Source organism: Mobula hypostoma, unplaced genomic scaffold (genome assembly GCF_963921235.1).
Source record: "Mobula hypostoma unplaced genomic scaffold, sMobHyp1.1 scaffold_36, whole genome shotgun sequence".
Lineage (NCBI taxonomy): Eukaryota > Metazoa > Chordata > Chondrichthyes > Myliobatiformes > Myliobatidae > Mobula > Mobula hypostoma.
In genome coordinates, this window is record NW_026948187.1 from 3,427,297 (window position 1) to 3,571,475 (window position 144,179).

A 144,179-nucleotide genomic window follows, 5' to 3' on the forward strand; every position below is an offset into this window, starting at 1 on the left:
TGGAGAAGTTCTGTTAAACAGGTCATTCAGCCCATCGAGACAATGCCTAAAATATTTAAACTCTCTGATGCAACGTCCCACACTGGGACCACAGCCCTCCATACCCCCACCATCCAGGTACCCATCCAAATTCAGCTGGCATGAGCCACTTGTGCTGGCATCTCATTCCACACTCTCACAACCATTTCAGTGAAGAGTTTTTCCACATGTTCCTCTTAAATTTTCACCTTCCCCATTTACCCATGACCTCTGGTTGTCATCGCACCCAACCTCAGTGGAAAAAGCTGTTACGAGAATACACATAAAATTAAGATGTTTGCTGGCCTGGGCTAGCATCAGTGGCATCAGCAGTTGGTCTGCCACCTGCCCTCAGGGGAAGGAGAGATAAGGAACAATGGAGCAGCGTCTGGAGATGTGTAATGAAGGGACGTGGGAGAGAGAGCTGTCTGGAGCGGCTCCCCCCTTTGAACCCTGAACTGTTTGAAGTGATGGACAGGCGATACCCCAGCAGGGGGATAAAAAGGGACAGGTTCGCTAAGACGGACACACACGCCACCCGAGGTAACGAGACCCTGGAAGCGGTGCGCCTCTCACGAGTGGGTGAGAAGCATCAGACAACAACAAGGGTGGAAAGGTACGATCAGCGGGAACCCGGTGTGTGTCCGCCCTTGCCTGGGTGCCGGGTTCACTGCAGAGGATCGACCGCATCTGGAGGAGGGGTCACAGTCGGTGACCTCAGGTGACATCACCAAGGACCCGCCCAAAAGTTGCTTGTGAGCCATTCCGCTGGTCTGTGAGTGAAGCCGTGTCTGAATGATCAGCTGTTCCCGTTCTCTCTCTCTCTCCCCCCACGTTGTCCATCGCCATGGCAACGATTACTGCGAACTGAACTACTAACTGGACTGAACTTTGAGTCATTTTGAAATTGGTCATTTACCCCGAGACAACGATAGAGCTTGATTGATGCTGTTATCTTAATTCTGTGCACATGTGCGTTTATCATCGCTGAACTGTTGCATTTATTATCCTTTCGATTAATGTGTTGCTTGTTTCTTTAATAAAACTTTCTTAGTTCTAGTACTCCAGACTCCAACTGAGTGATCCATTTCTGCTGGTTTGGCAACCCAGTTACGGGGTACGTAACATAAGTGGGGTTCTCGTCCGCGATTTTGAACGCTAAATTTGGGACGGAGTAAATTGATTGGGTTAAAATTCCCGAAAGAAAGAAAAGACAGACAGCAGAAATGGAGGTTGAGGAATTTATAAAGGCGCCGACCTTGGAGGCATTAGAGGATGCCAGGAAATCGGAATTGATAGCTGTGGCCAAACGGGTGAATCTTGCCAAGGTGAAGTCGACAATGAGGAGAGAGGAGATACACAGAGCTATTGTAGAGCACTATGTATCTAAAGGTGTGTTTCCCAAGGTGAGCTGGGGGAGGTGTCTATTGAAAAACCTGCTGGAGACGCGGTACAGGTACAGCTTGAAAAACTGAGACTCGAGCACGAGTTCCGGGTACGGCAGTTAGAACACGAAGAGAAAGAGAGAGAGTTAGAACGGCAAGAGAGAGAGAGGGACAGACAGTTGGAGAGAGAGGAGAAACAGAGGGAAAGGGAATTTGAGCTGGAGAAGTTAAAGATAAGGGCCGAGCAGGGGCTCGTGCCGAACCAAGGTGGAGGGTTCCGGGCGACCCAGGAGGTTAGGCTGGTTCCCCCATTTGACGATACCGATGTGGATCGGTACTTTCTCCATTTCGAAAAAGTGGCTATAAGTCAGGACTGGCCGAGGGATAAGTGGGTTGTTTTACTTCAGAGTGTACTGAAAGGGAAAGCCCAACAAGCTTACTCCGCTTTATCCGCGGAAGATGCCCAGAAGTATGAGGTGGTGAAGGAGGCCATCCTCAGGATTTATGAGTTGGTCCCGGAGGCATACCGGCAGAGGTTCCGGAATGCGAGGAAGCGGTGGGACCGCACGTATTTGGAGTTTGCTCGTGAGATGCAAACATATTGTGAGCGTTGGTGCGCCTCGAAAGGGGTAGAGGGGGATTATGACAGACTGCTGCAGCTGATTCTGATTGAGCAGTTTAAAGGTTGTGTCCCTGAGGGTATGAGACCCTACCTCGATGAGAAAGAGGCAGCCACGTTAGCCGCAACTGCTAAGTTAGCGGATGAGTATGCGTTGACGCATAAAATGAAAGTTGCCCCGAGTAAAGGCTACCAGAAGGGTAGTCAGGACGGCGGGGAGAGTCCGCCGGAAAAGTCAGAAAGTAAGCCGGGGACTAGTGAAAAGGATAAGGTAGACCGGGAGCAGTCTGGTAGGAAGTCTCCTGGGGTCGTCTGTTATAATTGTGGGAAAGTCGGACACTTTGCGTCCAGGTGCTTTGCCCCAAGAAAGGAGACGGGGAAAGGAAAAGCGGAAATTTTGAATGGCTGTATCGAGCTGTTAAGCGAACCGCTAGGGAAGGACAGGTCTGAAAAAGTCCAGGAAGGGCGCGAGAGGTTTATCTCGGCCGGACTGGTGTCAGTGAAAAAGAGGTTAAAACCAGTTCCAGTGCGGATCTGGAGAGACACGGGAGCGTGTCAGTCACTAATACTGAAGAGTGTATTAGAGTTTAGCTCAGAGACCCAGACTGGGGAGGTAGAGGTCAAAGGTGTTGGGGAAGGGACAGAGTCAGTCCCTTTGCACCAGATACATTTACAGAGCAACCTGGTCTCTGGACTAGTCACGATCGGGGTGAGGTCCGAATTACTGATGAAAGACGTGGAAGTCTTGCTCGGTAATGACATCGCCGGAGGAATCGTGTTCCCAGTCGTGAGATTGACGGGTCAGCCTGCCAGCATGGAGGCCCCGCCCGCGATGGTGAATTTGGCTGAAACATTTCTGCCAACCTTGTATGAGACAGGGTGTAGTGAGATAAGAGGTAGTGAGGGAGCTGGGACGGACGTAGCAGTAGCCAGGAAAGAAGTTGTGCAGACGCAGGAGCGAGACGAGGGGCTGATGGTTTTTGCCGAGACCGCTCTCTCTGACACAGCCTTGACAAGCTATTGTGCGGATGAGGAAGTGCTAAGGAAGAAAGGGAAATCAAGTACAGCATCCGCAGATGAGGAGTGGGGGGTGGTGCAAAAGAGTTATGGGGATGAGGTTTTTAACATGGCCCACGAGGTACCCCCCGGTGGACATTTTGCGGTGCTGGAGGAAACAGTTGGTGGAATCATGAAAGAGAGTTACCGGCTGCCCAGGGGGAAAAATGTTATTGATCATGACCGACGCGAACTGAGACGGTCACCGGCTTTTGATATGCTAACAAACCTAGTCGGTGTTAGCGTGGAAATCAATGAAGCTAGGGGCCCCTTGATAAGAGGAAAAAACCATTTTGAAAAGATTGGGATGGGATCGGTCAGATGGGAGAAGGCTATTGTTTTGGCCAGGTCTACTGATAAGGTCTCTACTTAATCCCCGAAGGAGTAATTAAACGACTCGCACCCATGTGTTTGATTGTCCCGAGGAAATGCAAAGAACTGGGACGTTGGGTGATTGTGGTTACAATAGGGCGGCCAAGTAAACAACACCCATATTTTTTGAGTAATTCAGTGACTAAAGGGCTGATGAACACAGAGGTGTGTATTGGCAATTTAATATGGCTGTCTGAAGCCAGTTTGATAGTGAACCTTGGAAAAAATGAATTCGGCCACACGAGGGTCACTTACCTGGGAATTGTGGTGACACAGGGGCAGGTGGCAGTGATGCAAGCTACAGTGCAGGCTATCGCTGACCTCCCAACCCCGACAGACAAGAGGGCCCTCAGAAGGCTCTTGGAGATGGTGGGGTACTGCAGGAAGTTTTGCAATAACTCTGCGGTCAATACCCGTCCCCCTCCTACTGAGCCCTTGCGAGAGAAAATTGAGTCGGAATGGGACGACCCTTGTTGTTGTGGTCCGGGACAAAACCAAATGAGAGGTTACATTGGTCGCAATTCATCAGTGTTTTTGGCCACTATGAAGTTTGCTGAGTTGGAGCCTGGTCTAAGGGATTATTAATAACACGTTTAAAAGGAACAGAAAATGTGATGACTGTCTGTCAAGGTGTTGACAGCTTCAAATTCTCTGTATTAGCTAAATAACTGTTAAAGATGTATATTGTGTATGTATCAGATAATGTAGTCATGTTTGTAATTTTTACCTCCCGGTAAAAATCCTTAAAGGGGGGAAGTGTTACGAGAATACACATAAAATTAAGATGTTTGCTGGCCTGGGCTAGCATCAGTGGCATCAGCAGTTGGTCTGCCACCTGTCCTCAGGGGAAGGAGAGATAAGGAACAATGGAGCAGCGTCTGGAGATGTGTAATGAAGGGATGTGGGAGGGAGAGCTGTCTGGAGCGGCTCCCCCCTTTGAACTCTGAACTGTTTGAAGTGATGGACAGGCGATACCCCAGCAGGGGGATAAAAAGGGACAGGTTCGCTAAGACGGACACACACGCCACCCGAGGTAACGAGACCCTGGAAGCGGTGCGCCTCTCACGAGTGGGTGAGAAGCATCAGACAACGACAAGGGTGGAAAGGTACGATCAGCGGGAACCCGGTGTGTGTCCGCCCTTGCCTGGGTGCCGGGTTCACTGCAGAGGATCGACCGCATCTGGAGGAGGGGTCACAGTCGGTGACCTCAGGTGACATCACCAAGGACCCGCCCAAAAGTTGCTTGTGAGCCATCCCGCTGGTCTGTGAGTGAAGCCGTTCTGAATGATCAGTTGTTCCTGTTCTCTCTGTCTCTCTTCCCCCACCTTGTCCATCGCCATGGCAACGATTACTGCGAACTGAACTACTAACTGGACTAAACTTTGAGTCATTTTGAAATTGGTCATTTACCCCTAGACAACGATAGAGCTTGATTGATGCTGTTATCTTAATTCTGTGCACATGTGCGTTTATCATCGCTGAACTGTTGCATTTATTATCCTTTCGATTAATGTGTTGCTTGTTTCTTTAATAAAACTTTCTTAGTTCTAGTAATCCAGACTCCAACTGAGTGATCCATTTCTGCTGGTTTGGCAACCCAGTTACGGGGTACGTAACAAAGCCTGCTTGCATTTACCCTATCTAAACCCTCATAATTGTGTATACTTGCTGCAGTTTCTATCTTTAACTTTTATTCTGACAAGCACATATCCAAAATTTTTCAAAATTTTGCTTTGAAGGCCTCCCATTTACCATAAAGCAGTCTGTCCCAGTCCACAGTTGCCAGATCCGAGTGTCATATTTCCAAGTGTTGATCCATGCCCTGAACAGATCCGCCTTTCCTACGATGCTCCTGGTATTGAAATATACAGGGTTCAGCATATTCACTGCACCATGCTCAACTTTTTCATTCCTGACTTTGTCTGAGGACTGAACAACATCTGTCTCCACAACCCCTCCACTATCTGTTCTGTTATTCAGGCTCCCATTCCACCTTCAAATTTAATTTAACACCCCCGCCACATCCCACCTCCCACCACTATCACTCCTTTGGCTTTCATCTCCCAGATCAATGAAAAGCAGGTGCATACCAAGTACAGACAGATAGGAACAAATGAGGTTCTTATGAAGTACAAGAAATTCAAGTGAACACTTATGAAAGAAATAAAAGAAGGCATGAGGTTGCCCCAGCAGACAAGGTGAAGGAGAATCTTCATGGATTCTGCAGATATGCTAAAGCAAAAAGATTGCAAGGGAAATAATTAATCTTCAGCAAGATCAAAATGATAATCCATATGAGGAGACAAAATAGATGTGGGAGATATTTTTTGCATCCGTATTTACTCAGGAGATGGACACAGAGTCTATGGAAGTGAGGCAAAGCAGCATCAACTTCATGGACCCTGTACAGATTACAGAGGTGGAGGTGTTTGCTGTCTTATGGCAAATTAGCGTCGATAAATCCCCAGAGCTTGACAAGTTGTTCCCTGGGAACCTGCAGAAGACAGGTGCAGAAATTGTCGAGGCCCAAGCACGGATATATAATTCACTCTTCGTGACAGGTGACGGACTGGAGGATTGGAGGACAGCCAATGTTGTTCTGCTGTTCAAGAAAATTTCTAAAAATATATGAGGAAATCTTATGTTGGTGAGCTTGACATCAGTAGGGGGAAAGTTATTGCAACACATGTGCAGGAACCAGATGTATAAGTATTTGGATAGATGTGGACTGATTAAGTATAGGCAGCATGGCTTTGTGCATGGCAGGTCATGTCTAGCCAATCTTACAGATTTTCTCGAGGAAGTTATAAGGAAAGTGGATTAAGGCAAAGCAGTGGATGTAGTCTACATGGACTTTTGCAAAGCACTTGACAAGGTCTCATATGGGTGGTTGGTCAAGAAGGTTCAGTCACTCAGCACTTAAGATTAGACATTAAATTGGATGACGCACTGAAGCCAGAGTGTGGTAGCAGATGTTTGTCCCTCTGACTGCAACCTGTGACTGGTGGTGTGCCATAGAGATCAGTGCTGGGTCTGTTATTGTTTGTCATCTATATCAGTAATCTGCAGTGAGGAAGGTTTTCAAAGCTTGCAGAGGGATTTGGACCAGCTGGAAAAATGGGCTGAAAAATGGCAGATGGAGTTTAATACAGACAAGTGTGAGGTATTGCATTTTGGAAGGACAAACGAAGGTAGAACATACAAGGTAAATGATAAGGCACTGAGGAGTGCAGTGGAACAGAGTGATCTGTGAATACAGATACAAAATTCCCTAAAAGTGTCATCACAGGTAGATAGGGTCATAAAGAGAGCTTTTGGTACATCGGCCTTTATTAATCAAAGTATTGAGTATAAGAGTTGGAATGTTATGATGAGGTTGTATAAGGCATTGACGAGGCTGAATTTGGAGTATTGTGTACAGTTTTGGTCACCAAATTACAGAAAGAAAATTAATAAGGTTCAAAGAGTGCAGAGTAGGTTTACAAGGATTTTGCCGGGACTTGAGAAACTGAGTTACATGGAAAGGTTGAATAGGTTAGGACTTTATTCCCTGAAGCGTAGAAGGATGAGGGGAGATATGATAGAGGTATGTACAATTATAGAAACATAGAAACATAGAAAATAGGTGCAGGAGTAGGCCATTCGGCCCTTCGAGCCTGCACCGCCATTTATTATGATCATGGCTGATCATCCAACTCAGAACCCTGCCCCAGCCTTCCCTCCATACCCCCTGACCCCCGTAGCCACAAGGGCCATATCTAACTCCCTCTTAAATATAGCCAATGAACTGGCCTCAATTGTTTCCTGTGGCAGAGAATTCCACAGATTCACCACTCTCTGTGTGAAGAAGTTTTTCCTAATCTCGGTCCTAAAAGGCTTCCCCTCTATCCTCAAACTGTGGCCCCTCGTTCTGGACTTCCCCAACACCGGGAACAATCTTCCTGCATCTAGCCTGTCCAATCCCTTTAGGATCTTATACGTTTCAATCAGATCCCCCCTCAATCTTCTAAATTCCAACGAGTACAAGCCCAGTTCATCCAGTCTTTCTTCATATGAAAGTCCTGCCATCCCAGGAATCAATCTGGTGAACCTTCTTTGTACTCTCTTTGTACTTTCTTTGTTTATGATGGATATAGATAGAGTGAATGCGATCAGGCATTTTCCACTGAGGCTAGGGGAGAAAAAAAAAACATGGGTTATAGATGATGGGGGGAAGTTTAAAGGGAACATTTGGGGGGCTTCTTCACACAGAGAGTGGTGGGAGTATGGAATGAGCTGCCAGATGAGGTGGTAAATGCGGGTTCTTTTTTAACATTTAAGAATAAATTGGACAGATACATGGATGAGAGGTGTATGGAGGGATATGGTCCAGGTGCAGGGCAGTGGGACTAGGCAGAAAATGGTTTGGCACAGCCAAGAAGGGTCAAAAGGCCTGTTTCTGTGCTCTAATGTTCTATGATAACATGGTTAGCTGGAGCAGCAAATTTGTGGATGAAACCGAGACTCGGGGTTTAAGAGACTGTGCGAGGACTATCATGGCTTGCAGTGCAAACTGGAGCAGCTGGAAAAGTGGCCTGAGAATTGGAAAATAGAATTTAATGCAGACAAATCTGATGTGTTGAACTTTGGTAGGACCTACAAATGTAGATCTTTCTCAGTGGCTGGTAGGGCATAGAGGAGTGTTGTTGAAGAAAGGGATCTGGGAATACAGGTGTATATTTTAGTGGAAGTGGTGTCACAGTTAGATAGGGACAGAAGGAAAGATTTTGGCACATCGGCCTTCATTAATTGAAGTACTGAGTACAGGAGATGGATGTTATGTTGACTTTGTACAAGACATTGGTGAGGCCTAATTTGGAGTATTGTGTGCAGTTTTGGTGACCTACTTACAGGAAAGATGTTAAAGAGGTTGAAAGAGTTCAGAGAAAATTTGCAAGGACTTTGCCAGGTCTGGTGGACTTAGGTTATGAGGAGAGATTGAACAGGCCAGGGCTTTATTCCTTGGAATGTAGAAGATTAAGGGGAGGTTTGATGGAGGTGTACCAAAATTATGAGGGTTATAGATAGGGTAAATGTAAGCTGGGATTGGGTGGGACTACAACCAGAGGCCATGGGTTAAGGGTGAAAGGTGAAATGTTAAGGGGAACATGAGGGGAAACTTCCTCACACAGAGGGTCATCCAGGTGTGGAATGAGCATCCAGCACAACTGGTGTATGTGAGCTCAATTTCAACATTTATGAAGTTTGTATAGGTACCGGGATTGTAGGGGTATGGGAGTGGAAAGTTTAAATAGTTCAACTCCAACTATATGGGCCAAAGGGCCTGTTTCTGTGTTGTACTTTTCTATGACTGTGACAAGAACCTTCAGTAATACTAATATTCACTCAAATTCCTTTTAACAGCTGTGCAGACCAACCATACATCTGAGTAGGAGATATTTACATGGCATTAAAACTGGCACTTTCAGTTAACAGTACATAAAGAAAATCCGAGCTGCACATTAGCAAAGGCTATTTGTGTGAGAGTGCTTCAGTTACTGTGAGGCCAGGCAATGCCGCTCAGGCAGAACGGGGAATAACACCAGTGGAGAGAGTCAAACCGAACCAGGTCACAGATTGGAGTTGGCAGAAATGCCCCATTCTTATAGAGACAGGAAGAGCATCAGAGAATTTGATGGTCATTCCAGTCACCAGCACTGTGACCAGCGAGAAGATGATTTCTCTCTCCAACTTGGGTTGAACCTCACTGTAACAGTGCGATGTCGGATCACACCTTGGCAACTAAAGTGATCTTATCTGAACTGTTATCCTTCACCCATTGATGGATTTTGTAAATCTTTTTTCAGGTTTAAAAAGGACAGGGAATTTGTCTTTGGGAATCTCGAACACGGCACGCCAATTTTGCTGTCTCTGTCTCGATATTTAAGAAGTGGAGCAAGGGATTCACTCGATCATCCTTCCTGCTCAGACTGTGGGGAGGGATTCACTCGATCATCTGAACGACTGACATGCCCGTCATTTTACACAGGGGGGAACCCATTCATCTGCTCAGACAGTGGGAATGGATTCACTCGGTCATCTCAACTGAAGGTACATCAGCAAGTTCACACCGGGACAAGGCCATTCACCTCTTCTGTGTGTGGGAAGGGATTCAGTCGGTCTTCCCACCTGTGGACACACTGGTCAGTTCACACTGGGCAGAGGCTGGTCATCTGCTGAATTTGTGGGGAAGGATTCACTCGGTCATCTGACCTAATGGCTCACCAGTCAGTTCACACCGGGGAGTGGCCGTTCTCTTGCTCGGACTGTGGGAAGAGATTCACTTGCTCATCTAAACTGAAGGTACATCAGAGAGTTCACACTGGAGAGAGGCCGTTCACCTGCTCAGTCTGTGGGAAGAGATTCACTCAGTCATCCAACCTACAGAGTCACCAACGAGTTCACACTGGGGAGAAGTCATTCACCTGCAAAGACTGTGGAAAGGGATTCACTAAGTCATCCACCCTATTGGCACACCAGTATGTTCATACTGGGGAGAGGCCATTCACCTGCTCAGAATGTGGGAAAGGATGCACTCAGTCATCTGATCTGCTGGTACACCAGCGAGTTCATACTGGGGAGAGGCCATTCACCTGCTCAGACTGTGGGAAGGGATTCAATCAGTCATCTCACCTACTGACACACCAGTCAGTTCACACTGGGGAGAGGCCATTCACCTGCTCAGAATGTGGGAAAGGATGCACTCAGTCATCTGATCTGCTTGTACACCAGCGAGTTCATACTGGGGAGAGGCCATTCACCTGCTCAGACTGTGGGAAAAGATTCAGTCATTCATCCAACCTAATGGCGCACCAGCGAGTTCACACTGGGGAGAGGCTGTTTACCTGCTCATTCTGTGGGAAGAGATTCACTCGGTCATCTAACCTAATGGTGCACCAGCGAGTTCACACTGGAGACAGGCCGTTCACCTGCTCAGACTGTGGAAAGGGATTCACTCGGGCATCTCACCTACTGACACACCAGTCAGTTCACACTGGGGAGAGGCCGTTCACCTGCTCGGTCTGTGGAAAGGGATTCACTCGGGCATCTCACCTACTGACACATCAGCGAGTTCACACTGGGGAGAGGCCGATCACCTGCTCAGACTGTGGGCAGGGATTCACTCGGGCATCTCACCTACTGAGACACCAGTCAGTTCACACTGGGGAGAGGCCATTCACCTGCTCAGAATGTGGCAAGGGATTCACTCGGTCATCTAATCTGCTGGCACACCAGCGAGTTCACACTGGGGAGAGGCTGTTTACCTGCTCAGTCTGTGGGAAGAGATTCACTCGGTCATCCAACCTAATGGTGCACCAGCGAGTTCATACTGGAGACAGGCCATTCACCTGCTCAGACTGTGGGAAGGCATTCACACATTCATCCAACCTACAGAGACACCAGCATGTTCACAGTGGGGAGAGGCCATTCACCTGCTCAGACTGTGGGAAGGGATTCACTCGGGCATCTCACCTACTGAGACACCAGTCAGTTCACACTGGGTAGAGGCCAGTCACCTGCTCAGACTTTGGGAAGAGATTCTCTCAGTCACCTCAACTGTATGTGCATCATTCAGTTCATACTGGGGAGAGGCCGGTCAAGTGCTGTGAATGTGGGAAGAGATTCACTTAGTAATCTAACCTTGTGACATATTACCGGGTTCACACTTGGGAGAAAGTTTCAATAAGCTGTATGCTGGACATTTGTCTATCACTGTTGCTGATGCAATTTCGAGAGTGACTGTCGGTGCTGAACTCTGCAATTATTGCTGCTGCTCACCACACCCAGTTCTGCACACTGGTCACTGGGCATGGGAGGAGTTTATTCTGCTGCATATTCACCTTTAATGGGACTGGAGTTTAATATTCTGTGTAGTGTTCTCAGTAATATTAGTTGGACTGTTAACTGTTAATTGCTAATTACAAAATGGCTTCTCTGAAGTGTTATACTAAAAGGGCTTCCCGTACTGTTTACTGCTGAGTAAGGGGTTCTCTGTAACAGCATGTTTGGGTTATAATTAGTGATAATGGGAATTGTATTCATTTGCCAGCCAATGGAAGTCATGCTGTGCTATCTTGCATGTGTGTGCTGAGCTGAGGATCGGGGGCTTTTTCAGGTGGCAAGTGGAGAGGACGGATGTGTGGGGAGCGGACAGCGGTTCCAGGGCAGCAGATACCAGACCCTGGGGGTTTGGATTGTGGCTGGAGTCTTGGAAGGACATTGTGAATGGAATTGGAGGCGTGAGCTCCAACGTATTAAAATATTAGGTGCACAAGACTGATAAGTTACTTATGTGGCACCTTTTCTTTTAGTTGTTTCTACTAACCCATCATTACGAATTGCTATAAAGTATGTTCTGGTGGGATGAAAGACGTTACATTCTGGGGGCTTGTCCAGGATTTGAATTCTGTCAGATACAGAGTAAGTTACCGGGTTTAAATTAGGGGAGATGGACTCGGATAAGATTGAACTTTGGTGTGAGATCGATGATGTCCCAGTTAATCATGCCTGCTTACTAAGGGGGTGGACATACGTACTCCGGACGATGTGCTAATACGATGTTTGACTATGGTCAGAGCTATCGGTAAGGTTGAGATTGTAAGCAGAAATATTGGTAAAATGTGGGACTCAGCCTTTCTGCTGGTACAGACGGGTGCTGACGTCAAGGAATTGGGACTGCAGCCGTGTATCAGTGACATAGGTGAGGCGGGTCTATGGGGCGTGCACACTGTCATGGAGGAAGTGTTTGAAGGGACACCAATAGCGTTGCCCGCGGCTTGGGGTGCAGATTTTAGAGAGCGGGTCAGTCGTTTTTGAAGGATGAAAGAAGGGAGTGGTCAAATTTTGAGAATGTAATTGATTCTCATTCCCCACGGAAGGGGGAAGGCTCTGAGTTGGCTTCAGCCATTATCTCCCTGGTGAACAGGGCGGTGGGTCCGCGTCAGAAGTTAAGAATTTTCTCAGGGATGACTCCCATTCCCGAAGGGAAAGATGATGATGAAACCTGGGCAGAACATACCTCTCAGCTGCTGGGTGAGTGGCAGTGTTCTGAGGAGGAGAAGCAGCAAAGAGTGGGAGAAAGTTTGAGAAGGGTGGCAGCTGAGGTGGTAAAAGGCGTGGAAGTTAACCAGCCCTTGGCTTCCTGGAAGGAGTATCTGGAAGCATTCGTCGTCTGAACCCTCAGTGCCTAGGTGGCACATGGGGCCTCCACAAGGGTCTAGAAGCATTAGAGGAGGCTTTTGGGCTAACTGGGGGCAGGGTTGAGCTTTCAGGGGGAATTCAGAATTTGTGTCAGGAGAAAGGGGAAAAGCTTTCTGAGTATCTTTTCCGGCTGGAGCGAAGGCTAAATTGCTTGAGACGCCGGGGATCATTTCAGGGAATGAGGTGGATCGGATAAGGATCGACCAGGTAGCCAGAGGCACGCAGAGACATGATGCGGTCGCTACGAGCTTCCGGCAGCCCCGTAGAACGCGTCCGTCACCCCTGTCTTTTGTTCGGTTGCTCAGAGAGGTAAGGGAGGAGGAGGACACATTGGAAGTGGAAGAGGGCCTCGTTAGGACGGTGCCGTCCTTGGTAGCAGCTCCTTGTGGTGAAATGACCGGGGCCAGATCCACGCGGGATATAGCAAAAGAGGTCGCGGCAGGCGGAGTCTCTCCGCGTGGGGGGACTAGTGGAAACGGCCCCTCCCTGAAGGGACGGACAGCACTGAGGCCAGGCAGAGGCTGGGGTCTCGCCAGACGAGGCGTGTGCCATAACTGTGGGGAAGAGGGGAACTTCAGGTGGGAATGTGAACGGCAGGGAGCCCCTTGGAGGGAGAGCCCCCGGGTGTCCCAGCCGGAGAGGAGGGGGGTGTTGGGAAACTTAGAAGAGACTCAGAGAGAGTACGGACTGGAGTTTTCAGGAAAAATATGTTCCCAACAATGTGCCACGGGGCCCTCGAGAGGAAAAGACCCTATCCCAGAAGTATTGGTGGGACCCCGAGAGAGGGGACAGATGCAAAAGCCATACTGGACACGGGGTCGCAGGTCACATTACTGTACCAGTCATTGTACGTTCAGTATCTGGCGCATTTACCCCTGACACCTTTCAGTGCACTGGAAATTTGGGGTATCAGTAATGGTGATTACCCATACAATAGCTATTTGTCCGTGAAACTGGAGTTCCTGGAAGCTGAGGTGGGGGTGTCTGAAGCACATGAGGCCCTGGTACTGGTTTACCCTGACACTGGTGAGACTGGGAGTGTGTCCATTCTGGTGGGGATCAACACCCCTATTGTGCAGAGACTCTTCGGAGCCTGTAAGGAAAAGCCGAGAAAGACATTGGAGGCCCTGTCAGTGCACCCAGTGTTCTGAGCTGCTTTTGAGGAAGCGTGGGGTCGCCCGGGGCTGGACGCGGCGTGTGAACGAGTCACTGTGTGGTGTGCCCAGTCGAAGCCCAGGGTGGTACGGCCCGGTGAAGTAGCAAGGTGATGGGGATCCCTAGATTCCCGGGAGTGCCTGAGGGTGAAGCACTTTTAGTGCACACCTCGGAAGACCTTGAGGGGGCGTCGAGATTCCCTGCTGGGGTGCCGGTGAGACCCGAGTTGCAGAAGACCTCGGTGGTACAGGCACGCAGGCCGGTGGTGATCGCCAGGAACACTACGAAACCGGGAGTCACCTTTAAGCAAGGAATGCCTCTGGCACATTTGTTCCTGGAGACGGTTATGCATAGCGCCACCGTGAGGCCAGTTGGGAAGAGCTGTCGGGAAAACGGCCTAAGGTGACAGCTGAAGCTTTTAACTTTGAGGCATCCCCTGTGCCGGAGGGTTGGAAGCGGAGGCTGGTGGAGAAGATGTTGACGATGACAGATATTTTTTCCATTAACGAATTTAATGTGGGTTGTTCCAGGAGCACTCGCCACACCATATGGGTGACTGAGGATACTCTGTTTAGTGAAAGATCACAGAGACTGGCCCCTGCAGATGTGGAAGACGTGCGGCAGCATTTGTGTAAATTGAAGGAGGCTGGGATCATCACAGAGTCCCGAAGCCCTTATGCGTCTCCTATCGTAGTGGCCTGGAAGAAGAATGGGAAGGTTCGTATGTGTGTGGACTATAGAACACTGAAGAGGTGCACGGACCCTGATCAGAACACAGTTCCCCGGGTCGAAGACGTGCTGGCCTGTCTGAGTGGGGCGAAGTGGTTTGGCGTGTTGGATTTGAGGAGTGGATATTACCAGATCCTGATGAGTAAGACCGATAAGGAGAAGACGGCCTTCATTTGCCCTCTGGGATTTTACCAGTTCGGAAGGATGCCCCATGGCATATCGGTGGCCCTTGCCACTTTCCATAGGGTCATGGAGAAGACAGTGGGGGATATGAGCCTGCTCGAAGTGCTCGTTTATTTGGATGACCTCATAGTATTTGGATCCACCTTGGAAGAACACGAAGTGAGACTAATGAAGGTGCTCAGCCGTCTGAAACAGGAAGGGTTAAAACTTTCCCTGGACAAGTGTCAGTTCTGCCAGACGTCGGTTGGTTATGTTGGGCACATAGTCTAGCGAATGGAGTAGTTACAGACCCGGCTAAGATAGAAGCCGTGACCATGTGGCCGAGGTCCCAGACCGTGAGGGCTCTGCGCTCGTTCCTGGGGTTCTGTGGGTGCTATTGGAGATTCGTGAAAGGTTACGCCGGGGTGAGTCATCCCTTGAACCAGTTTCTGCGTGGCTACCCTCCCCTGGGACAGAGGGGGGAGGGGAGGAAAGGACAGGAGGATGGAGAATATTTGAACCCATCAGAGCCCTCCGGACAGAGATGGGATGACAAATGTGAAACGGCTTTCCAGTCACTGAAGGAGATGCTGACTCAAGCGCCGGTATTGGCTTTTGCGGACCCCCGATTGCCCGACGTGCTACACACCGATGCCTGCCGTGAGGGCTTGGAGGCCGTTTTGTATCAGGATCAGGGCGCTGGCCTGAGGCCTGTGGCGATTGTCAGCCGGAGTTTGTCGCCATCGGAGAGAAACTATCCCCCTCCCACAAGTTGGAGTTTCTGGCGTTGAAATGGGCGGTGGTGGATAAGCTGAGTGACTATCTCTACGGGGCCAAGTTTGAGGTGCGGACAGACAACAGCCCACTCACCTACATCCTGACGTCGGCGAAACTGGATGCCACAGGGCCATCGGTGGTTGGCAGCCTTGTCTGTAAATGATTTCAACCTGAAGTACCGCCCCGGGAGCCGGAATATCGATACAGATGCTCTGTCCCGACGGGGGCATGAGGAACTGAGTAGGACGAGGAGAGGGAGAGTCTTCCTGCATCCGGGGTGAAGGCGATGTGCCAGTCTGCTGTCACCGTGCAGGTTGAGGAGAAGGAGAGGCCAGAACGAGAAGTGGATTCATTCGGGGCATCCGATGCTGCCTTGCCCCTAGTTTACTGTGATCTGACTGTTCTGAAGACACGCAGCTGCCGGAGTTAAGCCCTGGGGAAGTGGCTGCCGCTCAGGGAGATCACACAGGCATTTGCCATGTCTGGCACGTCGTGAAAGAGGGGGATGTGACAGGCGGAGAAGGCTAAATACGTTTCAGTGTGTCTGCTACTGAGAGAATGGCGTCGGTTGAGGTTGAAGAACCAGATGTTATACCGGGTAACGTCACCCCGGGACCGACCGCGGTGTTGGCAGCTGGGCCTGCCTGAGAAGTATCGGAAGGTTGTGTTGAAGTCTCTCCATGATGACTCCCGACATTTGGGTGTGGAAAAGACCTATGGATTGCTCAAGGATCGGTTTTATTGGCCCCGAATGAGGTCGGAGGTTGAAGAGTACTGCAAGTCCTTCATTCGTTGCATAAGACGGAAGACGCTGCCCGGGCAGACTGCCCCTTTGTCCCACTAGCAGAGTGTGGGGCCTTTGGACCTGGTGTGTATGGATTTCCTGTCCATAGAACCCGATGCCAACAACACGGCAAATGTCTTGGTCATCACGGACCCCTACACCAGGTATGCTCAAGCTTTCCCTACCAAGGATCAGAGGGCGACTACCATGGCGAAAGTGCTATGGGAGAAGTATTTTTTGCATTCTGGTCTTCCTCGGTGGATCCATAGTGACCAGGGACGGGACTTTGGGAGCAAACTCATCTATGAGTTGCTGGGCATGTTGGGGGTTGAGAAATCGAGGACCACACCCTATCATCCGCAGGGCGATCCCCAGCCGGGAAGGTTCAATCGGACGCTACTAGACATGCTCGGGACTCTGGAGATCAGCAAAAAGAATTGTTGGAATCGACATATTAGGCATCTTGTTCACTGTTACAACTGCACACGCAATGAAGCTACTGGTTACCCGCCCTATAATGTCGTGTTTGGGCGCGAGGCGAGGTTGCCCATTGACCTCTGTTTCAGGACTGATGCGGGTGAGGTGTCGCCGAACCCTTACTTGAAGTATGTGTCTGATATGAGGCAAGAACCGAAAACAGCTGGCCGGGGAGGCAGCCGCCCGACAGAATCAGGGAAATAAGAGGAGGTACGACCAGAAAGTAAAGTTCTTTCAATTCCTGCCGGGAGACCGAGTTCTCATCAGGAATCTGGGATTACCGGGAAAACACATACTGGCTGATCGCTGGGCAGCCACGCCCTATGTGGTGGAGAGTTAAATGCCAAACCTGCCGGTTTTCCGGGTGCGGCCCGAGGATGGAAAGGGGCCTGTCTCCATCGGAATCACCTGTTGCCGCTGGGGCAAGATGTGCAGGTAGAGCGGGAGCCTGAAGAGGTGGTTGCACCCCATGCCAGGACTCTGCGTCCCCGCAGGGTGGAGGACGTGCCCACCCCTGGAGAGACGGGCCCAGGCCCAGCCCCTGTGAGGGATACTGATTCGGAAGATGATGACTGGGATGGTTGGTCCATTCTGACGTTCGCTGATGCTCCCGGCACTGAGGAAGAGACTCCCAGCCTTTCCCCCACTGGGTTAGCAGGGGCTAGTGAGGGACAGTCCGTGGTGCCGCAGGGCGCTGAAGGAGTGGATGTAGGGCCTGACACAGAGATAGAGGGTTCCGAGGTGCAGAAGGGCTTGGGGCACCGCTCGGGGGAGGATTTGCCTCGTAGTTTCAAAGGGTCCCCTGTAGTGTCCGAGGCAGAAAGGGTAGGTGAGGGGATGCGTAGGCCTCAGAGGAGTCGGAAACCCCCAGAGAGATTGGCCTACATGATACCCGGGGAACAAGGTCTGATCTCCACTGTGTTGGGGAGTCAGATCACTGCTTTCTGCACGTGGATTGGGCTGTGCGTTCTGCAGGAAGGGATGGCGAATTATCTGAATGTCATGAGGGCATGACTTATTTCTGTGGGGGGAGAATATATGGCTCTCAGTAATACTAGATGGACTGTTAACTGTTAATGGCTTATTACCAAAATGGCTTCTCTGAGGTGTTATATTAAAATGACTTCTCGTACTGTTAACTGCTGAGCAAGGGGATCACCGTAACAGCAATGTTTGGGCTATACAATGTGATAATGGAAACTATATTCATTTGTTAGCCAATGGAAGTCCTGTTCTGTTATCTTGTATATGTGTGCTGAGTTCAGGAGCGCAGGCATTTTCGCGAGGCGAGCGGAGAGGACGGACGTGCGGGGAACGGACAGCGGTTCCAGGGCGGCAGATACTGGACCTCGGGGGTTCGGATGGTGGCTGGAGTCTTGGAAGGACGTTGTGGATGGAATCAGAGGCGTGAGCTCCAACGTATTAATATATTATGTGCACAAGACTGATAAGTTACTTATGTGGCGCCTTTTCTTTTAGTTGTTGCTACACCAAAATTTACTATAAAGTATAATTCTTTACCCGCACTTTGTATATTGTTTCATATTTGTGTCACGGCTGATATTTGCGTGCCTCACACCTTATGCGCGCCAAAGCATTTGGACTGTTTGGCGGGGTTGACGGCTATTCACCCTAGGCAACGGGGGTCAGTTGGAGTAAAAGCCGTTACAATTAAATAGTAAATATAGCCCTGGAAACAGAGTATAGAGATTTTTCTTTTTTTTGATTCACAAATATTGACCGATTGCAAGATGTTTGTGACATTCTAAAAAGATTTGTATAAATACAATCCCAACATTTATTAGTCATCTCTCCATTCCAGCACAGACATCATATATTCCATACAGTAAATGTTCAAAACATCCTCGAATCTACACTGGATCCTGAGGCCACTGCCTCTCTGCTAAGGGGTTATGACTACAGAGTGATACAAATCTTCAAAGCTGCTTGAAGTTCTGGAGGGCTGTTTCCCTGGTGACTGAGGAAGAGGCCCACCAGAACTAAACGAAAAAGGAAGTAACATTCTCAACCTCACATGCTCTGTGTTTCCTTATGATCACAATGAATACTGAACACTCAGCCATTTTGTAATGGTGAAACTAAAATACCAGTTGCTGTTTTAACCCTGCCGATGGGCATCCAGTAAATCTGCTGGTAGTTCCAGCTCTACAGTGCAAAATAAAACACATAGTTGAATACGATCAGTCTGCCTCAAACACCGGTAATCTGTTATTTGCAAAAAGCATTATATTGTTATGATATTCATGTGGTTTCCGTCTTTGCTTAGTTAAGCGATTACAATTTCTATCAAATTTCTATACCTTCGAATAATGTAAAACTAAATTTCTCAATGTAATTAAGTTTGGCCCCAGCTCCTGCATAGAATGGTGGAGGACAAGGTTTTTCGATACAGCTGAATAGATTGTGAGGTTTGGCTCTCAGTTCCTAGACACCACGACTGATGAAAGCATCTTCACCCGTCCACTCTAACGGGGCACCTATATTTGGTAGGTTTCAGTGAGGTTCCCACTCCGAGCGCCCCCATCCCTCCTTTGAGAACAGGCCCAGAATCAGCAAATGTATCACGTAGATAAAGCTTTTTATTCCAAAAATCTTTATTGTAAACTTTGAAAACAACTACTGGGATGAGAACATTTCCACCAATAACAGACTATTTGGTGTCAGGATAAATAAAATGGAAAACCTGCCGTTTCCTTTCTGCCCCAATAACTGGTCCAAATAACTTCTGAACATTAGAGTGCTCAACTCTGCAAGGTGCCAAGAGAGTTGGGGGAGATCTTCAATGATTTCTCCGTGTCTACATGTGCTTAGGAGACAGATATAGAGACGATAGAAATGAGGAAATATTCGGCTAGTCAGGGAATGTATACAGTTTACAGAACAGGCGCTTGCTCTCTTGAGGTGAATTTGGATGGATAAATCTCCAGGGCCTGACAACGTGTTTCCTCTGAGCATTTGGGAGGCTAGTGAAACACTCAGTTTAGATTCATTTTCCTACAGCACAGAAACAGGTCTTTCAGCCCATCTGTCTAATTCCCTGCAATGTGTCATGGTCCCTTCTGGCAATCCCCCACCTTGCTATTTACCACAGGAATTGGGCCTCAATCTCCTCATTTAATTTCCAATCATTCCCAGGTTCCACTAACTACACACACCTGCTCCCATCAGAAACTGCAGGATAAAGACCCCGTGATCACAATAAGGAGCTGCCAGTTCGTTGGTCGACTCGTTCCATCCTTCTAAGGACTATCAGTTCTAAGTCCAGCATCGTTCCTGGAATCGCAACGAAAACCAAGACTCCCGCTAAAGACTCTCTTGGACACCAATTCCAAGCTCGCTACGACCGTAACGCCTCCCGACTCGGCCTCAGCACCTGGGCTCGTTTCCACCTCCATGTCCTTGCACCAGAAACAAATGAAATTTTCTTTGAATGAAACTCCCACCTGCTTCCAGATATGCTTTCCGGTCCACGTGGGTCAGCATTCAGTATCTCCTTTTATTATCAAACTTATCCTTGTTAGACGTTGACGTCTGTCTCCAGTCTCTGACGTCACAATGCAAGCCATAGAAAGACGGGACCTCAATCATCGGTCGGCAATGACCCATCCAGCAAGAGAAAGCTCAGGGATTTGAACAATATTAGTTTTATAAGGTAACCGGAATTAAAAGGATAAATCAAACGACAGCTACCATGAACGTACGGGAGTTTTGCATCGAAAATTGCGGTAGCTTCCTATACCAGTAGCAGTGAGGAATATTTCAAAATCCGTGAACCCCCGGTGTTGTAAATCACAGGAAATCTTCTCTGCATATTCAGAGCAGAGGTACATTGACAGCGGTCACTGCGGATGGGGACTTACCAGCCTAGATCATGAGTGCTGTTTGGAATTTGTTGTTTTCATTGGATCTACAGTCCGGTGCTGGTCGCTGATTGCAAATCCAAGCGTGGAGTCTTTTCGATTGTAGCACTGATTTTTGCTAATGGAAGATGAATCCAACATATTACAGAGGCCTCTGTACTCCGCACAACAGCTGGTTTTCGTAATGAACACAAACACTGATCTGCCGTTGTTTTTCCACTTGCTCCCTGAATCTGGACTGAGTCGCCACATTAATAAATGTGTTTGTGCAGCAGCTTAAAGATCTCAGCAAAAATCCAACTTTATAAAATATATATTCAGTATCATTCCATTCGCCTCCTGTTCCTGTTATCTGATAATAGAGGAACTGTGAAAAAGTTGTCAGCCACAGGATTTTGAGCTTCCGGAGATGGTGAGAAGTCAGATCACAGACCTCCTCCTGCTCTCCATCTCCGGGTCACTGCGGTTCTCCGCCTTGCTCTGACCCCTCAGCCCCTTACGGACGCGACTAGTCACTAAAATGTGTCTGACTGTCAGAGCGTTGAACAGCAGAATCACTGCGAAAGGCAGCAATGAAGTTAGTACCGTGTCAAACCAGTCAGATCCCTTCCACCCCGGATCAGTGAAGTAACTTAGTTTTATAACATTGAACCACGGTACGTTGTTAATGATTTCTCGCGGTTCAAGCCGGAAGTGGAAGGGAATGTTTTTCAAATAGAACAACACGGCAGTTGCTGCCAGAACCGCGGCCGCTGTTTTCCCGGTGCAATACTTTGCTTTCAGTTTATGGCAATAAAGGGAGACAAAGCGATCCAATGTGAAAGTGACAGTGAACCAGACACAGCAGTCTACGGCGACACGGGTCAAGACAACTCTCGCACTCTCCACAGGAGTAATGTTCAGGACACTCACTGGGAAATAATAAATGCTGATCCGAGACAAAATTACCTCAAAGATAACGACCATCAGATCTGCCGTTGCCATGGCCACCAAATAGCGAGTGGTGCAAGTGGCCAGACCGCACTTCCTCTGTGACAGGATTGTAATCGACGATATACTCACTAGAAAAACAGAAGTGAGAGGCATTATGGATTACAATACATACTTTCAAGAAGTAAAGCCATTGATATATTTAATCAACGAAAACAAACAAAAACTTTGCCCCGGAAGAGTCGATACAGTTTGAGATAAATACCTATATCTCTGGATACCGACAATTCAAGTTCTGGGGAATATGGAGGGAGAAAGCGTGTAACCAAAGCAACTGGACACCTTTTAAAGCAAGAAGACCTTGAGAGGGAAGACAAAGTTGTTCAGAAGAAAACACTTTCATTACATGACTACTGTCGTACTGAATACATTTCTGTTTTCATGTGAACTCTATTACGTGTCCGTCAAATGAACTGAACAACGTGAACCGTCTCAGTAAAGCCTTCCGATCACTTATCTTTCCTGAGCTGGAGTACGCCAGTGTCGAAAGCGTCAGTGAAGGGGCTGCTTCGACTTTCAGGTTTACGGTACGTTTAATGCAGTGCTTTGATTCCTGTGACTGAAAGTAATATATAAACAGTGATGGTAACAGTGTGATTGAACGAAGTGATATCACCGCACGTGGCTTTGGAAGCTCCTCGCCGATCTCGAAGCCTATCATTTTACAAATCAAACCAAACTCAGAGTAACCTGCACAAAGTGGGCTAACTCACGGAGTTCCGGTGTTCTTTCATTAGCTTACCAGGAGCGCCAATCAAGACAATGCTGATGTAAAATATTTTCTCCATATGGTAATACGCTTCAAGCATTTTTTTTTTCTCGCAATTCTCTGGTCCGTTTTAGTTGTAGGACAGTCTCTCCGATTGAAGTTGTACGCCAATGCAATTTATATCCTTTATGAACTCCAGTGGGACAATCGTTCATGACTTCTACCATTGCATTCTAAAAATGTGAGCAAACAGATGACGCCATCTCAGTTAAATCCCGACGTGCCAGGTTATGTAAATCTCTGAGATCGAATCAGAAGCCCCAGAACGGTCAATCCTATCATACCAATCGGTTAAATTGCAGCAAACTAATTGCAGTAAATGGGATACCCTTTCAAATGCCAACATCCCATCGCCATTTCTCATATTATTAGAATGGTATTTCTTCTCCCGATCATTAACAAACTCGTTTTAGCCACCGACATCAGTGCATGAACTATATAGCAATGCTATAGTTGAGTCCAGCATTGTGTGTCTGCTTCTTTGATATCTGGCAGATGCAGCATGCCTTTTTTTATGGCTTGCTACTCCACTGTAAAGTCACTTCCAGGGATGTGTACACCGAAAAAAAACTTAAATCTTCAGAAACAAACAAAAAGAAAATCACTCCCCTTTTCCTCTGATCCGCACTCTGACTTCTTTCTTGTTCTCATCTGTTTATCACCTCCTACTCGGCCCCCTTCTCCTTCCCTTTCTTCTAGGGGTCCATTCCCTTCTCCATTTAGATTCCTCCCTCTGCAGAGCTTTATTCTTGCTCACCAGGCTTCACCTACCAGCTTCTTGCAGAGATCACAGAGGTGGCATTGACACCAATTCATGGAACTCGTGAAAGTGTGCGTCCCAGGAGAATAGAAACCTGCAGACCAAGGCATTGGTAGATCTTAAAACTAACCGTGCAGAACCGCCTTCTATTAAGACCCAGGTATCTCCGAGACATCCGCTTCCGGGTTTCGCTGCCACCAGTGTAACGATATTAGCTTTTTACGCCAAAGCTGGGCGACTGGATGCAGTTACATTTACAAATCCAAAGCTTACTCCAGTGGAATGAGATGTGTAACATCTGAACGTCTTAAGCGATGTTTTGGGTAGTTAATCATTTTACTTATGTTGTGGGTCTTAATCCAGTAATCATTTTAACCGAGCATACTCCAATTCAGCTGGTTGGAGGTAGGAAGGGGGCAACTATCAGGCAAATTCGACAAGTCTGGCTGTAACGTCAGAGTTGAAAGAGTTAGAAGTGCAATAATGCTCGCTGACAATTTAACTTATCGTGGTGAACCTTCTGATTGTCCGGTGACTGTAGTATAACAAAGGAAAGGAACATTCCTTCTCATTTAAAATTAAAATAAAATGAGGAATGTACAGTCATGCGAATGAAAAGTTCCTATTGATGTATCTTTACTGACGGATCGTTGTCAATTCACGACGAAGCATGGTTTACAGGATCTGTTATATACGGAGAGGGTAAGAGTGCATACAGAAATTGTTATGAGAAATCTGCCTAAATTAATGTGTACATAAGTGGCAGAACTTGCTTCGAAGGCTTTTATTGTTAACGACCCAGACGAATATCCTGCGGGGACGACATTACGCTCAGTTAGTATGTGTGGTTGTAAGAGTTTGGCTGAATAATTTCTACCATGTAAAGCCAGATCTTACGTTTCAGACCAGAGTAAAACCTTACAAGTCAGCACCCCTGTTGCGATATATATTAGAGGAGGCGAAATAAAACTCATTTGGAGTAAACAGTAAAAACAAAAAACTGAATGTTACAGGGAAAAAAAAACAACAACAACCCTGGGAGGGAACAGGAAGACGGAGCAAGTTGTGGGGCTGGGAGCAGGGGATGGTAGTGGGTGTAAATGGAATCTACAGATGTGCCACCACAAAACTGGAAACTTTATATGAATAAAGCTTAGTCAAAGGCTTCGACAAGGTACAGCAATAATATCAGAAGTTAGCAAAGGTATGAGATGGGGAAGTCTGAGTAATATGGGAAAATTCGTGAGTACAGATATATAGAGGATTTTAATTAATAATTGTGCATGTGTGTTGCCGGAAGGTGGAAGGAAACTAAGAAATGTTTCAAAAAAAAGGTAATAATAAAGATATAGAAGATTATAAGGCTAGCAGGAAGGAGCTTAAGAATTAAATCAGGAGAACCAGAATGGGTCATGAGAAGACCTTGGCGGGCAAGATTAAGAAAACCTCAAAGCATTCTACAAGTATGTGAAGAGCAAGAGGATATGACATGAGAGAATAGGGCCAATCAAGTGTGACACTGGAGAAGTGTGTATGGAAACGGAGGAGAGAGCAGAGTAATTAATGAATACTTTGCTTCAGTATTCTACGGAAAATAATCTTGGCGATTGTAGGGATGACCTACAGCAGACTGAAAAGCTTGATCGTATAGATATTAAGAAAAACGATATGTTGGAGCATTTGAAAAGCATTAAGTTGGTTAAGTCACCAAGACCGAACAAGATGTACCCTAGGCTACTGTGGGAAGCGAGGGAGGAAGCTTCTGAGCCTATGGCGATGAACTTTGAATCACCAGTGAGGACGGGAGATTTTCCGGAGCATTGGACGGTTGAAGATGTTGTTCCTTTATTCAAGAAAGGGAGTAGCCATAGCTCAGGAAATTACAGACCAGTGAGTCTTTCTTCAGTGGTTGGTAAGTTGATGGAGAAGATCCTGAGAGGCAGGATTTATGAACATTTGGAGAGGCATAATATGATTGGGAATAGTCAACATGGATTTGTCAAAGGCAGGCCGTGGCTTACGAGCCTGATTGATTTTTATTGACGATGTGAATAAATAGATTGATGAAGGTAGAGCATTAAATGTAGTGTATATATATTTCAGCAAGGCGTTTCTTAAGGTACACCATGGAAGGCATATTGAGAAAGTAAGGAGACATGGGAGGCAAGAGGACCTTGCTTTCTGGATTCAGAACTGGTTTTCCCACAAAAGACAAAGTGTAGTTGTAAATGGTTCATATTCAGCATGGAGGTCGGTGACCAGTGGTGTGCCTCAGGGATCTGTTCGTGGACCCCTTCTCTTCTTGATTTTAAAAATGATCTGGAAGAAGAAGTGAAGGGATGGGTGAGTAAATTTGCTGATGACACAATGCTTGAAGTTGTGGATAGTGTGGAAGATCGTCAAGGTTAAAACGGGACATCGATATGAAACAAAACTGGGCTGAAAAGAGGCAGATAGAGTTCAACCCAGATAAGTGTGAGGTGTTTCATTTTGTTATGTCAACCATGATGGCAGAATACAGTATTAATGGTAAGACTTTTGGTACTGTGGATGATCAGACGGATCTTCGGGTCAGGGTCCATAGGACACTCAAAGCTGCTGCTCATGTTGACTCTGTGGTTAAGAAGGCATACCGTGCCTTGGCCTTCATCAGCTGTGGGATTGAGTTCAAGAGCCGAGAGGTAATATTGCAGTTATATAGGGCCTTGGTCGGACCTCAGTTGGAGTACTGTGCTCAGTTCTGGTCACCTCATTACAGGAAGGATGTGAAAATATAGAAACAGTGCCGAGCAGATTTACAAGGATATTGCCAGGATTGGTGAGCATGCGTTATGAGAATAGGTTGAGTGAACTTGGTCTTTTTTCCTTGGAGCCACGGAGTATGAGAGGTGACCTGTGCTATATTCTGCCATTGAGAGACATTGATCGTGTGGGTAGTCAGAGGCTTTTTTTTCCCCCAGCGCGGAAGTGACTAACACAAGAGGGAGCCACAGGTGAGAGCTGAGTGCCAGGTGGGGACCAAAGGTGGACTAACCAACTTAAAAAGGACGCGACATGTTCCTCCACCAGAGATGCTGCCAATCCCTGATATCCCATATATCCCTAATACAAAGTCGGCATGGTTTCCTTAAGGGAAAATCTTGCCTGTCGAACCTGTTGGAATTTGTTGAGGATATTAAACATTCGGTACCTAAAGGTGACGCAGTGAATTTATAGCAGGCAGCGAGTGCCCATCCTCCTAATCTGTCTGAGTCCCTCTGCAGCCTACCGGGTTCCTGAACACTACCCTTCCCTCCACCAATCTCTGTATCATCTACCGTCTCAATCATTGAGATAGAACATAAACAGAAACGGTCCCAGCTGCAACCCCTGTGGAACACACACTTGCAGGCAACCAGAAAAGGAGCCTTTTATTCCCACTCGCTGCCTCCTACTTGTCAGTTAATGCTCTAAACAGGCCAGTAACTTTCCTATAATATAACCGGGCCTTAACCTGGTAAGCAGCCTCATGTGTGGCACCTTGTCAAAGGCCTTATGAAAGTCTCAATATCCACGTCCACTGCGTCCCCGTTAGTATGGCATCATTAATATCCTCAAGAAATTCCAACAGGTTCATCAGACAAAATCTTCCCTTTAGGAACCACGCCGACTTTGCCCTATCTTGTTTTGTGTGTCGAAGGACTTCATAACTTCATCCTTGACAAATGACTCCAAAATTTTAGCAGCCACTGCTGTCAGGACAACTGATCCACAATTTCCTTTCTGCTGTCTTCCTGCTTTCTTAAAGAGTACAGCCACATTTCCAATTTTCCAGTTCTCTGCCAGAGTCCACTTAATTGTGAAAAGATAATTACTAATCCCTACACAATCTTGAGAGCTACTTGAGTCATAACCCGAGAGTGCAGTTCACATGGTCCGGGGGAGTTATGCACTATGAGATCTTTCAGCTTTTTGTGCACACTCTCCCTTGTTATAGTAACTGCAATCATGACCCCCCCCCCCCACTCACAGCCTTTAACATCTGGCGCAAAGCTCGTACTTTCCGCTGTGAAGTGTTCTGCAAAATATTCATTTAGTGCATCTGCCAACTCCGTACCCCTCGTTATCTTTTCTTTGGCCTCATTTCCAGGTCTGCAGCATCATACTAATGAGTCACTTTCCTCCACTGCTCCTGGTTCACGACATATTTGCCTTTATTAACAAAAGGTTCAGTTCATGAGTCAGGAAGTACTGCTGCAGCTTTATAAATGTTTGGTCAGGTTGCATCTGGGATATTGCATCTCGTTTCGGTCGCCCCATTGTAGGAAGATGCCGAGCCTTTGGAAAGGGCATAGAAGACTTTCAACAGGAGGAGTTTAGGAGGAGATCTAAACGGAGAAGTTGCACAATTTTGTATTGTTCTTCGCAGAGTGCTGGAAGCGAAACGGAGACTGAAATGTTTATCCGAGTAGTAAATAAAGTAGACAGTCAGTATCTTTCTCAGAGCATCAAATACCCAATACCAGAGGGCATGCAGTTAAGGTGAGAGGGGAAAATATTCAAAATACATGTGCAGGAAGTAATTTAGAAGAAAATAAAACAAAGAGTTGTGGGGTTCTGGAATGGAGCAGGAGGTAGGTGAAACGGTGGCATTTATGAGGCTCTTAGGCAAGGAAACACACAGAGAACGAAGCGATATAGACAACATGCAGGGAGATGGATTAATTTAATTAGCATCAGTGGCTTAATTACGTCAGCCCAACATCACAGACCAAAGGGCGCCTTCATGTCCTGCACTGTTATAGGTTCTAACTAGATAAATGATCACCGACTAAGGACAGTTTCTTTTCCTCTCCGTCCTGAATTTCTATTCCTTCATGATGAAACTATGACCCATGGTAACATAATCATAATTCAGGGGAATCATCACTGCAATCGGTCTGAATATTCTCAAATAATCAATCAATTCTCCTCAAAATTCCAGAGAATACCGGCCTGGCTCACACAATTTCTCCTCACATACCACCGTGCCATCCCTGGAGCCAGTGCGGACAGTGTGAGCAATGATCCCTACACTCTCGGTGCTGCAGGGATGACATTACTGTGGAAATGCGACGAGAGCGGCAAACGATAATTTGAGTGGGAAGCTCATACTGTAAAAGGGCTGGATGGTTTGGAGTTTGTAAAATGTGTGCAGGATAGTTTTTTGCAGCAATACATAGAGGTAGCAACTAGAGAAGGGACAGTGTTGGATCTTCTGTTAGGGAATGAGATAGGTCAGGTGACGGAGGTTTGTGTTGAGGAACACTTCGGGTCCAGTGATCACAATGCTATTAGTTTCAACATAATTATGCAGAAGGATAGGTCTGGACCCAGGGTTGAGATTTTTGATTGGAGAAAAGCTAACTTTGAGGAAATGCGAAATGATTTAGAAGGAATGGATTGGAACAATTTGTTTTATGGCAAGAATAGAATAGAGAAATGGAGGTCATTTAAAGGTGAAATTTTGAGAGTACAGAATCTTTATGTTCCTGTTAGGATGAAAGGAAAGGATGAAAGTTTGAGAGAGCCATGGTTTTCAAGGGATATTGGAAACTTGGTTGGGAAAAAGAGAGATATCTACAATAAATACAGGCAGCATGGAGAATATGATGTGCTCGAGGAATATAAAGAATGTAAAAATAATCTTAAGAAAGAAATTAGAAAAGCTAAAAGAAGATATGAGGTTGCTTTGGCAAATAAGGTGAAAATAAATCACAAGGGTTTCTACCGTTATATTAATAGCAAAAGGATACTGAGGGATAAAATTTATCCCTTAGAGAATCAGAGTGGACAGCTATGTGTGGAGCAAAAAGAGATGGGAGAGATTCTGAACAATTTATTTTCTTCGGTATTCACTAGGGAGAAGGACATTGAATTGGGTCAGATAAGAGAAGCAGGTAGGGAAGTTATGAAAACTATGATGATTAGAGTAGAGGAAGTACTGGAGCTTTTAAAGAATATGAAAGTGAATAAGTCTCCGCGTCATGACAGGGTATTCCCGAGGAACTTGAGGGAAGCTGGTGTGGAAATTGCAGGGGCTCTGACAGAAATATTTCAAATATCATTAGAAACGGGTATGGTGCCGGAGGATTGGCGTATTGCTCATGTTGTTCCATTGTTTAAAAAGGGTTCTAAGAGTAAACCTAGCAATTATCGACCTGTGAGCTTGACGTCAGTGGTAGGTAAATTGATGGAAAGTATTCTTATGGACGGTATATATAATTATCTGGATAAACAGGTCTGATTAGGAACAGTCAATATGGAGTTTTGTGCGGAAGGTCATGTTTGACAAATCTTATTGAATCTATATGGACTTCAGTAAGGTCATTAACGAAGTCCCACACGGAAGGTTAGTTAGGAAGGTTCAATCGTTAGATATTAATATTGAAGCTGTAAAATGGATTCAGCAGTGGCTGGATGGGAGACGCTAGAGAGTGGTGGAAGATAACGGTTTGTCAGATCGGAGTTCCCTGACTAGTGGTGTGCCTCAGGGATCTGTACTAGGTCCAATGTTTTCTTGTCATACACAATAATGATCTGGATGATGGGGTGGAAAATTGGATCAGTAAGTATGCAGATGATACTAAGATAGGTGGAGTTGTGGATAATGACGTAGGTTTTCAAAGCTTGAAGAGAGATTGAGGCCAGTTAGAAGAGTGAGCTGAAAGATGGCAGATGGAGTTTAATGCTGATAAGTGTGAGGTTCTACACTTTTGTAGGACTAATCAAAATAGGACATACACGGTAAATGGTAGGGCATTAAAGAATGCAGTAGAACAGAGGGATCTAGGAATAATGTTGCATAGTTCCCTGAAGGTGGAATCTCATGTGGATAGGGTGGTGAAGAAAGCTTTTGGTATGCTGGCCTTTATAAATCAGAGCATTGAGTACAGGAGTTACCATGTAATGTTGAAGTTATACAATACATTGGTGAGGCCAAATTTGGAGTATTGTGTACAGTTTTGTCACCGAATTACAGGAAAGGTGTCAACAAAATGGAGAGAGTCCAGAGAAGGTTTACTGAAATGTTGCCTGGGTTTCATCACCTAAGTTACAGAGAAAGTTTGAACAAGTTAGGTCTTTATTCTTTGGAGCGTAGAAGGTTGAGGGTGGACTTGAGAGCGGTATTTAAAATTATGAGGGGGACAGATAGAGTTGAAGTGGATAGGCTTTTTTTTCCATTGAGAGTGGGGGAGATTCAAACAAGAGGACATGAGTTGAGCGTTAAAGGACAGAAGTTTAGGGGTAACATGAGGGGGAACTTCTTTACTCAGAGAGTGGTGGCTGTGTGGAACGAGCTTCCAGCAGAAGTGGTTGAGGCAGGTTCGATGTTGTCGTTTAAAGTTAAATTGGATAGATATATGGACAGGAAAGGAATGGAGGGTTATGGGCTGAGTGCAGGTCGGTGGGACTCGGTGAGAGTAAGAGTTCTTCACGGACTAGAAGGGCCGAGATGGCCTGTTTCTGTGCTTTAATTGTCATATGGTTATATATGGTTATATGGTTATAATATTCAAGATGCATTCTCACCAGAACCCAATTAGACACTTCCTGTTCCCCAGTCATTCTGCTTCATAGGACAAAATCAAGTTTGTTTCCCTTAATATTTGTAGTACCTGAATGTTAACTCTCAGTGAATTATTCAAAATGCTCCTCACGTCCCTCTGAAAGATGACCTCCGTCCCCACGTAAAAGTGGCTTTTCCTACGTTGTTCTCTCGGAATGGTTGGCATCAAGTCATCCCGCACATTGTACATCTGCCAGGTCCTCACTCATTCACTTCTGGCTGAGTCCCCGGACCCAATTTGTATCCTTCTCACTACTGATCCTGCCGCCCAGCTCTGTAACACGAGCAGACATTGATAACATCGCACATCCAAATCAGTGATGTAGACTGTGAACAGCTGGGGTCTCAGCTCCAATCCCTGATTCACCCTACTCGTCACAGCTTCCCAAATCGAAAGTGGCCTATACATTCCCTCTCTCTGTCTTTGAACTACTGACTAATTTTAAGTCTGCACAAGCACACCAGAACCTTATTTGGTTATTATAAACTTTCTAATATTCCATCAACACCACATCCATCAGTTCGTAATGCTCCAACTGTTTCTAACGTCCTGAACCCACACTGACTCTGCCAACCCTACTGCTGCAATCCTCCCAGCACCGTGTCTGGGCATTTGGGATCTGGGTCACTCTCGCTACCTATAGGACACTGTGGTACAGAATACAATGAAAATACTGAACATGTGTGGTTCGGTGTAATAGTAGAATGTGTATCTGGTTTGGACTCAGTGTGGGACTGAATGCCTTCGGTCTGAGACTGTGGAACTGCTGAGCTGTCAGTATCCCTGTTCTCTGAAACACACCTTCGATGCGAGAGATGCTCGTTAACTTGGGTATCGACAGGAAGGAATATTGTAGTCTTTCCCTGCGGGAAGAAGAAGGAAACTGGGTCAGTGGGACAGAATCAAAACGTCGAAGGTTCTGTGAAGTGGACGGCTTATGAAAGTCAACCTCTCCAGCAACATACCAAAATGTCTGACGGACTCAGCGAAGTTTCTCTAGCACTTAGTGTGTTCTCACTTTCATTTCCAGGATCTATTCCTATCTGTGTTTGTGTGTGCGTGTAGCTGTGCGTGTTGTATGTGTGTGTGTGTGTTGTGTGTGTGTGTGTGTGTGTGTTGTGTGTGTGTTTGTGTGTGTGTGTGTGTGTGTGTGTGTGTGTGTGTGTGTGTGTGTGTGTTTGTTTCCTGTGTGTGTGGCCAGGAGGAGGTGAATCACTGAAAATTTGAAACCCTGGGTCAGAAATTAGTACGGTGTCGGTGAAATCTGTTTGCAGATTAGTAAGTAGCCAACAAAAACATGAACTCTGTAAATATGGCTGCTGCGACAGAAAGCTCAGCTCTTGTCATAATTCCCACCGCTGACGTAATACCCAATAATTTTGATATATTTCTATTCAATCTGCCCAATATTTACATCAGAGTCCATGGTGTTGAATAAAAGTGTTTGCTCAAGTAATTTGAACTAATGACGTTAGTCGGGGTATAACTATCTCTCGAGACTGCTCCTTTGTATAAATCAGGGACGTTTTGAAAGCACCAGCTCAGATTTTCTGCCGGCGCTGTGAATTCAAAAGCATCAGATCACAAATTCGTACTAAAATGAGTTATACAGTCATCCTGAGAATAGCGGAAGTTTACTATCCTTTCATTTCAGCCTTAGGAATTCCCGGTAAGCCGCCGTATCAGCTGCTGTAGGTGGGAAGTGAAGTTGAAATCCATTGTTGTAATTGTTTCTGTCGCTGGATTCCACTGCCACATATCCAGTCCCAGTCTGCAGCATTTCAGGAAGGGAATGGAAAGATCGAGAATGTAGATTTGGGGATCTGGATCTAAAAAAAATCGATGATGGAATTCAGCGATTCTTGATTTCAATGGTTCAGGCAGAGTTCTCCCAGTTGCTTCTGTTGAATAATGTGATGTTCGTGATTATCTGCTTTTGGTCGTGGAGCAGCTATACTGAAATAACAAAATATTATGTCTATGCAGCTCCCCGTGTTTATATGGACGGATTGTCTGCATTTGTATGTGAGCGGTCTTGTGAGGTGCAATAATCAAACCATCGACTGGTAGTAACTTTTTAGTAAATGTGAGGAATTCCATTTGCAGCATTAAACGTGTGGATTTTTAACATGTGTGTGCGCTGTGACTCAATGTGAAGCAGTTGATGGACAACTCAATGAAGTCGTTGTTGAGCCAATTATCACAACAGACGTGTGGCTTCATAGTTATCAACACTATGAAATGTATTATATATTATCTACATCTGACACCGATACAGTTATCTAAAAGAGACACCGAGTTGGCTACTGGACGATGAATTCCTCTCCCCTGCTTGATAGTTGGAACTATCCCGCAATCAGGATGCGGATGTATTCATTTTATGTCACAAAATGCGGAGGCGCCAGTAGAAAATGTTCCATCCACTATGGACTCTGAGGAGGTAAATACCCAGTTTTCACATCCCGCTGCCACTTCACATTTCGGTCACCAGTAAGGAATCCGTACACAAAATATATTGATTTTATTTTACTGTGTAACGTCCTTCTCTGTCTCCTCCAGATCTGCGCCCTCTTTGGAATCTTCCTTCACCAAACGCGTCAATGACATGGAAGTATCACGGTATCAGCTCACATTGCTGCACTAGCCTCTGCTCAGTGTTTTTTCAGCTTGCTGTTCCCTGTCTCTCTTTCAGCGAACCTGCTGGCCATTGTGATTGTGTCTCGGGGAAAGTGCGGTCTGTCCAAATGCGTCAATCGTTACATGGTGGGAATGGCCGCCGCCGATCTCTTGCTGGTTATCTCCTATCCGCTGCTGACGTGGACTGCTTGGATTTATTTTCCCGGATCATTCCGGTTCATCACTCCTGTGTGCAGATTGTGTGGGTGGTTAATTTTTGCGAGCACTGCGACCTCAGTCTGGCTGACTGTCGCTTTCACCGTCGATCGATTTGTGGCTATTTGCTGTGAGAAGCTGAAAACAAAATATTGCACCGAGAGAACGGCCGCTGTGGTTATCGGAACAGTAATACTGTTGGCCTGTTTGGAGAGTGTCCCCTGGGGCTTTGTATACGAGCCCTTAGTAATAACGGATGGTGTTACATCGAGCTACAAAAGTTCTCCCTCATGGGCGGCATTTGCAATGTTTCACCGCATTTTAACCCCTTGTGTCCCATTCTTTCTGATTTTGCTGCTCAATATTCGAAGTGTTAGGAAGATTCTAGCAGCCAGCCGAGCCCGCCGGGGGCTCCGGGGACGAAGGAATGGAGAGAATGACAAGGACCGGGAGATGGAGAACCGACGCAAATCCATCGTTTTGCTCTTCAGCTTAACCGGTAGTTTCATACTGTGCTGGATAACACGGCAGGCATTTTATATCTATCAACGGATTTCAATGAGTTTTGTTTATTATTCTGTAACAGATCCCCGCTACCTTACTGAAGACATATCGGGAATGCTGCAGATTCTCAGTTCCTGAACCAACATTTTTATTTACGCCCTGACCCAGAACAAATTCCGAGAAGAACTCAGGAATATGCTGAAATACCCAATGAATCGGATTGTGGACCAAATTAAACGTTGGAAGTAAATACTGTAAATTATTATAATCAAGCTGCATTCATGATCCTTATTTTGTAAACCCACTTGTGTATAAATGGAAACAATGTGATGAACAGAGTTATAGAACTAAGACGGGAGAAAATCTGCTGATGCTCGAAGTAGAAAACACCACACACTATTCGGATTTACTCTTTTTCTCTATTTGCTGTCTGGTCTGCTGAGTTCCTTTAACATTTTGTGTCTGTTGCCTCAGAGTAATAAACCAGTTTCTTACAGCTGATTCTGACGGCATCACTGACTTCAGCGTCCCAGTGAAATCCACTTTGCACCTTACCTCACGCCCCGATTACATTGAACGCTGTGGCGAATCTGTTACCTCTGTTTCCCGGTTCTAACACAACTGCCTGATCATGTGGTATACTTTCGTTAGGAATAACCACTGCTTTTCCCGTCATAACCCGTCCTTTCTTTCACCCTTGTTTTATCCCCTTTCTCAACCTGTAGGTTCTCCTCTCAGTTATCATGAACTATCTTCCAGTAGCACAATTGTAACTGTCTTACATATGACAACAGAATACCATTGTCTTTACCACAGCGAGAGACAGAGAGAGAGAGAGAGAGAGAGAGAGAGAGAGATGTGGGGGGACGGATAGGAGGGAGATATCCTGAATGCGAGAAATATGTGGAGATAATGTAAAGTTTGGGATGCTGATATTGTACTGGGTCTCGGGGGAACATGAGGAATCAAGAAGCAAGTTAAATTGTGAATTGGGAGAGTGAATAATGACGAGGAAATGACTAGACTGAAGAGTATTAACGGGAATCCCAAGGCATTTTATACATTGTAAACACCATAAACATTGTAAACACTGTAAACACTGTAAACACACCACGATTAAATTTAAGCTTGTGGTGAATCTGTTACCCCGGCTTCCCGGTTCTGACAAGAAGGCCTGATCTTGGAGTATATTTTCATCTGTAACTATAATATCCCTTAAATTAACTGGGATCCTTAGTGTAGAAGCTCAGAGGAGAAGAATTTGTTCGTTATTATCGTGGAAAGACAGCGATATTTACCGTCTGTACGACGTCAGTCTGTGCAGATTATGCATGTTACCTGAAACTTAGGCCAACTTCTAGAGTAGTATAGTGGAGAGGACCCTGACCTGTTGCTTCGTTGTCTGGTATGGAAACACCGGGTTCCTTGAATAGAATAAACACTGGAAAGTTGTGGATGCAGCCAGTCCATCAGATGTACATCCCTCCCCACCGATGAAAACATCGGCAAGGAAAGAAAAAATCACAGGAAAGCAGCATTCATCATCAGGGACGCCCACCACCCAGGTGATGCTCACTTCTCCATGCTGCTGTCCAGAAGGAGTGACAGGAGGGTCAGGTCCCATAGCAACAGGTTCATCAATACTTGTACTCGTAAATGATCAGGCACCTCCAGTAGAGGGGATAATTTAACTTACCCCAGCAATGAACTCACATGGGAGTTCCTGGTCCTTCCCTTCGTCTATTGTTGCAGAAGGTACTTCACAACGCCCAGAGTCTCACCCGTGCCCTCTTTGTCCTATCGCTCCTCTTCCTCCCAAGCCCATGGGTGCCCCCCTACCGAGGAACATATGTACGCATGTGGATTCTATATATATAGTTCATTTAATGAGTCAGCCTTTAGAATTAAATCATACATAAACAAGACGATATAAAACAGCCCGTCTACTGTTTCAAGGTTAAATACCGTTATTGCCATCTAGATCACAGTCGGTCCCTGGATTGTGTCCGTGGACATTGGATGTTCTTTCGCAGCCATTCTGTGTCCGGCAGTAGCCACTGTAAGTGAATGTCTCACCGCATCCCTGACGCTCACATTAACCAGGGATTCACCCATTTTAAGTCAGTACGTCACTCCCAACTTTGTGTCCATTTCTACCATCACTCCCTTTCCAGCGGCCGTTTCAAGTGACGCGGCGGGCATTTGGAGTCAATCTGGGCTTCTTCTCGTCCCTGGAAGTCAAATGTGATTGTTAACCGCAGTGGTTCTGAGATCCACCTGTAGCCTCTCTGTGTCACAACCACGGATTCGGCAGCGCAGTAGATACGGCAACTGCGCTTGTGGACATACACGTGTTAACTAATTATTAACTCATTGTGGTAATATTTAACTCCATACTCGTCCTCGTAGTGCTTGTTTGAGACTTGGACATAGCTAGGCTTTGATATCTGCATTCCACCTTGGCTGTAAAATCGGACTGTGGATTCAGCTGACTCTGAAGACGAGCGGTACTGTATTCGTTTTATTCCTGGTTGTTCTTTCCAGCCGCAGTGTAGGTTTCGTTTTCCATTTGAGCATTTTGGTCAATGACCCTGTTTGGCCGAGGGGTTATTGTTTTCCTTTTCCCTTTAACACTGTTCGCATTAAGGTCTGTGAAATATCGACCGGCTCCAGTGTCTCTCACTCCGCACTTGGGTCATATCCGAACCGGGTGACGCTCTGTCTCTTCCGCGTCCCTCCTTCCCCTGCGCCCCTGCCTGTCTCAGTGACTCTCCCTCTTCCACACCGCTCTACGTCTCCGCTGACTTTTCGATGTGTCATTCACTCATTCACTCCTTCCCTGCCGCTCACCTTTCCAAGGCGTCACTAACTCCTTGATGCCCCTGTCAACACATCCGACGGATTCTCTTTCAGCCAGCACACCTCTCCCTTTGCCTCGACAAAACTAACCGTAGTGACGATCGTTTTCAATCGACGTTTTACTCCTTTCCTTCCAGGCGCTCTTTTTAACCAAGTGATCATTAACCCAACCAGCCCATCAGACACTTTCGGTCAGTCCGTCACTCCTTCCCAATTGACCATTTTACATCGACCCATTACCCTCTCTTTCTTCTCAATGTATCACTCCGTCTCCTTTGGCCATTTTACCCGGAGGGCCTCTCCTTCCCTTTTTGCTCGTCACTCTCTCCTTTCGGCCATAATAACAAAGGCGTCAGTGATCATTTCATGTCGGCCCGCCACGCCCTTTGGATTTCAGTGAGTCGCTGCTTTCTTGACATCCCTTTTCTGTCTCTGCATTTTCCATTTTCTTTCTGTCTATTTTCCCTCCCTGGTGAACATTGTCACCCTCCTTCCTGGTGACGATACTAACTCGACGCGTCACTCTCTCCCTGGTGACAATGTTAAATTCTGGCTTTTTAACTCCGTCCCTAGCTCCAACTTTCAATCAGCACATAACTTCCTCCCTGGTGTTAGCCAGAGGAAACTACAGTCTAACCAAGGACAGGACAAGCAGGCAAACCAGTTGTCTTTGTTCCCCCCTATTTTGCGGACTCTGAATTGATTCTTACTGTTGGATAATCTAATAGGAGTAATTGAATGTGGATACAAGCAACAAGGTATTGGCCTGCTAAATCTGAGGCCGTTCCCATGGGAGTAGGTACTTGTTATGTAAAATGCCGGACCGACCAAAGAAGCAATTTGTAATCTCGTGAATCTCTGCCTGGGTTGCCTCATTTAACTGTATTGGACCACTCAGAGTGTAAAGGCAGAAACACACAAGGCTGGGGAGAGCAGAATCACGAAACAATGTTGGCTGTAGCCCAGTACAATGACCAGTAAGAAGGTCATCCAGGTAGTTCAGGTGACCTTGAGCCAAATGGACGGAGATCCAACAGCCCAGTTAATGAGGGACAGTATAAGACTCAGGAACTGCAAATACGCAGGGGAAATAAATCTCCAGCAACCAGAGACCTACCACCACGGATAAGGTGGATCCCACGGACACGTGGTGATCGGGACCACAGGCAACGCCTGGACAGCCTAGTCACCTTTTCCCAGGTAATAACTTTTCTCTTCATTCAAGTAGGGTGCACGCCTGGAAGATAGTTTGTGAACCCGCGCTTTTTAGTTCAGACAATAGCAGGTACTTTTCGGCAAACACGGATTCTCTGTGCCTCACTGATCATTATTACAAAGGGTAATTCTTGTAACAGAACTGAAGTCCCTGTTGGGGTTCGAGAACAAATCTCTCTGTTCAGCGGGAGAGTCGGGTCGGACCACGTAGGTGAGGTACAGAGAGATCTGGGACTGGGTAGTTAGCAGTTGCTTCCACCTCCAACCCCCCAGGAAGAAGAATGTTGGAAATTCAGCAGGTCCAAAAGACTTGGATTGTTTTGAATGGAGGATGACTGGCAGAAAATTTAAACAATTACAAAAATCAGTCGTAATTGCTAGTTTAATGGATGATTTGATTAAATTACGAGAAAGTGCTAAGGCAGAATGGCACAGATTAGAAGGGGAAAACGAATGTCAACATAAAGCAGAAGCCGAGCGAGATAGGTTACAACAGGAAGTCCTGGAATATCTGCAAAGAGCTGACGGCGAGCGAGAGAGGTTGGAGGGAGAACACAAAAGGCTCCAAAAGGACATAGAAACGTACTATTTGAGATTGCCTTGGAGCCCTTAGCAATCGCTTTTCGTGATTCACCCAATATATTTGGCATTATTGGTGGGAATGGGACGCATAAGGTATCATTATATGCAGATGACCTGTTACTGTATATCTCTAATCCAAAGAAATCAATCTCTGCAGTAAAACTACTACTTGCTCAGTTTAGTAGTTTTTTTTTTCTGGTTATAAATTAAATCTTAATAAGAGTGAGCTTTTTCCATTAAATATTCAAGTTCCAATCTATTAACAATCACCATTTGGACTGGTTACAGATTATTTTACTTATTTGGGTGTTAAAATTACGAAGAAGCATAAGGATCTATTTAAAGTTAACTTTTTACCCCTCATTGATCATGTTAAACAATTGCTTACCAAATGATCACCATTGTCCTTATCATTGATTGGTCAAGATGACTATTTTACCTAAATTTCAGTATCTATTTCAGGTGGTACCAATCCTCATCTCTAAATCCTTTTTTTGATATTATTGATTCTAAAATTTCTTCATATATATGGCAGAATAGAAATCCTAGATTAAATAAGAAATATTTACAGAAATCAAAAAAAAAGGATGGCGGTTTGGCATTGCCGAATTTTGATTTTATTACTGGGCAATTAATATTCGATGTCTAACGTTCTGGACACAAGATTTGGATGAAATTCAATGTCCACGATGGGTGAATCTCGAGTGTGAGTCTGTACAGGGGTTCTCATTGGCTTCTATTTTACGGGCTTGTCTTCCCTTTGTACTTAATAAACTGAATAAACAGAATATTAATCCAATAATTAAACATACAATACGAGTATGACTTCGATTTCGTAAATTTTTTGGATTGAATAAATCTGTCCTAACAACTCCTATTATATCCAATGTTGTTTTCTTCCAACCATCCAGAACTGATCAAGCTTTTCTTTTATGGAAAACGAAAGGAATAATATGTTTTCGTGATTTATTCATAGATAATTATCTCATGTCCTTTGAACAGTTGTCTAATAAATACAATTTGCCTAGATCACATTTTTTTGAGATATTTACAGATGAGAAACTTTTTGAAGGTTATTTTACCTACTTTTCCGATATCACAGCAAACTGAAATATCAGAAAATATTTCAGGATTAAACTCCTATCAGAAGAGTTTAATAGCAATTGTTTATGATTTAATTACGAAAATACCTTTAGGAATGGCTGATAAAATTAAGAATGAATGGGAAAGAGAACTTCAGGCATCTTTACCTATAGAGAAATGGAAGAAAATTATCCAACTAGTTAACACTTCTTCAATGTGTGCCAGACACGCTTTGATACAATTTAAGGTGGTCCATAGGGCCCTTATGTCTAAGGATAAGTTAGCTGGCTTTTATGGTCATATAAATCCTGCGCGTGGCAGATGTAATTCTGAGGTAGCTCCTTTGACACATATCTTATGTTCTTTCACGCTTTTGGAAAAATATTGGAAAGACATTTTTGATATTATTTCAGTAGTTTTGCTGATTTATTTACAACCTCATCCTATTACTGCAATTTTTTTGTACTACCAGTGATGGACGCTAGTCATTTATCCCCTTCAGCTTGTCGTTTGATTGAATTTGTAACATTAATAGCCAGAAGATCATTTTTTTTTCAATGGAAAGAATCTAATCCCCCTACTACATTTCAATGGTTTTCCCCAAACTATAACATGTTTAAACTTGTAAAAAAAAGAGTGGTACTATCGATCCTTCGGTTAAATTTGAAAAAAAAAGAACAAGCCTGGAGGCAATTTATTCAAAATTTTCATATGATCTAAGCTGACCTTTTCCAAATCTTTTTTTAATAACTTTTTGTTTGTGTGTAGAGGAGCGGAGTTAATGGCAAATAATGATTTTAACCGATGAAATATGGTAGCCCAGTCTATGTTTTGTTTTGTTTTGTTTTGTTTTTAGTGTAGGGGGTAAAAAAAAACTTGTTTGATTTTTTTTTTCATGTTCAGTTATTAAGAGATTGGGAGGCTTAAATTAAATATACCCCTCGGAGTCTGTGTCTGTGTACGTTCACCGTTATCAATGTGATCCAGATCTCCTTGTATTATTATCATTGTTATGTTTATCAATTTGAACCTCAATATAAAAGATTGAAACAGAAAGAAAGGAGGTAGAAACCTTCAGAGAAAGGATTACTCAGTTAGGTTGGGTGAGTGGGCAAACTCATGGCAGATGCGGTTTAATGTGGATAAATGTGAAGTTATCCACTTTGGTGGCAAAAATAGGAAAACAGATTATTATCTGAATGGTGGCCGATTAGGAAAAGGGGAGGTGCAACGAGACCTGGGTGTCATTATACACCAGTCATTGAAAGTGGGCATGCAGGTACAGCAGGCGGTGAAAAAGGCGAACGGTATGCTGGCATTTACAGCGAGAGGATTCGAGTACAGGAGCAGGGAGGTACTACTGCAGTTGTACAACGCCTTGGTGAGACCACACCTGGAGTATTGTGTGCAGTTTTGGTCCCCTAACCTGAGGAAAGACATCTTTGCCATAGAGGGAGTACAAAGAAGGTTCACCAGATTGATTCCTGGGATGGCAGGACTTTCATATGAAGAAAGACTGGATGAACTGGGCTTGTACTCGTTGGAATTTAGAAATTGAGGGGGGATCTGATTAAAACGTATAAGATCCTAAAGGGATTGGACAGGCTAGATGCAGGAAGATTGTTCCCGATGTTGGGGAAGTCCAGAACGAGGGGTCACAGTTTGAGGATAGAGCGGAAGCCTTTTAGGACCGAGATTAGGAAAAACTTCTTCACACAGAGAGTGGTGAATCTGTGGAATTCTCTGCCACAGGAAACTGTTGAGGCCAGTTCATTGGCTATGTTTAAGAGGGAGTTAGATATGGACCTTGTGGCTACAGGGGTCAGGGGGTATGGAGGGAAGGCTGGCGCGGGGTTCTGAGTTGGATGATCAGCCATGATCATAATAAATGGCGGTGCAGGCTCGAAGGACCGAATGGCCTACTCCTGCACCTATTTTCTATGTTTTTATGTTTCTATGAAACAGTTTCAGTTGAAGTGTGAGAAATTACTTGAAGAAAATAAAAGTAAACTAGATGTCAGTGATGCGCCACCAGCAGTCTGATTGTTCCGTTTACTGTATGTTGAAGTGATGGGTCACTTTGAAGGAGGAAGTCCTGCCAGTGATCTCACTCACTTTCGAGAAGTGTAAAGAAATTAATTGCTAATCCTCACGCTCGATGGTGAAACTGTGCTTTCATTCACGAAATACCTGAATCTATAGCATATTGTTTGCGCGAATTCACGGTTCAGGAAACTGTCAATATGACCAATTGGAAATGAAGGGAATTCCACAGCTGACGTCATTAGGATTAATGCAAAGGTTTTTTTCAGCGTAACATGGACATGCAAACGCTGGTGGAAAGTGCTGGTACTGCAGGGGTACAATATATGCAATCTAAACGGAGAGCAGAAGCTCTAAACGTAGAGACAGGACACAGAAATAATACTCCCTGTCGATATTCGTCAGAAAATCCGTCTTTACAGTGGTAGTGTTCACTAAAACAAAGCGGAAATTCTGCCGCTGTTCTCCATAAATAATTATCGGTATTCTCATGTCCGTAAAAAAAGAACAAATTCCCAGGGCTGAGGGAGATCTTATCCCATGGCGTGTGTGGTAGTCTGGATGGAAATTTCTAAAGACATGGAGAAACACAGCACAGAAACAGGCCACTCGGCCCGTGTAGTCATGCTGAACTATTCTGCCGAGTCCCATTGACCTGCACCGTGACGGTAGCCCTGCACTCCATTCCCAGACTTCTGTTGCATGTGTAGCCGAGTAGGCTTGTCCGCACGTTCGTCTAGGGAAATCAGCTTTCGGCCCCGCCAAAACAGAGCATTCAAACTTGGGTGGATGTTGTGTAAGTACCCCAGTACAAACTCACAACGCAAATTTCAGACAGTACGCAATAACCGAGTCAATGATGACACTTTATAACTCTTGGTTTGTTGTGTGGTTAGCAGAGAAACAAAATATAAAAGACAAAAGCGCCACTCTTATTAAAGTTAACATTTCGTGCATAAAATCCTCCTTTAACGACCTCCGCCGAAACGCCGCCATTCTCCGGACGCTCGAATTCCCATATTCTCCGTCTGCTGAACACCGAGCGCTCCCCGCACGCGTTCTTCCTCTTTCCTCGCCTCGACCGAAAGCCCGCGAGCAAACTCGGTTCCCAGACATACAAGATAGAATAACATGTCTCCCATTGGTTAGTTTCCCGTTATCTGTAAGTATAACCCAAACATCGCAGCTACAGAGAAACCAGTACATCAGCAGTTAGCATTACAGGGAAGCCACTACAGTAGTCTTAGCAGTTAACATTACTGAGAACCCACACATGTTGTAATCAATCCTCCGCTCATTAGTCACGAAGCCAGCCTGTTCCACTCTCACCACCCGCATGTTCCCCTTAAGAATTTCACCTTGCACCCTTAACCTCCGACCATTAGTCCCACCCAGCCTCAGTGGGAAAGAACATGCTTACAATTACCCTATCCAACCCCTAAAAATCTCTATGAACTCATTCAATTTCATTGCTATCTTTCCTTCCGAAAGGTGACCAGGACTGCACACAATACGCCTAATCGGCCTCACTGACGTCTTATTCAACTCCAACATAACATCTCATCTCCGATACTCAATACCTTGACCTATGAAGGTCCATGTACCAAAAGTTCTCTTTACCACCCTGTCGACCTGTGATGACACCTTCGAGAGATTATGGATCTCTATTCCCGGATCCCTCTGTTCCACCGTACTCATCGGTGCCCCAACATTCAACGTGTAAGCCTCCCAAAGTGCAATGGCTCGCAGTTCCCTGCATGAAATTCCATCTACCACTTTTCAGCTCAATTTTCCGGCTGGTCCAAAGACTCTAAGTGACTCTAAGAGATTTTCGGGAAGTCTGATAAATTTAGAACTCACGCCAATGACATTAAATCTGTGATAAGTCTGAAGGAACGAGCTGTTCCGGAGTTTTAAGTCTACAGATCCCCATAGGTAAAACACCAAAGAATATGCGCTGTATTTCCCCCGCGTTTCTTTACCCAGACCGGGGTGAGAACAGAACGGCGTCCTGGATGTAACAGATTCCCGGAGCCACTGAACGATGAATCCCCAGCCCAACATTTCCATATAAACTGAAATGCATGCTTCCTTTAATTATACGAGACACGGTGCATAAGAACAGAGACATGATATTGTTGTACATCGTTCTACTCAATACACTGTGTAATCATTGGAGTTTCATGGAATAAAACGCCAGACACAGTTCCACTGTATCTCGGTACACGTGAGAGGACTAATCCTAAACCAGCACGAAACCGATGAGCCGGATAGGTGTGTGACCGCTGTAGCGAAACACCCTGAGGCTGAGAGGATCGCGATTATCGACAGATGATAACCAGTTTGTAATGTACCCCACGCAAGGAGGCGTCAGCATCCAGGCACCACAGATGGTTCTGAAGTACAGCGAACACAGAGAATATCGGATCGCTTTGTTCCTCACCGGGTGAGTTGCTGCAGATCTGAAACCGATTGCGTGAGCGCCCGGCGGCGGCAGAGAGTCTGACAGAGCAGAAAGATCTGGGTGAACATTTGGATAGAAGGGGCGTAAAAGTTTCGCCATCCACTTCTAGTCAGGGAGAACACCTTACCGGAAATGACGTGCCGCCGTTTCGTACTCTGTGAACTTTGAACCTGTGATATCCAAGTAGCCGTTCACTTCTCACTGTGGTCCGGACAAGGGAACTCCATGTGAGTGGCCTGATCTGTCCACGGCCTGTGACTCCCCCATGGTAGGGAGACTGATTCAGATATGATCTCCAGGTGGATGGAATTGGAATCGGTTTAATATTGTCACATGTACTGAGATGCTGTGAAAATCCAGTCCTGTGTACAGTTCAAATCATTATATAGAGCCGTGAAGTAGAATAAACAGAAAAAGGTCAAACAGTTACAATTCTGAATAAAATGTAACAACCACAGAAACACTGAACAACAAGTCTACAAAAAAGGAGGAAAATCACAACGGAATAAACTGGGAGGTGAAGAGTCCATATTATCGTACTCGGGATCATTTCAACAATATTTTATCAGCAGAGCAGAAGACCTGCCCGAGCCTGTAGTTATGTGTTTGCTGTACTCTGTTGCTTTACTCGCGCGTTCCTGATCTTTTCCAGAAAACAGTTCCTCGGTCAGTTCTCCTTCCTCTCTGCTCAGAGAGACACATTCAGTGATACAGTTTCGGTCTGATCCGGCCTCTGTGATGGCGGCAACCCGTAGAGTTTCGGCTCTCTTCAACCAGCCGCGTTCGATAAAACCTGATAGCGGTCGTGCTCTAAAAAAATATTGTTAATTTTGTCACCACACAGTACCGTAAAAACGAACAATGTAGCTGGGAAAGACAGACAAAGCTGGAAGATCTGTACCAACACCTGTTCTTTTACCCAGGCCCTGCAATAGCCCTGTCGGGAGAGACTGCAAATGCAATGCAAATCCCTCGACATGTCTGTCCTCGGATGCCGCTGCGGCCAAGTTAATACTAAAAATAACCGAGAGCAACTGCACCCCACATTGCGGATTGGCATTCGCATTTCCTCACCACTAACATCGATTTTTCAAACTTCTCTTAACATTGTGATTGCATGATGTTTCTGGAATGCTAGAATTTATCAGAGCGATACCCGGGACAAGAGATAATTTCCAGTATGACCTGCGAGCTGGGTGAACCGGACCGTTCGCACTCACTGTTAAACGGGAGAGGTTTCGGGAACACAGAAGAGGTTTCACGCTGGAGCGGAGCAGTGCGGCTGGAACAGGAGAACAGAACTGTAGGTCACAACGATGGCGCTGGTCTACACTAACAAATGTAGGTCGTTCCACTGGGGAAGAGAGGGGGGATATAAACTGGTGAATGCAGGAAAAAAAGATTAAAATGATCGTCAGTGAACCAGAGCGAGCAATCATGCTGGCGAAGAATGAGATAAACAAGGAGAACGCCTGGCTTCATTGGTGCAGAGATTGTTTGCAATGGGTGGTGAATTATTTGGGCCAGGCAGGGAAACATCACTAATTCATGACATCCTTGCAGCAATGAGAGCCAGGGGATGTTTTATCGCGTCCTTCAGTTGCTCCCTGAACTTGGTCTGGGTGACGGCGTAAAGAGCCGTGTTTGTGCAGCAGCTCAGAATCTGCAGCATCGAGCCCAGTCCTCGCAGAGAATCAGCAGGAAGCGTCACGGCAGACAAAGCAGACAGTCGGTTCCAAGCAGAATGCACAGTGAACGGTGCCCACAGCAGGACGAAATTGCCAGAGATGATCAGCAGTAAAACGAGTGATTTCCTGCGGCTCTCCATCTCCGGGTCTCTGGCACTCTGTCCCTTGTCAGCACGCCGGAGTCTCCTGCGCCCTCTGCTGGTGACTAAAACGTACCGGATGGTTAATCCATTCGTCAGGAGGACCAGCAGAAATGGGATTACAGGAGTGAGAAGGTAATTCAATAAATCAACTGACATTGCGACAAATAAAGGCACATAATCTGCGGTATCTACACAAATAAATGGAGCAATCAGCGCTGCATAATATCCCGAGAGTCGAAAATACCAGTAAATGTTCCTTAAACAGCTGATCGCAGTCACTGTCCCCAGCATCACAGCCGCAGTTCTCCCGGTGCAATATTTTGTTTTCAGCTTCTGGCAACAAATGGCCACAAACCGGTCAAATGTGAAAGTGACGGTGAACCAGACCGAACAATCGGTGACGGCGTAAAGCAGGACGGCGTGGATTTGACACACTGGTGTGTCCGCAGCCCAGGTGAGAAGTTCAATTGGCGCGTAAATATTCGGAATCTTGCTCAATATCAGGTCCAGGACAACAACCATAAGATCCGCCGCTGCCATGGCAACTAGGTAGCGAGTGACGACTCTGGAGAGACCGCACTTTCCTCTGGACAGGATTAAAATCGTCACCAGGTTCACTGCAAGAAGCATAAAACACAATCAGTGGAAATGGAACTTCAAATACGAAATCTACAGAATCTTGAATTCCATTAGATAAATTTCCTCAACAATGACTGTTTAGATCAAGGGCAGGCTCCCTCCCCTGATCATTATACGCTACTCTGCAAAAGTCTTTGGCAAACATATATATAGTTAGGTAGACTAAGCGTTTTGCACAAGACCGTATTGTCAAGGTAGAGCGGAGAACCAGGTTGCAAATATGGCGGAAGAAAATGATGTTGAAAATTATTGTCAATTACAGAATGTCTCCCCGGTGCTTCCCGCTCCCTCCCCTCTCCCTCCCACTTTTGCCAACTACGATTCTCTTACCCTGACCCCTTCCCACTCTTAGTCGACAAACGACACCCATATCAGAATCAGATTGAACGTCACCATCTTAAGTCAAGAGATCAGTTCCTTTTTGTGCGGCAGCAGTACAGTGGAATACACGCAATTACTACGGTACGGTGGAAAGGTCCCGGGCATCCTCGCTATATATAAAATACTGTCACTGGTCATCCTGTCAGCAGTAGTTCCGAGGAATTCACTCAGTGTACGAGTAATTCCGAACAGCGGAATCTATCCAAGTTTCAGACAACCCATTAACCGATTTGAATCCGCTGACCTAAAGCTCGGAGAAGCTGGTCGTTCAGATTTGACATTGCTCTGACACGTTCAGCGGGAGACCAGGTTTTGCTGCAGCCGATGCTATGTTCAGAAGCCGAAAGTTAACTGGGCAAATGATATTCCTTTGTTTCCCCGCCCCCCCCCCCCCCACGGTTCTGTATCCCCTTCAGATCCTCCTGCCCTTATTAAAGATATTTTCCTCCATTCCTTTGCATTTTATTTCAGTCGTGGTAAAATAAAAATGCCTCCCGGCAATAATGACCCTCTTTTATCCCCAAAGCAATGCGTCGCTGTCAGAATCTCATGATCTGTTCGTAATCTTTCAGTGTGCAGATTTTTTGTTCAGTTTTTGTTGCTTCAGAACACTGACCGAGTTGACAGTCAAATGTAAACGCAGACGATAATAAAATCATCAGTTGGGGACGTCTTTGAATTTCAATAGGAGAATGGAATCGGTTTTGTACCAGGGCTACTCTAAATTACTGAGATCACAGTCGATTTTCACTGGTCAAACATTCAAAAATAAAACACACAGAAAGGACAGTGGCATTTTATAATCGTTGAGTTCCAATCATAGAATCAAATCCGATACTGATATCGATTGGACGAGGATCGTCAGAGGAGAGCGAATGATTGTGAGGAGACTTTAACGATAATATAGTAAAAATGAGATCCCTTTCCCTTTTTTTTTGAATAAAATGCCTATGTATTTCAAGGAAGAATTCTGAACTTCGAATGGAATTGCAGAATTCAGTCCATACAGACAACTACATTTTCTGCTGCACAGCGTTATTCAGATGAATATTGTTTGAAATAACCAGAGAATAAGAGAGTCGATAATATTCACCATAATGTAACTTCTCTCAGGAGAAGACAGATAATAAGCAGTCTCTCTTTATCATTATTATAACCCAGTTCGGCGAAAGCCTCAGAGTGACGTTTGAAAAGCGAATGAAGGACTGTTTTAAATCACGTGAATTACCGCAGGGAAGGGCAGAGGTGAAACAATTCAGACATTTGCTGACAAATTCCGATAATGCGGAGATGGAGCTGCAGCGGGACGAAAGCCAGTGTTGAACCGTCAGGAAAGGATCACGGATTCCCTGGACAACCCGAGAGTTTTAGAATAGACAGTCGGTTCTGGGAGAAGTGGGAAGGCGGAATGTTCAGTTCGATGGCGTGGCAGGCACGTACGAAGCTTGGCGGTGCTGGGTGCGCAGTGATGTTGGCGGGTAGTTGATAGTCAGACCGGTTGTCTGCGAGAATGATCCGCACTTGGAAGTCAGATTAAATTCCATTGCAAACACAAGGAGTTTGAAGCAACTTGATTCAAAAGTCGATATTTTCGAGCGGACGATGGAGCGACTGATTGGAAGCAACGCTTCAAGAGGCAAAATATCAGAACCTCGTTCATGAACTGATGTGAGCAACGATTGAACGGAGGTTACCGATTGGATCATTGACCATTACACATGCACAATTACAAGAGCCACAGTGAACAGCATCGTTGCAGAGTTTGAACATTTGGAGTTTTCTTACCTGGAGTGTGCGACAGTAGCAATAATTTCAAATGGGTGATAAACATTAGAATTGTAAATTTAACATTGTATAGTTGAGCTTTGAAGAGACACTCACCGGGAAGAGCAATGATAGCCAGACCAGGGTAGTAAATCACTTGAATGACTTTTAATGCGTGCGCGATTCGAAGATCCAAGGTCATCCATTCATACTTCGCAAAGATCAACTGAGCAGCCCAGAAGACATTCTTCGGAGCTTCTGTCGCGTTCCACGCTGCTGTTCCCGGATTCTGGCCCATTACGGAACGAACAAACCTTCCTTCCGCAGAGTGTGCTCTCTCTGTCCCGCTGTGTGGATTGGCGAACCGCTGTGAGTGCCGGAGCGGCTGATCAGTGAGAACTCAGTGATTCCGATGCTTATTAATAGGAGAGGGGAACTCCCTTCTGACGCCTGAACCCTCCGTGGAAATGACGATGTTGGCATTAATGAAATGACAGATCCAGTTAACCCCTTTTGCACAGCAGCTGAGCAGAAGGTGTGGGGAGCTGTTGTCAAATAACTTCGAGCATTAAGGTTTTATATATTCATAATTTGCTTGGACGCTTTTCAGCAGATTTAGCAAAAAATGAGGCAAAGTAGATTTCGAAGATGAAGTAAAATGTGTAGTTTCCCTTATTAATCACGTTTAAAAAGAAAACGATATTTGTTTCATAAGATTTCTTTTGAATCTTATGATTGTAAAGCAGAGGGGCTTGAGTCTGGCTGAGAGAGAGAGAGAGAGGGAGAGAGAGAGAGAGAGACTGAGAGAGAGGAGGAGAGAGAGGAGTGAGAGAGAGAGAGAGACAGGGGGAGAGAGAGAGAGAGAGAGGGGGAGAGAGAGAGAGACTGAGAGAGAGGAGGAGAGAGAGGAGTGAGAGAGAGAGAGACAGGGGAGAGAGAGGGGGGAGAGAGAGAGAGAGAGAGAGAGAGAGAGAGAGAGAATGGGGAGAGTGAGGAGAATGGGAGAGAGAGAGGGGAGAGAGAGGGAGAGACAGGAGAGAAAGAGAGAGAGAGAGAGAGAGAGAGAGAGAGAGAGAGAGAGAGAGCGAGAGACAGAGTTGTAAATTGCAAAATCAGTTGCATTGAGACAGTTCCACTCTCTTGACCTCAGAAGTCTGTGTTCAATGGTACAAACAACCGTCACAAATTGACCTCTTTCTTGTTTCCAGTGAAGAACCGTGAGGTCATCTGTGTCTTGACATGTCCTTCACTCTCTCCGGATGCAAACAGATACTTACAGAATCAAAACCAGGTTTATTATCACCGGCATGTGCCCTGAAATGTGTTAACTTAGCAGCAGCAGTTCAATGCAATGCATAATATAGAAGAAAAAAATATGTAAATCAATTACAGTATATGTGATATTTAGGAATCGGATGGCAGAGGGGACGAAGCTGTTCCTGAATAGCTAACTGTGAGCCTTCAGGCTTCTGTATGGTAACAATGGAAAAGGCCATGCCCGGGGCGCTGGGGGGCCTTAATAATGGACACTGACACGGCTCCTTGAAGATGTCCTGGGTACATAGTAGGCTGGTACCCAAGATGGAGCTGCCTAAGTTTACGACTATCTGCAGCTTCTTTCGGTCCTGTGCAGTAGCAACCGCCCCCCCCCCCCCCAAGCCCCCAACCCTCCATATCAGATAGTGATACAGCCTGTCAGAATGCTCGCCCATCTACAGAAATGTTTGCGTGTATATGTTGACATACCAAATCTCTTCAAACTGAAGTATATTCACTGTCTTGCCTTCTTTATAACTGCATCGATATGTTGGGACCAGGTTAGGTCCTCAGAGATCTTGACACCCAGGAACTTGGAACTGCCCACTCTCTCCACTTCTGATCTCTCAATGAGGATCGGTACCTGATCCCTTGTCTTGCCGTTCCTGAAGTTCACAATCAGCCCTTTTGTCTGACTTACCCTGAGAGCAAGGTGGTTGCTGAGACACCACTCCACTAGCTGGTGTATCTCGTTCCTGTGCGCCCTCTCATGGTAACTTAGCAGCAGCAGTTCAATGCAATACACATCATAGAATAAAACATTAAGTAAATCAATTACAGTATATGTGTGTTGAATAGACTAAAACATCGGGCAAAACAGAAACTGAGGAAGTGTTCACGGATACAGAGCCCATTTAGGAATCGGATGGCAGAGGGGAGGAAGTTGGCATGTCGCAAAGGTAATGCTACAGTTGTTATGGGGGACTTCAACATGCAGTTAGACTGGAGGAATCACGCTGGTACCGGACCCCAAGAAAGGGAGTTTGTGAAGTCCCTCCGCGATGGATTCTTAAAACAGCTTGTACTAGAGCCTACCAGAGAGAACGCAATTCTAGATTTAGTGTTGTGCAAGGAACCGGATTTCATCAGGGACCTCGAGGTAAAGGAGCCATTAGGAGGTAGTGACCATAATGTGATAAGTTTTGATCTACAATTTGAGAGGGAGAAGGGAAACTCGGAAGTGTCAGTATTACAGTTGAACAAAGGGAACTGTGGTGCTATGAGGGAGGAGCTGGCCAAAGTTGAATGGAAAGATTCCCTCGCAGGGATGACAATGCAACAGAAATGACAAGTGTTTCTGGGAATTATGCGAAAGGTGCAGGATCAGTTCATTCCAAAGAGGAAGAAAGATCCTAAGGGGAGCAAGGGGAGGCCGTGGCTGACAAGGGAAGTAATGGACAGTATAAAAAAGTCCCGTCAGTTGGTTGGCACAGGTTTTCAGAGTCTTTCCAGGAATTTTATCGAACCTTTCGCCTTGCGAGGATTCACTCACATTCAGGACAGCCTAACATCGGCCTCTGAGACGAAGATCAGAGCGTCACCGCGCGCAGCAGGGGTCTTCACAGCTGTAGTTGTACTCGCCCGTAGTTGGGTATATCTGGTGGTGAAGCAACGCTGCCATTCATGCTATTGGGTTTTGCTTTATAAGGAGTAATGTCTTGCAAACTCTGCCAGAGTTGTTGTACATCCGATGTCACCTCGAACCTCGTTGGAAATTGTAGCTTCGCCCTCCCCAAATCATACCTGGCTTTCTGTTACGGACCAGATCGCCAGATTTAAATGCCACAGATCTGGACTTGAGCAGACGACGTATCCTCCGGTTGATCCACGACCTTTGGTTTGGGAATTACAGTAATTCTTTGTAGACACACATTCAGCCACACAGTTTTAATGAAGTTCGTAACAACCACACTATACTCATTCAGACACGAAGACGAATCCCTGAATACAGTTCAGTCCACCGATTCAAGCAGTCCTGTAGGCGCTCCTGCGCTTCCCTTGTCCAAACCTTCTTGGTCCTCACTACTGGTGCTGCGGTCTTCAGTCTCTGGTGTACTCAGACAGTAGAAGTATAGCCAGGTGATCAGACTTCCCGAAATCAGGACGTGGAATAGCACAGTAGGCATTCTTGATGGTGGTGTAACAGTGGTCCAGTGTGTTGTTTCTTCTGCTATTGCACGTGATCTGTTGATGGTAATTGCTTCGTGATTTTTTTTTCCAGACTGGCCTGGTTAAAATCCTCCAAAACGCTCGGGAAGGCGTTTGGGTGCGCTGCTTCATGCATGTTGATCTCACATTGTTCCTTCCCTATATCACCGAAAGTAGGGCTCATACCATTTAGATTTTGGACTGAAATATCTGTTCTCTCCCTTTTCTTTAACAACCTTGAATGAGTAGAGTGATGATCATTGGTCACAAACGAGTTCCCCACTGACACAGGAGAAGCTTGACCCGTCTCGTTCCCTCACAAGTGATCGAGTACAATGGTCTGACTTTCAGTATCATCTTCATCTTAATTCTCAAAGCAGTCCCGGAGGCACAACGCGCATTTGACAATTATTATTATTATTGTTATTATTATTACTACGACTACTACTACTACTACTATTATTATAACTATTATGATTCGTATACCGATTACTGAATTCTACACGTATTCTGACCTTTACTTCCTGCTTACGACTGGGTGTCCTGATGTGCTATCCTATGTATTATGGATTGCCCTGCACATAATACTGGGTCGGTCGTCATGTTATTGTAGGACTGTGACTTTAAAACATGACGAGGATTGTATTTATAGTAATGTATGGCACCTTTTATGAGTTTTCCTTTTAAAGCAGGATTTTGCTGAATGAAGTTTGCCGCGTGATTGTGTCTGTGTAAGTAACCAGATGACGAGCTCCCGCGTGGGAGGTTGGTCACGAGGGTTCAGTGGCTCGGCATTCACGATGACGTAGTAACTAGGATAAGACACCGGCTTTGTGGCAGAAGCCAGAGAGTGGAGGTAGATTGTTGCAGCTCTGACTGGAGACCCGTGTCTCCTACAGTCCCTCAGGGATCAGTGCTGGGTACGTTTTTGTTTCTGCTCTATGTCAACCATCTGAATGATTATGTGGTTTGCTGGAAATTCGCAGGTGACAACATGATTGGAGGTGTAGTGGAGACCGAGGAAGTCTATAATGACTTACAGCGGGATCTGAAACAGCTGGAAAAATCAGCTGAAAAATGGCTAATAGAATTTAATACAGAGAAATGCGAGGTGTTGCTCTTAGGTAGAAATAACCAGGTGAGTTTGAACGGTAGGGCACTGAGGAGTGTGGGAGAACCAAGGCAGCTGGGAATCATCATCATCATCATCATCAGGTGTAGTGCCCAGTTTGAGCTTTGACTGCCATGGCCCACACAATCCTGTTTCAGGTCAAGTGGATCAATACATTGATATTCATTTCCAGTTCTCTGGCTGCTGTCTCCATCATCATTTGTCTTTGCCTTCCTTTTGCTTTCTTCCCTTCAATCTTTCCCATAATTACCGTGCATTCTAACTCCTCTTTCCTAATCACATGTCCAATGAAGTTACGTTGCCTTTTCATGATCTCATACATTGTTTCTCTTTTTGTGTTTGCTCTGTTCATGACATCCTTGTTAGATATTCGTTTCTTTCATGATATTCTTTGCATCCTCCTTAAAAACCACATTTCTGCTGCTTCAATTCGTTTTCTCATGTTACTAGATATTCTCCAACATTCTGAGCCATATAACATAACTGGATGAACATAACATTTCAATACTCTGAGGCCGGTTGCCATGCCTAGTTTAGTATTGGTCAACATACATTTCATTCTCGTAAAGGTGTCTTTGCCAATCCTATTCTTCTTTTGAGCTGGGAATACAGGTACAAAATTTGTTGAAAGTAGCACCACAGGTGAATAGGGTCGTAAAGAAAGCTTTCGGCACATTGGCCTTCATGTGTCAGAGTTAAGTACAGGAGATGGGAGGTCACGCTGAAGTAGATGGATACATTTTTGTGGAAATTTACAAGGATGTTGCCGGGTCTGGAGATCACACTCTTCCATTGGTTAACAGTTTCTTCTGCCGTGATACTTCCTTCATTTTCCATCTTTGTTCTTTCATTTAATTTTTGTTTCGTGTTCTTCTTATCAAGATACTGTGGAGTGGTTAATCACGTTTTCGTTGAAGAAAGTATGTCCTTAGAAGTTTTATCTGACTGTCGTGTTAAGTATTTATGTCTTATTCTGTTCATCGTTCTTTCCTATGTGGAGTTAATATTAATGGGTTGCAGTGTTCGTCCTGTTTTCTAAAATTCGTTATTTCTGTCCTTATTTTCCATTCGTTTTCAGACGAAGATATTATGCCATATATGTGTTATACACGTCAATATGTAATACTGTGTTTTTTTCTCAGCTCAAGCTGATAAAACCAGAGGTACTGGCAGACTCATTTCTCAATTGCATGGAACTTCCCGACTATTCTAAATATGTTTAGTATTGTGCTTTACTGGAGAATTACTGACAGACTGCTGTGTGAGGATGGTGACGTGTGAGAGGGATGGGGGCGATGGAGGAGCTGAGGCCTGTGGGCAGAGGAGAGAAGATGGTGAGAGAGTTACACGCACTCAGGCAGAGGAGTGGGAAGTTCCATTCTCTCTGACACAAACATAGTAACCAAGGTAACACAAGGGGGAGGGTTTGATGTTTCTCATTCTCGCTCCGTTCGCCAGTTCCTCCTGTTCCCGAGCTGCGGTGCGAGTTTCTGGTGCTCTGAATGGAACCTTTCACGCGTAGCTGTTCAGTTCACATAGCGTCTCCGATTGACACTGATCCTGATATTCACTGTCTGTCTCTGTCTCTCCCTCCATTCGCTGGCTTTGTCCGTTTCTCTCCCTCTCTCTCTATTGAACTATCACTTTTTCTTACTCTCACTCTCTGCCTCGGTCTCTCTCTCTCTCTCTCTCTCTCTCTCTCTCACTCGACTTATTTGTGTCTTTCTCTCTCTATATCTCCCTCTCTCGGTTTTCCTCATTGCTCTCTCTTCGACTTACTCTCTCACTCTCTCCCTTGGGTTTACTTTCTGTTTTTTTTTCTCTGTCTCTCTCCCGTATTTGTCTGCCTGTCCGCCTCTCTCTTTTTTTTCCCTGACTGCCTTTAAATCTTTCTCTATAACAATCCTTCTCTCTCTCCTCGCACTTCCTCCCGTTGGAGAGTCTGGGGTTTGGGATTGAGAGAAAGGGAGTGCAGCATCAGGGAGAAAGGGAGTGTGTGGGGTGGGGGAGAGAGAGAGAGACAGAGAGAGAGAGACAGAGAGAGAGAGAGAGAGAGAGTCTGGAGAGGGATGGAGAGTCTGAGGCAGACAGAGGGGCGTGAGGAGAGAGTGGAGAAGAGCCCTGGAGGGAGAAAGCCCTGCTTAATGACCATCAGCAGATACATTTCATTGATTCTATTATGGTTATTATTTTAAGTTTTTTTTTTGCGCATGCCGGCAAGAAAATGACATGTTCTTCACAGCTTTGTGGGCCGAAGGGCCAGTATTGTGCTGTCGGTTTTCTATGTTTCGATGTTACATGTTTCTAAACTGAATCTTAGAGCTGTAAATGGTAACATAAATGTACTTTCATAATATATTTGCTTTTAACTTTGAAAGAGACTGTTGGAGAGAGGGAATCTGGGAGGGCGGAGAGAGAACGACTGGGGAAGGAGGAGAGGGAGACGGGGAGAAAGGCCAGTGAGGGAGAGGGAGAGACCAAGTTGGGAGATGGACCAGGAGGAGAGGGAGAGAAATCGTAGGTCAGAGACCAGCCGGGGTGAGGGAGAGATTTGGGATAAGACTGGGGCTATAGAGACATGGTGAGGTGGTGTGGGGGAGGGTAGAGAGACTGGGGGCCTGGGGAGTAAAAGAGGGTAGGAAGTGACCGGTGGGAGCAAGAGCGCGGGAGGGGTAGAGAGAGAGAGAGAGAGATAAGGACGGGGGAGAAAGAATAAATGGTGATGAGAGGGGCTGGAAGACACGGTGGGGGAGATAGAGGTGGGGAAAGAGATGGAGAAGGAAGAGGGGGCAGAGGGGAGAGAGGGGAGTGACGGAGAAAGAAGCTGAGGGAGTAGGTAATGGACGACGCAGAGGCAATGGTGGTTTTCCTCATGTCGTCTCCTCTCCGCAGCTTTTCTTTCTCCCCTTCCCTCCTCAACCTGATCCCTCCCTCTCCCCTCTACCGAGAATAGTGCTGATCCCTGCTAACCAGCCCACACCGACAGACCTCGCCTCCATCTTCTCAGGCAAGCCCGCGCCACTCCTGCCTCTGGCGGGGCTCAGTGACAACACGTTCCCCACTCCTCGGGGCAGCCTGAAGGATTCAGGCCTCAGGTCGAGGAGGGGAGGGAAAAATCATAGCGGTATTTTGGAGATGGGAGGGGTAGTAACGATTCCAAACTCTTCCTGTAGCTACATTCCACCCCATGGGTAACCCTCAGTGTTCCAGCTCCCTTGTTACGAGCCGCCTTGTCCCATCCTCGCCATCCTGTCACTCCAAAAACACTCCACTTTCTGTTCCCTGGCTCTCCCCTCTATCACCGCCCATCTCAACCTGGCTGCCGACCATGTTGTGATGGTTACCATTGACAACTTCTCTCCCAGCACCAAAGAATGAGGCACAGCCTTTTCCTCACCTTCCACTCACTTTCCTCCCTGAGCATTCATTCTCAACTCCTTATCCCTCCTTTCCTTTCCCTCGGTGCCGCTCTCCCGACTCTCCATTTAACGTTCTGCCAACAGCCATTTTGTGACAGTGTGTGTCACTCTCTCATACTCACCATCTTGTCAACCTCTTTCCCATCCCATGACTTGCAAACCCCTTCCCTCCCTCCCCTCGCTTTCCTCTCCCCACCAACTCGATGCTCTGCATCTTATGCTGGTTGGCTGCCATTTTGCGATGCCAATTTTCTCTTCCCCTCATCGTCTTCTCTCTCTCTGTTAGCCAGTGAGTCACTCCCCTACTTACCCCGTCACTCCTGACACCTTCCCCTCTCTGTCCCCTTGCTCTTTCTCCCGTCATCCACCACATCCTGGGTGGTGAACATTTTCTGATGGGAAATTTCGCTCCCCCACCCAATCCCTTCCCTTCGTCGTTCAGTGAGTCGCTCCTCTCTCCCTCCGTTAAGGCACTCAACTCTCCATCCCGTCAGCCCTCTCCGCGTCCTGACTGCTTGCTTCCCTTTACCCCGTCTACGCCCGCCGTCTTGCAGCTCGTCTTATTTGCGAAGGAAATGTCACCATCCATCCTTCCTCCACCATTGAAAGAGTCACTCCCCGACATTCTCCATCCTGTTCCTCCCCACCAGGTCCAATCAGTCCCTCCCGTCCAATTACACCCTCTCCCTTCCCATCTCATTACTTTCCCTCCCTCCATGTCCCATTACTTTCTCTCCCTCCCAGTCCCATCACTTTCCCTCCCTCCCCGTCCCATCACTCCCGCTCACTTTCTGTCGTTTCACTCCTCCTCACCCGGTCTTTATCTTATCCATTTCGGCCACCAGTTTGTGACAGGAACTTTCGTCCCTTTTCGTCCCCTACTGAGTCAGTGACTTCGCGACTTTCCCCGTCTCATCAGTCCAGTCACTCCTCTTCCTCCCAAACCCCTCACCCCTCCTCCCCGAAACCCACATGCATATGTGTATGTGTGAATATCCGAGATATATACATTAGTTTATTCAATGACAACATTATTAGACTTAAAACATATACACAATACCCAGGACTATATAAAACACCAATCAAAATACTGTTATTACAATCAATAACACACTAGATCCCGGGATTGTATCCACAGGCACCACATGTTCCTTCGCCATAAATTCTGTGTGCGACAGTGGCCGTTGTAAGTCAGTGTCTCACTCCATCCATGATGGCCACATTAACCAACGATTCGCCCGTTTTAAATCAGCGCGTCCCTCCCTCTCTTGTACTCACTTCTACCAAGGCGTCACTCTCTCCCCAGCAGACATTTCAAGTGAAGTGTCGGCCATTTGAAGTCAACGTGTCCTTCACTCCTTCTCTGCCGCTCATTTTAACCAAGGCGTCACTCCCTCTTTAGTTGCCCTTTCAACCCGGCCGAACAGGGTCGCCTTCAGTCACCACATCTTCCCCTTTTTCTGAACAGCACTAACGATGGTGAAGACCGTTTTCAATCAGCGTCTCACCCTCTCCCTTCCCGGCGATCACTAACCCTGGCAATTAGAATGATGTGCGATGGGTTACAGGGACTGGGAATCGTGTGCGATTGGAGATCCGGAAACGTGCGCAGTAAAACTCGCGGTGCGGCATACAGTGATCAGGAACCGTAATCCCGCCGTAGTTTTATTCAGTAACCTGTGATCAGCCATGCCCAACATCCTTGCTTCTGTAGATGAATAAATAGTTAGTCTCATAATTCTGACCAGACGCAGCGCTTCTCTCAGTAGTCCATGCCTCCTCTCCACGGCTCCACCTTCACCTTGCTCTCCTCTCGATCCTTCTCTCTCACCTGGCCCAACTCGCCCCACTCTCCTCGCCATGCATCACCTTCACCCCTCGTTTCTCAGCACGTCCTGATGTTCATCCCACAGCTTCTCTGCTTCTGCTTCAATCACGTTTCCCTCAGCCTTCTCTTATTGAGTGTATCTCACTCATCAGCCCTTTCTAGCTGTCCAACTGGCACCTTTTCCTCTTTAATGCATAGCCCACCACGCCAACCTCCTCACCGCCCATCTCACTCATCCCTCTCTCCTCGAGTCCCCATGCACCCACCGCTCCTTGGTCCCTGCACCTCTCGCTCACCCATCCCTCCTCGCTCCCTCGTGCATACTCCTCCTTCCTCACCCAATCTTTCTCACCCTACCCTACTCGCCCCACTCATCCATCGCCACTCTCACCCCCTACTCCGCTGTTCCAAATTCCTCTCCTATCCCTCTCACTATCCATCACGTTACCTGTCCCTAACCCTTACTCCCTCCAGGCCTCTCTCTTCCCTCCCTTCCCCTTCCCCTTTCTGCCCAATTCCCTCTGATCTATCCCACTCCCCGCTGGCTACAGCTCTTACATCTTCTCCCGATCCTTCACAGGCTCTTTCTCTCATATCTACCCACCCCCCCCCCCGTGTTCCTCCTTATCTCTCAGCTCTCTCTCCCCATCTCTCTCCCTCTCCCTCTCTTCACCCTTTCCATCTCTCTCCCCAACGACAACCCCCACACACAACCTCAACTTCCCCTCTCCAACTTCCCACCCTCATCCTGCCCCTCCTCTGACTACTCTCCTCTAACTCTACACCTCACTCACCCCCTCCACTCACCCTGTCTCCCCTTCACCCTCAAGGCTACATCAACAAAATTTAAAAAGTTGGTGGCAAATGTAGCTGGGAACATTGGAGGTTTCGTACCCAAGGCAATGTTCTTTCTATTAAGAACATCGTATTTGGGACTGATTTATTTAAAGGAACAGCGAGAATATTTGTAGAATGACTTCCGATGGTGCGAGTCTGAGGTGAAAATAAAATGCTGGAAACTCGCAGCAAACTGGAGAGCACTATAACTGGTAACATTGCTGTTTCGAGGCCCAGGTAAATTTATTTTTCAGTTTGTAGGCTCTACCGCTCTTCCCTGTAGCAGAAATGGTTAAATACAATATACAATTGAGTGTTTTCACATGCGAAGGCAAGTAAATTGTGGAACCGGCTGGATTTGATCTCAGCAGAAATCTGGTTCGAGGAAAGTGCGGGTCCAGGCACCGCTTACACGCAGACCCTGAACTCTAAGTCTTACAAAACAACAACCCGCATCTTCCAAATCAATCCATGATCTGAGCTTTTCCCCCACCCTTTCCAGTGGCACTGAAGGGTCTCGGCCCGAATCGTGGACTTGTCATTCAGTTCCATAAATGCTCCGGCATTTGCTGTTACCATGGTTACGGAAGATCCGCAAAGGGGAGCCTGTGGGGCAGTATGAAACGACTTTAAGAATATCCTCATTGTTAGAATGTTCCTGGGGAATTAATCTGATAATTATTTCGGAGACATGGAAAGGTACAACACAAAAACGAGCCCTTCGGCTCAGCCATTTAGGCCGCTCAATTCCATCGAGCTGTACCGGGGCCAAAGCCCTCCATACCCCTTCCGTCCAAACTATCGCTCTAAGGTTGACATCGAACAAGCGTGTAACACTTGTAGCTGGCAGCTCGATCCACATTCTCACCGCAGTCTGAGTAAGGATGTTTCCCCAATTTCCTTCTTAAACGTTTCTCTTCAACCTTGAACCCATGAAATCTTGTTGCATTTCCACTCAATCTCAGAGGGAAAAAAAATCTACTTGCGTTTACCCCTCATAATTTTGTCTACCTCTACCAAATCTCCTCTCAGTCTTCTTCTTTGAAAGGCATAATGTCCGAAGCTGTTCAAACCTTCAAATCGATTGCGCAACCAGTTTGCGGCTCCTGCCATTGATCTCGCCGGCTCCAACACCTCAGGGCATATTCAAAACCCGGACTCCAGCAACGACCATGGACACCTTCAAAGCGACTGCGCAACCTCCTCTCTTCAAACTTTTTTTGTAACTCAGGTTCTCCATACACGGCATTTTAAAATTTAAAAATATGTATGCGTATATTTTAGTATAATTTTAAATTACTATAGAAATAACTGCAGATGATGTGAGTCTGATGTAAAATTAAAGTGCTGCAAACTCGCTGCACGCAAGGCAGCACAGTAACTGAAACCTTCCGGTCTCGAGACCTCAGGTAGTTTTCTTAAAATCACGTTGAAGGTACTGTCGCTCTTTCCTGCGGCAGAAAGGGTTAAATACAATATTAAAGTGATTTTATTCACGCCCGAATGAGAGTGAATAGTCGAGCAGGCTGGATTTGATTTCAGTCCGAAAGGCTGTTCCCTGTTCTGAAGGACGTGCGGGTGTAGGCAGCTGCTAACGCACATACGTGAGTTCCAAGTCTCACAGAAAAACAACCCGCATGTTCCAAATCAATCAGTCATCCGAGATCGGCGAGAAGGAGCGTTTGGGGCAGTGGGCGGGGCAGTGTATAAGACCTCAAAACATATCCAAGAATATCTGCGAATATTCTTGGCAAGTTTCGGTGTGAATAATTCAAATTTCTGATATTTGTTTCGGATCTTTATGTAATCAACCTGTGGCATGTTGTGAATCAGCGACCAAGGAGCCATAGAGTTAAAGTGGCAGAAAAGGGTACAGCACAGAAACTTGCCCTTCGGCCGAGCCATTTAAACTGCCTACTCCCATCGCCCTGCTGCGGGGCAATATCAACCATACCATTATCTTCTAAACTGTCTCTTAAAAGATGAAATCCAGCTCACATGTACCACTTCTGCTTGTAACTCTTTCCACACTCTCACAGCCCACTGAGTGAAGATGTTTCTCCTGCATTTGAGCTTTCCCACCTACCTGCCTTCACGTATCGCCTTGCAGCGAGCCATTTATGCCCTGCCCCTGTTCTCATTCAGATACTTCGCCCTTCCTTCTCAGTCCTGAAAAAGGGTTTCAACGGGAAACCTCGACTATTTACACTTTTCGATAGATGCTGCCTGACCTGCAGAGCATCCACCATGTTGTGAATGTTGCTTTGGATTCCCAGCATCTACAGACTATCTCATGTTTGAGATTTAACTCTCCGTTGTCCCTCCGGCTCCGGCCACTGGTGCTTGCATGGGGACCTCCGGCCATTGCTGGTGCTGCGTGGACCTCTGGCCAGCCGCGGCGAAGTGCAGACCGTAGGCCATTGCTGGCGTTTTGGCGAACTTCCTGGTAAATGCAGGCGCATTACCGACCACAGCTGTCACCGATGGTCACCTGCTCAGGGGGAGGTGAGAAAGGGTCTGATCTCGGTTTTGTTTAAATCAAGAGCCGGTTGCAGTAGGAAATGTCCGGGACCGAGGTGTGCCGGATGTTTGGATAGACAGGGACTTATTAGGGAGAGTCAATATGGCTTTGTGCGTGGTAGGTCATGTTTGACCAATCTATTGGAGTTTTCCGAGGAAGTTACCAGGAAAGTGGATGTTTTTTACATGGACTTTAGTAAGACCTTTGACAAGGTCCCGCATGGGAGGTTAGTTAGGAAAATTCAGTCACTAGGTATACATGGAGAGGTGGTAAATTGGATTAGACATTGCTCAATGGAAGAAGCCGAAGAGTGGTAGTAGAGAATTGTTTCTCAGAGTGGAGGCCTGTGACTAGTGGTGTGTCACAATGGACAGTGCTGGGTCCATTGTTATTTATCATCTACATCAAAGATCTGGCATGATAATGTGGTAAATTGGATCAGCAAGTTTGCTGATGATACAAAGATTGGAGGTGTAGTAGACAGTGAGGATGGTTTACAGAGCCTGCACAAGGACTTGGACCAGCTGGAAAAATGGGCTGAAAAATGACAGATGGAGTTTAATACAGACAAATGTGAGGTATTGTACTTTGGAAGGACAAACCAAGGTAGAACATACAGGGTAAATGGTAAGGCACTGAGGAGTGCAGTAGAGCAGAGGGATCTGGGAATACAGATACAAAATTCCCCAAATGTGGCGTCACAGGTAGACAGGGTCGTAAAGAGAGCTTTCGGTACATTGGCCTTTATTAATCAAAGTTTTGAGTATAAGAGCTGGAATGTTATGATGAGGTTGTATAAGGCATTGGTGAGGCCGAATCTGGAGTATTGTGTTCAGTTTTTGTCACCAAATTACAGGAAGGATATTAATAAGGTTGGAAGAGTGCAGAGAAGGTTTAGAAGGATGTTGCCTGGACTTGAGAAACTCAGAAACAGAGAAAGGTTGAATAGGTTAGGACTTCATTCCTTAGAGTGTAGAAGAATGAGGGGAGATTTGATAGAGGTATATAAAATTACGATGGGTATAGATAGAGTGAATGCAAGCAGGCTTTTTCCACTGAGGCAAGGGGAGAAAAAAAACATGGGCAGCAGTGGAGGCCAAGTCATTGGGTGGATTTAAGGCAAAGATTGATAGGCATCTGAGTAGCCAGGGCATCAAAGGTTATGGTGATAAGGCGGGGGAGGGGGACTAAATGGGAGAATGGATCAGCTCATGATAAAATGGCGGAACAGACTCGATGGGCCGAATGACCGGCTTCTGCTCTTTTGTCTTATGGATTGCTTGCTCAATATTAAGGGGTTCGGTAGTTTTAGACAGGACAGAGCGGAATGGATTATAGCGGAGAGGTGCTGTTACTAGTCAGGGAAATTGTCACTACTGTGCTCAGTCAGGATACACAGGAGAACTCATCCAGTGAGGCTTTTTAGGTGGAAATGAAGAATAAAAATGGTATTCCACTTCATTCCGGCTATAGTACAAATTATCTGATAATCCCAGAGATTTAGAGGACAAATTTGAAGAGGTAATTGCAGACTGCTGCAGGAAACATAATTTACTATGGTGGGTGATTTAAACATTTCACATATAGACTGGGACTCCCAAACTGTAAAATGTCTGGATATGATAGAGTTTGTCAGATGTTTTCAGGAAAGCTTCCTTAATCAGTACAGAGAAATCCCATTGAGTGGGTGTGTTATACTCGATTTCCTGGAGGGAATGAGATAGGGAGGGTGTAATAACTTTCTGTAGGGCAATGCTTTGCATCAAGTGATCATAATACAATTAATTTCAAAGTAAATAAGGTTTCATGGGTGCAGACTCTGAACAAGAGATAGGGTAATTTTAATGGTATCACAAACGATCCGGCAAGTGTGGATTTGGACAGACTGTTTTCTGGCTAGGGTGCACGTGCTAAGTGGGAGGGCTTCAAAAGTGAAATATTGAGAGTACAAAGCCTGTATGTTTTTTGTCACAATTAAAGGTAATTACAGCAGGTTTAGAGTACCTTGGTTCTCAAGGTATATTGAAGCTGGTACTGGTTAAGAAACTGAAAAAGAAGGCGCATCTCAGATATGGGAAGGGTGGAACAAATGAGGTACTTTTGGAATGTAAGGAATGCTAGAGAACATTATAAAAAAAGAACATGAGAGCTAAAGTAAGGCATGAGGTTGTCCCAGCAGGCAGTATGAAGGAGAATCCTAAGAGATGCTACAGGTATGATAAGGATGCAGGGATAGTAAGGAAAGAAATTTGTCCTCCTGGAGTTCAGAGTAGTAATTCCAGATCCACTGATATCAATAGGGATTAGCCTGTCTCCATTCATCCTGCAGTCCACAACCAGCTCCTTTGGTTTTGTGTCAATGTCCTGAAAGAAGAATTGGGGAGCATTATCAGAAAAGGCTTGGAATATGGACTGTTCTCATAGCCAACAAAAAGCATGTAGAGCTGAGGGCCATGCAGGCGTCATTGGCTACCCCTCGACTGTGGGGACAATGGGAGCAGGCAGAGGAGACATGGTTGAGGGTGAGGACCAGTTCTGCCAGACGGAGGAGGCTGGTTGGTACTTTCGTGGAGAAAGAAGCAGATATCTTCCTGATAGAGGAATAGACGTGTACAGGTACTGGAAATCCAGGGTGAAAATGTGATGGTCAAGGCTAGGGAATTGAAAGTTGTTGAGGAAAAAACGTATTTTTAAATCTCTCTCAGCCCTCCTTCCAGCTCAATATCATTATTTATACTGCAGGACAACCAAAACCAAACACAGTGCTGCAAGTGTGGCAACACCAGCTCCTTGTGTAACTGTGACGTAACTTCTAAACTCCGGTATTCAGTGCCTTATCCGATGAAGCCAAGTGCATTCTCTATCGCACTGACTAAATGTTACTGTATACCTGACATTGGTACGATCGGTGCATCAGAAACTAACTAATAGGATAGAGTGAATGCAGATCAAATTCCACTCCCACTTCCCCTCTCCCACGCTCCCCTCTCAGTCCCAATGCTCTCACACTCGGTATCCACTTCTCTCTCCACCTTCTCCTTCTCCTATGCACGATCTCTCTTCCCAAGGATGTTTCCCCTCCCCGTCCCCTGATTGACTTATTTAATTAAATCACACACACACACACACACACACACATATATATAGTTACAAAATACACGTGGACTAACATGTTAACTGTCCTGTGCTGTCACCAGTGGATTCATCAGTTGATCTGCCACCTGTCTTCAGGAGTTTCGGCCCGCTTATAATCAAGACTCCCTCGAGGTGGTGGGCCAGCAATGCTAAAGCATCACCTCCCACTGGTGAGCTTAAAAACTTGGCATCTGCCTCTATCACAGTTGTTGGTGACTTCCATCCAACAGATAGTCTGCTCTTCAGGTGTCTATGCAACTACTGAAGGTTTGCAAAAGATGGATACACTGTCCGACAATCTGCCCCTCTGGACACAGTTGGTCCATACCCATGCTGATCCTTTCTCTGCTGCCTCAGCTACAGCCCTGCTGGTTGCCTTGATCTCTCTTCTAATGAAGCCAAGGTCACGCAGCCACTTCTGGAGAGTGAACGCAATAAACCCACGGCAGCCTACTTCGAATGCATAGCATGAGACCTTCCACCCTCTGTCTCTGCACTCTGATCTTAATTCTGCATACTTGGTTAACTTGCGCTCATGGGCTTCATCGACGTGTTTTCCCAGGAGACTGTGAGTTCACTAATAACCACTTCACTACTGGTGTCAGACCATATGATTATATCTGGATGCAACATTGTGAAAGCTATTTGTATATATACAGATACTTGTACAAATGATGGGTATTTAAGGTAAAATACAACTCTGGAAACTGTCAAAATCTGATAGCAATTTTAACAAGTAGACATTCAGACTGCAGACACTGGTGAACTTTCCTTTCTATATCTTTATATTTCTATTGATTTTTTCCCCTGTAACAGAAGTATTTAAATACAGTATTAAATTAGCTTTGTTCACGGTTGAAAGTGAGCGTGAAATGTGGAACTGGTTGGTTTGGTTTCAGCAGAGAAGCCGCTCCCTGCTCTGAGGAATGTCTGCGAGTCGGAATCTGCTCTGCAAACAGACAGCAGCTTACACACAGAAAATCGCACTGTGAGTCTCACAGAACAGCCATCCCAGCTCCTCACCCATAACTACTAAATGACCCTCGCCTGATTATCTGGTATGAAGATAGAAGAAAACGACTTGAAAGTATACCCACACAAAGACTGAGCATTCTTGATGAATTAAGGTGAGAATAATTCAGCTTCTGATATTTATTTCCAGTCGACACGTTGCCTATGTTTTGGATCAGTGATCAAGAAAGTTTTCACAAACGAGAAAATGTTGCAGATGCTGGAAATCCAAGAAACATACACAAAATATTGGAGGAACTCAGCAGGCCAGGCAGCTTCTAGGAAAAGAGTGAACAGTCGATGTTTTGGGCTGAAATCCTTCGGCAGGACTCCTTTCTTAGATGCTGCCTGGCCTTCTGAGTTCCTCCAGCATTTGTGTGTATTGCAAGAAGTTATTTGCTCTATTTTGACTCTTCTGGTGGTCGTGGTATTTGTGTTCTTGTAGTTTCCTGTCTGCACGGTTGAGATTTTCCACAATTTATGTCAAGGTTAAAAACTTCTCGAATCAAGGGTTACGATTTCAAAGCAAGCATGCGATAAGCTGTTTAGCCAACACGGCTTCTGTTTCAAAATCTTGTCATTTCAGATGAATGCATGTCGTTTTTCTCTTCGTGACTGTGTTTATTGTTGGTCTTTCAAGGTGCTTTCCTCAACATCCTTTAGACGTAAAGATGTTGATTTTGTTCAAGGCCTCAATACACAGCAAACAGTGTGTGTGTGTGTGTGTGTGTGTGTGGCGGGGAGGGGGGTGGAAGTTGTGATCAGTTACAGAAAGCGGCAGGCGGCATTGTGGAATGACAGCCATTATTTCACTGTGTAAGGCAGGAGGCTCGATGGGCTGAGTGGCCAATTTCTGCCTGGTATGTTCACAAGAAAAGCTCTGACTACAGAGTTACTGTAATCTAATTTAATGAGTACGGACCAAGGCAAATAACCTACTGTTGAGCCAAAACCAAACATTGCAGTAAATCATCCAGATCGTTGACAGAGACGATAAGCAACAATGAACCCAGCACCAAACCTCGCTGCATCCCACAAGTCACTGGTCTCCAGTCAGGGAGTCAAAGCATCTTCCACCGCTTACTGGCTTCTCCCGCGAAACCAATGTCGAAGCCAATTTACCACCTCATCCTGAATGCCAAAATGCCAAACCCCTGAACCTTCTTGACTAAAGTCTCCCATGTGGGACTTTGCCAAATGTCTTGCTAAATTATACTAAACTATATATTTTTTAATTCTGTAAATTAACTGTTCTTTCTCCCAGAGCAGTAAGTGTCATGTTGTTTCAGTCTGGTAACTGACTAAAAACGTTCTTGCACATTATACTTTCACTGCTCTGGGGAGAAATTAACCGTGAAAGGTTTGAAATGGGGGAGAAGTTCTGAAATACGAAATTGCGTAGTTGTGCTGTTGCCCAATGCCCAGTGTCTGGAGTCTAAGATCTGATGTCACCGGGGCTGCTGTAGCACCTTCCACACTGTAAGTGTCCTCTCAGGGCATTGGAGTGAGTCTGCTTCAAAAAGCCTCGGATATCCCTATGAACACAGCCCCAAATCGGCAAGGCCCAGTGTCCGGCTCTGTGGAAAGTGAAACGAGAAAGATGGTTTCCCATCTCCAACGAACTGAGCAGTGGCATTACTGTCCCACGGTGGCTGTGATTGGGTCCCAGGGATGGGGAATGTCATCTTTGTCCGTCTATCTGCACAGTTTGTTATTGGGGAACAGAGAAGAACACAGGAACTGGATCTTCGGCCCGATGGACCAATCGGAATTAATCCCTGAAGAGTCATCAGATCTGGATGTCATATCGCAGGCATAGGTCGTGAACATTGTTGGCATTACGACAGCAGTACAATGCAATATATAATAATAGAAAAAAACTGCATTACAGTAAGTATCTGTTACTGAACGTTAAATTAAATAAGTATTGCAAAAATAATTTCAGTGAAGTAGGATCATGGGTTCCATGTCAATTCAGAAATCGGATGGCAAAGGGAAGGGAGCGGTTCCTGATTCGTTGAGTGTGTGACCTCAATCTCCTGTACCACCTTCCTGGTGATACCAATGAGAAGAGGGCATCTCCTTGGTGAACAGATCCTTAATGATTGATGCTGCCGTTTTGAGGCATCGCTCCATGATGATGTCCTGGATGCTACGGAGGCTACTGCCCATGATGGATCTGACTGAATTCTCAACTTTCCTGGGAGAATTTCGATCCTGTGTAGTAGCTTCTCCACTTCCCCCACCCCACCATGTCAAGCGATGTGCAGCCAGTTAGAACAATTCTTATGTTACAACTGTAGAACTCTCCAAGTCTTTGGTCACATCTCAAGTCTCATCAAACTCTTAATGAAATATAGTCTCTGCCGTGCATTCTTTGTAACTGCATCGATGTGTTGGGCCCTGGATAGATCCTCAGAGATGCTGACACACAGGAACATGAAGTTGCTCACTTTTTCCACTGCTGACTGATCAATGATGATTGGTGTGTGTGTGCCCTCATCTTACTCATTCAGAAGTGCACAATTAGTGCGTTGGTCTTCCCGACGTTGAGTGCAACGTTGTTGCTGCAGCACCACTCATCTAGGTGATATATCTCACTCCTGTTTGCCTTCTCGCCATCTGAAAATCTGTCAACAATAGCGGTGTCATTAGCAAATTTGTCACTGGCATTGGAGCAGTGCCGAGTCGCACAGGCATGGGTGCAGAGAGAGTAGAGCAGTGGGCGAAGCACATATCCTTGAGGTGCACCAGTATTGATTGTCAGCGATGTGCAGGCATTATTTCCGACCCGCACAGATTGTGGTTTTCCAGTGAGGAAATGGAGGATCCAGTTGCAGAGGGAGGTAGAAAGTCCCACGGGGTTGAGATTTTTGTTCAGAACTGTAGGAATAATTGCGTCAAATGCTGAACTCTAGTCGAGAAACAGCGGTCTGATGTAAGTATTCGTATTGTCAAGGTTATCCAAAGCTGCGCGAGGAGCCGAAGAGATCGCATTGTGACCTATTATGGATACAAGCAAATTAGAATAGGCCCAGGTCGTTGCTGAGAGAAGAGCTAATTCTAGCCATCGCAAACCTCTCAAAGCATTTCATCACAGTAGTTGTGATTGCTGTGGACGGTAGTCTTTAATGCAACTCACACTGCTCTTCTTGGGCACTGGTATCATTGTTAGCCTTTCAAGGGATGTGGAAACTTCCAACTGCAGCAAAAATGACCCCATCTCCGAAACATTCATAGAATACAACTCCTGTTGTTCTGGGGTGGCTGAAATCCCTTGTAACTCTGTGTGACGATAGCATCCACCACATCCTCTCTCTCCCGAAATCGATGGAAACACAAACATTTTCCCACGATCTCATGAGTGCCCCAGGATTAGTTTCAGTAAGGGTCTCTAGTCATGCCAAGAGTGTCCCAAGATGGTGTGCAGAATGGCACACGGTAATGCTATTCAAAGACCCAAGTAGGGCTCGGTCTCAGACACCAGTAATCCCATCAGTGCCCCAGGATAGGGCGCAGAATGGGACCCCAGTAATCAGATTCATTATCTCAGGGGTGAGGTTATGCAGAGCGAGAACCCGTTTGGCTGTGTTATGATTTTGGTACATCTGGACTGTTTACTGCTGTCCCTGTTGCAGCCTGTCTGTTTAATGTTAATTTGATAAATATCTCAGCAGTTGACTCTGGATCTGCATCATATTTGGTCACGCTGCTGCACTGTAATTCTATATCAATGCAGAATGACGGTGATAACTGGGAACAATTTCACTCATTATAGTTAATTTGTTAATGATGGTAAATTTAAAGTCTGGAAGAAAGTGTTGAAGTCGAATGGGTCAGGGACAGTGGAAGCGGACGGATCTTTGCTCCTGCCACGTGCTTGGAGATGGAGGCTGCCATTTTGTGGAACTGTTTTACATCCACCAATTTGTGAGACAAAGTTGCTATTTTTCTGTGTTTAAAATAGGCACAATGATGCTGCAGGTCATCTACTAAATTAGAGATCCTTTCCAAAGAAGGTATTTGTGAGGTGTTCTTTGATATAATACAACATGCAGTTTTCTGAATGCTGGAGATGGTGGCAGCCTAATGTGATACGAGCTGATTACTGAAGAAAATGCATTACGTTTCCCCCCTGCTCTTGATAAATGTATTGACTGCCTTAGGATTCACCTTAATCCAACTTGCCAATAATTTTTCATGACCCCCCTTGGCTTTCATAATTCCCTTTTTTTAGTTATTTTCTGGTGTCTTTATACTCCTCATGTGTTTTGTTTGATCCTAACTTCTGAAGCATTACATACGTTTCCTTTTCCTTCTTGACCAAGTTTATCACCTCCTGGCTATCTCATGTTTTCGTGCCTTTTCATCCCCGTCCTTTCTTTTCACAGGAACTTTTGATAAATATGAAAAGTTGAATGATTCACACAGTAAGGAGGAGAGTGATGGGGTGATCAGGGGAAGGGGAAGGGCAGAGTGAGTGTGTGAAAGGTGGAGGGGGGAAGTTGAAATTGTGTGGGAGAAGGAGAGAGAGGGGGAGACGGGGGAGTGAGAGATGGAGAATGAGGGGAGAGGCAAGTGAGGGGGAGGGAGGAACAGAGAGAGGGGGAGTAAGAGTGATACGTATGGAGGGAAAGAAGGGGGAGAGGGATAAAGAGGGGGAGTGAGGTGGGGAGAGTAAAGCAGGGTGAGAGAGGTCTATAAAGAGGGGCGAGGGGACGCAGAGGGGGAGAGGTATGGAAAGGGAATGGAGGGGCAGAGAGAGAGGAACAAAAAGGGAGAGTGGGGAGAGTAACTGAGAGGCTGAGAAAAAGTGAGTGAGAGGGATGGATGGATGGTGAGAGGGTAATGGGACCCGTAGAGAGACGGAAGTGGAATGGGGGAGAGGATGAAGGAAAGAGGCAGAGAGAGATGAGCGAGAGCGCAGAAGGAGTAAATAGTGGGGAGAGTGAGGGAGTGACAGGGAGCAGGAGATAGGGTTAGGGAGAGTAGGAGGGGAAGTTGGAATAAATGGTCTCAAGGAAGTGGTGAGTGAGTGGGATGTCGAAGGAGGGTGCACAGGAGGCGTCGAGGAGGAATGTGTGAGTGAGAGGGGCAGGGAGTAAGGAAGGGTGTGACTAGGTTGACAAGGATAGAGGGATGAGTGAGATGGGTGGTGAGGAGGGAGGGTGATGGGCTGTACAGTGAGGAGGAAAGGTGACCGAGTTGGGCGGCGAGGAAAGACGGGTGAGTGAGAATGACATCAATGACAGAGCAATGAAGGAGACGGGACTGAGGCAGAACAAGTGAAGGTGTGGGTGCGGAGGGGTAGGAAGGTGAGTACCGGGGGGATGATGAGAATGGACGGCGAGGTCTACGGGTGACGAGTGAGGTGAGTTGGGAGGGGTGAGGGAGAATCAGGGAGAAGAGAGCAGGGTGGAGAGCGGTGGTGAGGAGGCAAGGACGAGTGAGGGAGGCCAGAATTGTCGGATTAAATATTTATTCATCCACAATGGCAAGGATGTTCGTCATGGCTGATCACAAGTCGGAGAACAAATCCACGGTGAGATTGTGGTTCCCGGTCTTGATATTCCACAGCTGGGGCGTTTACACGCATGTTTCCCGGTCTCCAATCCCGCACGGGGATTTTTCCGCAAACAATTCCCGGTCTTTGAATCTTATCGTGCACCATTCCTGGTCTCCATATCCCACACCGGCTGCTTTACTGCGAATGATTCCTATTCTCCCTTTCACACACCAGGAGTTTCACGGTGCACGGGTCCTGGTCTCCCTGTCGAACTGTTAATCCGTCGAGCTTATTGACCTGTCCTCCATCCCCTCCCATCCATTACCTATCCAAGTTTCTCAAACAGATGTTCTTAAGACCTCAGACAGAGTCAGGAATCGAAGGTTAGCCATGTTGTGATTAATGTTCTGAGCTGCTTATATTTCAATGCAACAAGTATTGAAAGAAAGGCAGATGAGCTTGGATCATGGATCAACACAAGGAATTATGACATTGGCACCATTATTGAGACTGGCTTGCAGAGGACTGGCAGTTCGATATTCTGGGGTTCCATTGTTTTACACACAACAGAGTGTGAGGGATTAAAGGGCTAGGGATGGCTTCACTCCTCAGGGAAAATGTCACGGTGTGCAGTAGGGACTTATGACAGAACTCATCTAGTGAGGCTTTATGGGTAGACCGGAGAAATAAAAATTGTTTGAACATGTTAATGAGTCAATCATGTAGACCACTCAAGAGTCTGTGGGATTTAGAGGAACAAATTAGTAGATGTCAGAGAATATTGCAAGAAACATAATTTGTTATAATTTGATTTTAACCTTCCATACACGGACTGGAACTCTCATACTGTATATTGAGTAGATGTACTCATGTATTTGACAAATGTCTTCAGGAAAGTCTCGTTAATCAGTACATTGAAGTCCCAAAGACTCAAGTGTGATACTTGATCTCCCATTAGGGGCTGAGACAGGACACACGTAACAGAAGTCTGTGTATGGAAGCTTTTTGCTTCTGGTGATCACAATGTCATCAGATTGAAAGGAAGTGTGGACAAGGATAGCTCTGTTCCGTGGGGTGAGATTCTAAATTGGGCAAAGACATATTCTGATGGCATCAAAAAGGACCAACAACAGGAATTCTGCAGATGCTGGAAATTCAAGCAACACACATCAAAGTTGCTGGTGAACGCAGCAGGGTTGGCTATATTCTGGCAAATGAGTACTTGGTAAGTGGGAGACATTGAAAGATGAAATTTGTAGACTTCAATGTGCCTGTCCGAATAAAAGATAAATATGCCAGTTTTTCAAGAGATATTGAGGTCCTGGTATAGAAAAAAAAAGGTGCATAACAGGTGTAGGCAGGTAGGAAAAAATGAGGTACTTCTGGAGTTGAGAAAATGCAAGATAACATTCAGGAAAGAAACCATGCAGGCTATAGGGTGGCCTAAGGTTGTCCTAGCAGACAAGGTGAGGGATTATACAGATATTTTAAGAGCAAAAGGATTGCAGGGGACACAATCGAACATCTGGATGATCAGAATGGTAATATATGCATGGAGCCAACAAAGATGGAGGAGTTCTGAAGTGGATTTTTGTTTCTGCGTTCACTCGAGAAAATAATCTATAGAAGTGAGGCCATGGATGTTTGGCATATTGGGCAAATGCGAGTGCATAAATCCCCAGCGACTGAGAAGTTCAGCCCTCGGACCCTGATAGAAGCGAAATTGCAGGGATGTAGCCGATATGTTTATATTATGCTGAAAGACAGGACAGGTACCAGAGGATTGGAGGATAGATAATTTCATTCCACTGTTTGAAAAAGGCTCCAAAATTGAACCAGGAAATTATAGGCCGGTGCACTTGATATCAGACATGGGAAGACATTGGAAGGACGGGATATAGGAGTACTTAAATAAATAGGACTGATTAGGAATATCCAACATGACTTTGTGTGTTCTAGACAATCTATTGAGTTTTTCGAAGAACTTACAAGGAATGTTACTAGGAAAGTTGATGAAGGCAAGGCACTGGATATTTTCTACATGGACTTTAGCAAGGCAGTCGACAAGGTACCACATAGGATGTTCACCAATAAATTTTATTCTCTTGGCATTCAAGGTGAGGTAGTAAATGGGAGTAGACATTGGCATAGAGGATGAAGGCAAATAGTGGCAGCAGATGATTGCCTCTCTGACTGGTGGAATTCTGCAGGGATCGGTGCTGATATCGGTTGTTGTTTGTCATAAAAGGACGCCTACATGATTCGTGACTGACATCGGGCAATGATCAATTAATAGCAATAACAATCGGTGCTCCAGGGTTCAGTGAAGAGCCAGTGAGACGGCACCTACTGCAGCTCTGTTGCGCCGAGAAGCAAACAGTCGCCGATATCATGCTGCGCATGCGCTGACCTCCGGATGGGCGGCCGTTTCCTTCCGTCCTTCCGCATTCACTTCAGTGTTACCTCGGTCCGGAGTTTGGGGAAAGTTTTCGTCCGTCGAGAGAGGCTCCCGGCTCACCGGTGAGTATTTGCGCCTGTCGCGGAGTGTTGCTGGTCTGATATTGGGCAGTGTCCCCAGTTCAATTCACCGAACGGAAAGAGCACTTTAAAACGGAGAAATTGTATTTTCCGGACGCAGCTCCACTTGTATGAGTTTCTGCCTTCTCGGCCCGTTCAGGCAAGGCAATCAGATACAGATCTGACACACACTCTCGTTTTGTACAGCCTGTGATTCCTGATTCTTCCTCGTTATAGTGTTGCCGCCGCCCACTGCAGTGGGAGGATAACAGGAGCCAGATCCCGCCTCCCAAACTTATTGTAATTTAAAAAGTTGACCAGGGCCCCACAGGACTTAACCGTCCCTGAACATCCTGCAAACAAGCTACCCCAGATCTACCCCATAAGACAGAGGACCAGAATTAGGCTATTTGGCCCATTGAGTCTGCTCTGCCATTACATCGTAGCTGATCTAATTTTCCTTCTCCCCATATCACTTCATTCCCAGACTAATCAAGAATCTATCAAACTCTGCCTTAAATACACATTAAGCCTTGGCCTCCACAGCTGCCTGTGGCAAAGCATTCCACAGATTCATCATCTCTGGGTGAGGAAATTCATCCTCATCTCCGCACTGAAAGGACGTCCCTCCATTCTGAGGCTGTGCCCTCTGGTCTTAGACCCTCCCAAAAAACGGTCCCGAGAACTGAATCAGCACTGAATAGCACTGGCATATGTTGTGAAACTTGTTGTTTTGTGTTACATCCATTAACATTTTCTAGAGTCTGGTAACGTCCAGGATTGCATAAACCTCCTGATGAAATATAGCGGCTGTCATGCTATTTGTAATTGTATCCATATGTTAGGCCCAGCGTAGATCTTCAAAGATGTTGACAAACTGAAACTTGAAGCTGCTTGCTCACCCTTCCACTGCTCTTCCCTCTACCTCCCCTTCCTGAAATCCACAATCAATTCCTTGGTCTTACCGATTTGAGTGCAAGGTTGTTGTTTTGGTACCGTTCAATCAGCTGATCTATCTCTTTTTTGTAATTTATTTTTTATTGAAGTTCACCATCAAAGAAACATTTCCATAAAATCTATTTCAGATACTATATATATATATATATATATATATATATATATATATATATATATATCAAATAATCATATTTGTTACAAATCTCCACATAATATTTATGAGGTATACACTTATAGACAGGAAAGAAAGAATAATCAAAATAAGAAAATTATGTACAGAATAGGGAGTGATCTTTTTTTTAACAACATATTCATTGACTTGCGAGAATAAAATCAGGCCTATGAGGTGTTATGTAGTTAAACCATTTTTCTCTGTATGAATCAAATGCTGTTATCTTCTCTATTTTGTAAATGTCCATTGTAATTTCCATCCATACATTTAAAGCTGGGATCTCCTGTGACAACCACTTTCTGGTAAGGGTCTTTTTACCAGCCACCAGCAGTACATTCATTAAATACTTATCTCATTTCAATCATTCTTGAGGTATATACCCAAAATATATGGCCTTACTCTCTAAGGTTATTTCACATTTAAAGATGTCTTGTAAGGCATTATGCATCCCACTCCACTAGTATTTGATAACGGGACATTCCCAAAAAATATGGTATTGGTTTGCATTTTGATTTCCACAATTTCTCCAGCAAACAGGGAGGTTACTATCATAATGGGATTTCTGAGAGGGTGTAATAAAATATCTTATCAAGTTTTTCCACCCGAACTCCCTCCATTTCTGTGAAATGAAATGAAATATCTTTATTGTCATTTCATAGTACAATTTGTCATGCACCAATACAGTGAAAATGAGTTTGTGACTCTCATACTCAATGCTTTAAAACAACAAATAAAATAAATAAACAGTAAATAAAATCAGGTAACCAGCCAGTATTGGTACTCTTCCATTAATACCTCCATATTAGTGTCCATTCTTCCTCAGATATTATTATCCCTCCTTCCTTCTCCCATTTTGTTTTAATGTATGAAGTCAAATGTGTTTTAAGATTTGAGAAACTCTTATACACGCTTGAAATGATTCTACTACCATTGTCTGAATTGTGTGATTTTCTAAATAGCTCTATCAGACATGACCTTGCCTTGGTTACATTTTTAACCGTCCTATTAAAATACTGTCGCATCTGTAAATACCGATAAAAGTCTTGTTTTTCTAATAAGTGTTTCTGTTTGACCATTTCAAAACTGAACAGTGTTCCTTCTTTCATTATATTGCAAATAGCTGTTATTTCTTTAGCTGTCTAGTCCTTAAATCTAGCATCCAGTTTATTTTGCGTAAAATCTGAGTCATATGCACACCACTTAAGAATTGCAATGTCTCTCTCTCTAGTTTATATTCTTTTATAATAGTTTTCCATATTTTAAGAGTCCATTTCACCCATGGGTTATCAATAATATTTATGTAACTTTGTAGGTTATCAGCAGCCAAGATTGCCTGTATGGGGATGGAAAGTATCCTCTCCTCAATGTTTTTCCATTGATCGCCATATGATGGGTTGCACCAGCATATCACAGCTCTCAACTGTGCTGCAAAATAATAATCTCTAAGAGAAGGTAGGCACCATCCCCCCTTTTCTTTGGCTAATTGCAAAGTTTTGCGACAAACTCTAGGCCTTTTACCTTGCCATATATATCTTGATAGCATCTTGTTCCATTCATTGAATTGATTTTGGTTAATGTATATTGGTAGGGTCTGAAAGGGATATAGTCATCTGGGCAGTATATTCATTTTAATAGATTCAATCCTTGAACTGAGACCAAGGAAAGGAATTAGGTTCCATCTTGTTATATCTTCCTTAATTTTTTTATATATAGGCTGATAATTGCATTCTGATAACTTTGCCAAATCTTTTGGCATAACGATGCCCAAATATTTGATGGACTCTGTTTGCCATGCCTAAGGATATCTACTTTCAATTTCTCTTGGTGGGCTATAGTTATATGAAAGTAGTTGGATTTTATCTACGTTGCTCTCGTATCCTGATAATTGGCCATATTGTTCATAGGATTGCATCAATTTAGGTGAAGAGTATGTTGGTTGACCTAGATAGATCAAAATGTCATCCGCGTAACAGGCCAATTTATGCTCTGTCCCTTTAATAGTAATTCCCCTAATATCTTCATTTTGTCTGATGTGTTGAGCTAATGGTTCCAGATATAATGCGAAGAGTAGCTGTGACCATGCACAACCCTGTTTTGTGCCCCTTTCTAACGTAAAACTATTAGGTAAATATCCATTGATTTTAATCCTAGCAGTAGGATTGTCATATCGTGCCTGTATAGTTTTAATAATTGTGTCATGTAGACCAAATCTATGTAAATCTCTGTAAAGAAAATTCCAATTAACTGAATCAAATGTCTTTTCAGCATACACACTTATCACAATTGCTTAAATTTCATTTTTCATATGATCCATAATGTGAAGTGTCCTTTGTATATTGTCTTGTGATTGGCGTTGTTGTATGAAACCCGTCTGATCATTATGTATCAGTGTGCGTAGAAACTATTCTAATCGTTTGGCCGTGATGGAGGTAAATATTCTATAATCCACATTAAGAACAGATATTGGTCTAAATGACTCACATTCCATTTTATTCCATTTTTTTCGGTACAGCTGAGATTATATCCTCCTTCCTGCTGGGTGGCATCTGCGCCTTTCTTAGAGCCCAGTTCAGTGTGGGGAGTAAAACTGGAATTAACACATCTCTAAATTCTTTATACCACTCTGCCGTATATCCATCTGATCCTGGTGACTTGCTTAATTTAAGCCTACTAATTGCAGTTTTTAGTTCAGCTTCAGTTACGTCAGCAGTCATCATTCTATTTTGTTCTTTGCTTAAAGTGGGTAACTCTAAAGAATTCAAGAGGGTGTCAATTCGGGTTATGCTTCCCCCTGGAACTTTGGAATATAGAGTTTTGTAAAACATTTCAAAAGCTTCTTTAATTGCAGTTAGCTTATTTTTTTATCACTTTTGTTCTTGGATCCCTAATTCTATGAATTGTATTTTCTGCTATCTTTTTTTCCAGTTTCCACGCCAGTACTTTCATAAATTTAGATCCACTTTCATACGGTCTTTGTTTCAGAAACATTTTTTTTCTAATTTCTTGTGTAGCCAAACTATTAATTCCATTCCTAATTTTTTAAATTTCCTCTAGTGTGTCCTGTGCCAAACTCAATTTGTGTTTTTCTTCTAGTTCCTTGAGCTTATTTTGTAATCCCTCCAATGTTTTATTCCTTATTTTTTTCTTATATGAAGATATGGCTATAATTTTCCCTCTTAAGAGAGCCTTCAGAGTATCCCATAGAATGGGAGGTGAAACCTCTCCATTATCATTGAATTCTAAGTAAACACCAATTTCTTTTTTAATTTATTCCTTAAAATAGGGATCATTGAGTAGACTTGAATTTAGTTTCCAAATAGTATTCTTTGGTTGTAGATCAAAATCAACAGATAAATATATAGGTGCATGGTCACTTACATCTATTGTCCCAATTCCACAGGTGATTATTTTGTCTTTATCTTTTTCCAAATGTTATGAAATAGTCTATTCTTGTATATACAGAATGGGGGGCAGAATAATGAGTTTAATACCTTCTGTTCGGGAAAAGGTCCTTCCATATACCAATTAGACCAACATCCTCAAAAAGTGTGTTAACTTTCTTATGTAAGGACTTTGTTTCATAAGTTTTTCTATAGGAAGAGTCTAACTTTTGTTGTAATTGTAAATTTAAATCTCCCCCACATATCAAGAGACCTTCTGCTTCCGTTACCATAATATTAATAATTTCCTGAAAGAAACTAATATCACTTCCTGGAGGCACGTATGTGTTTAATAAAGTAACTGGATTTCTGTCTATATTCCTCCTTACCAGAATATATCTGCACTCCTTATCTCCCATTTTGAATGCTTTTTCAAGATTTAGCTTGCTTGAGATGAGAATAGCAACTCCTCTTCTATGCCCTGATTTATATGAGCAGAAAAACAAATTAGTGAAGCCCATTCTCTTTACTTTTCCATGCTCATTATCACTTAAACGAGTTTCCTGTGAATATACTACCTGGGCTTGCTCTTTTTTTCATTTTTGATAGAATTTTACTTCGTATGATTGGATTTAACAGCCCATTGACATTACAAGAAATGAATTTTCCTTTGTCCTTAGCCATGTGTATTTATCTGTTAGTATATCATTGAAATTTGTAGAATATAACTTAATCGATCTACTCCCTGAACAAATAGAGCCAAGAAATGCGAATAATAAAAAAAGGTGACGAACGTGTGATTCCAAGGCTGGGGTCTCTAGCACAGCCCAGTGTTGTTCTAGAAGAAACTTCTAGCCGTGGGGGATAGACCCTCCTACCTGTGAGTTGAGGGCCCCCACTGCAGTACCTATAAAAGTAAGTAAAACAATTTATGTCCATTTCCCTGTGTATTCCTCCCATGTATATATTCTCATTCAGGTGGGGAAAAAGGAGTGAATGAATGAATAAAAAAAAATAGCAATATAAAATCCACATTATAATACATATTTCTCGAGATAGGTATATCACCGTCTATTTTTGCCTCCGTTTAGTTTATCAGTACTTTTAAAGTTAGCCAAACCTTATGGCTCTTCTGGAGGAGGTGAGGGCTGCCCTCAGAGAACTCACAGTCTCTTCTTAATATCCTTCTCTCGTCCTCCTCCCGTCCCCTGCTTTCTTGATACTCTTACTATTTCCCAAGCAGATCGGGATAACTGCTCAGCCAGACTTTCCCTCGGTCTGACCACGCTAACGAGCAACCCTCTGTTGTTCATGTCTGTAGTCGCTTCTTCCACCGTCTGATGTAGCTGTATCCCTTCTTCACAAAACACCCTCAGTTTAGCAGGGTATGGGGTTTGGAATTCAATCTTTTCTTGCTTTAATATTCGTTTCACTTCAGAATATTCCTTCTGTTTCTGTAGGACCACTGGGGACTAATCTTGATCGAAATATATTAAATTCCCTTTCCAAAATAAACTCTTCTTTCCCCAGGCCCTTCGTAGAATCTCCACCTTTCTCTTGAATCGAAGGAATCTAAGTACTGTTGACCGCGACTTACTTTCTCTGTCTCTGGAAAACATCGGGACGAGTGCACAATGCGCCCTCTTAATTTCAATCTCCATAGTCGGGGGAATCTCCAGCGCTTCCCGCAGCACCTTTTCTACAAACTCCATCATTGACAACCACTCCGCTCCTTCGGGAACATTATAAATCCTGCTATTTTTCCGTTGCGATCTTCCCTCCGGGTCAAGCAATTTACTTTCCTGTTGATTTAATATTTCTATCATCTTACTTAGTATCTGTACCACGTTTTGCGTGCGATCTTCCACCTTCTCAATTCGAGTCTCTGCCATCACTATTTTCTGATGGACGTTGGCGAGCTCTGACTTTATATCATTTAGTTGTTGTTTTATGTCTTTTTGGACTTCCCTTATCTCTTCCAGAATCTTTATCATATTTACCGCTTCGCCTGAACGAGGCCCCACGTCAGCTTCGCCACCACGCACCCGTGTAGGAGAGCCGCTCGTTGTACGTCTCTCTTCCATAGGCTCCGCAGTGATGCTTTTTTGAAATCTCCTTTCTTTTTCCCCATTCTTACCTCCCCCCCCATCAATTCAGATATTTTTGAATGATCTTATATTTGATGGATTAATGGGGCAAAATCTGCGATTTTCTGGAGGAGCTATTAATTTAAGCTGCCATTCTGGAGGATGACGCCACTGGAACCCAGCTGATCTATCTCACAGCTGTACACCTCCTTATCACCATCTGGAATTCTACCAGCAATAGTTGTGTCATTGGCAAACTTCTGGTTGTCCTCTGAGCTGTGCCTAGCCACACAGTCATGGGTGGAGTGAGAGTGGAGCAGTGGGCTAAGCGCGTATCCTCGAGGGGCACCAGTGTTGACTGTCAGGAAGGAAGAGAAGCTATTTCTGATCCACACACTGTGGTCTCCTGGTGAGGAAGTTAACAATCCAGTTTCAGAGAGAGGAACAGGGGCTCAGGTTTTTGGAGCTTTTAGATTAGAATTGAGTGTATATTTGTTGTAATCATCAAAAAGTAGTCTGATGTAGGGTTTTCTCTTGTAGTTCTGTCTGGCCAACATCGCCCTCACCTTGATCCAAGGATGTTAATCTTAGGATCATTAACCTCCAACTCATTCTATTGACTATCCGTAGACACCCAGCAGGTGTGCTATGATCACATTATATACAGATAGAGGTAAAATTTACTTCAGAGGACGCTGTTTCCAGTCCTTGGAAGACTCGTGCCTGCTGTTGATATGTAATATGACTGTCCCACCGATGCATATAGCAAGAAAGACTTGATTATTCACGGGCAGAATAGACGATAAACAATTCTCATTAGTAGTGAATCTACAAGTGTTTTCCTGACACTTGACGACAATGTGAATCCCTTTCAAAGGGCAGGTTACATTATTCCCATTGTGGAATGTGGAACTTTGCAGCAACATAAAACCTGCCTTTATAATCACCAAACAACAGGGATTCTGCAGATGCTGGAAATTCAAGCAACACACATCAAAGTTGCTGGTGAACGCAGCAGGCCAGGCAGCATCTATAGGAAGAGGCGCAGTCGACGTTTCAGGCCGAGACCCTTCGTCCAGGACAGGCAGGCTTGTGGATCTTTTGTAGGAGGTAGAAACGGGAAGTGCGAGGTGTGGGAACTATAAGGTTGGTAGCAGTGGGTGGGAGATCCCCTGAGCGGATAAAGTCGGTGATGGTGTGGGAGACAATGGCCTGGTGCTCCTTAGTGGGGTCATGATCGAGGGGTAAATAAGAGGAGGTATCCGCGAGTTGTCGCTGTGCCTCGGCAAGGTAGAGGTCAGTGACATTCCACATCCCATTCCCATTCTGACATGTCTATCCACGGCCTCCTCTACTGTAAAGATGAAGCCACACTCAGGTTGGAGGAACAACACCTTATATTCCGTCTGGGTAGCCTCCAACCTGATGGCATGAACATCGACTTCTCCAACTTCCGCCAATGCCCCACCTCCCCCTCGTACCTTATCCGTTATTTATTTTTATACACACATTCTTTCTCTCACTCTCCTTGTTCTCCCTCTGTCCCTCTGACTATACCCCTTGCACATCCTCTGGTTCCCCCCACCCCCTTGACTTTCTCCCGGGACCTCCTGTCCCATGATCCTCTCATATCCCCTTTGCCAATCACCTGTCCAGCTCTTGGCTCCATCCCTCCCCCTCCTGTCTTCTCCTATCATTTTGGATCTCCCCCTCCCCCTCCAACTTTCAAATCCCTTACTCACTCTTCCTTCAGTTAGTCCTGACGAAGGGTCTCGGCCTGAAACGTCGACTGCGCCTCTTCCTATAGATGCTGCCTGGCCTGCTGCGTTCACCAGCAACTTTGATGTGTGTTGTTTATAATCACCATCTTTACCCAGTGCACTGTTGGTTAGTGTAAGACGTGTAATGTGACATAAGGGTACCTTGTCTTCAAGCCATTCTTCTGTCTGCCCTCCTGATACCCAGTTTGGTACCTGATAGGGATCAAGTTATAATAAATTTGTGCCAATCATGGTTATTAATCATGTAGACTGTGTGGCACAAATCTCAATCTTATGTGTTTCCTTTGTAGTTGAGTCTATATATGATCAGTAACCAGGTTTGTTGCACCTTGAAGGGGCTTCACTGCATCCAGAGTTACATGGGATACATCACAAACAATCTGATTCTTCTGGCACAAATCTTGATAACCTTCTCCAGTAATATACTTTCTACCTTATTGTCGCCAAACAATTGATACCAGAACGTACAATCATCACAGCGATATTTGATTCTGCGCTTCCCGCTCCCTGGATTACAAATCGATAGTAAATATTAAAAATTTAAATTATAAATCATAAATAGAAAATAGAAAAATGGAGAGTAAGGTAGTGCAAAAAACGGAGATGCAGGTCCAGATATTTGGAGGGTACGGCCCAGATCTGGATCAGGATCCGTTCAGCAGTCTTATCACAGTTGGAAAGAAGCTGTTCCCAAATCTGGCTGTACGAGTCTTCAAGCTCCTGATCCTTCTCCCGGAGGGAACAGGGATGAAAAGCGTGTTGGCTGGGTGGGTCGTGTCCGTGATTATCCTGGCAGCACTGCTCCGACAGTGTGCGGTGTGAAGTGAGTCCAAGGACGGAAGATTGGTTTGTGTGATGTGCTGGGCTGTGTTCATGATCTTCTGCAGCTTCTTCTGGTCTTGAACAGGACAACTTCCAGACCAGGTTGTGATGCACCCTGGAAGAATGCTTTCTACGGTGCATCTATAAAAATTCGTGAGGGTTTTAGGGAACAGGCCGAATTTCTTTAGTTTCCTCAGGAAGTAAAGGCGCTGGTGGGCCTTCTTGGCAGTGAACTGTGCTTGGTTGGACCAAGTCAGGTCACTTGTGATATTTGTGACCTCAGTCCCCTGTGTATGTTTTAGCCTGGCTTTCCTGTCAGAGTGCAGCACCTTGAAATTTTCTATGTTAAGCTCCACTTGTTATTTTTCAGCCCATTTTCCCAGATGGTCTCGATCATCTTACAAGCTTTGATCGCTTTCTGCACTGTCCACTCCATCCCTAATCTTGATGTCATCCACAAGTTTTTGATTCTGTTTGCCCCGTTATTATTCAGTCATTCATATAGACGCTAAACAACAACAGACCCAGCACCGATGCCTGCATAACACTGGACTAGAAAGTGACACTATATACTGACTTCTCTCACTAAGCCAACATTGAATCCAGTTGACTGCTTCATCCTGAATGCCAAATAACATATCCCTTTTGGACCAACCTCCCATGGGGTATTTTGTCATAGATCATGCAGACAACATTCAGCTTTCCCTTCATCAAACTTCTTGGTAACAGCTTCAAAAGCATCCGTAAAATTTGTTGGATGTAATCTGCCACGGGCAAAGCCATGTTGAGTATCCCCAATTAGACCTTGTTTACCCAAGCACTTTTATATGATGCCCATAACAGTACATTCCAAAAAATATAGAGAAAAAAAAATACTGAATTCCAGTCAGTATATGTATGTCTATTAAATAGTCCAGTTGAAATTTGTAGTGTAAATGGCTCAGTGCCATTCAGAAATTGGATAGCAGAGGGGAAGAGGCTGTTCCTGAATCGCTGAATGTGTGCCTTCAGACTTCTGTACCTCCTTTCTGATGACAACAATGTGAAAGGGACAGATCCTGGGTGACGGGGTTCCTTAATGATGGATGCCACCTTCCTAGGGTACCATGCATTGAAGATGTATTGGATACTGCTGAGGCTGGTGCCTATGATAGAGCAGACTAATTTTACAAGTTTCTGCAACTGATTTTGGTCCTGTGCAGTGGACCCACCTTCTCCCACCTCCCCCAATAGCAGACAGTGATGCAGCCTGTCAGAATGCTGTCCACGTTACATTTGTAGAAGTTTTTGAGTGTTTTGGGTGGCAAACCAAATCTCAAGTTCTGAATGAAATATAGCTGCTAACTTCCCTTCTCTCTAGCTGTATCAATAGGTTGCATCCAGGTTCGAACGTATGGTTCCTTTTCAAAGACAGGATACTTACACTGAATATTGTAGACCAAATTATTTCACTAGGAGAATGTCTGGAAACAAGGAAGCAGGAAAAAAAATCAGCGTGCCTTGTCAATGGGAGCGTGTTGTGGGATGATGTGGCTCATGTTCTTTACATTTATTTGTCTTGAGCAGCAGTTACTTACAGAGCTTATATAAAAAAATAAACATCTTCAACTAGTTGAGAGATTGGTAAAACAATAACGGAATCAAATGCATCATCGAGGAAAGAAATATCACTGAGATGCAGAAACTGAAATGTGAGCATTACTCTTTTTAGCTCAGGGACAGATTTAGCTAGTTATAGAACTGCAGTTGTTACCTTGAACAACTTGTCTCAGAAGAGCAAGTTCATGGGCCTGCTGAACGACAGTCCTTGAACGCAATAATCAGGAGCAGATTTGCTTCATCACGTCCTTGTTGCCAATTTCAGCCCAGGTAGAGTTTGAACATGTACGATCAGTATCTGTGGGAAATAACAAGAGAAAAAGAATTGAATACTTAGCAAACAATGTGCATACTACTGGTGTCTGGAGGCCAGTGATGTTACAGTAACCCTTTCCCCTATCAGCTGGAGCTTGCTGTGGGTAATAAACGAGTTGTGGTGCGAAAAGTATAATCCGACTCAAGCATAATATCATATCGGGCCTGAGCTTGCTATGCTTCAGATAGAAGGGCCGAAAGAAGCATAGTCAGTGTAACCAGACGTTGACATAAGAAAAGTGAGTAAACGGACAAATTTACTCCAAAAGTCCAAGTTGCAGGGAACAGGTTGTTTCCGAGCAACCACTGAGCCCAGGAGGTAGATGTGAGCTTGGTTAATGCTTTCCAAACGGAGCTGAAATTTACTTGGTGTGTGTTAATTTACCTCTGCAACCATAATGCTGACTTGCTGGGATCAGAATCAGGAGGGTACACATGAGGTAATATACTGAGAGAAGTCATCCATCACGTTCCTCTCCATCACTGTCTGCTCACACTATCAAGGCACTGAAAAGTAATTGAACAATAACGGTCAGAAATTACTAAATTATCGAATAGACAATGGATATGTGACAGATTGATTCTTAAAGGAATGAGCAGTGTTCTTCCATGATTATAATTAACAAAATTGCTTATTACTATATTACTCCCACACCCACTGTTTTTGGAAATATTAATGAAATAGTCCCCCCTCCTTTGCAGTTCTGAACGTTGAGCCAGAGCTACGGATTTTTAAGGACAGGACAGCCCAGACCATCTCCACACGCCAGTGTTTCCAGTGGCAGGAGGTTGGTTCACCCTTCTGCACTGATCTCAGTTTCTGGGATCACTGAGACCAGGGCCCAGGAGAGTGGCGGCAGCTGGAAATTTGTTTCATTTATACGTTTGTGCGATGTGGCACTGCATGCAAGATCGGCCTCATTTCTCCTTTCTAAATACCCTTGTATTAAATGTATCACTAAGTCATTTCTAGGAGGACATATTACAAATGGTGTCAAGAGATTAGTCTCATGTCTGGGGCTCTTCTTTCGTAGCTAATTCATTGGTGAAACTATGTGCTGTGAGCTGATTTCAATTATTGTATCACATTGCCAATTCATTAGCATGAGCAACATACTATATTCTTAGTGAATGTCCACAATTTACTTTTGAAACCTTGCATGTAAGATTGTAGATGGAAACGACAAGCACCATTGTGCATATTTGCACATGAAGCAGCTCCAAATTAAATATTATGGTGCATATGTTTCCATAGCTGTGAGAATCGCACAAGTCGCAAGTTGTGTTTGAAACTTCAAACGCAATTCACTCTCTTTTTCACTATTATAGATCCTAAAACATGAGGATGGAATAAATCTGCTTTTTCTACAGACCAGTGAATTGGTTTTTATCTGCTTATTTCATTTATTGGTTCCATTACCAGAGCACTCATCCTCCGCTGATTCTTTTATGAGAAATGCACGATTTGAGGAAAATTGCCAAGTATTGACAATTGTTTATACTTGGCTTTTCAATATTCAAGTTAGTCCAGTAAGCCTAGTAGGTTGTTAAGCAGAGGTACAGCCGAACAGCTCCCATGGAGAATCCCAGAACCATCCATTCACTGGACAACAGCAAATGCAGGAAGTATCATGAACTGCAGGAGAGCTAGCACCAGGGTACAAAGTTGAAAGGGTAACAACCCTTTGCAGGTCAGGTCTGAATGCCGCAATCTCCCAGATATAATAGTGGTCAAAGGACCTAGGGTAATGGATGAATTGAAGGAAATTTATATTAGGCAGGAAATGGTGTTGGATAGGCTGTTGGGTCTGAAGGCTGATAAGTCCCCGGGACCTGATAGTCTGCATCCCAGGGTACTTAAGGAGGTGGCTTTAGAAATCGTAGACGCATTGGTAATCATTTTCCAATGTTCTATAGATTCAGGATCAATTCCTGTGGATTGGAGGGTGGCTAATGTTGTCCCTCTCTTCAAGGAGGGAGGAAGAGAGAAAACAGGGAATTATAGACCAGTTAGCCTGACGTCGGAGGTGGGAAAGATGCAGGGGTCAATTACAAAAGATGAAATTACGACACATCTGGATAGCAGTAATGGGATCGGTCCAAGTCAGCATGGATTTACGAAGGGGAAATTGTGCTTGACTAATCTTCTGGAATTTTTTGAGGATGTAACTATGAAAATGGATAAGGGAGAGCCACTCTATGTAGTGTACCTGGACTTTCAGAAAGCCTTTGATAAAGTCCCACATAGGAGATTAGTGGGCAAAATTAGGGCACATGGTATTGGGGGCAGAGTACTGATGTGGATTGAAAATTGGCTGGCTGACAGAAAACAAAGAGTAGCAATTAACGGGTCCCTTTCGGAACGGCAGGCGGTGACCAGTGGGGTACTGCAGGGTTCAGTGCTGGGACTGCAGCTGTTTACAATATATATTAATGATTTAGATGAGGGAATTAAAAGTAACAGTAGCAAATTTGCCAATGACACAAAGCTGGGTGGCAGTGTGAAATGTGAGGAGGATGTTATGAGAATGCAGGGTGATTGGGACAGGCTGGGTGAGTGGGCAGATGCATGGCAGATGCAGTTTAATGTGGATAAATGTGAGTTTATCCACTTTGGTAAGAACAGGAAGGTAGATTATTACCTAAATGGAATCAAGTTCGGAAAAGGGGAAGTACGATGAGATCTAGGTGTTCTTGTACATCAGTCACCGAAAGCAAGCATGCATGTACAACAGGCAGTGAAGAAAGCTAATGGCATGCTGGCCTCCATAACAAGGGGAATTGAGTATAAAAGCAAAGAGGTCCTTCTGCAGCTGTACAGGGCCCTGGTGAGACCACACCTGGAGTACTCTGTGCAGTTTTGGTCTCCAAATTTGAGGAAGGACATTCTTGCTATTGAGGGAGTGCAGCGTAGGTTCACAAGGTTAATTCCCGGGGTGGCGGGACTGTCATATGTTGAAAGATTGGAGCGACTGGGCTTGTATACTCTGGAATTTAGAAGGCTGAGAGGGGATCTTATTGAAACATATAACATTATTAAGGGATTGGACACGCTGGAGGCAGGAAGCATGTTCCCGCTGATGGGTGAGTCCAGAACCAGAGGCCACAGTTTAAGAATAAGGGGTAGGCCATTTAGAACAGAGTTGAGGAAAAACTTTTTCACCCAGAGAGTGGTGGGTGTATGGAATGCTCTGCCCCAAAAGGCTGTGGAGGCCAAGTCTGTGGATGCTTTCAAGAAAGAGATGGATAGAGCTATTAAAGATAGCGGAATCAAAGGTTATGGGGATAAGGCAGGAACTGGATACTGATAGTGGATGATCAGCCATGATCACAGAGAGCTGCGGTGCTGGCTCGAAGGGCCAAATGGCCTACTCCTGCACTTATCGTCTATTGTCTATTGAGGGATTGAGGTGACAAACCACAGCCAAGGAATGCGAAATGTAGCGTATAATTTAGCAATGTCCAGACAGAAGAGCAGGATTGGATCGACAATATAAGACAATTCTGAGCCTTTCTGGCCAACCAAACGATACTCACTAACCACTGTTGGGCACTAATATCTCCACCTTGCGGTTCCTCAGGGCCGAGCCCAAACAAATTATACAAGGGTGAAGGGGACAGTAGGATTTGGGTCCGATTGTTAAATTCATTAACAAGAGGGAGGACATGTGTTTCTTTGTCGATAGACACTGCTCCAGGAGGCCATGTTGTCTTCATGGGTCCAGTTATGTGCAGGACATTCGGAAGCTGTGATTGCAATCCAAGCAGTTACCCATGACATAAATGAAAAGAGCAGTGAATTCCTGCTGGTGTAACGGACAAAACACGGCACGATATTATAAAATATCAGCTGAAATTGATGAATATCTGAAGTGGGAAGGTAGAGCAGATTAATGACTGGCCTCGAATAAGGGTGTTGGGAATTCTCTACCACATACTGCTGTAGAGTTAGAGTCATTAAATAAGTACAAAGTGGAAGGTTTGAAATACCGAAGAATCTGGTGGCGTTGGGGAGAACAGTGATGTGGTCATCAGGGGATTTGGATTAACATGGATTGTATTGACATCATTGAAGACTCAGTGATCTCCTCCTAAGCAGGGTTCTTCCTTATGTCTGAGAGTAGCAAATCTAAAGTCGTTCCAATTTAAATGTTTGGGAGCAAGACCACTAACAATATGGTAAAACAACAGCACAACAATGCTGTAACACAGACCTGTGAAGGTGAGGCATCTGCTGTGTTTTCTTCAAGTTCTCCAAGTGGCCATGTGGGTTTGCAACTTGTTTCTATCCTCTTCCCAAAACGTGTCGGGAGGTTAATGTTTCACTATCAGTGTGATCTTTTCACATAATGGTTTACAACAGGTACTCCTGTTTCTCATCTCTTCCCAAAACGTGTTGGTTGGTTAATTTTTCATCATGAGTTGCTACAATACTATCAGGCATTGGGAAATAATCCAAGTAAGCAAAATCTTGACTAACAGGAAGAAAAATGAGCAAGAGAACTGGTGAATGCTTATTGAAATGGCAAAAGGCCAGGTGACAATCCTGTCAGAATGAACCTGCGTTCCAGTGCACACGTCACAGGCAATCAGGATACAATCATACAGAGCTTTTGATTAGATCACATTTCAAGTGTGCAGTAAATTCTGATATTATTGTCTCAAAAGGGCGATACCCCGCAGATAGGGAAATGATGTAATGAAGGATTTGGAATGTAATTACTGGAAGTCTCATTGGCGTATTGTGAGAGACGAAGTGGGCTGAATGTTTAGAAGCCGGAAAGGACCTCATTAAAATGTTTATACATTTTGGAGTCCCGCATAGGAGCATGTCTGCAGAATACTTCGCTAGGCAGTCTAGTTCCAAATCAGTCACTGAACAGCAACAAAATGAGGAGAAATTTCTTCACTCGGGTAATAGAAACACTGTGGAACTATCTATGCACAGGCTCTGGCATAGATAGAACCATAGAACACTACAGCACAGAAAACAGGCCATTCAGCCCTTCTAGTCTGCCAAAACTTTATTCCGCTAGTCCAGGGTTCCCCAATTAGTTTTCCACAAGGGCCAAATTATGTCAAGCATGCCAAGCCAAGAGCCAAAACATCCAGGGTTTTTTTTCACTGTGCCAGTAAGTTGTTTTATAGGCAGATGTTGTTGTTGGTGCTATTACCATTATTATTATTAGTAGCAGTAGTAGTGATGGTAGTGGTTGTAGTAATAATTTAGGCCTGGGATTCTCAAAGGCTGTGTTGTGGGTCACACCAAAAAAATGCACTCTTTAAACAAAATAAGTCCAAAACCAACCATTTAATAATGACTGTAGCTATCACAATTGTCAGCTGTCATATTGAGAACTCATCTGGGATCTCTCCCCCCTCTCCACCCCCCCGCCCCCACATCTCTTCCATACAAAGAGTTTTAGTAGTACTGTCTTTGACCCTGTTTCCGTTCTTTCATTTAATCTATTTGTTCTTTTTTTTATTAAGCTATGTAGCATTTGAAGTATGAAGTGTAGCTATAAATGAAATTATCAGTATTATTGTTGTTGTAATATTATTATACTGCAATAAGATTGACAAATGGAAAAAATAAATTGATTCACTCACCAATCAGTGAGAGAAGTGACAGTGACGAGATGAGGTAATCCTTCTGATGTCGGGCCTGTATTCTGTTGTGGGAATCCTGAGGCACTGGCCGAGATGTGCATTGGAGAGTCTGTTTCTGTCCTGGTTCTTGATAGAGTTCTTTGAAGAAAACGATGACTCACATATGTACGTGGAGGGGAACAGTGTGAGTAGGAGCATTGCAATAGCTCTTGTGTTTTTGAATTGAGCTTGGGGAACCAAGTTGATCCAAAAGTCACTCACCCCAACGTCCTTGTGTTGTGCTTTGAGCAAATCAGATGTTCCTATTTCCAAGACCTCCATCTGAAGAGTTGCCTCATCTATGGAAGGCACCAGCCTTTTGGCCTCTGCAGTTCACTGGCCGTCAGCCGAAACAGAGAACGGTTGTCTCAAGAAGAGAAGGATGCCACTTGAGAGTTTAGGGGAGCTTTCAAATCGTTCCCTGACGTTTTCTGCCAGGCTCATCACAAAATCCTTCATCACTGGATCCTCCCACATTTTGTTCTTCTCACAAGGCTCCCGCAGACGTGGAAAGTGCAACTTTCTCCCGTGAATGTCTCTCTCTAAAAGGTTCAGCTTTGACCAGAAAGCTTCAATCGCCTCGTACATGTCCGCAACAGAGTGGTTGTTGCCTTGTAATTGCAGATTAAGTTGATTTAGGTGAGACATGACATCACACGAAAAAGAACATGTGCCATCACCTTGTCACTTAAAAACCTCTGAAATCCTCGGGCTTTTTGGCTCTACAGGCTGGATAAAAATGACACAAGCTCATCACGCAGGTCGCACACTCTCTCCAACACACGGCCTTTGCTTAGCCAGTGAACATCATTATGCAGCCAAAGACCTTTGTGTTCCACTGACATTTCCTCCAGCAATGCTCTGAAAAGGCGATGTTGCAGACAACTCTCACGAACAAAATTTACCAGTCTCGTCACAGTATCCATCATTTCCCCATACAGTTTAGCGCACAACACTGATTTGTGAATAATTCAATGAAATGCCAAGAGTGCTGGGTTAACAGCGGCAAACCTGCTTACCAAGCCCATGTGTTGTCCCACCGTCAACGAAGCCCTGTCGGTGACAACGGACATAATTTTGCTCACATCCAATTGTGTCAATTCGTTAAAAATGCTTTCCCCAGTCATACGCCCAGGCAGAGGAAGCAAAGCAAGTAGCTTTCCCGAAAGGTCTTCCCATCAAAAAATCTTGCAAACACAGATGGCTCTTCCATATCAGTTCAGTCACAGGACGAGTCTATGACTAGTGATATGGCTTCTGCTTTCTGCAAATCGGTGAGTAGATTGGAAATGCTCCTCCGCTAAAACTTCTACACTACTTGTTGCCATGTTAGCCGACAATGGCACTGTCTTTAATAGCTCCACAACAGTTTTCTTGGTTTTCTCAACATGACCTAAAACTTCACCAACCGTATCAATTGCACACGTTTTAATCAACTCGGCATCAGCGAATGGCTTCTTAGCTTTGGCAAGATTCCATGACATATGCAATGATGCAGCTGTTGTGCTCTCTTGTGCAGATGTTGATTTATTACTGGATCCTCTACAGTTTGCTTATCGTCCAAATCGCTCTACGGATGACGCAATATCCACCACACTGCACACAGTTCTCTCTCACTTGGACAACAAAGACACTTATGCCAGAATCCTGTACATTGATTTCAGTTCAGGATTCAATACCATCATCCCGCAGAGACTAGTGGAGAAACTGTCGCTGCTTGGCCTTAGCACTGCCATGTGTCGCTGGATTCTGGATTTCTTGACAGAGAGACCACAGTCAGTCCGTGTTGGCAGGAACATCTCTGACTCCATCACACTGAGCACTGGATCCCCACAAGGCTGTGTGCTTAGCCCATTGCTGTTTACACTGCTAACACATGACTGTGCAGCCAGATTCAAGGAGAACCTGATCATTAAATTTGCTGATGATACCACAGTGGTGGGGCTCATCAGCAAAAATGATGAAACTATGTACAGGGAGGAGGTCAAACACCTAGAGAGCTGGTGCAGGGATAATAACTTGATGCTTAATGTCACCAAGACCAAGGAGATGATTGTCGATTTCAGACGGTCTCAGCCTGAGCGTACACCCCTCAGCATCAGTGGCTCCACAGTGGAGAGAGTGGAAAACATCAAGTTCCTTGGGGTGCAGATCTCGGACAATCTCACCTGGTCCAGGAACACCACTGGGATTGTGAAATGGGCCCAGCAGAGATTGCACTTTCTGAGGAAGCTTAAACAAGCATCTCTCCCCACTAACATCTTAACTACATTCTACAGAGGTGTGGTTGAGAGTGTGCTGACCTTTAGCATCACAACCTGGTACTCCAGCTGCCGTGCTGTCGACAAACAAATCTTGCAGAGGGTGGTTAGGGGAGCAGGGAAGGTTATTGGGGTCTCCCTACCTTCTGTCCAAGACCTCTTTCAGAGTCGATGCCTCCAGAAGACACGGTACATCATTAAAGATCCCTCACACCCTCTCCATGAACTGCTTGTTCTTCTGCCATCAGGCAAACGTTACAGGAGCATTAAAACTAAAACCACAAGGCTACTAAACAGCTTCCTCCCACAGGCAGTCAGATTGCTAAACAGCTGCTCTGCCTGACTCTGCTTTGGACACTTTTAACTTGCACTGGACACTTATAACTGATTTTACCTGACATGTGGCTGTTGTGTTTTACTAGTTATTGTAATGTTTATTATTTAGTGTTGCGTTTGTTATGTTATGATTGCACTGCCCCTGAGAAACGCTGTCGCATTCTGCCCTGCAGAGCTGATTTATGGTTAGAATGACAATAAAGTTTTTTGAATATCTTTGAATCTCTTTATAGATAGTAGAAACGGAGTGCTTTATGATATCATACTTGCGTTGATCTGATTTTGCAGGGTATTTGGCATTAAAACTGGCAGCATGCGTAGTGTTGAAGTGCCGCTTTAGATTTTCCGATTTGCAGACAGCCACGGACTGTATGCATATTAAGCATGTAGGTTTAGCATTGATATGGTCCGGTAAAATAAAACAAAACTGATCAGTCCAGTCAGATTTGAACTGACTGTTTTCCTCGTCGACTTTGCGCTTTTTTGCACAGGCCATGTTGTTATTGGCTTAGGGCCCATGTCTTACTGCTGGTAACAATTCACTTAATGACAGTTTCACTTTTAGATGACAGATTCACTTCTTAGATGACAGCTGGGTAGCTGGTGCGTGCTGCTGTCTAGTTGAGGACCGTAGAAAGTGCGCTGTAGGTTGCGTGCTTCTGTGGGGGCGTGGGTCGAGTGTACAGAGTGGGATGAGGTTAAAATAAATTAAGCAGCGCGCACTTTATTTACATGTTATGACAGGTGCGTTCATGTAAGTGCCAATGGGTTGGCGCAGTCCAGACATTTGGTTCTCGCGGTCCAGACCTGGCCCGCGGTCCGCGTATTGGGGTTGTCTGCGGTAGTCCCATTGACCCACACCCAGTCCATAACCCTCCAGACCTCTCCCATCGATGTATCTATCAAATTTGTTCTTAAAACTTAAGAGTGAGTCCGCATTTACCACGTCAGATAGCAGCTCGTTCCACACTCCCACCACTCTCTGAGTGAAGAAGTTCCCTCTAACTCTTTCACCTTTCACCCTAAAGCCATGTCCTCTCGTATTTATCTCTCCTAATCTAAGTGGAAAGAGCCTACTCACATTTACTCTTTCTATACCCCTCATTATTTTGTAAACCTCTATCAAATCTCCCCTCATTCTTCTACGTTCCAGGAGTAAAGTCCTAACCTATTTAACCTTTCTCTGTAACTCAACTCCTGAAGGCCCAGCAACATCCCAGTAAATCTCCTCTGTACTTTCAATCTTACTGATATCCTTCCTATAGTTAGGTGACCAGAACCCCAAATGATCTCCATCATGGATGATGTCACCGAGACGAGAGAGGATCTGGAGATATCAGCAAGGAAGGACAAGGGTGTGTTACGAATGTTTTAAAAATATAATTGTTGCTCCTGACAACTGAGGAGCATCTGGCTTGCAAAAATGCATTTTTACAGAGAAGATAAAAAACCTGATCTCATTTAAAACAATGATTTTTTTGCGAAGTAAAAGAATCCAATATTGTGGCAAGTGTGATGAAATATAGAAGAAGTTTTACCCAAAGGGCAGCAGAGACGATTAGCGATGAGTGATAACCTTAATACTAGACTGTAAAATAACAAGCCACAAGGCCCACAAAACAAGAGGGAACAGAAACTAAACACAGCAGGCTACAAGATACAAATTGTGGGGTTACATAGGCAGATTAATACTAGTACCGTATCTGGGTGGAGACAGGGAGGTGCCTGCATGTGCAGACCTGGCAGGAAGAGATAGGAAAACAAGTTGAGGAGGAAAGATTCCATACAAGCTTTCTGAAGGTGGTGTGGGTGAATGATACAAATTAACTTACCACTGCCTCAGTTTTTTTACATTTGTACTCCAATGCATGATGGGCTGGGGGTGGGGAATCATTGAAATAGGTTACATTTTAAAAATAGCTTCAAGTATGAAATGTAATGTATTTGAATTGCTTGCATACTATAGGGGCCATAGAGATCAGGAACCGGGTCTATGATTCCTTCTATATGATGTGAGGAGACCAGCGTATGGGCTCTGGGACAGGAGGGTACAGGGTGTTGTTGGAAAATATGTGTAATGAATGTTTCCCTCTGTGATCAGCTAGTTTGTGATCCAGGAAGGATGGGGCCCAGGAGATTGGACAGTGTGCAGCCTGCTAGGGCTGGGCTCCAGGGGATTGGACAGTGCTTGAATGGGCAAAGAGTGGATGACATGTGCGTAGGGGTTATCAGGACAATTTTTTCTCATAATAATTTCCTTATCAACGTATTAATGTCCCATCTCTTACAGAGCACCAGGAATTGGAACGCTGATGTCCGTCATGGGTGATGTCGCAGAGACAAGAGATGATCTGGAGATATCAACAAGGAAGGACAAGGGTGTGTTCCAAATGTTTTAAAAGTATAATTTTTGCTCCTGACACCTGAGGAGCATATGGTTTGCAAAAATGCATACAGAGAAGATAAATAACCTGTTCTGAGGGGAGGTGTAGAGCACAATTACAGCTACAGGGGGAACGGGAACTTTTGAATAGTTGTTATTAACTGGTCTGTCTAATGTGTGAGAAGTCAGGAGATTGGGGCTGAAGGGAAAAATGGATCATCTATAATGAAATGCCAGAGCAGAGCAAATGGGGCAAATGCTCCTATATCTTACGGTCTTATTAAAACAGTAGGCCACGCAGAATGAAATGGTTGTGAATGGCAGGTTAGACACGTTAGTTGGGGCATGAGAGCAATGAGATTAGCCGGAAGAAATAGCTAGTTAGTCTGACGTCAGAGCTTGGGACGATGTTGGAGTCAACTGCTAAGTATGAGGTCTCGGGGTACCGGAGGCACATGATAAAATAAGCCATAGTCAGCATGGTTTCCTTAAGGGAAAATCATGACTGTTGGAATCTCTGAAGTAATAAAAAGTAGGATCAGTTGATGTTGTGTTCTTGGATTTTCAGAAAGCCTTTGACGAGGTGCCACATATGAGGCAGCTTAACAAGCTATGATCCCATGGTATTGCAGTTGAATATATTCTGGCATGTACAAAGCAGTGGCTGATTGTCAGGTGGCAAAATGTGGGCTTTACTGGTCTGCTGCCGGTGACTAGTGGTGCTCCACAGGGGGTCTGTGTTGGGACTGTTTTTTTTTGCGTTACATGTCATTGGTTTTGATGACGGAACGGATAGCTCTGTTGCAGAGTTTGCCTATGGTATGAAGGTAGGTGCAGGGGTAGGTAGTTTTGAGATTGTAGAGAAGCTACAAAAGGACTTAGACAGATTTGCAGAATTGGCAAAGAAATCACGATGGAATAGTGTCAGGAAAAGATACAGGGAGAAGCCAGGAGTTTGGAACTGTGAGGAAAAAATGGATGAGCCATGATGATAAGGCAGAGAAGACTCGATGGGCCAAATGACATAGTTCTACTCCTGTATATTATGGTCTGTTCCAGGGAGAAATAAAAAGACCAGCAGTTGAAACCAAACCAAAAAATGGAAGCTGGTGAGAGAGTAAGTGTTGGTGAAACAACTCAGGTGGAATGTCCTGCTCCTCTGCTCAGTCTATGGACAGAATTAGATCTTTTAAACAGATACTTAGTTATTCTGATAGAGGTGATATTCTGAGGTGGTATTGGTAACTGAGCATTGTAAATACTAAATCGAATGTTTTTGGCGGGAGGAGAAGATGGCAAGTAGGGTGCCGTGCACAATCCTGATTTGATGGAGACATGTGAGAGCACAGAGGAACATCTGTGAAACTTCTGAAATGCCGACTTCGCTGCCATTGCTACTGTATGATCCAGAATCTCCAGAGGGGAAGGCCCCGAGTCCTCCACTCGGCAGAGATGGTGCTCAGTGTCAGAGGGCTGGTCGGAGGCTCGAAGCTTTTGGATGGACTCAGGGTCGGCTGCGGTCGGGTGCTTCCAATGCATCGGCAAGTTTGTGGCGCTTGGAGTTCATGGCAGGGAGAGTTTCTCCCTTCTACCGTCTGTGTGAGATGATGGGGCTATCGAGACTTGAGACCTTTTTTTTTTACCGTGCCCATGGTCTGCTCTATCAAATTACAGTATTGCTTTGCATTGTTGTAACCATATGTTATAATTATGTGGTTTTGTCAGTTTTAGTCTTGGTTTGTCCTGTGTTTCTGTGATATCATACTGGAACATTGTACCATTTTTCTAATGCATTCATTTCTAAATGACAATAAACAAGGACTGAGTGTCCTCATAATCTAATCTAATCTAATCATTTATCAGATGTCGGTGCTGCTAGTAAGACAGTGGTTGACTGTCTAATTGTAACTTTGATGACATTTGATCGGATATTCAGATGTGATCCCGTCTGTATCCAGAGGATGGAACCCAGTATCCATAAGGATGGGCTCGTAAGAATCAGACAATGGCTGAGACGGGGAGGCTGGGCCCGAGATATCGGAGAGTTGGCATGTGAGAAAGAGGAATGTTGTGTCTGCTCTGAGTCTGGGGTGCAGTGGCGTCGATGGAGCGAGAAGTAGAATATCTGGTCTTTGCTGAATCTTTGGATTCAGAACTACACTGTGAGCTGAGATATTTGGTGAGCAGACTGCGGAGTGGCCAACGTTAACAAATGCCAACTGGGCCGGCTACGTGATGCTCATGTCGAGGGAACAGTCATGGTTCATCTTTTAAATTCACCCTTCATATTCACAGGTCCAATGATGACAAACTCTGAGCACATCTCACATTGGAACGATGAACAACTATTTCAGCTGTCAAAATTCTACCGGGAAAGATTGAAACAGGCGATTGAAGAACGGGTAGAAGAACTCACCAAAATGCTGAGACTGGAGGGACACATCAGTAAGGAAGAACACGAGGTGAGTGGGAAAAATATGGTGACTTCTGTTGGGTCTAACATCACAGAATTGAAGGTATCAATGGGAAAGCAACCAAATTGCCTCTTCTCACAGGCCTGCGGCTGTTTGGTGCAATATTAACACTGATCTCTGATCATTGTCTTCTTTGGCAGATCTGGCATCAGCACTGGAACCTGTGAGCTGGGGTGCTGGGAACTGTCTTATTCATTGTCTTGTTTCATTGATCATGTTATAGTTACTGTTTTATAGATTTGCTGAGTATGCCTGCAGAAAAAGGAATCTCAAGGTTGTATGTGCTGAGATGTGTGTACTCTGACAATAAACTTTCCCTTGAACTTTGGAGTTAGGGGAGCACGTTCTTTCCAAACTTAACATGCTTACCACAGTGGCAAGTGAGCAGTAGGAATATACCATCCCTGGTGAAGAGATGTGAGTTAAAATTAGAGCCAATCTTTCTACAGGGCTGCAGTTTAAATTCACTCAGTCAACTCAGCCACAAAAAAAGACAGACCTTGTAGATGGTGACTCAAGACAGGTTGAATCACGGCGATCTTTCCCTAGTTAGCTAAAATTAACCATCACCCCAGCCCTGGCCATCACCGTATTGGTTCCTCCCGTAGTGTGAGAGTCACAGCTTCTCCAGGTGCTTTATCAGTGACCTTTCTTCCAGCAAGAGTTCCAGGTGGGGTGTCTGGGTGGGGGTGGTGACGGCTGTCTATTGCACAAAGTTCGGTTTATGACTGGTCAGCACACATGGCAAGATATAAACAGCACGTGGCCTGGGCTGTGGGCAAACACATTGTTGCTGGTGACATTTTCAATAAACGTGGGTGTGTCCCTTGGAAAGCTCCAATCTCCACATAACAAATTTAAGGTCAACCGTACTGCCTTCAGCAATGTATTTAGTTTTGGCTTTAAAAATACTCAATTAGTATAGTCAGACAGTGAGAAAGAAGGGAGAAAGACAAAAGAGGAAATTATAGCCCAGTTAGACTAACTTGGGAAAGTGTTGAAGTCCATTATTAAGGACGAGGTTTCAGGGTACTTGGAGACAAATGATAAAATGTCAAAGTTAGCATGGTTTCTGTAAAGGAAAATCTTGCATTAAAAAATCTGTTAGAATTTTTCAAGGAAGTAACAAGCATGGTGGACAAAGAAGACCCAGTGGATGTCAGTTACTTAAATTTTCAGAAGGCATTCTATAAGGTATTACAAGAAAGTTACTGGCATGGATGGAGGAATGGCTGACAAGAGGGAGGCAGTGAGTGGGAATAAAAGCAACATTTTCTGGTTGGCTGCCAGTGACTAGTGGTGCTCCTCAGGGGTCAGTTTTGGGACCACTGCTTTTCACATTGTCAAAGTAATTCAATGTGGATAAGTGTGAGGTTATCCACTTTGGTGGCAAGAACAGGAAAACAGATTATTATCTGAATGGTGGCTGATTAGGAAAAGGGGAGGTGCAACGAGACCTGAGTGTCATTATACACCAGTCATTGAAAGTGGGCATGCAGGTACAGCAGGCAGTGAAAAAGGCGAATGATATGCTGGCATTCATAGCAAGAGGATTCGAGTACAGGAGCAGGGAGGTACTACTGCAGTTGTACAAGGCCTTGGTGAGACCACACCTGGAGTATTGTGTGCAGTTTTGGTCCCCTAATCTGAGGAAATACATTCTTGCCATCGAGGGAGTACAAAGAAGGTTCACCAGATTGATTCCTGGGATGGCAGGACTTTGATATGATGAAAGACTGGATAGACTAGGCTTATACTAGCTGGAATTTAGAAGATTGAGGGCGGATCTTATTGAAATGTATACAATTTTAAAGGGATTGGACAGGCTAGATGCAGGAAGATTGTTCCTGATGTTGGGGAAGTCCAGAACGAGGGGTCACAGATTAAGGATAAAGGGGAACCTTTTAGGACCGAGATGAGGAAAAACTTCTTCACATAAAGAGTGGTGAATCTGTGGAATTCTCTGCCACAGGAAACAGTTGAGGCCAGTTCATTGGCTATATTTAGGAGAGAGTTAGATATGGCCCTTGTGGCTAAAGGGATCAGGGGGTATGGAGAGAAGGCAGTTACAGGGTTCTGAATTGGATGATCAGCCATGATCATACTGAATGGTGGTGCAGGCTCGAAGGGCCGAATGACCTACTCCTGCACCTGTTTTCTATGTTTCTATGAATGAATGGCTTTGCGGTGAAGTTTGCGGATGATACAAAGATAGGTAGTGCTGAGGAAGCAATGCAATTGCAGCAGGACTCCGTCAAATTGGAAGAATGGGCAAACCAGTGACAAATGGAATATAGTGTTGGGAAATGTATGATCCTGCATTTTCATTTTGGTAAAAGGAACAATAGTGCAGACTGTTATTTAAATGGGGAGAAAATTCAAACATCAGAGGCACAAAGGGGCTTAGGAGTTCCCATGCAAGACTCCCAGAAGGTTAATTCATAGCTTGAGTCTGTGGTAAAGAAGGCAAACGCAATGTTGGCATTCATTTCAAGGGGAATAGAATATAAAAAGCAAGTGGATAATGCTGAGCCTTTATAAAACCCTGGTCAGGCTGCACTTGGAGTATTGTCAATGTTTTGGGCCCCTTATCTCAGAAAGAATGCATTCCCGCTAGAGAGAGTCCAAAGCAGGTCCACGAGGATGATTCTGGGGATAAAGGGGTCAACATATGAAGAGCATTTGGCAGCTTTGGGTCTGTACTCACTGGAATTTAGAAGAATATGTGCGGATCGCATTGAAACCTACCAGATGTTGAAAGGACTAGATAAGATGGATGTGGAGAGGGGCAACCTTTCAGAACAGAAGTAAGGAGGAATGTTTTCGGGCAAAGAGTGGTGAATCTCTGGAATGCGCTGCCACAGACAATGGCGGAGGAGAAGTCCATGGGAACATTTGAAGGGGAAGTTGATAGATTCCTGATAGATCAGGGTATCGAGGGACATGGTGAGAGGGCAGGTGTATGGGGTTGAGTAGGACCCGGGATCTGACATGATGCCGTGGCGGAGCGGACTCGATGGGGTGAATGGCCTAATTCTGCTCCCATGTCTTATGGTCTTATGGACAGGCTGCCCAACGACGAGTGCAAACACAAGGGATCCCACAGATGTTGGGAATCCAGAGCAACATCTACAGAATACTGAATGAGGAGAATACACAGTCGTGGCTTTGGGCCGAGACATCAACAGTAAAAGAATGTTATGCTGGGGTGAAGTTGTGCACTGTGGTGGATGATAGCTGAAAACAGGTTTTTGGGGAGGTGGGTGGGGAAGGTGATAGGTGGAAAAGGCAAAGGACAGAAGAAGATGGAAGCTGATAGGAGAGGAGAGGGGCCGTGTGAGAAAGTGAAGGAGGAGGAACAGCAGATGGAAGTGATGGACAGTGGAGGAGAAGAGAGCACATGATAGAAGATCCATAATTGGGAATAGTTAAAAAGAGAGAAGGGACGGAGAAGAAATGGCTGGAGGTTAGAGAAGTGAATTTTCTATCAGCGGGTTAGAGGCTACACAGTCAAAATAGGAGGCATTGCTCCCAAAACCTGAGCGTGGCTTCGTCATGGCAGTAGAGGAGGCCTTGGTCCGAGTTTCTTATGCTGGCTTCTCATCCCTTCCTTTCCAGTCCTGATGAAGGGTCTCAGCCCTGAACGTTGTTTGTTAATTTCCCTCCATAGATCCTGCAGGACCTGCTGAGTTCATCCAGAATTTTGCCATGTTGCTCATGAAGCAGTGCATGTTGACTCTTACCTGATCACGAACTGTCTTTCCCAGTGAAGATTAATCCTGCCTCTCTCATCAGTCTCTCATAATCACCCAGCCAGTGAGGTTAGTCAAGAGGCATATAACCACCCATTTTATCTCTGCTGTCCTTGAATAAAAGTAAAAAAAAATAAAGGGGTTTCTGTTTTTCAGTAACAGAATGACTGGCTAATGAAGGTTTCACATATATATATATATCTGTTAAACGGTTCAGTTGAAATAGGTAGTGCAAAAATAAAACAAAAAAATGCAGTGAGGTAGTTTAGAAATCGGATGGCAGAGGAAAAGAAGCTGTTTCTGAATCGCTGAATCTGTGCCTTCTGACTTCTGCACCTCCTTCCTGACGGTAGAAATGAGAACAGGTCATGCCCTGGGTGATGGGGTTCACTAATGATGGATGCTGACTTCCTAGGGCACCGCTTCTTAAAGATGTCTGGGATACTACAGAGGCTAGTGCCCATGATGGAGATGATTAATTTTTAGAAGTTTCTGCAACTTACTTCGATCTTGTGCAGTAGCCCGCTCATCTCCCCCAGCCCTACATCCCCCGCCCCATTCTAGATGGCGTTGCAGTCAATCAGAATGCTACATGGCACTTGGTGAAAGTTTTCGAGTTCCTTAGAAGATAATGAAGATAATGCCTGATTGATGTCTTTCCTCGTGTCAAATAGCAGCCCAGTTTATGTCACATCAGGCACTGAGGTACATCTAATCTGTCCAATATCGCCTTGTTTGAAGAACGTTCTGAGGCATCCTCCCTTGGTTTTCCAGTGACGGCCTCCCAGATCAATAATGCAGTCTTGCATTCCCCACAATTATCAAGCTTGAAACTTCCTTACTGGTAAATCTGTAGAAAGTTGGATATTGAACAACATGGGAACTGATCACATTAAACCTGTATTGATCATTCCCCACTCTGCTACAACTAGTGAATCCAGAGTTTTATTAGTTTTCATTTCCTGTTTTTCTGCTGACGACTCGATCCAAGGATTGCAGAACGAGTGACGAGCCCGTCCAGTGACTGTACCTTGGCTGCTGAGACGTCCCATGACTGGGCAGTGGCCTTCCGCATGTGCTATGTCAGTACACTCCTCAATATATTTATTTTTGTTATTTATAGAAAGTCACTGAACTTGTGGGGAAGCGAAACCGGCCAGAGGGTTCGAAGGTATTCTTCACCCTGGTGATGGGGAAAGGGTCCCGAGCCCGGAGGGTGATGTGGGAAGCATTTGTTAAAATGCGAAACGAGTTACTGAAGTTGGACAGAATATTGAAGGAAATCCAAGAGCTCGGTACAGTAAAACAACACATTGAACACAAAGTGACAATAAAAACCATTGTAACTGGATCAATGATTCAATTTTAATTTATTGATTTAAACAGGGGCTGATATACCAGAATACATGAACATCAGCGAAGGGTTAACCGAATTACCACCTCAGTTGAAAGGTAAGAGGTTTCACTTTCTGACACCGCTGACTTGCCAGAATCAGTGTGAGGCAGAGCTGCTGCTTCCCAGGTTTGCACAGTCTGGGAGACAGGAAGAAAATGTTTGATTTGAAGGGAATGATCACGGAATTCACACCCAATCGCTCACCTGTTGCAGTTTAAACTTTTTAAATCATCGAATCTATGACAAATTTTTAAAATGTGACAATGAATTATATTAAATGATCCATCTATTTAGCGCCGTTGGGCCCTGAACGCCTAGCGCATTCTGTGACACCCATAGACTAGTGTTCAGATTCTGATGAACCACTGAGCCTCATTAACCCTTACAGTGGTTCTGATATTAGATTAGATTATGAAGACATGCAGTCCTCTTTTATTGTCATTTAGTAATGCATGCATTAAGAAATGATACAATATTTCCTCCGGTGTGATATCACTAAACACAGGACAGACCAAGACTGAAAAAACTAACAAAACCACATAATTATAACATATAGTTACAACAGTGCAACAATACCATAACTTGATGAAGAAGTCCATGAGCACAGTAAAAAGTTCAAAGTCTGTCAAATGTCCCACATCTCACGCAGACGGGAGAAGGAAGAAGAACTCTCCCTGCCACGTCCGACCACAGTCCGAATCTGAGTCATCCGAAAACTTCGAGACTCCGATCAGCTCTCTGACACCGAATACTGAGTGACATCTCTGTCCGAACGATTCGACCTCAATCTCGGTCGCCAACAGCAAGCAAAGCCGGGGATTTTGAGGCCTTCCCTCCGGAAGATTCCTTACCACGCAGTAACAACAGCAGTGAACGGGCATTTCAGAAATTTCTCCAGATGTTCCTCTATGCTTTCACATCTGTCTCCATCAAATCAGAATTGTCCACGGCCCCTATTTAATGGATAAGATATCAATTTTCACCGGAGGGCCGCACACGTGTAGTGCGCTGCTCTCTCTCCTCCCGCTGATATACTGCGAAACCCCCACACACACTACACACGTGACACCATCTTGATTGAGCTCAAGAGCCATGAGATGCAGTAATATTGGAGCTCTTTAAAACTCTGATTGGACCACACATGGAAGGTTGTGTTCAGTTCTGGTTGCCTCCTTATAGGGTAGATGTGGAAACTTTAAAGAAAGTTCAAAGGAGATTTGCCAGGACACTGCCCATATTAGATTACACAACCTAGAGCAATCTAGGACTTCCCTCTTTTGAATGAAGGGGGATGAGAGGCAACTTCATACAGGTGTATAAGGTGATAAAAGGCACAGGTAGAACCTACAGCCATCACCTATTCTCCCCGGGTGGCAATGGCTAATACCAGAGAACATGCGTTTATTGTGATTGGAAGAATGTGTAGGGAGGAATCTGTTTTGTGGAAGCAGATTCCCGGATTCGGCAAGAATGTATGTGCAGCATTCTTCATCAATGATAGGACATGGGCTGGGCTTCTCTGTGAGCAGGTAATCTAAGGTCATCCACCTGCAAGGCAACGGTTCGTATAGACATAATTACGATCGATACTCGGTTCAGGGCTCGATCTGTGTGCTTGAGCACGGTGGTAGTCTTGTTAGCCAGAGTCTCCATTAGAAAGGTCATATGTATGGGTTCCCAGGACAGGCTGGCTCTATCACACTGGGAAAAGGGTCTTGCGATGCAGAGTAGAGGGTTTCCACCGCCGCTTGCCTCCTGGCCAACAGGAGTGTACTCTATGGAGAGTTCAGACAAACATGGCTTGTTTTCTCTGGATTGCTGTGGTCAGAGGGCGGAACAGACAGAGCTTTGTAAGATGCTGATAGATAGAGTTGACAACCAGTATCTTGTTTGAAATGCCTAATGCCAGAGGGCTTCCGTTTGAGGTGAGAGAGGGAAGCTCTGAAGGAGATGTGTCGGGACAAAGAGTGATGGGTACCTGGAGTGTGTAGCCAAGGGTGCTGGACAGAGACACGTAAGGGACTGTTAGATATGTAAACATGAAAGGAGGGGAGGTGCAGGCAGAAGGGACTGAGGTTAATTTAGCATTGTGGTTGCCCATTCTTTCCAACCTCATTTTCATCTGCAATTGAAGATATTCAGATTTTCTAAGGGCTTCATAAGGACAGTGACCTGAAAGGTTAATACTGCTTTTTTTCTACACATGCGGTGACTGTTCTAACTTGACAAAACATCGCCTGTCAATATGAAGATATTACAGATTTTGACAATGCTCATATGGCCAGGCAGCGTCTACAGTGGGAAATGAACAGTCGAGGTGTCAGGCTGAGACCCTTAATCATGTGGATTTTCAAACTTTATCCTCAAGATAAAGTACCTGGAAATTAAAGGGTCTTGAGTTGGTCAACGCAGGCAGTTGCAGTGGAGTATTCGAGATATGTTTACCTTCACAGCTGACAGCTCTGTGAAGACTTGATTTTATTTTTTTTTTTTTTTGCATATTGGTTACAGACCAAACAGCTGTGTCTTGGTGGATTTTCACTTTCGGTGGTAACAACCACAGCACTTTAGAGTTAACTGTTGAAATTCTAGTGATTTGAATTTTGCATGTATCGCTATTAAGTTGAGAATCTAACTGTGTCAATTTTCTATCTGTTCCCATGGAAGATGTTCATGAGAAACACAAGAAGACACTGTGGGAAGAAACTGAAAAGCTCAGAGTGAACACGATCCTGTTGAGTGAGAAGGTGAAGGTTTTCAAGCTGGTTGATCGATACGCTGAGCTGACGGTCATTTCTTCTGTTCGAGAACGGAGGTTTGTGGAACACGAGCTGCTGGCAAGAGGCCGAGACCATGAGGAGTGGAGAATGAAGCATCTTCGGGGAGAGTTGGAAAAAATCCGTGCCGATCAGTTGCTTCAAAGTAGTTTTTCCCATAACATAACTTACTGGCAGCAAATAAAGAGATTCTTAGGATTTGACTCTGTGAATCCAACATCAGTGAACAGTGTGAAACCTGGGAATTCAGCAGCAGTGGCCGGAGTCCCGGGCATCGGGAAAACAACAATGATGCAGAAGATTGTTTATGACTGGGCCACGGGGAAAATATACCAACACTACCATTTTGTGTTCAGTTTCAAATTCAGGGATCTAAACACCATTAACCGTGAAATAAGCCTGACGGAATTGATTCTGCAACAGTATCCTTACTTTGAGAATAGTCTGGAAGAAGTCTGGAAGAACCCGGAGGGATTGCTGTTTATATTTGATGGTTTGGATGAACTGAAGGATGGGATTGATTTTACTGAGAGTCAGAGAGACACAGAACCTCAGCAATGCTGTGCAGACCCAGAATTCCGGTGCCTCGTGTCAGACATTGTGTACAATTTAATCCAGCACAAACTCCTCCCAGGGTGTTCAGTGCTGGTGACCACCCGCCCCACTGCGTTACATTCATTGGAAAAGGCCGAGATCAGTGTCTGGGCTGAAATCCTGGGATTTGTTGGTGAGGAACGGAAGGAATATTTCAATAGGCATTTTGAAGATCAGACGGTGGCAGCAGCTGTTTTCAAACATGTGAAGGAGAATGAGATCTTGTACACCATGAGCTACAACCCCTCCTACTGCTGGATCCTCACTCTGGCACTGGGACCCTTCTTCTCAAAAGGAGACAAGGACCCACAGCAAGTTCCCAAGACCATCACCCAACTATATTCCTACTATATTTACTACATCCTGAAAAACCACGGCCGTGAGATCGAGAACCCCCGTGATGTGTTACTCAGGGTTGGTCAGATGGCCTTCACAGGAGTGTCTGAGAGGAAGATTGTGTTTACAGATGGAGATTTGATCAATTACAATCTGAAGCCTTCCCAGTTCCTGTCTGGTTTCCTGATGGAGCTTTTGCAGAGAGAGGATTCTGCCCGGTGTGTGGTGTACACATTCCCACACCTCACCATCCAAGAGTTTGTAGCTGCAGTTGCACAATTCCTGACCTCAGACCTCAAGGATACTGTGAAGATCCTCGCTGAAGCCTGCTGCATGACAGATGGGCGGTTTGAGGTATTTCTCCGTTTTGTTGCTGGTCTCTCCTCGGGGTCAGCCTGGCGCTGGAAGGAGTTTCTGGGTCCATTTCCTGTCGATACAGCCTGCCAGGTGATTGACTTTCTGAAGGGGGAGTTCAAACGTCGGAGTGGAAACACAGAGAACGAAGCCGATAAAAGGAGCCTCCTGAACACATTGCACTACCTGTTTGAGTCTCAGAATCGTGTGCTAGCTCAGGAAGCACTAGGGTCTGTGGAAAAACTTTCACTTAGTGGACTGCGACTGACCCCGATTGACTGCGCGGTCCTGTCTCATGTCATCGGACTCTGTGATACAATAAAGCACCTCGACCTGGATCACTGCTACATTCAGTGTGAAGGACTCCAACGGCTGGCACCCAGTCTCCACAGATGCCAAGAGTTGGGGTAATTCTAAATATTAAGATTTTCTAACAATGAAAATTAAAGATTTAATGTTAAACATATTTAGCCAAATAGCCAAATATTTAGCCCTGTGTCGTTGTTTCATCAGTTTACCGATGACTAAATTTCGAAGATTTTCATTGACTGATGATTAGCAAAGATTAACAGCATCTTTTTCCTTCTCTGGGAGAACGACAGTGACTATCACCATGTATTGCCCAGGGAGCAGCCACATCACCATTAAAATTAACAATGGTCAGGGCACAGCTCTGTTGTCAGTGGGCGATCTGAGCTTCCTGTAGGTGGTCAGATGTTAGCGTAACTCAATAACGACACAACTCTTTGGACTTTTCCATCGCCTACATCCCTTCACTCATTTGCAACCCTTCTGCCTTTCTGGGCCAGGCAGCCAATGATTCAGTCATAACAGCTCTATTGTTCTTTGACCTCTCATTGGTACATAGAAATTATAGTATCAATTATCCTGAGACTAGAGTCATAATTGGACCAATTCTGTGGCCAGCCTCACATCACACATTATCTGTTTTATTGGTAGCGGGTATGATCTGTCCCTGTCTTCGTCTCTGCTTGGGACGGAATCTCCAAATATTCCTTAAGAATGGTTGGGTTTGAAATGAAAACTGCCCGCTATAAACAAAGGGCGATGGTACTTTGAAAATATGCATCTCTGGAAATTCTGCCTGTCCGGAAACGTTCCTGGAAGAATTTCCCGGCTGCTAATCTAAGATAAGATGTGAATTCTGCACACGACAGATCAAGTTCCTGTTTAATTTTATGGAATGTGGCCCTTCCTTTGTTAAATCTGGGATTTAATTTGCATTATAAATTATGCATGTTTGACAAATATGAGCTAAATTATAACAAGAAAATAATTCAGGAAGCAAAATCAGACAGAGAAATTTAGAAAGAACAACTGAAGGTAGACTTTGAAAACAAATGGCATTGAACAAATTGGGATTTATTCTTCATCTGAGAATAATGTAGCTGAAACCTTCAATACTTTGAAATATTTATTTGAAGTATCGGAATGACAAAATGTGTTAAGTGATAAGTGATTGAACTTGAGTCTCACAGGTCTCTCTTTTTATTCAGATTGGCAAACAATGATTTGGGTGAGGGTGATTCAGCAGTCAACCTAATCTCTGCAGCTCTGAGGGATCGGGACTGTAAAATAGAAAAACTGCGGTAAGCACCATTCTATGAGATGTCTGATATATAAAAACACAGAATATGTACAGACACAATTATGAACAATTCACATAACTACTGGTGCAATCTGATTATCTGTATTGAGGTGTTTCTTCTGAGTTCCGAGTCTTCCTTTTTTCCTTTTGATTATGGGACACCAGATTGGGCAATAACCGTATCACAGCCTCTCAGACTGCAATCCTCGCCTCTGCTCTCGTTAAAAACCGCTCACTGACGGAGCTCGATATGAAGGATAATAGACTGGGAGATACAGGTGTAAAAGAGCTGTTAGGAGTTCTGAATAACTCGGAATGTAAAATACAGAAATTGGGGTAAGTACTGGAGAGTGACAGATACTGTTTGTAATCTCTGTTGTATGGCATTAGTGGTATTATCAGGAACAGGGACAGATTCAATAGTGTGCTGATCTTCTCCCTGACGCTCTCCCTGTCTCATTCTCACTCACTTTTCCCCTCACACTAATTCTTCTGGCCATAAGGCTGAAGAACAACAGTTTCACAGCTCTTTGCGCCAGGAATCTTGCCTGCATTCTCAGAACAAACCACTCACTGATCAAACTGGAACTGGATAACAATAAACTGGAGGATTCAGGAATGAAACTGCTGTCTGAGGCTCTGAGGAACCCGCACTGTAAAATACAGGAATTGCGGTAAGTACTAGACTGAGAAATTGTGTTCACAACTTTAAGCCTAATGTTGTAGAATTTTGGTTACGATTTGACCTCAGCTGGAATAATAATGACAAATTTGCACCGGGTTACGTTTGCTTCTTTTGAACTGCAGGTTATGTAGAATCGGTCTCACAGCTTCTGGTGCAGAGTATCTCGCCTCTGCTCTCGCTACTAGCCCGTCACTGGTGGATCTTGCCCTGGACTATAATAATCTGGGTGATTCAGGAGTGAAGCTGATATTTGGACCTTTGAATAGCCCAGATTGTAAAATACAGAAACTACGGTAAGAGTCAGACTATGGAGAGGTCATATTTTACAATTGCTATGTGTCTGTAATTTAATTACATTCGAGAGAGTGGATCAATATTAATATCAATAATATGAAGTCTGTACTAAGAGGAGTATTATCAACATAGAGTGAATTGGAAGTGAAAACAAATCCTCATTTTTCCAGACTGAAATGTATTCATTTCCATCTTCATCTCTGTCCCTCAGATTATGGGATGTCGCTCTCACAGATTCGTTCAGTGAGGATCTTGCTATGGCTCTCAAAACAAACTGCTCCCTGAAGCTTCTGTCACTGGGTGATAACAAAATCGGAGACTCAGGGGTGAAACGTTTGTCTGGGATGCTGGTGGAGCTCCAATGTAAACTACTGGAACTAGAGTAAGGATCAGTGTGACAAGTTATGTTCTTAACTGACTGTGAACATCTTTCTCAACGCGGTAAAAATGGCCCCAGGACGGCTGGTCTTCATTATTTGGGACATTCATTATAATGACCCAAGTAATGAAAAAATTTCTAACTTCATCAAATATTGTTCAGATCCCAGCTGCAGTCTGGCCATCCTGTGAAAGGAAGAACGTGATGGCGCTAGAGATAGGGCAGTAAAAGTTGATAGGATGTTGGTCCTCATTCAATGACTCCATCGAAAACGGCAACTATGCCTCCATAGATTCCGCATTGCCACCTCAGTCCTCCAGTGATTCACAGTTTTCTACATATTACAGAATCTACTGTCAAGTTGCCCTTGCTGGAGTGTTGCCTGGAATGGGACATTACTGTTATGAGAGCCTGGGGGAGGATCAGTCAGTTTTCCCTGGGACGGAGGTGGATCAGAGTGGTTAATGAAGTGTTCAAAAGTAAGACCTAGATGAAGATTGCAGAATAATTCTACCTACATGAGACATTGGAGTTTTATGGAAATAGCTGGAGATGTGAGGTTGGTGGTGTGTGCCAACATTTTGAAACAGAATGGTGCTTACCAGTAATACACTGCAGGAGAGAGTTTTAGAAGCAGAGTCTTGACAAAGTGAGAAAACACGGAGTCATGGACAGAGTGGCCTGTTGCAATGTTTATGGTGCCATGACCCAATACTCACTAACTCTATCATCCATGTTAGTTTCAGTGCGAGTATGTATATATACACATACATACATACATATACATACATACATACACACACACACACATATATATATGTGTGTGTATATAAACGCAAATGCAATTAATCTGACTCTTGTTCTTTATCTCTCGGATCCCCAGTCTGTACAATAACGGGCTGACCGATTCCAGCATGCAGTCCCTCTGCCTCGTTCTCAACAGACTGAGTTCGCTGAAAATTTTGGACCTGGGAGGAAACTCCTTCACAGACGAATCCACCCACTCGTTCCGCCAGCTGATACTGCGACGCAAGAGTTTGAAACAAATCACGTGAGTATCTATATTAATGTATAGTGTCATAAAATTTCACTGGGCTTTCCTGGCGCTATTTGATGTTGAAATAGCAAGATCATCCCCCTGTTATTGACACTGTATAACACCTTTTGTATTTTTACATCTGTTTCAGGCTTACGGGGAATCGATTCACTGCAGATGGGCAGAATCATCTGTTGTCATTACGGGGAACCAGACGCGGTCTTAATGTGAAAGTGTGAGTCATTCAGATGTAGAATATTATCTCCTCCTGGATGAGAATAGTATTCGTGGATTTCACAGTCACACCTCGGATTTAAACCCTGAACACCTAAAGCTCCAGATGAGCGTGAGCCTCACCCATCATCGGGCCCAGGTGCTGTTTCACGTATCATAGCTGACTGGTCGCTTGCCAGATCTGTCAGTGTCTGATAACTGAACTTTGTGGAAATGCCCAGACAGAAATGGTCAAATGTCTGCTCCAACTGCACTGCCAAGTGATAGCGGAAATCCAAATCGTTCATACTAGGTTTGACTTCGTCCGGGCGAGCAGCTGTGCATTCAGACTGCAAATGTTATTCGTCAAGTATTACCCTGTTTCGTTTTGTTTTGCATTTATTGGGAAGAAAGCACAACATTGCCTCTAATTCTGTGCTGTAGTGTTCTATGGTTCCTCAGGAGTATGCAGATCATCGAACACTTTGGCAAACGTCAATAGAGGCATGGTGAAAAGTGTGCTGACTGGCTGAATTCCAGCCTGATACGGGAACTGAAATGCCTTTCATTTTCAGTGGGAAATCCCGACTGGATTTAGCCTAGTACGTCATGGGTGAAACCCTCCCAACCATTGAGCAGATCTACATGAAATGTTGCCATAGAAAAGCAGCATCGATCATCAAAGAAACTCACCATCCAAGCCATGCTTTTCCCTTCCTGCTGCCATCAGGTATAAAGTACAAGAACCTTTGGACTCACACCACCAGCTTCAAGAACAGTTACTACTCCTCAGTCATCAGGCTCTTGAGCAAAAGGGGTAGCGACACTCATTTACGGTCTGTTACATTGTTTCCTCAAGCTCGTTATTTATTGCTGTTTATTTATATTTACAGTTGCATAGTTTGTTTACATTAACTGTTCCTGATGATTATAGTTTATGGTTACTGTTCTATGGATTTGCTAATTATGCCCACAGTTAAAAAAATATCAGGGTTGTATGTGGTGACATGTTTGTATTATGATAATAAATTTTACTTTGAATTTTGAACTATCGAACTTTGGATTTTTTAGTTTGGACTGAAAGTTATCAGTATGGCAGAGGCTGTGAAAGTGATCAAGATCCCAGCTGCAGGGAAGCACAGTTATTCAGGCTACTCGCTTGGTGCCACGATCACAAATGCGTTATGAATTTCAGGCACTTCTCTATATGCCTAGCACTTTCTCACTGTGACCACACAGATTCCCTTCAGTGCTCCTTTCCCCTCGTATACCAAACAGCACAAGGGTGAGTTGTATTAATTACCAGCTGTCAATTGTCTACAGTATGTCGCTGTTGAATGCGTTGAATGTTGATGTGGACACTGGGGTGGTATCTGAGCTGATGGCCGGTCTGCCCCCATTAGAACATGATCACTTTGCTTCAACTTCGATGAGGTAATCGTGAATTAACATTGGAAATCATGTCACTCACATACTGTTCCTACCAGTGATATTACAGTGGGACTGGGGATAATGCTGCTCATCATTGTCTAGGCTGCTGCCTATTCACTGGCTGTACTCTAAGAATCTGTACATTCATTCCAGGAATGTTGCCTCGCAGTTTCCAGGATGACGGAGACTTCTCTGTTAGAGTTCACAGTATTCCTAAGTGGAAGTGTGAGTAGCCAATGATTGTGATCCACGTCGGAACCAATGCCATAGGCAGGAAAGGTGGTGAGGACCTGGCACCCAAGAGGGAGACAGTAAGCTCCGTCGATGACTAATGTCTTGTGGCAGTGACAGCAAAAAGAATGAAGTGCTTTGGGTGGCTGGTTATGCACTGCATTAAATCCCACCCTCCTGCGACAGTGAGTGCTTTCTAGTTTGCTTTTTGCTCAGATCAGTCAACTAATGACACCATGGTCTCTGCCCTTCCCTTCGTCCTGCCCCGCCTGGAAAATGGTATCTCATATGACAGGGTGTTATTTACTGACTTTACCTCAGCATTACCTCATGATAATCTCTGAGGCTGGTGTCCTCCTTGGTTACTAACCCTTCTCCCTCTAATTGAATTTTGGACTTCTATATACAAAGGCTACAGTCATTACTTGTGGCAGAAAACATCCCTAACCCCATCAGGCTGAGCACTGGCCTTCCTGGGGTTGTGTGCTCAGCCGGCGGCTGATGCATGACTCTGCTGCTCGATCCAGTTCAATCCAAATCATCAGGCTCACCGATGATGCAACAGTGGTTGGACTCATCAGCAATGATAATGCAATGACGTACAGAGAGGAGAGAGAGCGGATAGGAGAATAGTGCGACCACAACACCTTGAGACACAACGTGGACCAGACTAAAAATACTATGAACTTCAGCAAGGTACAAACTGACCATTCCTTGCAGCACATGAGCAGCTCATCAGCGGAGACAGGAGCACCACGTTTCTGAGCGTTAACATAACACAATTTCTCCTGGTCTCTCAATCCCATTTTTTTTTTAATCAAGAAATCATAACTTTTCCAATTCCTGAGTACAGAATGCCAGGTAAGGTTCTCTTCCCCTGCCCCTCGCCACCCTACCCCACCATTCTAAATAATTTTACATGAGTACCATTGAGAGTGGCTGGTATGGAAATTGCAAGGTGTCTGACTACAATCTAAGGATTGAGGTGATCAGCTAGATCTTCCTTCCACTTGTCCGAGGTATTTATTAGGTATGCAGAGAATACAGGCCCTTTGCATTATCAATGTTCCTTCCTGTCTGTCCAACAATCTGTATGAACCCGCAACATCAGAGAGCATTAGGAAAAACTGTAAGGATGGGAAACAGCTTCTTCCCTAGGCCATGAGAATATTGTACCCCCATACCACCAGTTGCATTATACTGTTTACCCTTTAACTTGTGCCATAAGTTAGAAAGATTATACCATAAGACCTTAAAATTTCAGATCAGAATAGGCCATTTTGCCCACTGATTCTGCATCGCCATTCATCATGCTTGATCCAACTTTCCTTCTCCCCATATCCCTTCATGCTCTGACCAATCAAGAATCTATCAAACTCTGCCTCCAAAGCTGCTAGTGGCAAGAATTGCACAGAATTATTCCTAGGGAGAGGTGCAGTCGACGTTTCAGGCCGAGACCCTTCGTCAGGACTAACTGAAGGAAGAGTGAGTCCTTACTCACTCTTCCTTCAGTTAGTCCTGACGAAGGGTCTCGGCCTGAAACGTCGACTGCACCTCTTCCTAGAGATGCTGCTTGGCCTGCTGCGTTCACCAGCAACTTTGACGTGTGTTGCTTGAATTTCCAGCATCTGCAGAATTCCTGTTGTTTCAGAATTATTCCTCTCTGGATAAAGAAATTCCTCCTCATTTCTGTACAAAAATGGCGCTCCTCTATTCTGAAGCTGTTAACTCTGGTCCGAGACTCGCCTCAATAGTGAACATCTTCTCCATGTCCACTCTATCAAGAGCTTTCACAATTTGATAGGTATAAATGAGGTCACCCCTATTCTAATGAATACAGCCCCAGAGTCACCAAGCGCTCTTCATGTAACAAGCCATTCAATCATATTTTCGTGAACCTACTATGAACCTTTTCTAATTTCATTACATTCTTTCAAGGTTAAAGGCGCAACCTACTCACAATACTCTAAGTGAGTCCTCTTCAGTGCTTTATAAAGTCTCAGCATTACATCATTGCTTATATATCCCAGTTGTCTTCAAATAAATGGAGGCAGACGTGAAAGCACAGGAGAACATCTGGAGAAATTTCTGAAACGCCTGTTCGCTGCCGCTGTTACTGCGTGATCGAGAATCTTCCGGAGGGTAGGCCCCAAAATCCCCGGCTTTGCCTGCTGCTGGCGACCGAGGCTGAGGTCAAATCGTTTGAATAGAGATGGTGCTCGGTACTTGGTGTCGGAGGGCTGATCGGAGCTCGAAGTTTTCGGACGACTCAGAGTCGGACTGTGGTCGGGCATGGCAGGGAGATTTTTCTTCCTTCTCCTGTCTGCGTGAGATGTGGGACATTCGAGAGACTTTGAACATTTTTTACTGTGCCATGACCTGTTCTTCATCAAGTTATAGTATTGTTGCACTGTTGTAACTAGATGTTAAAATGATGCGTTTTTTGTTAGTTTTTTCAGTCTTGGTTTGTCCTGTGTTTTTGTGATATCACACCGGAGGAATATTGTATCATTTCTTAATGCATGCATTACTAAATGACAATAGAAGAGGACTGCGTGTCCTCATAATCTAATCTAATAAATGCCAACATTGCATTTGCCTTCCCCACCATAGATTAAAATGGCAAATTAACCTTTAGAGAACCCTGCACAAGGACTTCCATCCAGTTTTACCACAGTTTTTGTTGTATTTTCTCTCCATTTCAAAAACAGTCGACTCTTTCATTTCCTCTACCGAAGTGCATGACCATACACTTCCTGGCACTGTATTCCCTCTGCCATTTAGTTTTCCCATTCTCCTAATCTGTACGACCTTCTGTAGCCTCTCTACTTCCTCAAAACTACCTGCACCTCCACCGAGATTCATCCTATCTGCAAACTTTGCAACAAAGCCATCAATTCCATCATCAAAATCGTTGACATATAGCATAAAGAGAATCGGTCCTAACACAGATCCTGCGGAACACCACTTGTCACCGGCAGCCAAACAGAAAATATTTCCGTATTGGTACGTTTGACTCCTGTCAATCAGTCATTGCTTTATCACTACTGGAATCTCTCCTGTAGTACCATGGGCTCGTAACTTGTTAAGCAGTCTTTTTTACGGCACATTGCCAAAGTACTTCTGAAAAACCAAAACATGTACATCAACCAATTCTCCTTTATCTATCCTATTTTTCATTTCTTCAAATACTTCCAACAGATTTTTCAGGCAAGATTTTCCTTTGAGGAAACCATGCTGACGATGCCTTTTGATGTCTTCAAGTGCCATGAGACTTCATACTTAATAACCAACTCCAACATTTTCCGATCACTGAGGCCAGATTAACTGGCACATAGTTACCTTTCTCCTGCCTCTCTCCCTTCATGAACAGTGATGCAGCATTTGCAATTTTCCAGTCTTTCGGAACCTAGTGATATTTAAAACACCATTACCAATGCCTCCGTGATTTCTTCAGCCACTTCCTTCAGAACCCTGAAGTGCTCACCATCTGGTACAGGTCATTTATCTACCCTCAAACCTTTCAGTTTCCCCAGAACATTCTCTCTAGTTATGAAAATTTTACACACTTCATGATCCCTGACACCTTTAACTGCCACCACGCAAAACATTATTTAGTTCGTCCCCCATTACTAACTCTCCAGCTTCGTTTTCCAGTAGTCTGATAGCCATTCTCACCTCTCTATCACATTTTATGAAGAGACTGAAGAGGCATCTGAAGAGACGTTTGGTATCTTCATTAATCGCATTCGCTTGCTTAGATTGGTATTAGATCTTCATTTTCTCAATGACTTTTTAGTTGAATTCTGTTGGTTTTTAAAAGCTTACCAATCCTCTAACCTTCCATTGATATTTACTCTATTATATGCCCTCTCTCCGGCTTTTATGTTCACTTTGACTTCTTTTGTTCGCCACGATTGTGTCATTTTTCCTTTAGAATATCCTTCCACTTTGTGATGTATATGTCCTGTGTCTTCCAAATTGCTTCGAGAAATTAGAGCCATTGATGTCCTTCTGTCATCCCTGCCAGTGTTCTTTTTTCAATTAGCTCTGACTAACTTCACTCTCATGGCTCTGTAGTTCCCTTTACTCCACTGTAATGCTGATATATCTGACTCTAGCTTCTCCTCAAATTTCAGTGCCAATTCCATGATACTTACCTCTAAAGGATTATTTTACCTGAAGCTTTCTAATCAATTGTGGTTCATTGCACAACACTCAATCCGGAATAGACGAACCCCTAGTGGACTCACCAGGAACAGCTCTGAAAAACCAGGTCATAGGCACTTTAACCAGAGAATAGAGAACATTACAGCACAGTACCATTCTGTTGCAACATTGTGTTATGGTCACATAGAGTCTGACTCCATATACAGATATCCTCTGGTAGCCACTGGTGCTCTGAAAAAAAGGTGTTGTCTGTCAACTCTATCTATGCCTCTCAATCTACACACCTCTATCAATTCACCTCAACCTCAGTCACTCAACCTTTCCTTATGAAATCTCTAATCCAGGCAGCATCTTTTGGATTTTTCCCTGCGTGCCTTGGTGCTTTCCTTAATCATACTCGCCTTGGGCTTCAAGTTCTTTTCTACCTCTAAGTCCATTCTTAACCTTAGTTCTAGCTACATTATAATTCTCAAGACAATTGACTGAATGTTGCTTCCTAAACCTAAAGAACGTTTTTTCTCCTCGATGACACATTCCCATCTCTTGTGAACTATAGTTCACTTATCCGGACATTCTTTCCCTGTCTGAGGAATATATCTATCCAGAGCCCCCTGCAATTGACCCTGAAACAACCTGCCCATTTCCGACTTTCATTTCCTTGAGAAATTCTTTTCCCAATTTACTTGCCCAAGTTCTTGACCAATGACATCATAATTATCCATCCACTAATTAAATACTCTCCCATATCATCTGCCCTGTTCTTGCCCATGACCATGATAAAAGCTGGGGTATTATGGTCATTGTCTCCAAAATAGTCACCCACCAAGACATTTGTCACCTGACCAGCTTCATTGTCTAGTTCTTGATATGGTAATGGCATTTAGTTGGCCCAACCACATACTCAACCAGGAATCCTTCCTGAACACACATAACACATTCCGCCCCATTTAAACATTTTGGAATATGGAGCTGGAAAACGATACAAGTTGAAGTCACCAATTATAACAACCTGTTATATTTGCACCTTTCCAAAAGCTGCGAACATTTCTGCTCCTCATTATCCTGATAGACATCTGGAGGGGGAGTGGTCTGTTAATTACTCCCAGAGTGATTGCTTCCTTCCCGTTTCTGACTTTCTCTCTCCCACATCAAACCTGTAGATGGTCCCTCCATGATGTCCCCTGTTTCTGTAGTGTGATACCATCTCTGATTTGCAATTACACTTGTCCCCCTTTCACCTCCCTCCATAAGCATTTTGAAACATCTAAACCCTGGAACATCAAACAGCCACTCCTGTCCATGTAAAAGTGAAGACCGTGTAATGGTGATAACATGTACCATCCATGTACTGAACAATGTTCTGAGTTCCTCTTAGTCTGAATACTTATTGTATTGAAGTAAACACATTTCAACCCATCCACATGATGCTCTGTCCACAACCTATCCTTCCACAGTCTCTCTGAACATAGAATCTACCTTTACATCGACTGCTCCATCATCTGATAGAACACTCTGGTTCCCATCCCCCAGCCAACCGAGTTTAAACCAACCCAGGCAGCTCCAGCAGACTTGCCTGTAAGGAGATTTGTTCTCAATTTCAGGTATAACCCATCCCTTTGGTATAGGGTCAAAATGTAACATAACTTCTTTCTAATTCCAACTTCAGCTTAATTGCTGGTTCATATGTGCTGACAATTTAAAAAGTAGAAAAGTATTTGATAAGACCTGGCGTATGCAAATGTAAACTCTTGGCTAGTGAGGACTGAAGGAAATGTGATGTCGGGACATTTTGTTTCAGTAGGGTTTGTTCTCACCAGAGGCCTGCACCGTGATATACTCGAGGGTAAGTAGATCAGTATAGCTTCCCATAGCCAGAGGAATCAATGGCCTCTTGCTGTAGTTCATGGTAATTCCACGTTTCTGCAATCACTCCAGCACGAAGTACTTGGGCATCTTATAAAGGGAGGGAATTGTCAACCCAGCCAAGCAAGGAAATATCAGAACTGACCTAAAATTACTTCAGAAGATGCCAGACCTTGAAATGAGGAAACACTGTGAGGGAATGTGCGCGGCTTTAAAGACCTGGGCTGCTGACAGCACATTGCCAGACCTGGAGTGATTACGACTCGGTCTGACAGAGGCGTAACTGGTAGTTCCGGACACATTCACTCTCACTTCAACTATTTCCCAACTTTCTAAGGGGTCGAGATGCCTCACCCGATCACGACCCGCTTCGACAAAGAACGGAGGGAAAACCAGCGCCCGTCAGGACAGTGAGCATGCGTGGTGGGATTGTCGCGTCATCAAAGCGGGGGCGGGGCCTGGGTCAGCAGCCTCACGTGACCGGTGGGTTGATCTCCCATTAACAACAATTTATTATGTGGAAACAGACGGCCTGGGTCGCTGCCTCCGTGATTCTGCAGGGAGAGTTCAGTGTAGCGTGTACACTCTTGCGGAGCCCATATACAGGGACATATTAAAAATGTAGCGGATGTAAAAATGAAACAGCCGACAGTTCGGGGAGTTAACGGCATTACTGCCGAACATCAAATCTCCGGATTCCGGAACGACCTCAGTACTCACCGATGGGAACCTGATGTCAGCGACCTCTCCTCCCCCGGCTCCCCACCCCAGTGGGGCGAGGGTACTCTCCCGAGCCCGACCCTGCAGACGACCACGTCAACACAAAATGGACTGAGCATGCGCTAAGCTACAGAAACAAACCCGCAGATGCTAACGATCTGCGGTAAACGGGATCACGTGACCGTTGGGGCGCCTCTGCTCCACGTTTCCTGAATCAATTATTTCTAGCTACTTTTTAAAATATTTCCCTCACCCTCCTGGGTCACAGAGTCACGGGTCGCGGTCCAACATACAATTCGCACCCAAACGGGAAATGTGCAGGTTTCATTGAACTCACCACTGTGTTTATGAATACTAATTGCATGTCGCATTCCTGGACAGGAACAATGTAACATCACCAAGTGAGAGACAGCAGGAGGAGGCCATTCAGCCCCTCCAACCATCAACGAGATGTCGGCTGCTCTCCCATCTCAGTTACATGTTTCTGCCCGATCCTCATTTCCTCGATCCCTTCGGTCTCCACACATCTGCCGGCCTGTTTTATGTGAGGACGATCACTGAGTCTTCACCGCCCTCTGTGGGGAGAGACTACAGACATTCGGAGTGGAGACATTTCCTCTCATCTCAGTCCCGGACAGTCCACCCCCTTTTTCAGAGACTGGGATCCCTGGTTCAACCGGTAATGATGTTATGCATTTCAATGTGTTCAACTCTCAGTCCTCGATTCTCTAAATGAAAGGGTTATCGCATTTGATCTTTCTTCATATGATGACCCCACCACTCCAGGGATCAGTCTGGTGAATCTTCATTGCATTTTCTACAACAAATACTCTCTAACCTCTTTGTTAATCCTCTATGGAATTAATTTCCATCTTCTGCAGCCCCGTGTTGCCCCAAACACTCACCTCCCACCCCGTCACTATTTCCACCTTCCCACCTCCCCCCTCACCTGGATCCACCTCTCACTTCCCAGCTCTTGCCCCATCCCCACCCCTCACCTCTTTTTTCTGACTCTTTCCCGTCCAGAGGGAGGGTCTCGGCCCAAAATGTTGACAGTCTATTTCCCTCCACAGATGCTGCTTGACTCGGAAAGTTCCTCTGGCAATTTGCCCTTTGGTCTACATAACCCGTGATATGATGGGGACCAGGTATAATCTCAACAGAGCCCAAATAATCATTAAAGTAATTTCCACTCTGATATCCAATAATTTTTTTTACAATAAATACTATGTAGCTTTGACCTCCCTCCCTACCCACTGCATCTCAATCCCTCACCATTTAAACACACTCAGTAGTTTTGTTTTTCCTCCTGCAGTGGGTGATCTCACATTTCCCACATTGGGCTCCAGCTGAGATGTGGTTCCCACTCACTATTTCTGCCTCCATAACCCAAAACCTCTTGACATAGGATGGAGATCGTAGAATACAACAGCACAGGAATCAAATGGCCAAGTAAACTAATCCCCTCTGCCTACATGATGTCCATATCCTTCCATTTTCCTCTCACTCATCTCTTAAAAGTCCCTAATGAATCTGCCTCTACTACCACCCCAGTCAGCACATTCTGGCGACCCACCACTCTCTCAGTACAAAAACTTGCCCCTCACAACTCCTTTAATATTGCCCCCTCTCACCATAAACACATGACCTCTGGTCGTAGACATCTTATCCTGGGGATAAAGCTATTGTCTCTCTACACTACCTTTGTCTCTCGTAATCTTTTCAATCCTCTATCAAGTTTCACCCCAGCCTGCACAGCTCCAGAGAAAACAGCCCGAGTTTGCATTGACTTTAATACTTACATCCTTCATGTGCATGAGGAGTAAAAATCTTTATGTTACATCTCTGTCTAAATCTGCAACTATAGTAATTTATAATAAATAGTGTGTGCACAGGATAGTCAATATAATATAGAAATACATCTGTATCAGGGTAAATTAATCAGTCTGATGGCCTGGTGGAAGGAGCTGTCACGGAGCCTGTTGGACCTGGCTTTTTTGCTGCGGTACCATTTCCTGGACGGTAGCAGCTGGAACAGTTTGTGGTTGGGGTGACTCGGATCCCCAATGATCCTTCGGGCCTTTTTTACACACCTGTCTCTGTAAATGTCCTGAATAGTGGGAAGTTTTCATCTACAGATGCACTGGGCTGTCCGCACCACTCTCTGCAGGTTCCTGCAATTGAGGGAAGTACAGTTCCCATACCAGGCAGTGATGCAGACAGTCCGGATGCTCTCAAGTGTGCCCCTGTAGAAATTTCTTAGGATCTGGGGGCCCATCCCAAACTTTGTTAACCATGTTGAGGTGAAAGAGGTGCTGTTGTGTTTTTTTCACAACACAGCCGGTATGTACAGACCATGTGAGATCGTTGGTGATGTTTGTGCTGAGGAACTTAAAGCCATTCACCCTCTCAACCCCAGACCCATTGATGTCAATAGGGGTCAGCCTGTCTCCATTCCTCCTGTCGTCCACAATAAGCTCCTTTGCTTTTGCAACAATGAGGGAGAGTTTGGTTTGTTGACACCACTGTGTTAGGGTGACAACTTCTTCTCTGTAGGCTGCCTCATTATTATTTGATATGAGGCCAATCTATGTAGTGTCGTCAGGGAATTTAATTAGCAGATTGGAACTGTGGGTGGTGACACAGTCATGAGTATACAGAGAGTAGAGGAGGGGGCTTAGTACACAGCCCTGAGTGGCACCTGTGTTGAGGGGCAGAGGTGAGGGAGGCCATTCTTACCACCTGCTGGTGATCTGACAGGAAGTTCAGGATCCAGCTACGGGGTGAAGGCCGAGGTCTCTGAGCTTCTTGTCGACCCTGAGGGAATTATGATGTTGAATGTTGAACTTCAGTCAAAGAACAGCATTCTCACATAAGCATCCCTGTTCTGCAGATGTGTAAGGATGGTGTGCAGAGCTCTTTCTGTTGCATCACCTGTCGATTAGATGTGTCAGTAGGCAAAGTGTAGGGGAACCAGTTTGGGTGGAAGCAAGCTGCAGATGTAGTCCTACACCAGCCTCTCAAACCATTTGCTTATTATTGAGGTGAGTGCGACAGGATGCCAGTTTGTCCAAACTCTAGTTATGACTTATGCCCTCTAATCTAGACAATATCCTGGGAAACCTCTTCTGCTCCCACTCAAAGCCTGAACATCCTGACTCTATTCTTGGTTGGTGCAACTGTAACGAAACCCAATTTCCCTCGGGATCAATAAAGTATGTCTATCTATCTATCTATAAATGGGGTGACCACAACAGTATGAAATACTCTAGATGTGGCCCTAACTGGAGTTCTATAAAACCGACCTGACCTTTGAACCCAATAACTCGAGTAATAAAAACAAGCATGCCATTTGCCTTTTTAACCACCCTGTCAATCTGTGTTGCCACTTTCAGGGAGCGATGCACTTGGGCTCCAGGATCCTTCTGATCATCAACACTGTTAAGGGTTTTGCATTTAACAGTGGACTGTCTCTTTATATTTGATCAACCGGGGTGCCAAGATGATAATCAGGACTTAAATGTCACTGAGTTTTCACAGGTCCTGTTGAATTTATTGCCAAGTGCATAACTACGGGAAGGTACAGAGACAGAGAAACACTGACCTGCAACAGCATCAAAGGCAAGTACATTCAAATAACACACCAAATGGAAGTTATACAATTCTGTATCATTAACAATATACAAATTTAAGTTTCATGTCATTTACATCGCACAACATACATTTTTTTTTGTCAATAATAGACCCGGAAATGTCGAACTTGGCCCCTTAGCCAAATTGTTGACACAGTTTGGGAACAACTGGGCTCCAAGCTCCGGTCCCTACAACACCGACTGGGACATTCCGCAGGTCCGGAAAGGGTCTGGTTATCCCTTGTATTTAAACACACGGGCAACAGGAACAGGAGCAGGCCACTCGGCCCCTCTAGCACGTCCTGTCATTTAATAAAACCCCGAGCCGGTCCATCCTTGCCCCCCAACACCACTCCCACCCCCACTTTGCCCGGACCATTGGCCCCGCTTGCAGGGCAACAGTCTGCCGGTGTTTGCCCCCCAATGTGGTGAATCGCCACCACCGTGGGCTCAGACATTTCCACAGATGAGCCCCTCCTGTCCCCACCGGGACAAACATCCTGTCCGCCCCCTCTCTCACCGTCTTCATCCTTTCAATAAAATCCCCCTCTCCCTCCCCGGGGAACCGGCATCAAACCGACGGGCCGAGCGGTCTCCTCCTACCTCTCAGCGATACATCAGACTCCGGCCGCAGGAGACGCTTCACAAACGCCCCAACTTCCCTCGGAGGGAAATGGAAATAAATCAGAAAGCGGACATTTACTTTGGGATTTGTTCTGCTCTGACGTAGAGCATTGAACGGCAGCGGGAGACGAACTCCGCGGGGGGTAACGCCCTCTCGGCTGGTCTGGCTCAGCTATTGGGTGGAACTGGTGATTGACATCGCTTGCATCAGTGGGAATAGCGTGGCTCTGAAATCCACTGTTGACGGTGGGTGGGGGGAGGTGTATGGACATGTCGGCTCGGCCGTTAAACCGTCCGAGCGCGAGCTGAGTAGCGCGTATGACATCACGAGACGTCAGATACCATTGTGGGGGAGCCATTGTGACGTCACGTGTGTGGGAGCGCTTGTATTTGAAACACTTCTGATGATTTCAGTGGGACATTTTTGAAGCACATTTTATCATCAAAATACAGATACCTCACTATATACCAACTCTGAGATTCATTTTCCTGTGGGCAGACTCAACAAATGTATAGAATAACAACACACATCAAAGTTGCTGGTGAACGCAGCAGGCCAGGCAGCATCTCTAGGAAGAGGTACAGTCGACGTTTCGGGCCGAGACCCTTCGTCAGGACGAACTGAAGGAAGACTACCTCTTCTTTCAGTTAGTCCTGACGAAGGGTCTCGGCCCGAAACATAGACTGCACCTCTTTCTGGAGATGCTGCCTGGCCTGCTGCGTTCACCAGCGATTTTTATATGTGTTGCTTGAAATTCCAGCATCTTCAGATTTCCTCGTGTTTGTGTTTTTAAATGTATAAAATGATAACTTTAACAGAATCAATGAAAAATAAAAACACCCAACTAGTGAAATTTGTTAATTTTGGACAGCAGGGTATAACAATCACTGTGTTTCAGAGTAACCCAAAGGGGAGTAGCGAGGTAGTGTTCACGGACCGTTCAATAATCTGATGGCTGAGGGGAAGAAGCTGTTCCGAAAGTGTTGAATACGGGACTCCAGGTTCCTCTAACTCCACCCCCCAATTTACCAATTCACTTTTCTCGGCCTTCCAGCCTGTTGCAGGTATGGATTATAACCAATGCTTCGAGGACAAACTCTGCCGTCTTCATCAGGGGTGATGCCAGGCAATGTACAGTCCAGTGGTATTTATACCCCCCATTGTCCCTCCCTCCCTAATGATTGGTTGGACCTCATCCAATCAGGTGTCTGTGCTCTCTCTACCTAATAGGCAGACTCCTCATCCCCTCTTAACCACCCTCCTCCATTTATGTCCTCCTCTCTTCCCTCATCCCCCACTTCTCTACACACCCCTCCTCTCCCCACTCTTTCACTCCCTCCTTCCACTCCTTCACACCTTACTCCCTCCTCCTATCCAACCTCGTACACTCCTCCTTCCTCCCTCTCCAATCCCCTCAATCTCCCCTTTACTCCCTGCCCCCTTCCCCTCACACCCCATAACCAACCTTCACCGCACCACCCAACCTCACCAATTCCTGCATAACCTCCCTCACATTTCCCCCTCCTCCCTCCATTCACACGCTCCTAGCTCCTCTACACCCCTCCTCCCTTCTCACCCCTGTTACTTTCTATTCGTCCCTTTCTCCAGCCCCTTTACTTCCGGCCCGCCTGCTCCGTCTGCTTCCCTTTCCCCTCATACCCTCACCTCCTGTTCCCTTTGGTCTCCACTCAGATCTCTCTCCCCTCAACCATCAGCCTCTCCTCCCGTTCCACGTCTCACCCTCTCATCCCTCCCCTCAGACAATCCCCCCTCCTTTGCAGTTTCCTCCTACCCCAAACCCCTCACACACTCTTTTTCACTTCACCCCTCCCTCAGTTTACCTCCACCTCCTCCTTTCATTCCCTCCATCTATTCATTCATACCTTCTTCCCTTCTCCTACCCATCCCTTTGTACACTCCTCCCTCCTCACCCTCACTCTCTATCTAATCTCCTATCACCCTGCCCCTTACCTGACACCTTGTCCCTCCCTCCACACTCATCTACCGCTGCTTCACACCATTTTCTCCGCTCACACTCTCCTCCCTTCCCCCCGACACCTCTAGCCACCCTTTTCCCCTCCTCCCAGCACTTTTACCTCCAACCCTCACCAATCCCCCGCGTAACCTTCCCTCCCATTTTCCCCTCCTGCATCACTTCACGGGTTCCCCCTTCCCTTACACCCCTCCTCCTTCCCCTTCTTACGCTCCACCCTTCCCTCACCCCTCACTGTCTATTCCTCCCTCACTCCAGCCCCTTCACTTATGGCCTGCCACCCCCTGCCCCCAATCCCTTCTCCCTCTCCCCCACATCCCCTCCCTACCCTGTGGAGAATGGAAGTTGCAAGCCTCACGGGGCTGTCTGCACCTTGGGTTGGGGGTGTGTGGGGATCGAACCCTGGTCTCAGGCGTTGAATGCCAGGGGTTCTACCAGCCGAGCTGCCACAGAGTGAGGGATAATGTGGTAGGGCAGGGGTTTCCGGGAGGCGGTGGGTGGACGATGGGGATGGGTGGTTCAGGAGGGAGAGGAGATGGAAGGGTGTGATTCCTGGGGTCTGTATAACGGTGATGGTGATGCCCCTCCCTCTCTCTGCCTTTCTCCCACTTCTCCCCGCTCTCTTGCCCACTCTCTCCACAGACACCTCCCTTTTACAACATCTTCACCTCCCTCCCACACCCCCTTCCCTTTCCCTCTTCCTCTGCCCCATCTTCCTCCTTTCCCCTCCGGCCGTGCCCACTGTCCCATTCCTTACCCCTCCCTCTGCCCACCTCTCAACGCTCAGTCCCTCTCCTATACCCGACTCTACATATCCCCTCCCCATCCTTCTTCCACCCCATTCTCATCTCTCTCCCCGTGACTTCCCTTCTCCCTTCTCCCATTTCCTTCAACCCCTCCTCTCTGTTCTCCCTTCCTGCTCCACTATTATGTCCCTTGTCCCTCCGGATCTCCCTCTTCCCTCGTCTTTGCCTCGCCCCTCCTCCCCTATCCCACCTCCAGCAGGCTCTCTCCACTTCCAACATACGTTTCCATCTTCCCGCACAGTTTCACCTCTCCCCACACGTTCCTTCCTGTCCCCCCCCCCCCATCGCCAGCACATGGGTTCAGTTCTCACTGCTGTCTATGAGGAGTTTGTGTGTCCTTCTCGTGACAGCGTGTGTTTCCTCTGGGTTCCCCGGTTTCCTTCCCCAGCCCAAAGACGCATCGGACAGCAGGTTAAATGTCCTGTGGATGTAATTGAGCATCACGTGCTTATCTGCTTATTTGTCTGCAAGAGCCTGTTACCATGGCCATATCTTTAAAAAAAACACAAACACACACTCTTCCCTGCTTTGAAAACATCTCACCCCCAACTTTCACCAACATCTCCCTTTCCACACGTTCTTCCCCTCTCCCTCTTAGTCTCTCCGGCTTCCCACTCTCTCCCTAATCCCACAATCCCGCCCTTTCCCCACACTCTGTCCTCCTCCTACACAGTCTCGCCTTCCCTCTCTCTCCCTTTCCGACACCATCCACTGCCTTTCCCTCATACTCTCCTCTTTTTCACTTTCTCCCTCTTATGCACACTTCCCCTTTCCCTTCTCCTCTTCCTTGTCCCCTCCCACTTCATCTTGACGTCCAAATCACCTCTTCTCACTATCCCCTCTTCCACTTCTGTCTTCCTTATCCAGATTTCCACTGGCCCTCTGCCCTCTCCACCCTCCCCTTCCCACTCAACGCTCCACCTCCGATTGTCTCTCTCCTTTTCACCATTTACCCTCCAACCACATCTCCCGTCTTCATCTGCCCCTAGCCTCCCCCGCCTTACCCACTCCTTCATTCAGCCCTGTTCCCCTCACCCATCTTCCTCTTCGCCCTCCCTTCCTCTCCCGTTCAACCCCAACCTTGCCCTCAACCAGCCTTGCCGTCACTCCCGCCTTGCCCTCGGCCCCCTCTCACTGCAACTCCGGCCTCCCCTACCCCTTGCCCCATTCTCCTCAATGTGCACTTTTGGCGAGATGCTGCTAACGTAGACAAGGTCGATCTCACAGAAGATATCGGCAGGTTGTCTGCAGAGAAGGAGACAGAGAGATGGAGGAAAGGGAGGGAGGTGTCAGAAACGGACAAAGTAAATTGAAAGGCCGAGTTGAAGTTGGAGGCAAAATTGATTAAATTGACAAGCTCAGCATGGGTGCAGGAAGCAGCTCCAGTGCAGTTGTCTGTGTAGCGAGGAGGAGTCGGGAGCATTCAAAGGGAAGGCCTGTAACTTGGACTCTTCCACATAGCCAGTGGAAAGGGAGACATAGCTGGGGCCCATGCGGACATCCACGACTGGCCCTCGAGTCTGGAGAAGAGGGAGTATAGGAAGCAGAAATTCAGGGTGAGGATGAAGGAGGGTTGTGGTGGAGGGGAACTGGTCATGTTGTCAGGAAGGAAGCGGAGAGCTTTAAGACCTTCCTGCTGTGTAGGGGTGGATGGGTTAGAAGTGCATAGGGACTGGACAGCCCCAGTGAAAGTGAAACGATCAGGGCCAAGGAACTGAACGCTTCAAGGGGACATCAAGAGCGTGTGAAGGGTCACGGATGGAGGTAGTAAGTCAGGGGTCCCCAACCTCTTCTGCAACACGGACCGGTTTATTATTGACAATATACTTGCGGACCGGCCAACCGGAGGGGCGGGGGGTGGTGGTGGTAGGGTTGCCAACGGACAAGAGTCAAATACGTTGTGTTTACCTCGAGAAAGACTACAATGACCATGAAGCCTTGCGTGGGCACCAGTGTGCATGCGTGTACGTGCCAATCTTTTTCCCAAAATCGTTTTTGGCGATCCTGTTCGGGGGGTGGCGGGGAGTGTTAATCACGACCGGAATATAGCTGATAAGTGACTAATACACTCAATTTCCTTTCTAAAAGGGTTTATCTAACGAATTTAATATTAAACACACAGCGCATATTTTCCTCGCATGAATATAGTGATAAGTCAAGTATCAGGGGAGCTCTGAAGTAAGTGTTGAATGAACTTCCAGTAGAAGTGGTAGAGGCAGGTTCGATATTATCATTTAAAGAAAAATTGGATAGGTATATGGACAGGAAAGGAATGGAGAGTTATGGGCTGAGTGCAGGTCGGTGGGACTAGGTGAGAGTAGCGTTCGGTATGGATTTAAAGAAGGGCCGAGATCGCCTGTTTCCGTGCTGTAATTGTTATATGATTATATAAGTCACTTATAAGTCAATAGCATCATAACATTTTAAGTTACGTTTGGATATTAAACACACAGCACATATTTTCCCCGTATGAACATATAAAATCATTGCAACACATCAATATCGCTGAATCAGTGGGAGCCCTGGGCTGAATACTTGTTTTCCTGCAACAAGACGGTCCTATCGAGGGGTGATGGGAGACAGCGATACTCAAAATAGGTTCCTTCTGTCCAGTATATTCCGCAATTTAATTTTCTTTGCATTCATTGCAGAGATATGTTGGAAATGGGAAGCAATGTTTTCAGTGCTTTCGTGGCTATCTCAGGATATTTAGCCTTGACTTTGATCCAGAATACCGGCAAAGATGTTATGTCAAACATACTTTTCAGCCCGCCGTCATTTGCAAGCTCGAGGAGTTGATCTTCTTCCCGCACTCACATGGATGACGCGCAGGTAATGACCTCGCGTGTGTTCAAGTTCCACAGTGGGCGTGACAGGGAATGAGGAAAGGTGCAGCTGACTCATATCGCCAAGTCATCTCGTTTCCTCGCGGCCCGGTGGTTGGGGGCCCTTGGAGCAGGCCGTCCAGGAAGAGCAGGGTGGCTGGAGATGGGAGAATAATACATAGCAGTAGAAATAGGCCATTTGGTCCATTGAGTCTGCTCTGACTCCCCGTCGTGGTTGATTTAATACCCCTCTGGATCCCATTCTTCTGCCCCTCCTCATAACCTTCGACACTCTGATGAAGCAAAAAAAAAACAATCAAGTCCGCTTTACGTTTACGCAGTGACTTGGGGACTTGGCCTCCACAGCCATTAGTGGGCATATAAATCCCGCATTTTCACCATCCTCTGGCTTATGAAATTCCGCATCGTTTCTGTTCTAAAGGGACGTTCTTGTAATCAGAGGCTGCGCCCTCTGGCTCCTCCTCGTCTCCCCGACAATAGGACATATCCTCTCCATGTCTGCTCTGTCTAGGCCTTCGACAGGTTTCAAACTCACCCTCATTCCATCAAACGCCCCTCATACGTTACCCCTTCCAGTCCTGGATTTTCCTGAGTTTTCTCTGGGACTGTCTCCAATGCCAGTACATTCTCTGTTGGATAGGGGGCCCAGAACTGCTACAATATCTCAAATGTGGTATGATCAGCACCCTATAGAGCCTCAGCATTACATCCTTGCTTTTATATTCTTCTTTACTGCACACACACACCCATGCCCACAAACACACACAAAACGCACGCTGGCGAAGCGGCTCGACGTTTTCGGTTATCATCACCGAAAAGGGGTGGGGGTGCGGGTCGGGAAATCAGAATAAGAAACCTGGGAGTGGGAGATGAAGTGGCGGAACCAGGTGAGGTGGATGTTGGCTGGGTGGGCACCGGTGTCCGAGTCACATCAATATTACATGGTGTCAGAAGAAAGCGGGAAAAATAAAAAGGAAGAGAAGACATGTAAAAGATGTCACAGTTATAGCCACCGTCAAGTTTAAGCCTACAAGGTAATCTTGCTGAAAACTGGAAAATATGGATCCAGAAGTTTGAGCTGTTTTGCAGGATGATCAAAAGGAAGTTAACTGCAACAGATGTGGTTATAAACATGGATACAGAAAATGTCCAGCCTTTGGTCAGACATGCAAGTTATGCCAGAAAAGAAATCACTTTGCAAAGATGTGCAAGTCGAAGGAGCACGCAAGGAAAACGCATGCTGTGGAAGAGAGTGAGGGCAACAGTAACATGTTCATTGGCACAGTTGAAGTGGAACAGGAGGTATGCATCAAGAATATTGACAATGCAGAGATGGAGGATGAAGATGATTGGACCTTAGATCTGATAATAAACAGGAGGAAAGTGACATTTAAGCTTGACACTGGGGCAAAGTGCAATGTAATGTCAGCAGAAACATTCAACTCACTGGACATCAGAGGAAGACTGGAAAAATCCACCTGCAAGCTTGTTGCATATTTCGGCCACAAGACCGCGCCACTGGGCAAAAAAGCACTCACCTATGTATATGCAAAGGTCAAAAATACAAGATCGAGTTTGAAGTAGTAGCAGCAACATGTTCCCGCAATACTGGGCAAAGCAACCTGCACAAAGCTAGGCCTGGTGAAGCGAATCTATGGTGTTGAAAAAGAAAATGACATTCTCAAAGACTTTGATGACTTGTTTTCTGGATTAGGATGTTTACCAGGGAAAGACCATATCCAGATTGATTCAACTATTGCACCAGTCGTGCATGCCCCGAGAAAGATTCCAGTAGCTCTCGGGGATCGAGTAGTGGAGGAGCTACACAGAATGGAACAGATGGGGAGTCATAACAAGACAAATAGAACCGACCGACTGGGTGAATAGTATGGTGACAGGGTCACAGAAAAATAGACGAGGATTTGCATGGATCCACCAGATCTCAACCAAGCCATCAAAAGGGAGCACTGTCCGCTGCTCACAGTTGAAGAGGTTGTCTCCCGCATGCCTAATGCAAAATACTTTTCAGTATTAGACGCAAATCAAAGCTTCTGGAACAGATCAAGCTGGATGAAGAAAGTTCCAAGTTATGCACTTTCAACACGCCCATAGGGAGATATCGTTTCCTGCGTCTACCCTTTGGGATTTCTTCTGCATCAGAGGTATTCCAGAGATCCATGGCACAAATGATTGAAGGCCTGGACGGGGTGGTCAACATCACTGATGATTTGCTGATATGGGGTGACACAATTGAGGAACATGATCAGAGACTGAGGAAGCTCCTGGAGAGAGCACGTGAGTACAACCTAAAACTGAACAAAAGTAAATGTAAGATCAGAACTACAGAGATCAAATACATAGGTCATGTGCTCAGTGCTGATGGGCTAAAACCAGGTGATGAAAAGGTCAGAGCTGTGGTACAGCTACCACCACCCAAAGACAAGCAAGAACTATTGAGGTTCATGGGCATGATACAGTATCTTGCCAAATTCATTCCCAACTTATCAAAGGTCAGCGCTCCACTCCGAAAGCTACTGGAGAGCAACACTGAATGGCATTGGGAAGACAAACAAAAGAAAAGTTTTGACACATTGAAGCAGTTGGTTACCAATGCACCAGTACTCAAGTTCTATGATGTTGATAAACCAGTGACGATGTCTGTGGATGCCAGTTCGGAAGGGATAGGAGCTGTTATACTGCAGGATGGGAGGCCTGTGGCGTATGGATCATGAGCACTTACAGACTGCCAATGCCGATATGCTCAAATCGAGAAGGAATTACTCGCCATAGTTTATGGGTGTGAGAAATTCCACCAATATGTATATGGCAAAGAAATCCAGGTTGAGAGTGATCACAAACCACTTGACAGCATCTTCAAAAAGCCACTCCACCAAGCTCCTATGAGACTGCAAAGAATGCTTCTCAGGCTACAGAGGTACACTCTCACAATCATCCTATAAGCCAGGAAAAGAACTGTACATTGCTGATGTTTTGAGCCGTGCTTACCTCAAAGAGCAAAAGGAAGAGTTGCTAGGAAGAGAGCTGGAGGTCAACTGGGTTACACCTCAGCTACCCATCTCTGAGGAGAAGTTGAACATGTTCAGGAAAGCGACTGCAGATGATCCTGAAATGCAAATGCTAAGAGACATTGCAATGAATGGATGGCCAACAGAAAGAAAAGATGTTCCAAAGGAAATGCAGAAATACTGGACATTTAAAGAGGAAATCAGCTATGCATCAGGACTAATGTTCAAAACGGCAAAACTCATCGTACCAAACCAAATGAGACAGGAAATGCTCAACAGAATTCATGAGTCACACCTGGGGATAGTGAAATGTAAAGAAAGAGCAAGAGACATTCTCTATTGGCCAGGCATGTCAACTCAGATAGAAGACATTGTGTCTCAGTGTGCTGTCTGTAATGAAAACAAAAACAGCAATCCAAGAGAGCCTCTGCTTCCCCACCCACTACCAGGAAGACCATGGGAGAAGATTGGCACTGATCTCTTTCACTACAATGGTAAAGAATATCTGCTTTGTGTGGACTACTATTCAACATATCCGGAGATCACCAAGTTAAGTGACACGTCCAGTCGAGGTGTCATTACCGCAATGAAGTCAACATTCACAAGACATGGGATTCCTGATATTGTCGTTAGTGACAATGGTCCACGATATGCCAGTGGTGAGTTCTCAGAGGGTTCTCAGAAAGCTGGGAATTTCAACATGTTATTTCCAGTCCAGGGCACGCTCCGTCTAATGGACAAGCAGAGAGAACTGTACAAACTGTCAAGACCATGCTCAAGAAGGCACAAAGCAGCAACGGTGACCCTTACATTGCTCTGCTTGAATACCGCAACACACCGATTGAGGGTGTGGGGTTCTCTCCTGTGCAGCTGTTGATGGGACGTCGTCTGAAGTCCAAACTGCCAACATCCACAACTCTACTGACCCCTGAAGGTAATGCTCAAGTACATGACAAGCAAAAGTACAAGCAAATAAAGCAAAAGAGCTACTGTGACAGACATACAACACAGTTGCCAGATCTACATACAGGTGAAAATGTCAGAATACAGAGAGGAGACACTTGGCAACCAGCTGTGGTTGTGAACAGACATCAGCAACCAAGATCCTTCATAGTTCGCACGCCAGATGGAAGAGTCTACAGGAGGAACAGGAAGCATCTGCTGAAGACAGGCGAGAGGGAGTTTCCACGCACAGATGCATAGGACATTTCCACAGATACAGACATGGAAACAAACGACACCAAGAATGATGCAGATCCCAAAGACACAGAGGTCACTCGAGAGACTAACACGGATGAAGGACAAGGACAGTCACAGTTGTATCACACACGGTCTGGGAGACAAGTCAAACTTTCAGCTAGATACAGAGACTACACGTACAGTGTGAGGCAAAGTCACACATGTCATAAGTTCCAAGGGGTGAAATAAAAGGTTTATTAGTCTATGTTAGTAAAAGAAAATACACTGCTGTTAGTATTGTAAAATACAATGCAGAATACAGTACAAGGTAAGATTTTTTTTTAGTTTATGTCATAGTTGTTGCACCGTAAGAAGGGCGTACCTAGAGGCATTGTTTTGGTCATTCACAGTGTTGTAAAAAAAATCTTGAGAAGGGCGATGTAATGTATTGTGTGAGTATTCGTAGTATCAGAGTGCATATGACGTCAGGGCGTGAAAAAAGGGTTTAAAAAAAATGGAAGTCTGGTGAATAAACGTTGGTTGTTCAATCTACACCGGTGTCAGGGTCACATCAATATTACAAAACCCAGCAGGCCCCTAGTTCTACCTGTTTGGCATAGGTGTGACAGAGAACAGACAGAAAGGTGTTAACATGGGGGGCCCCGGATGCTGGGGTGAGCCCTCTCAAAGTCATAAACACAAACACCACTATCAACCAATACATTATTCCTTTAGTCCGAGAGAGTCCTTCTACTCAGTTCCTTCAGTAACACGTTTGCAGTCTGTTCGAGTGTATCCCCGAGATTGCCTCTTCAGTTTCACAGCCGTGGGAGTGGTCAGTAACACTTGATATGATCCTCTCCACCAAGCTCCGAGTTTCCCTTGCAATTCCAGTTCTTGATCAGGACAAAATTCCCAGGTTCTAAGGTAGGATATTCACTCCTCTCTGAGGGGTAGTTCTCTTCCCTGTAAGCCTATTGTACCTGCGAATGTAATGCTTGGAGAATTTTGGTTAGTTGGCATATATATTTCCCCATCTCTTTCCATAGGCCCTACAACTACTCAATGAGTAAACAACAAACGTCACTTGCGAGTTTCTTTGGAAGAGGTGGTAGGGGACAGAAAAGGCCCAGCGATGATGATAACGTCAGAGACAGCTGAGGCCGAGACTGCAAAAAAAAAGAAAGCTTCCTGCACAAATACAGAAAATACGACAAGTCGTACATAAAATACGGATTTATTGCGACCGGTGACTTGCACGCTCCAAGCCCCCTGTGTGTGATATGTGGAGACAAGCTGTCTAATGAGGCAATGAAGCCCTCAAAACTGCTTCGTCACCTTGAGACCAAGCACCCCGCACTTAAAGACAAACCCGTTGAGTTTTTTGTGCGGAAAAAATGTGAACAAGCGGGACAGGAGCAAGTGGGACAGAAGGAAGTGCAGAGAGCCACCATCTCCACAAATGCTGCCGCTCTGAGAGTGTCGTACTTAGTGGCAAGCCGGATTGCTAAGGCTAAAAAGCCTTTCACTGTTGGTGAAGAATTGATTCTGCCTGCTGCCAAGGACATGTGCCGTGAACTGTTGGGAGAAGCTGCAGCTAACAAGATGGCACAGGTTTCTCTTTCAGCTGCCACAGATTCAAGGAGAATCAATGACATAGCGGAGGACATCGAAGCACAGCTGTTGCAACGGCTTAACGAGTCACCATGGTATGCTATCCGGGTCGACGAGTCTACCGATGTCGACAACAAGGCAATACTACTGGTTTATGTGCGATGTATATTTCAAGACGATGTGCACGAGGATATGTTGTGTGCACTGCCGTTGCCAACTAACGCAACTGGGGCAGAACTATTCAAGTCTTTGAATGACTACATGTCAGGCAAACTGGACTGGTCATTCTGTGTTGGAATATGCACAGACGGGGCTGTAGCTGTGACTGGACGGCTGTCTGGTTTCACTACCCGAGTCAAAGGGGTTGCTCCTGAATGCCAGTGTACACACTGTGTCATACACTGGGAAATGCTGGCTAGCCGAAAAATGTCCCCTGATCTTAACAGCGTACTGAGTGACGTTGTTGAAGTTATCAATCACATCAAAGCAAAAGCCCTTAACTCACGTCTGTTTGAGCGGCTTTGCGAGGAAATGGATGAAGAGCACAAACACCTTCTCTTACACACTGAACTCAGGTGACTATCAAGGGGCAGAGCCCTGGCCAGGGTTTTTGAGTTAAGAGAGCAGCTACAGAGATTTCTTTCAGGAAAAAAGTCACCACTGGCAGCACATTTCAGTGACGAGGAGTGGATAGCAAAACTCGCTTATCTGTGTGACATCTTCAACCTGCTCAATGAACTCAATTTGTCACTTCAGGGGAGAGTGACAACTGTCTTCAAGTTGGCAGATAAAGTGTCTGCTTTCAAAGCCAAACTGGAACTGTGGGGACGGCGAGTGGACAGGGGCATATTTGACATGTTCCCAACATTAGCTGGGATTTTGGGGGAGACTGAGGCTGCACCGTCCCTCTCACAGCTGGTGCGCGATCACTTATCTTCGTTGTCAACAGAATTTGAGTATTACTTCCCCACCGCAAATGACCCGAGACGTGCAAAGGAATGGGTCCGTGACCCATTTGTGAATGTTCCCGGTGAATCATCCATGTCAGCGCAGGAAGAAGATCAACTCCTCGAGCTTGCAAATGACGGCGGGCTGAAAAGTATGTTTGACATAACATCATTCCCAGCTAGGGGACCCACAACTAACTGATTCCACAATCCCAGCTCAGCGCAAAATAAAACCGGGGCTGCAAGACCGCAGAGCCCGGAGCCTCTGGCTGTCCGGCAGAGCTCGTACTCGAACATTTCCCACTGCAACCGGCCCTCGATTTACACAAACCCGAGATCAGCCCCTTCCTCACCGCCACCCGTACAGGAGGACCACCGGCGACGGCTGGGGTCTGCACCGAGTCTGCGCTTTGCAGGAGGGTCACCGCGGCACCGCCAGTCTGCAGATGCTGGAAATCCAAAGCAACACAAACAAAATGCTGGCGGAACCCAGCAGACCGGGCAGCATCTATGGACAGTTAACAATTCCAGCTGAACCCTCCTTCAGGACTGAGAAGGAGGGGTGGGGGGGAAATATCGGATCAAAAATGGGGCGAGTGAGGAAGGGGTATCTATGATCCACATTGTCAGGGTGTTGAGTTTACCAGGAGACAAAGACTGCAGGGACGAGAGGTTTTCTGTTGACTAATACACTGTGTGTGGACCCCGCTGGCAATTCTGGTGTTGTGACCCGAATCGAGACAAACACCACGCTGCCCACTCCACCAACAACACGGCACAGCCGGACACATAACTGGGGACTTTACATCTCACAACACTGGATTCAGTGATGAAACCCGGGATTAATGTTGTTGTCCCACTGAAATCATAAGAAACGTCCATTCAGGTGTTTTTAATTACAAGCGCTCCCCCACAGGTGATGTCACACATGGTTCCCCTCGCAAGTACCTGAGCTTTTAGAGTAGTTAGGGAGGATTTTACTTAGTCAGAGAGCAGTGAATGTGTGGAACTCTTGAAAAATCTCCTTAAGCCCCCAACCGTCCCCCCCCCCCACCATCACCTCCAGTTTAAATTCCATGTGGAATACTTCGAAGGATCAAGAACCAAGAACCAGGAATTCTCTGACACAGACGGCAGTGGGGGCCAAGTCTGTGGGTACATTTAAGGCAGAAGCTAATAGTTTGCTGATCAGTCAGGGCATTACAAGGATATGCCGAGGAGGCAGGTGCATGGGGCTGAGTGAGAACCGGGATCAGCCTTGATAGAATGGCGGAGCAGACTCGATGGGGCTGAATGGCCTAATTCTGCTCCTGTGTCTTATGGTCTTATACTGCTAGTGTCTTACAGAGTGAAGATTGACACAAAATACTTATTACATTCGGCTGCTATTTCTTAACTATTACTGACTCTCCAGCATCATCTTCCAGTGGTACAATATCAACTCTTGCCACTCTTTCACTCTTTATATCTCTGAATAACTTTTGGTACTTGATATTATTGGCTCACTTACCTTAATTTTTCATCTTATCTCTCCTGTGTGTTTTTTTCAGTTGTCTCCTGTTGGTTATGTAAAACCTTCCCAATCCTCTAGCTTCCCACTACTTTCTTGCTATATTATATGACCTCACTCTTTGATCAAAAACAGGAGAAAATCTGTGGATGCTGGAAATCCAAGCAACACATACACAAAAAGCTGGAGGAACCTAGGAGCTCAGGCAGCACATATGGGAAATAGTAAACAGTTGATGTTTCGGGCCAAGACCCTTCATTGTGACTGGGAAAAAAGATGAGACATCAGATGAAGAAGTGTGGGGGTGAGAGGGGTGGAAGAAGTGGTAGGTGATAGGTGAAACTGGGAGATGGGGAGTAGTGAATGAAAACACTTCTGAGGATATAATTTCCTTAACGATTCTCGAAAGATCATTGCTAATGCCTCCACATCTCTTCAGCCACCTCTTTCAGACCTCTGGGGTGTACAGTGACCTATTGACCTTAGACCATCTCTGTTTCCCAAGAACCTTCTCCCAGGTAACGTAACTTTACACATTCTGACCACTGACATCTGGGACTTCCATATTCCTGCCAGGGTCTTCGACAGATAAGAGAGATGTACAATGTATATTCAGTTCATCTACCATCACCTTGCACCCCACCTCATTGCTGCCTCTCCAGCATCATTTTCTAGTGGTTTGATATCCACTTCCACCTCCCTTTTACACTCTATGTACCTGAAGAAAAATTTGGTATCCTCTTTAACACTACTGGCTAGCTCACCTACGTATTCCATCTTTTCCCTCTTAATTATTTTAGTTGCATTCTGTTGGTTTTTAAAAGCTTCCCAATCCTCTAACTTCCTAGTAATTTTTGCTCTATGCCCTCTCTTTGGTTTTTAAGTTGTCGTTGATTTCTCTTATCAGCCAGTTTTGTCACCTTGCCTTCAGAATACTACTTCCTCTTTGTGATGTGTCTATCCTCTGCCTTCCGAATTGCTATCACTGCTCTCTTTTCATTCCTGCCCATGCTCTTTTCAAATCAAATTTGACTATTTCTTCTCTCTTGCTCTTAAATTCTCTTTATTCCATATCTGACTTTAGCTTCTCCTCTAATGTCAGGGTGAATTTGATCAGATTAAGATCACTTGCCCCTAAGGGTTCTTTGAACTTAAAGTGACCTAATTAAGTCCGGTTCATTACAACACCCAATCCAGAACAGCTGATCCCCAAGTGGACTCAACCAAGAGCTGTTCTAAAAAGCATCTTGAAGGCATTCCAGGAATTCCTCCTCTTGAGACCAACATGATCCTAATTTTCCTAATCACCTGCATGACAATCCCCCATGACTATTGTAACATTGTCCTTTTGGCATGCATTTTCTATCTCCCATTGTAATTTGTGGACCACATACTTCCCACTGTTTGGGAGCCTCTATACGATTCCCATCAGGGATTGATTTTTTTTTACATTTGCTGTTCTTAATTTTCGACCCACAGATTCTACACCTTCCAACCCTATGCCACGTCTTTCTAATGATTTCATTTAATATTTTACCAACAGGGCCACACAACCCCACTACCAGCTTGTTCTTGGCTTGTTCTTTCAAGAAACACATAAGTATCTGGGAAACAAAAGGACCTGCAGATGCTAGAAATCTAGAGAGATATACACAAGGTGCTGGAGGAGCTCAGCATGTCAGGCAGCATCTACGGATGGGAATCAATATTTCGGGCCAAGACCCTTCATCGGGACTCTTGATACCGACATATCTGAAAATCAACAAGCAAAAACAATAGAAAGTGGTGCAAAATTGGAAAAACCTTTTACAAAATTTAGTTCAAGGCTTAAAAAAACCTGCCAAACAGAGTTCAATAGTTAACAAATACAACAAAGGCAATAAACCCTCTCATCAATACTGACATTGACTTCTTAATGAAAATATCTTGGTCCCATTTCAATCAGTAAAATTTACAAAGATAAATAAGAACCAAAATGACAAATTTAGAAAAGACTATTTACACTGAAACCCACTTAGATTAACACTACCCTGGATAGAAGGAGGAAAGAATAATACACATGAAAAAAAATCACACAACAGTCAGAGAAAACTTCTAAGTATATATTTTCATCAAAAAATAACAGGATTCAGTGCTCCATGTGCATATGCAATCGTGACATAAGAAATACAGACCAGAAAACTTAAATGAGAGTCCAACTGAGAAAAATGAATCATCACTATGGAAGAAAACATTAACCAGTGGAATGAGTATGACCCTCCATGGAAGACATCCCAACAATCTGAGCAGATGAGATGGTGACAAGGAAGCATCGAGCACCTGACTGAGAGTTGGAGACCTCTTCCCAGAAACAGAGGGTTTCCTTGCAGAAATACTGGACAAGGTGGTTAACAAAAAAAAAACATGACAAACCAAACAAACAAGGCAATAAATGCAGAAATTGCCAAGAGAAACCAGACACAATCCAACACGTTCCAGGATCCTGCAGCAGGTAAACTCAATCTGATTACTTATGCAGGTACAATCAAGTGGCAAATATCATTCACCAAAATCTTGCTTTAAAATACCTACTCATGAATGACCACCATAACTTCATTAAGGCACCATAAATTCAAGCCTGATCCAGTTTAGGACAAATCTCACAATTTATATGATAATCAATACATTATTTCAGATAGGACAATCCATAATAAACATCTGGATATAACATTACAGGATAAACAAGCAGGAACAACTCCCTCAATACATAAAACCATTCCCAACACACACATGTTCCTCAACCAGTGGAGCACCTCACTACAGGTATTGTTTGTGTCATCAGTCAGACAACCAAATTATTTTCTCTGTCAATCAGTTTCCAAATGTTGTTACTCTGTCATTCGTTGCCACGCCCCGCTGCTGATTCCCTTCTCCTCATCATATGTTCTTACCCCAACCATTGTCCAGAGCCCCAAACTCTGCCCTGTGCAGACCCGCCTCTGGTTTCTGACCCTGCTTCGTTGAACATCCAACTGATGGTTTCCCATTCTGCTTTCAGTCTTTAGAGGACAGCGTTTTGTTTTCTAACAACCCTTTACAAGCAGGGAAAATGACCCATAATGTGGAAATGAGCCCTGAATAAGGAGGTTAACGACCAATGTCATTCTTCCTCAGCCCAGAGATTTGAAGGGCGATGAACATCTCAGACGGAACTGCAGTCAGCTCGACTTCTTCAGTCTGCAGAACATTCAAGGGAAACGCTCTTCACCCACAGAGTGGTGACTGTTTGGAACCCATCACCACAGGGAGAGCGAGAGGATGAACAACAGGGGAGGATTTAAAAGGACTGTTGTGGAACTGAATCACTGGCAGGGTCCAGCCGGCCTGTGTTGATTCTCTACTGTACACTAGTTGTGCTGTAAATTCACTAAGTACCAGAGACAGAGTTTAAAATAGAACTGATTTATTTATCTCAGATCCAGAATACTAAACTCCAGTCCCATTAAAGGTGAATGTGCAGCAGAAGAAACTCCTCCCATGCCTAGTGACCAGGGTGCGGAACAGCAATAATTACACAGTTCAGCACCGTCAGACACTCTCGAAATAGCATTCAGCAACGGTGATGGACATAAATATCCAGCATGCAGCTTACTGAAACTTTCTCCCCAGTGTGAACCCCGTAAGGTGTCACAAGGTTAGATAACTGAGTGAATCACTTCCCACATTCACAGCAGGTGAACAGTTTCTCCCCAGTGGGAACTCAATGATGCTTGATTTGGCTGAGAGAATCTCTTCCTTAACTCTTAGTAGGGGATCGCCTCTACCAGTGTGAACTCGCTGGTGTCTCAGTAGTTGAGATGACCGAGTGAATCCCTTCCAACAGTCTGAACAGGTGAACGGCCTCTCCCCAGTGTGAACTCACTGGTGTGCCAGTAGGTAGTAAGACCCAGTGAATCCATTCCCACAAACTAAGCAGGTGAATGCCACTCCCCGGTGTGAAGTGACTAGTGTCTCAGTCGCTGAGATGACAAAGTGAATCCCTTCCCACAGTCTGAGCAGGTGAACAGCCTCTCTCCGGTGTGAACTCGCTGATGTACCTTCAGTTTAGATGAGCAAGTGAATCCCTTCCCACAGAATGAGCAGGTGAATGGCCTCTCCCCAGTGTGAAGTCGCTGGTGAGCCTTTAGGGTGGATGACTGAGTGAATCCCTTCCCGCAGTCTGAGCAGGTGAATGGCCTCTCTCCAGTGTGAACTCGCTGATGTTCCTTCAGTTTAGATGAGCAAGTGAATCCCTTCCCACAGTCTGAGCAGGTGAACGGCCGCTCTCCAGTGTGAACTCGCTGATGGTCCTTCAGATTAGATGACCAAGTGAATCCCTTCCCACAGTCTTTGCAAGTGAATGGCCTCTCTGCAGTGTGAACTCGCTGATGTACCTTCAGTTTATATGAGCAAGTGAATCCCTTCCCACATTCTGAGCAGTTGAAATCCCACTCTGCAGTGTGATCTCGACTGATGTACCAATCAGTTTAGGATGAGCGAGGGAACCCCTTCCCACATTCTGAGCAGGTGAAATGGCCTCTTTTCAGTGTGAACTGCTGATGTGCTCTGTAGGTGTGGATGACTGAGTGGAATCCCTTCCCACAGTCTGAGCAGGTGAACGGCCTCTCTCCAGTGTGAACTCGCTGATGTTCCTGTAGGTTGGATGACCGAGTGAATCCCTTCCCACAGTCTGAGCAGGTGAACGGCTTCTCCCCATTGTGAACTCGCTGGTGACCTGTAGGTGGGCTGACTGAGTGAATCCCTTCCCACATTCTGAGCAGGTGAATGGCTTCTCCCCAGTGTGAACTCGCTGGTGACTCCGTAGGTGGGATGATTCAGTGAAACCCTTCCCACAGATTAAGCAGGTGAACGGCCGCTCCCCTGTGTGAATTGACTGGTGTCTCTTTAAGGATGATGATTCAGTGAATCCTTTCCCACAGACTGAGCAGGTGAATGGCCTCTCTCCAGTGTGAACTCGCTGGTGAGCCATTAGGGTGGATGACTGAGTGAATCCCTTCCCACAGTCTGAGCAGGTGAATGGCCTCTCTCCAGTGTGAATTCGCTGATGTACCTTCAGTTGGGATGACCAAGTGAATCCCTTCCCACAGTCTGAGCAGGTGAACGGCCTCTCTCCAGTGTGAACTCGCTGGTGAGCCATTAGGTCAGATGACTGAATGAATCTTCCCCACAAATTCAGCAGATGACCAGCCTCTGCCCAGTGTGAACTGACTGGTGTATCCATAGGTGGGAAGACCGACTGAATCCCTTCTCACACACAGAACAGTGAATGGCCTTGCCCCAGTGTGAACTTCCTGATGCACCTTCAGTTGAAATGACCACTGAATCCATTCCCACTGTCTAATCAGATGAATGGGTCCCCCCCTGTGTAAACTGACAGGCATGCCAGTCGTTCAGATGATCGAGTGAATCCCTCCCCACAGTCTGAGCAGGAAGGATGATCGAGTGAATCCCTTGCTCCACTTCTTAATTATTTGGACAGAGACAGCAAAACTAGTGTGTTGTGTTTGAGATTCCCGCAGACAAATTCCTTGTCATTTTTAACCTGTAAAAAGATTTACAAAATCCATCAATGGGT

The 144,179-nt window shown here is 45.2% G+C and overlaps 4 protein-coding genes and 1 long non-coding RNA gene across 13 annotated transcripts in view; 2 read left to right on the forward strand and 3 right to left on the reverse strand.

The window, feature by feature from the left end:
* LOC134341654 (zinc finger protein 585A-like) overlaps window positions 1–11,008 on the forward strand; it is a 15,459-nt gene extending 4,451 nt beyond the window's left edge. Inside the window, exon 2 of one of the 2 annotated variants that reach the window (XM_063039560.1) lies at window positions 1–4,985. This exon is cut by the window's left edge and continues 166 nt beyond it. In XM_063039560.1, the coding sequence (XP_062895630.1) occupies window positions 1,994–3,451 (1,458 nt within the window). In that variant the 5' untranslated portion in view covers window positions 1–1,993 and the 3' untranslated portion in view covers window positions 3,452–4,985. Of the gene's footprint in view, window positions 4,986–9,296 lie in introns of those variants that run through there. The other variant, XM_063039561.1, reaches the window with a different exon arrangement.
* A 33,651-nt stretch (window positions 11,009–44,659) lies between these two features.
* On the reverse strand, window positions 44,660–49,258 carry LOC134341548 (probable G-protein coupled receptor 139). The gene is made up of 2 exons (XM_063039414.1): window positions 49,078–49,258; window positions 44,660–46,793 (listed from the first exon to the last, which is right to left on the reverse strand). The coding sequence occupies exons 1-2, from the start codon at window positions 49,256–49,258 to the stop codon at window positions 45,892–45,894; spliced, it is 1,083 nt and encodes a 360-aa protein (XP_062895484.1). The 3' UTR covers window positions 44,660–45,891.
* Window positions 49,259–66,283: 17,025 nt separating this feature from the next.
* LOC134341648 (NACHT, LRR and PYD domains-containing protein 3-like) lies at window positions 66,284–114,502 on the forward strand. Of its 7 annotated transcripts, XM_063039543.1 has the most exons (14): window positions 74,248–74,334; window positions 76,773–76,912; window positions 95,981–96,069; window positions 98,369–98,535; window positions 103,423–103,594; window positions 103,686–103,751; window positions 106,363–108,163; window positions 109,274–109,366; window positions 109,531–109,701; window positions 109,869–110,039; window positions 110,173–110,343; window positions 110,556–110,726; window positions 111,607–111,774; window positions 111,911–114,501. In XM_063039543.1, the coding sequence occupies exons 3-14, from the start codon at window positions 96,003–96,005 to the stop codon at window positions 111,996–111,998; spliced, it is 3,306 nt and encodes a 1,101-aa protein (XP_062895613.1). In that variant the 5' UTR covers window positions 74,248–74,334; window positions 76,773–76,912; window positions 95,981–96,002; the 3' UTR covers window positions 111,999–114,501. The 7 variants fall into 7 exon arrangements, with proteins under 7 accessions (XP_062895614.1, XP_062895612.1, XP_062895613.1 ...); XM_063039544.1 differs by lacking the exons at window positions 74,248–74,334; window positions 76,773–76,912 and adding an exon at window positions 66,284–66,424; XM_063039542.1 differs by lacking the exon at window positions 76,773–76,912 and having other exon boundaries at window positions 73,913–74,334; window positions 111,911–114,502.
* LOC134341674 (uncharacterized) lies at window positions 75,496–120,520 on the reverse strand. Of its 2 annotated transcripts, XR_010016835.1 has the most exons (6): window positions 120,388–120,520; window positions 85,830–85,951; window positions 85,284–85,427; window positions 79,635–79,747; window positions 79,230–79,321; window positions 75,496–76,079 (listed from the first exon to the last, which is right to left on the reverse strand). It is a non-coding gene; the product is annotated as an uncharacterized LOC134341674 (long non-coding RNA). The 2 variants fall into 2 exon arrangements; XR_010016834.1 differs by having other exon boundaries at window positions 79,230–79,747.
* Window positions 120,521–142,548: 22,028 nt separating this feature from the next.
* Window positions 142,549–144,179, reverse strand: part of LOC134341549 (zinc finger protein 239-like) — a 5,155-nt gene continuing 3,524 nt past the window's right edge. The window contains exon 2 of the mRNA XM_063039415.1: window positions 142,549–143,053. Coding sequence (XP_062895485.1) covers window positions 142,549–143,053 — 505 coding nt within the window. The remainder of the gene's footprint in view (window positions 143,054–144,179) is intronic.

Excerpts from the sequence above, each read along its gene's own strand:
- LOC134341548 (XM_063039414.1), bottom strand. The coding sequence starts at position 49,258 with ATGGGCCAGAATCCGGGAACAGCAGCGTGGAACGCGACAGAAGCTCCG. Across the intron at positions 46,794-49,077 it reads GGCTATCATTGCTCTTCCCG|TGAACCTGGTGACGATTTTA; the intron begins GTGAGTGTCTCT and ends TGCTTCTTGCAG.
- LOC134341648 (XM_063039542.1), top strand. The coding sequence starts at position 74,231 with ATGGGCGGCCGTTTCCTTCCGTCCTTCCGCATTCACTTCAGTGTTACC. Across the intron at positions 74,335-95,980 it reads GAGAGGCTCCCGGCTCACCG|AGCACCAGGAATTGGAACGC; the intron begins GTGAGTATTTGC and ends CATCTCTTACAG. Across the intron at positions 110,727-111,606 it reads TGTAAACTACTGGAACTAGA|TCTGTACAATAACGGGCTGA; the intron begins GTAAGGATCAGT and ends TCGGATCCCCAG.